The sequence below is a fragment of the Scyliorhinus canicula genome, chromosome 4, assembly GCF_902713615.1.
Source record: "Scyliorhinus canicula chromosome 4, sScyCan1.1, whole genome shotgun sequence".
NCBI lineage: Eukaryota > Metazoa > Chordata > Chondrichthyes > Carcharhiniformes > Scyliorhinidae > Scyliorhinus > Scyliorhinus canicula.
In genome coordinates, this window is record NC_052149.1 from 29,797,959 (window position 1) to 29,919,854 (window position 121,896).

At 46.8% G+C, this 121,896-nt stretch overlaps 1 protein-coding gene across 1 annotated transcript; it reads left to right on the forward strand.

Moving 5' to 3' along the window:
• The first annotated feature begins 7,301 nt into the window (after window positions 1–7,301).
• On the forward strand, window positions 7,302–119,253 carry tie1 (tyrosine kinase with immunoglobulin-like and EGF-like domains 1). Its single transcript, XM_038793959.1, has 24 exons — window positions 7,302–7,561; window positions 32,415–32,708; window positions 46,852–46,962; window positions 48,251–48,406; window positions 50,054–50,185; window positions 54,084–54,224; window positions 57,018–57,146; window positions 66,678–66,823; window positions 69,967–70,111; window positions 72,404–72,565; window positions 73,807–73,944; window positions 75,015–75,302; window positions 85,105–85,380; window positions 87,906–88,208; window positions 90,184–90,374; window positions 93,600–93,810; window positions 98,540–98,650; window positions 99,279–99,469; window positions 102,677–102,790; window positions 103,726–103,796; window positions 109,373–109,413; window positions 109,774–109,870; window positions 112,984–113,083; window positions 118,070–119,253. Exons 1-24 carry the CDS (start codon window positions 7,513–7,515, stop codon window positions 118,139–118,141), a joined length of 3,669 nt encoding a protein of 1,222 aa, XP_038649887.1. The 5' UTR covers window positions 7,302–7,512; the 3' UTR covers window positions 118,142–119,253.
• Window positions 119,254–121,896: the final 2,643 nt, after the last annotated feature.

The following is a 121,896-nucleotide window of genomic DNA, read 5'->3' on the forward strand; positions in this document are numbered from 1 at the left end:
GGACGAAGTATAAAAGTAGGGAATTCTTGCTACAGCTAAACAGGCCATTAGTGAGTCATGGAGTGCTGCATAGTTTTGGTTATCTTATTTAAAGATAGCATACTTGCATTGGAAACAGCTTGGGGATGGTTCACAAGATTGCCATATGAGGAAAGGTTGAGCAGGTTGACCCTAAACTCATTGGAGTTCAGAAGAATAAGTGGCCTGGAATTATCCGGCCATTGGGATTCTCTGTTTCTGCTGGCAGTGCACCTCCACCCGTGAAAGAGAAATCACATTAAATCAATTTATTGGAGTTGTTTGAAGAAGTAACATGCTGTGGATAAAGGGGGACCGGTGGATGTACTTTACTTAGATTTCCAGAGGCATTGATAAGGTGCCACACCAAAGGTCAATGTGACAAATAAAAGCAAATGGTGGAGGAGTAACGTACTGGCATAGACAGAAGATTGGCTAGCTAACAGGAAACAGAGGTAGGCATGTAAGGGTCTTTGTCAGGCTGGCACAATGTAACAAGTGGTGTACTACATGGATCAGTCTGGGGCCTCAAATTTTAACATTTTATACAAATGACTTGAATGAAGGAACTGAAGATATGGTTGCTAATTTTGTTGATGACACAAAGGTAGAGAGCAAAGTAAGTTGTGAAGAGGTCGCATAGGGCCATAGATAGGTTAGGTGAGTGAACAAAAATCTGGCAAATGGAGTATAAAGTGGGAAAATGTGAAATTGTCCATTTTGACAGGACAATTTCATATAAACAATAGTGAGAGAGTGCAGAGCTCTGGGATACAGAGGAATCTGGTGTCCTAGTTCATGAATTGCAAAGGGATTAGTATGTAGGTACAGCAAGTAATTAGGAAAGCGAATAGAATGTTGTCATTTATTGTGAGGGAAATTGAATACAAAAGTAGGGAGGTTATGGTTCAGTTACAGGGCATTGGTGTGACCACTTCTGGCATACTGTGTACGGCATTGGTCTCTTTATTTGAGGAAGGTTGTAAATGCATTGGGAGCAGTTCAGAGAAGGTTCACCAAATAAATACCTAGAATGAGCAGGTTGTCTTATGAGGAAAAGTTGGATGGGGGAGGTTTATAGCCACAGGAGTTTAGAAGAATAAGAGACAACTTGAATCATAAGGTCCTGAGGAGTCTTGACAGGATGAATGTAGAAAGGATATTCTGTTTTATGGGAAAACTTAGATATCGGGTCATTGTTTAAAGATAATCCCTTTTTCTCTCAATGAGTTGAAAGTCTTTGAAACTCTCTTCCTCAAAAGGCAGTGGAAACAGAGTCTTTGAATGTTTTTTAAGATGTGGACATGCCGGCGTTGGACTGGGGTGAGCACAGTAAGAAGTCTTGCAACACCAGATTAAAGTCCAACATGTTTGTTTCAAACACGAGCTTTCGGAGCACTGCTCCTTCCTCAGGTGAATTGCAAAGGAAGGAGCAGTTCTCCGAAAGCTAGTGCTTGAAACAAACATGTTGGACTTTCACCTGGTGTTGTAAGACTTCTTACAATGTTTTTTAAGGCAGAGGTGGATAGATTCTCGATAAACAAGGGGTGAAAGGCTATCGGGAGTCGGCAGGAATTGAGGTTATAATCAGGTCAGCCATGATTCAGAAGTCTGAGAACACGGACGAACAGACTCAAAAACAGCTTCTTCCCCACTGTCACCAGACTCCTAAATGACCCTTTTATGGACTGACCTCATTAACACTACACCCTGTATGCTTCATCCGATGCCAATGCTTATGTAGTTACATTGTATATCTTGTGTTGCCCTATTATGTATTCTCATGTATTTTCTTGAATTCTGTTCAATTCCCTTTTCTTCCCATGTACTGAATGATCTGTTGAGCTGTTTGCAGAAAAATACTTTTCACTGTACCTCGGTACACGTGACAATAAACAAATCCAATCCAATCCAATCTTACTGAATGACGGAACAGGCTCAAGGGGCCGAGTGGCCTACACTTGCTCCTAATATGTATGTAAGAACAGGAAAAGCTGGAATTGCCAAGCACAACAGTCAACAACTGGTAGCGACAGACGAGTTAATATTTCTGATAAAGAGTCCGACTCATCCTTCTCTTTTGGTTGTTAACTGAACTCTTAATGCATCCAACATTTGTTCTTAATTTCAGATTTACAGCATCATCTTTTCTTTCTCTGGATCAGTCTTTGTAAGAAATGAAAGAACAATAATTTCAGTGGTAATAATTTTAGCAGCAAAAAGCAACAAATCAAACATCGACAGATTGATTATGTTTCTGTTCACTCAGTAGCAGTACCATATTTCCTCTGTCCCAGACTCCGGTAGGGCTAACCCACCTAACCCAAAGACCCCTGTAGAGTTCAGACTTCCTTCCACAAGGCCAGCTCCAGTGCTGGTTAAAATTATTAGTCAGTGTGAGTTGTTTCTGTGACTATTTCCTCTGCACATCCCTTCCTGTGCACTGAGACGTTGTACTGATAAAATTAACCTTTTCCACAGTCAGCGCCAGTCATCACTGCTTTTCCACAATCTGGAAATTTATTAGCATCATACTCGCACCATAAAGGTTACGCTGCTACCCCTGGCCACCCCTTGGCCACCCCCAACCAGTCCCCCCCAGCCCTCATGGAGGTCCTCCCGGCCAGCAGAACAGCTCCAGCCGTCTGTGGCGGCGCTGGACCAGTTCATAGCTGCCACGTCGGGTTCCCGACCGCTGAGACCACACGTCCCCCGCGCAGTTGTGAACTTGGCCCATCAGGGGGGGAGCGTTGGGGAAGGGCCTTCAGATGACGCACCAACGCCATTCCAATGGCGTGCTGGGTGTGATGCGATGACGCCATTTCAGAGGGGGCGGAGGATAGAAAACCGGCGTCAAATTGGCACCGCCCCCGATTTGGGCGTCTGAAGGGATTCTCCACCCGATTGCTGATTCCAATATCGGCGTCGGGGAACGGTGAATCCCTCCCAACATTGTTGAGGGGGACTCAAAGGCATCCTTAGAGCTTTTAATCCGCCTCATCCCCATCCAGCCTTGGAAGCAACAGGCAGAGAATGCTATAAAAGATTAAGTTGTGTCGACGGCATGAAAAATTATTATGCCAATGTGCTTAATTGAACCTAGAGTGGTAAGAACATAAGAAATAGGAGCCGCAGAAGACCATACAGCCCATTGAACCTGCTCCATAATTCAATTTGATCATGGCTCATCTTGCATTTCAACTCCCCGTTCCAGTCTGCTCCCCCTATCTGATTCCCTAAGAGACCAAAAAATCTGTCTCTCTCCACCTTCAATACATTCAGTGTTGGAGCCACCCTCTGGGGTAAGGGATTTCAAAGATTCACCACCCAAAGAATGAACCTGGGAAGGATAGGGGAGGATCTGAGCATCTATGGAAAAGGAGGCACCACTTGGAATGGGGTGGGGGAGTGGGGACAGTATAGAGTGTTGGGACAGGGTGGCAGAGTTGCTGGTGGTCAGGCATCTTAGTTGGCCAGGTAGAGGTGATGATGTTGTCCCATGTGCAGCAGCCCTGAAGCACACGTTGGGTGGCCTGCTGTGCCAGCCCAGGCTCCATGCTCGATTCTTCCTGGCCATCCTCCTCATCCTTCTTGTCAGATGGGGGCCAGGCATTCGTCTTCCTCTTCCAACATGTCCGCCCTCAGCTGCGCGATGTTGTGCAGGATGCAGCAGGCCAGCACAACGACCCTCCTAGGGCTATATTGGTGAGCCCCACAAGAGCGGTCCAGGTATCATAAGAGCAACTTGGGGACACCAATGCACCGCTCAATGACACTCTTGGTTGCTGCATGAGTCACTATAGCAGATCCCCGCACTGGTCGAGGGCCTCTGGACAGGCGTCATTAGCCAAGACCTCAGCAGTAACCCTTGTCACCCAAGAACGAAACCCTCACCCGAGGGAGTGCCAGGAACTGACGAGCGCACCAGGATGTATGCGTTATGCATACATGTAGCTGCCGGCTACACATCAATTGCACATTTAGGGAGTGGAAGCTCTTCCGATTGATAGACATAGACATAGAATTTACAGTGCAGAAGGAGGCCATTCGGCCCATCGAGTCTGCACCGGCTCCTGGAAAGAGCACCCGACCCAAGGTTAACACCTCCACCCTATCCCCATAACCCAGTAACCCCACCCAACACTAAGGGCAATTTATCATGGCCAATCCACCTAACATGCACATCTTTGGACTGTGGGAGGAAACCGGAGCACCCGGAGGAAACCCACGCACACACGGGGAGGATGTGCAGACTCTGCACAGACAGTGACCCAAGCCGGAATCGAACCTGGGACCCTGGAGCTGTGAAGCGATTGTGCTATCCACAATGCTACCGTGATGAAGGACACAGCCGATGAGCCTGTGCTCGTAGAGGGACATGTGTTTCGTCGATCACCCCCTGGACCTGGGGCACCATTCACCGACCCCCCGCCGGGTCGGAGAATCGCCAGGGGGCGGCATGAATCCCGCCCCCGCCGAATTCTCCGGCGCCGGAGAATTGGCGGGGGTGGGAATCGCGCCGGTCAGTGGCCACACGCAGCGGCCCCTCCCCAGCGATTCCCCGGCACGCGATAGGCTGAAGGCCCGCTCGTAATATGTAGGTCCCGCCGGCATAAATTTGGACTAGGTCCCTTACCGGCGGGACCTGGCGGTGCGGGCAGGCTGGGGGCCTGGGAGGGCACGGGGGGATCTGGCCCCGGGGGGTGCCCCCACAGTGGCCTGGCCCGCAGTCGGGGCCCACTGATCCGCGGGCAGGCCTGTGCTGTGCGGGCACTCTTTTCCTACGTGCCGGCCGTGTCAGCCTCCGCGATGGCCGATGTGTAGGTGAACCCCCCCCCCCGCGCATGTGCGGAGATGACGTCAGCAGCTACTGATGCTCCCGCGCATGCGCGGACCTGTGCCGGCTGGTGGAGTCCCTTCGGCCCCAGCTGGCGCGGCGCCAAAGGCCTTCCATGCCGGCCGGCAGGGTGCAAACCACTCCGGCGCTGGCCTAGTCCCTGAAGGTGCGGAGGATTCCGACCCCGGAGTGGTTCACGCCAGTCCGTCCCGCCGGGACCCCCCGCCCCACCGGGTACGGGAGAATCCCGCACCTGGTGTATATATGTGCCCAAATCTCTGAAGGTGGTAGGGCAGGATGGAAAAGCGATTAATGATGTGTACTGGGTCCTGGGCTTTGTAGATAGGGGCATGGATTACAAAAGCAAGGAAATTATGATAAGCTTGTGTAAAACATTGGTTTGGCCTCAACTGGAGTATTGTGTCGCATTATTTACGAAGGATGTGAAGTCATTAGAAAGGCTAAAGTAAAGATTCAGGAGAATGTTTCCAGGGATGAGGAACTGCAGTTATGTAAATAGATTGGAGAAGTTGGGGGTGTTCACCTTGGAGCAGAGAAGGTTAAGTGGAGACTTGAAGGAGGTGTTCACCATTACGAGGGATCTGAATAAGTAAATAGGGAGAAACTGTTCCCATTGACAGAAGCATCAAGAGCCAGCGGACACCAAATTAAAGTGATTGGAAAAAGCAGCGATGATAATATGAGGAAAAACATTTTTTTTGTAGCACAGTGGGTTGTTAGGGTCTGGAATGCACTGCCTTCGAGTTTGGTGGAGGCAGACTCAAATTTGGCTTTCAAAAGAGAATTGGACAATTACTCGAAGAGAAAGGTTTGCAGGGCTATGGGAAAAAGGCCGGGGGTGTTGAGCTAGTGGAGATGGTCTTGCAGAGAGCTGACGCAGACACAGTGGGCCAAATGACCTCCTTCTGCGCCATAACCATTTTATGATTCGATTATTCAAGTTTATGCAGAGGTCTGGTCGAGATAATTAGGTTCTGCATTGCTTCCACTGGTCATCAAGATGGCAATGGTTGGCCGTAGAGTTAAAACGATCACAAAAAAAGGGAAAATTAGAAATAAAATCTTCACAGAGAGCAATGTGAGAATATTGTTGTTACGGTTATGGCAACGGGTGGTTGTCTGAACAGAATGGGAGCAAGTGGGAGACTGGTATTAAGACAGATGGTTTATGCAAAGAAAAACTCAACCACAGCCTCGATGGTCAGTTTCTGTACTCATTCTCCGTGCAATGGGTTGCAAGTGTATTAATTAATCCAAATATCCAATTAAGAATGGGAATGAAGTTCAAAAAGATAAATATAGATAGTGAGAAACAGATAAGTCCCTGAACGTTCTGGATCCTGGTGCTGTTTGAACCAAGGAAATATCCTGTAGTGAGCCGTATTCAACCACTAAACTGTGGAGGTGAGTGAATATTCTAAAGTTGACACCAGGGGCAGGAGCTTCTATAGATCTTTCCATGAGAAGACATTGAGAAGATAGATTGCACAATAAGCGCAGCAAGAGCGATTGAACAGGCACCAACAGCCCACAGCGAATCCCATGTATCTGTAGTGGGGTACTTATTACTTTCCAAATGGGTGTAAAATTTTAAATTGGGTAGTTTCTGTGGAACAGGCAGCGGGGTGAGCAAGGTTGTTTTACCTGTGTGCAAGACGTGGAAAATCTGTGCCAATGCAGTACAATTCTTGCTTGTCTTAAGTACCGCAATTTTGTTTTTTTTTAAAGATTCTCTGGGAATAAGAAAAAAAATACTGAGTGAATGAATAGCTTTCTCAATGCTGAGGTAAATGATATCCAGTACACAAGGGGAATGGGCTTCAACTAACTCCACATCCCTTTGACACAAATGAGGTGGGATGATGGCAATGATTTCAGAGAACTGTCTTATTTTAGTTGAAGAATGATGTCTTATTTTAGTTGAGCAATGACTCAGGAACAAAATTAGGATATTTTAGGGAGTGCAAGGGTCCTACAGCTGGCTGTTTTTACATAGAATTTACATTCGGCCCATCGAGTCTGCACCGACCCTTAGGAAGAACACCCTACTTCAGCCCAACATTTTTGGACACTCAGGGGCAATTTAGCATGGCAGATCCACCTAACCGGCACATCTTTGGACTGTGGGAGGAAACCGGAGCATCCGGAGGAAACCCACACAGACACGGGGAGAACGTGCAGACAGTGACCCAAGCCGGGACCGGTGAAGCAGCAGTGCTAACCACTGTGCTACCATGGAGTATTTGAGTAATGTTCCCGACCGGAATGATGTAGAGTGAGTGAGTAGCTCTGATTTCTGTTGTAATCTCTGTGCTCATGAATCACTCTGCTCCTCTCGGCACAAGTGACGCTTTTCCTCTCTCCACTTACCCATTCCAGAAACTCGGCGTGGAGTTGGGGGGAGGAAGGGAGGAAAGGGAAAGATTCCCAAATTTAAGAGAAGATGGGACAAGGTCCCAAAGAAATCTGTCCGAAAGGGACGACTTTTATTCGACTTCATTGAAGGGATTATTACCTCAGAGCGAGATATTGAAGACTGGATGAGAGTTCGCCGCAGAGTCTATTTGTGTGGGGGCTCCGGGATTTTATAAAACCAGCCGTTTCCAAACCTCTCCGCAATAGTTTGTAACGAAAGAATGATTTCGTTCCGGCTGTACTGGTTGCTGTTCCCTTTTCATATAACAGGTAAGAGACTTCCCAAATCTCTTAATGTGAAGAAAATCTCGTTTGTTTATTTTTCGTTTCAGGATAATATACTTTGATCCTTCCTTTCAGCCTTATTTTTAAATCAGGTTTTGCATTATTATTCCCCAAAAAAAATCGTTTCAAATGTTCTACATGCAGAGTTCCTCCCTCTAACCTTCCCTCCAAAAAAAAGGTGTCTGGGTGTTGTGGATAACACCCGTCCAGTTTGGAGATTAAACTATTCCAACAGGTTCTGCACTGAGCTCACACTCACCAAACGGCCGGAGTGGGTTAAGTCCTGGATCAGGAAGGCTGCAGCTACAGAAAGCTGAAGGAGTAAGGTCTCACATTAGTCTTATTCATAAGCGTTTCGACTGGGGCAAAATAAAATGCACAGACTGTGTCAGTCTCTCCCTCTCACCCCCTCCCCAACTCCACTTGCAAACATTAGTTTTGCAATGAAAATATTGTTTTTTTGAGTGCAATTTGTTTTACATTGAGTACTGACACCCACAGAGCAATGCTCCCCCTGTCGGAAAAACCCTCTCGCTACAGCCTCAATGGTACGTGTGCATTTGTTTCTCTGGCGTTACGGTCGAAAACGGTGCGCTTGCGTGTTGAACATTGTTTTTACCCCAAACTGAGCTTTTTTCCCCAATTCTTTCATGATCATGGAATGTGAGCATCGTTGGCAAGAAGCGTTGGACTGAGAAATTAAGAGTCAACCATATTCATACCCACGCGGTGGCACAATGGTTAGCATTGCTGCCTCACAGCTCCAGCGACCCGGGTTCAATTCCGGCCCGGGTGACTGTGTGGAGTTTGCACTTTCTCCCCATGTTTGGGTGTTTCCTCCAGGTGCTCCATTTTTCTCTCATGTATAGGTTAGGTGGATTGGCCATGCTAAATTGCCCCATACTGTCCGAAAGGTTACGTAGTGTTATGGGGATAGGGTGGGGGTGTGGGCTTAAGTAAGGTGCTCTTTCCAAGGGCTGGTGCAGACTCAATGGGCTGAATGGCCTCCTTCGCTGTAGGGATTCTATAATCTTTTTTAAAAATCAGTGTTAAGGTGGTATATAAATGAAAATTATTGTCCTACATTAAAAAGTAATAGAATAGGGCAGCACGGTGGCCTAGTGGTTAGCACAACCGCCTCACGGCGCTGAGGTCCCAGGTTCGATCCCGGCTCTGGGTCACTGTCCGTGTGGAGTTTGCACATTCTCCCCGTGTCTGCGTGGGTTTCGCCCCCACAACCCAAAAATGTGCAGAGTAGGTGGATTGGCCACGCTAAAGTGCCCCTTAATTAGAAAAAATAATTGGGTACTCTAAATTTAAAAAAAAAAAGTAATAGAATTTATGGAAAACTCAGTGTTTAAGTATTGCTACCATACAAAGGTGGTTGACTGAAAATCGGTGATGTGACAGTCATCAAATCATCATCGTGGCTTGTTAAAGCTTTAAGAACATTAAAAAGCTGCCAACTGATTGATCCACAATCAAACTGAAAAGTGAATATTTTACTCCAAGTGATGTGGGATTACTGAGTTGAATGATTGGAAATATATAAAGTAATATCACAAGCATCGTGTTATATTCTGGCTCCATTCTTAGCCAGAAATTAGCCCTGGCACATTCTCCGTGGGAAAAGGAGTAAACACGCCAGACAATAGATAATGCATGTTGTTGAAGCTACTTAGCAAACTCATTGTTGTTGTGTCATGTTTAAAAAGCAGTGTCAGATGTTGAGGTTTTTGAAAGTGACATGAATGCTGAAATGTACAAGATTTATTTGTTGGTGGATTTTCGGTTCATGGCCACCTTCCCCCAGAAAAGATTGTATTTGAATCACTTTTGCCAGCATTTATAAGCACCGAGACAAGTACATTATCTTACTGAGCGTTCTGAGCTATTGACTTTAAGACCCACAACCACCCCACTGAGCTTATCTGCACTGGCGCATGAACACAAAACTCCTGAAAATTTGTAAATTAAATGATGTTTCAAAAGCATTTCCTTCCAGCCTGGTATAGCTATGAAGAAAGGTTGAGTAGATTAGGATTGTTTTCATTGAAAAGACGGAGGTTGATGGGAGACCTGATTGAGGTCTACAAAATTATGAGAGGTATGGACAGGGTGGATAGCAACAAGCTTTTTCCAAGAGTGTCAATTACAAGGGGTCACGATTTCAAGGTGAGAGGGGAAAAGTTTTTTTTTTGGAAATGTTTTTTATTGAGTTTTCATATTTTATATCCAACAAATTACAAATTATTAGAAAAAAAAACATGCAAAAATTAACATGTATATTTACAGGTAAGCACCTTCATAATAACAACTGTGGCCACCCCCTTTAACCGGCATACATATTTTACATGAGAGGGGAAAAGTTTAAGGGAGATGTGCGTGGAAAGTTTTTTACGCAGAGGGTGGTGGGTGCCTGGAATGCTTTGCCAGCGGAGGTGGTCGAGGCGGGTACGATAGCATCATTTAAGATGCATCTGGACAGATATATGAACGGGTGGGGAACAGGGAGAAGTAGACCTTGGAAAATAGGCAACAGGTTTAGATAAAGGATCTGGATCGGCGCAGGCTGGGAGGGCCGAAGGGCCTGTTCCTGTGCTGTAATTTTCTTTGTTCGTTGTTCTTCTTCACAGTAAGCCACAATTATCCGGTGGTATCAACCTTTACGCTATTCTTTCCACTTCACTCACTCATCCTGGAGGCTGCATTTGCTTTGATGATAACAGGTTTCAAACTATAGTTTATGGTTTTAAATATCACCATCTAATAATCAAATGTCATTTATTATTAATCTTGAATCCAGGTCTATTTTAATTAAACCCCAAAATTGTCCTGATTTTATCTGCTAGGTGTATATTCATTAAAAAAACTGTTTGTACCAGTTGCTGATACAAATGTGCTTTTAAGTACTTCCCCATTAAAAAGTTTTTTAATAATAATCTATTATTATTGTCAAGCCAGGAATCAAACCTAGGACCCTGGCACTGTGAAACAACAGTGCTAACCCTTGTTTAGTTGCACCTTGAATCACCTTGAATCAAGCACATGTCTGTCATATTCCTAAGTATCAATTCAAAGTATAATATTTTGTTATTGGAGATGCAAAATGATCTTAATAAAGGAAAGAAAGCTTACCCATTTTATATTGGATTCTCCCTGACCTGAAACCACAAATTCAACACTGGACTCAGCAGTTAACAAGGAAATTTCTCTAATTCAACCATTTTCTCAAGGGGAATATTGGAATTGTTGGCCTTATAGATATAGGCCAGGTTGAACATAACTCCACCTCTACGGTTAATTACCACAACTGATGTTTCATTCACAGTGTTGACGTTTATATAGGTACCAACACCATCACATCAGGAATTCTCCTCTGCTAGACCACTGTGCTAATATCTGACTCGACAAAATTTATAGGTTAGTTCATAACAATACATTTAGTACCTGAAGCCTAATGTCACGACAGAAGGAGAGAGGGTATCCATGCCAAAGCAACAGGTGAGTACCCATAGTGGTGCCTGAATTCATCTGTCTGCACAAAATGAGGTGTTCTCCACTGACCTGGCTAAAACTGATGAGATTGTGGCTGGAGATCACCAGCCTGACATGCGCATTCCATGCAGTTACTACATCTCAACACACACACACGTATAACAATGGATATATTAGGAACCATAGGTGATATGAGGAAACAATTAAACACAGCAAGTTGCTGTGATCTGAACTATGCTACCTGAAAGGGTGGTGAAAGCAGATTTAATAGCAACCTTCATGAGGGAACTGGATAAGTAAGTAAGCAAGGGAAGTAAGTTTCGGGGCAATGGGGTAAAGGGAGGGGAGTAGGACAAATTGGATAGTTCTGCCAAAGAGCCAACATGGGCATGGTGGGCTGAATGGCCTCATTCTCAGCTGTATCATTCTATGATTCACTGACCATAGCAAAGTTTGATGCTCATGACTTTGCTTAGATCATGTTTTAAGAAGTAAATTCCACTGTATTTGGATCATTATTTTAACAAAATGTTAAAATATTCCAAAAGTTCAACCATTGTAATAGCTGCGTGATAAAGAATTGGCAAAGGCAGATGACGCAAGCCAAGTTTCACTCTAAAAGCAAAGTAAATGTTTCAATTTGTGTGCAATAAATACAAGAAAATGTGGCTCAGTGCAGAATGTCAATTATTCATGACAACTTCCATGAAGTGAAATCTAATTTTTCATATCTAATGCATTGAGTAGTTCATAATATTCCTTTTTAGAAATCTTCACAAAACCTGCATAGTAAATATATATTTTAATCAAAATCTTGCATTTGCACACATTCCTTGTCAGTGTAACATTTGCTTCCTGTAAGACATCTTCTATCTGACTTTTTGATACCGTCCTTTTGTTGTCACAATTGAATTTTCCTTTTGATTTCAGTGGAGTGCTGATTAGTCTCCCGTGCTGAACTTCCCGAACCCCACATTAGTGTCACGTTCAGCCCTTTCAACCCTGCAATCGAAAGGCTCAGTTCTTGTTGCCAACCCTCTAGGATTGACCTGGAGTCTCAGGAATTGAAGATCTATCTCCTGGCCGTAGCTGTGTGATCCCCCTGGAGAAAAACCATTGGGACGTTTCAAAAGAAGATTGCTTTAGTTTTATCATTATTTTCAAACATTTCTCTTTTCCAGATATAAAAATATATTGAAAGTGGGTTTTGAAAATGAGAGGCTGACAGGCAAACATCATCCAATTGGGTAAAGAACCTTTTTTGTTCTCCGATTGGCATAAGGAGGCAGTGCACCACAAGAATGGATGGGTTGGCCGACTAATGATTGGAGCATGGGGAAAATCATGTGATGAAAGCTCCATTTAATCACAGTCGCTAACCCTACCCTAACTGGAAACCAGCTTTTAGCATGCAGAGGCAGAACCCTAAATGGATTCTTAATGGCTTTGGGTAGTCCTTGGTATTTCAAGTGTTACCAGTTTAAGTGGCAAGACACTTCTCCAAATTTGAATGAAATCCACCTAGGTTAAAAGCTCATTAACGTTTGCAAGGTGCCCAGTGCCTGTTGAAGACATTTGCCTTTGCTGCCTGAAAATTAGCCACGGCCAATATAATGTTGGGCATCTTTTGACCACCCTTTGGTTGCAGGGTCTGGCTCTGTGAATTTGGTATTTTTTGTGCCTGTTTTCTGGTTGGGAAACATGCACCAAGAGGACCAATTTCAAATCTTACGTCTTTACATTCACCATGGAAAATATGATGGTACAGTACTGAGCACTACTGCCTCACACCGCCAGGGACCTGAGTTCAATTCCGGCCTTGGGTGACTGTCTGCGTGGAGTTTGCACATTCTCCCCTTGTCTGTATAGGTTTCCTCCAGGTGCTCCGGTTCCCTCCCACAGTCCAAAGATGCGCTGGTTAGGTGGATTGATCATGTTAAATTGCCCGTAGTGTCCAAAATTGCCCTTAGTGTTGGGTGGGATTACTGGGTTACGGAGATAGGGGGGGGGGGGGGGGGGGGGGGGGGGTGCTTGGGTAGGGTGCTCTTTCCAAGAGCCGGTGCACTCGATGGGCTGAATGGCCTCCTTCTGCACTGTAAATTCTATGATTCTCAAAGGGGAGAGCAGCCTATGGTCCTCAGGGATTACAAAGACTTTCATTTGTGTACGTATTTACTTATTACGCCTTTTATTTAGCCAACTGAGTCATTTGAGAACCAATTCTTATTTACAATAACGACCTGGCCAAGAGGGTAACGCCGCAATACACAACAATATAATTAATGTAAACATTTAAAACAATCAAATACAAACTGGCAGTGAAAGAAAATTGACAGTTTAACACGTACAAGTATCAGTCAACAGAGCCTTAACACTTAAAGTATTGGCGGAGTGAACAGACAAATTCCTATTTCAGGAGTGGGTCCATCTTCCAAACGGTCCACTCCTCTAACATACATTTTGTTGGTCCTGTTAGGTGAAATCTGAAGGAGGTTATCTCCTTTGAAGAGAAGCAGCCTGCGGCACATATTCTGTAGATGCTGCCTCATGCTGCCAGCTAATGGAGATGGGCACAGGTTAGAGTTTGGGACAACCAGTCCATTCATTCATTCACTGGCCACTGTCTAACTGTTCCAGGAATAATTAATAAACTCATCGCACAACACTGCATCTTTCAGGCAGTCAGATGTGTTAGGGTCTCGAAGGCAATGGAATGGTAATACAATAGGTGGTGACCATTGTCATTACTTGCCACATACATGGGGTGCAATTCAGTGACCGCGTTATGCCCGGCATGGATCGTGGTGCGCCAGATGCAGAATTGAGGTTTGCGCCGTGGGATAAACCAATTTTTAAAAAAAATTTAGAGTACCCAATTCATTTTTTCCAATTAAGAGGCAATTTAGCATGGCCAATCCACCTACGCTGCACATCTTTGGGTTGTGGGGGAGAATGTGCAAACTCCAGTGCAGTATGCAGTGACCCAGAGCCGGGATCGAACCTGGGGCCTCGGCGCCGTGAGGCCGCAGGGCTAACCCACTGTGCCACAGTGCTGCCCAAGTGCACAAACCAATTTGCGATTTACCTGGCCCGATCCCAACGGCAAGTTCCGGACCACGCACAAGAATGGTGAGCATATCATTAACCCTCATTTGCAACGGCCTCTAGGGAATTAACCAACTCCCCCTCAGGGGGTTTAAGCTTGGTCAGGGGCTAACGTGTTTGCAGGTCAGAGGTAGCCCCTGGTACCAGCAGGGTGAGGGGCTTTGTATCTGCGAGGCCTTCAAACCATCTTTAAATATTGTGGAGACCCATAACACAGGTAACCACAGCTGCAGCCTGTCTGTTCTACCAAACACTTTCAGGGCAGAACCCTGCTGTAGCTTCTCTCCTGAACATAAATTTCACTCCCTTTGACTGTGAGCAGCCTCTAGCTTCACAGCTGAAGACTCTCTCAAATGAGGAATTAGCCTTGTTAGCTGTGAGAGTACTTCACATTTTTCAACTCTCAAGTGCCACCTCGAGGGCACATGTGCCATGTCTCAGAGGATGATTAGTGTATTACATGTTCAGCAAACGATGCTTCACCAGTGTGCCTGAACTCTAGGAGCATCAACACCATAGAGGCAGCTGCCAAGGTTCAGATTCACTCCTCCTGGCTGGTCCGTAGTTCCCCGTCGGCAGCATCCACTGGCTGCTACGCAAGGGTCACTATGCTAAGTGGGTCAGCTCCGAGACCCCCACCTACATGGCCGCCATGCCAGAGTACCTGATAACCGCGATCCTTCAGCTTGCCAGCAATGCGACCCAGGACAACAAGAAGATCTACATCGTCCCCGCCACATGCAGTTCACCATCCTCAATAGAGGAGCTCAACAAGCTGCTGGGTGGCGTCACCATTGCCCAAGGCGATGTCCTGCCCAACATCCAGGCAGTGGTGCTGCCCAAGGAAAGCAGGCACCCCAACAAGGTTTATGCCTGAGCAGTAGAGTGGAATAAAAATCTAAATGGTAAGTCTGTGGATGAGCAGAGGGCAGCTGAACATGATCGCACCAATGTTCCTGGCAGAGGTCTGGGGTCTAGGGTCTTCCATTGTGGCTGGGGGTGAGTGTGCAAAGCAAAGTTTGCCAGCACAACTGGCTTGCTGGATGGCACTCTGAGAGAAGGCAGGTACGGGTGGGGGAGGCATGGGGGAGTTTAGGGTCCCAGGGTGGAAGTCCTAACTGTCTCTCTCCTTCTCCAATTCCTTCGAAATGAAACAATATTTGCTGGAGTTGAACCCATGGAGGCTGCCATTGAATTTCTTGTAGCAACCGAGGCGGACAGGCACTGGAGAAGGCAGCAGCAACGCCAACACAGGCTGGAGGCAGCACCACATGGGTAGGGGGCCACTGCACACGCTGATTACCCAGCCACCCATCAGGTTGAGAAAGGATCCAGAATGGGAGGCCACCGAAGGCCCAAGGTGTGCCGGCATTATTGGTATTTCGATGAGCTGACGGACAACATGTGCCGCAGAAGAGTGCATCTCAGCGAGTAGACAATGCGGCATCTGTGTCACATCCTCGCCGACATGGTACCTCGTGGAGGAGGAGGACACCCGCTCCCGGTGGCCGTGAAGATCCCAGCAGCCACCGGGTAATGCCAGGGCTCCAATTGGGACCCACCAAGATGCCCGGGCTGCAGGATTTGCTGCTATCACGCAATGCCCCAGGTCCTGGTGGCAATCAATGAGACACATGTCACCATGCGAGAACCGTGGCATCAGGGAGTGTCCTATATTAACAGGAAGGGGGTTCCACTCCCTGAATGTTCAGGTTGTGTGTGACCACCACCTCCGAATCATGCATGTGTGCAAATTACCCTGGGAGTGTGCATGACAGCTACATCCTGGGGCATCCTGAGATACCCGGGGTCCTTGAGGGCCGCCTCAGCATGGTGGGTTGACTTGTGGAGAACATGAGGTCATGGCTGACACGGTGCGGAGGTCTGAGACTGAGGTAGTGATCCAATACAATGAAGCCCACGTTGCCACGCATGCTGTCATTGAACGATGCATCAGGCTGCTCGATATGTGTCTGATAGTTTGACAGGTCTGCTGGTGCCTTGCAGTGCACCCCCAGAGGAGCTTCCGTTTTGTGGTGGTCTGCTGTGGCCTCTACAACCTGGCACAGCAGACCTCCCACCACACTGCCCCTCCTGGACCATCCTGTTCCCCTCTCCATGGGTCTGTGTAACATCACTCCAGGGTGATGGGCCTGTGTCGGTACTGTCAATGGGTTACCCTACAAGGCAGGAGAGTGATGATAACCTGTTGTGAGGAAAGCTGTGGTGCTCCTCAGTCTCTGCTGAAGTCTGACTCCTATCTTTCTGCTGACAGCGCGCTCACACCCATCCGCTGAAAGGGGTCTGCATCAGGGGCTTTTAATCTTGGACTACTGTGCTCAGGCGATGGGGAGGGCGGAGGGCAACAGGGTGCAGGGGTGCAGACAGGCCCGCTGTGAAGATTAACATGACAGAGGCTTCACATGTATGAGGTGCTGATGGGTACCAGGGGCTTCTGAGGAACATAGACGAAGATCAGATGTGGGGAGGGTGCGAGGTTCCAGCCAGTCGATTGGGGGGGAGGGGGGGAGGGGGGGGGGAAAGGAGTGGTCTTTGGGAATTTGAGGGGTGGCAGGCAGACTGATGCCAGAATAGAGATGGTAACTTACCCTTGCAGCTCAGTGGAAGTCCCTGGTCTTCTTCCAGCATTGGGCGGTGGTCCTCTCGGTCAAGCTTCCCACACTGACAGCTGCTGCCACAGCCTCCCAGGTGACATTTCTGACCCTGCTGCTGCCCCTCCGACCCCCATGGGGGCAAAGGGTGCCTCGTCTCTCATCCACAGCGTCGAGAAGCCTTATGAGGTCAGCATCCCTAAAGCAAGGTCCACATGCCGCCATACTTGTGTGTTGATTGGGAGTGAATGGTGAAGGAATGCTTAAAAATAGCTCCCCCTGATACCGATGAGCCGCTGAGGTGTAAGTCGGGCGAATCAGATAGCGAGGGAACCTGAACCAGTAATGTCGAAAATCTCATGGGGGCTCATTTTTGGCATTAATTGCCGTTGAATATGGGCCCTGATCTCGCCAATGCGGCTGTCGTGAAACTCCTCAAAAACCCACCCGAACCGGACTTTAAATTGAATCTCACCCACAACGTGGCAAGGATTAATGGTAAGAGGACTGGTAAAGGTTTTAAAACCAACAAAAGATGACCAAAAAAAATAAAGAGGGGGAAAATAAATTGAGGAGGGTAAACTAGCAAATAATATAAAATGGACAGTAAGAGATTCTTTAAATATACAAAAAAGAGAACGGCCAAAGTGAACATAGGCCCCTTAGAGAATGAGACTAGGGAAATAATAATAGGAAACCAGGAAATGGCAGAGGAGTTAAAGAAATATTTTGTCAGTCTTCATGGTAGACGACACTAACAACATTCCAAATATACTGAATAATCCAGGGCAAAAGGAAGGGAGGAAATAAATACAATAACTGCCACTAAAGAAAAGGTACTAAGAGAAACCAATAGGACTAATGGCCCATAAGTCGACTGGGCCTGAGAGATTGCATCCCAGGATATTAAAGGAAGTAGATACAGAGATAGTGGCTGCAATGGTAGCAATATTCCAAAATTTCTGGAAAAGTCCCAGAGGATTGGAAATCTGCCAATGAAACCCACATTCAAAAAGGGAGGGAGACAAAAAACAGTTTGCTTAACATCTGTCATTAGGAAAATTTTAGGGTCGATTATAAAGGATGTAATAGCAGAGTATTTAGAAATACATATTATAATCAACCTAAGTCAGCACGGCTTAATGAAGGGAAAATCATACCTGAGAAATTAATTAAAAGTCTTTGAGGCGGTAATAAACTTGGATTTCCAAAAAGCATTCGATATTGTACCACACAAAAAGATATTTGCTCAGATAAGAGGCCATGGAGTTGGGAGTAGTATGCTAGCTTGGATAGAGGATTGGCTATCTGATAGAACAGTAACAACTTCTTACTGTGCTCACCCCAGTCCAACGCCGGCATCTCCACATCATATCTGATAGAAGACAGCGTTGGAATAAGAGAACAATTTTCAGGCTGGCAACCTGCAGCTAACGAAGTGCCACAGGGATCAGCCTGGGGCCACAATTATCTACAATCTAATGACTTGGACGAGGGAAGCGAATGCACTATTGCCAAATTTGCAGACGAGACAAAAAATAGCTGGGAAGGCAAGTGGTGAGGATGACATGAAGGGGCCGATTTTGAGCATGCGTTAGCCGTCAGTGGGAATGCCGGCGCCGGCGCACAGTCCTGAATAATCAGAAAACACGTTTCTCTCCGGCAAGATCATGATTTAGATTTTCAACCCGCTCACTGGTGAAATAACGTGCCATGGGAGCTCGGGAAGCTCATTTTAATAGATTGGCATGTCATTAGCAAGCACTCACTGTGGGATCCCCCCTCCCCTCCTTGTCAGAGAAGTATGACTGTCAGGAGTTAGTGTTGGGCTGGATGGTTGACGGGAGGCTTGTCAACTCTGCAGTCCGGGGCGGCACGGTGGCACAGTGGTTAGCATTGCTGCCTACGGCGCTGAGGACCCGGGTTCGAATCCCGGCCCTGGGTCACTGTCTGTGAGGAGTTTGCACATTCTCCCCGTGTCTGCGTGGGTTTTACCCCCACAACCCAAAGATGTGCAGGTTAGGTGGATTGGCCATGTTAAATTGCCCCTTAATTGGAAAAAATGAATTGGATATTCTAAATTAAAAAAAAGAAAAAAAAAGAACTCTGCAGTCCGTGTGACCTGGGAGAATGAGGGTGCTCTCTCGGGGTGCGTTAATCATGCTAATTGCATGCTTCACTCCTATCAGCTGTGCCTCGTGTGCCATAACAGGCAAACATTTTCCTGATATACTACTGCTGATATATTACTTCACCCTTCCTTGACTAGTCAATTGTACCAATGGTATCTGCAGAGCTAAACATCAGTGCCACTGATTAGAGCCAGGTTCTTAACCCGAGGGTCCATGAGCTCATCCTGGTGGAGTTGAGAACTGTGGGGAAGTGGCTATAGTGTAAGAAGGGAGAGTGTGAGGTTTAATGGAGAGGCACTTACTAAGGGAGAAGAACATGGGTGAAATTCCCAGAGGCCTGGAAGGCTGAGGGTCAGGGCTCTAAGATTCTGACCTTGGATGATTGTCTGTGTGGAGTTTGCATGTTCTCCCCATGTCTGTGAGGGTTTCGTCCATTTGCTCCGGTTTCCTCTCACAGTCCAAAGATGTACAAGTTAGGTAGATTGGCCATGCTAAATTGCCCCTAAGTGTTCAAAGGTTATGTGGGGGGTTTTGTTTTGGGGGGGGGGGGGGGGGTTAGGGTGCACTTTCAGAGGGTCGGTGCAGACTCGATGGGCTGAATGGTCTCCTGAAGGGATTCGGTGATTTCTAGTAGTACACTGTGATTAACAGTTTTCACAAAACAGCAGCAGTCTTGATTCACACAGAGGGATTTGAGGGTCCTTGTGCATAAATCACAATAAGCTAGCATGCAAGTTCAGCAGGCCAATGGAATGATGACCTTTATTTCAATGGGAATAGAGTATAAAAATTGGGAAGCCTTGCTAGAACTATACAAGGCACTGGTTGGACCACAACTGGAATAGTATGAATAGTTTTGGCTCCCTTATCTAAGGAAAGATATACTGGCATTGGAGACAATCCAGAGAAGGTTCACTAGGTTGACCCCGTGTATAGAGGGATTTTCTTATGAGGAGAGGTTGAGTAGGTTGGGTCTGTACTCATTGCAGTTTAGAAGAATGAGAGATTATCTTATTGAGACATACACAATTCCCAGGGACTTGACGGTGTAGATACGGTGAGGTTGTTTCCCCTTGTGGGAAAATAAATCGAGGGCCTGAGGACATAATATCAGAATGAGGAGTTACCCATTTAAGGGGTGCAGTACGTTTCAGCGCCGCCGTTTCAGCGCCGCCGTTTCAGCGCCAGGACTTTTCAGCGCCAGAAAAAAAAAATTCTCCAATGTTGTCATATAATTATGACAGAATTTTTTTTGGCACGAAGCAATTTACAAATCTGTAAGTTCATAAAATGAAATAAAATTCAAGTGTTAACAAAATGTTTTTATTGTAAAAGATCCACTTATAAAGATCCAAAAACAGTACATTAAAACAATTTACAAATCTGTAAGTTCATAAAATCAATCATTAAAAAGAAAGTTCATTGGACATTCATTGGATATTCATTGGAAAAAACGCATTTAGTTTGTTAAATTGTGCCCTATTGAACGAAGGTAGTCAATTTCATTCCTGCTGCCATATTCGGAAACAATTTTCAATATCCTCTCATCAGCTTTTCTATATTTAAGTAATTTTAATTGAGGTTCATTGCCAGCTAAAAGTTTCTCGAAGTGCTCGTCTCTTCCCTTTTGAACATGCTTAAGGACATCAATGAACTTCCAGATAGTTGGGTGTGACATTAACAGTTCACTTTTCAATCTCCTGTTGGCCGCCTCAGCATAGTTATTTGTTCTGTCATCCCCATCTAATGTTCTTTGATACATATTCCACATCTCGGTAGGAAATAAAGGACTTTGTCTGCCTGCTCCTCGGCGATTAGGACGGCCGATATAATTGTCTTCGAAATAGTTTAAAACCGGAATTAACTCCTCCGGTAAATTACCTGCTAAAGAATCCACGTGACTGTCAAGGTCGTCAACTGGCACAAAACATAGGGCAGTTATCATTTTCGAATGTAATGCAAAATCGGGATTGCTCTTATATAAACGCATGAGACCAAAACCACTTATCTGCCTAAGTATATTTTGAGACAGATGAAAAAGGCAGCCTCTTACTTCTATATTGGGGAAGGAGTCTTTCATGGCGGTAAAAGCAGCGCGTTCAAAATCACAATTGATAATGGCAGGTCCTGCGTTTGTAATCATCTCTTTTACCGTCGCAAACAACATCATATAGGTCGCATACTGTTTGTTTTGTAAAAGCGCGTACAATACAGGGTGAACTCCGTTATTTTTCCTAACCATGATGATATAAACTTGATAAAATAGGTGTGGTGCTACCGCAAATGTTCCGTCAGCATACCAAGTCGTGGAAGTTGCCATGTGTTCTAACCAACTCTCTCTCCCAAATACAATAATCCGTTCGTTGTTCGTACTACTATCCTTTAAACAGAAATTTTCCTCGGTTTCTGGGGTGGGTTTATACATCATGTATTCATGAGGTAACTGAAGCTCTTGAATCGATCTTGGATTATCGGGGACCTGATTAACTTCGTCTCGTTTTCTACGAATAATTTTTCGCATTGCCTGCCTGTTTGGTAACTGTGCCATACCTGCCACGGACATTTTTTCAATGCACTTGTTGATAATCGTACTTGGAGGCTCACAAGTCTTTTCAGCCCGGTCTCTCGCATCAGTTATGACCTTTTCCACTTCGATAGCAACGGCAGATGGGGGATGAGTATGTTCGTTGATCTTTTCGATCACCTCTCTTTCTAACGTGTGAATGCGGGCCTTGCACCTACCATCCTCATGGCATCGCCAAAACTTAACTTGCTTTTGTTTCTTGCTTTCTTTGTCGAAACGATATAAAACCTTCATGACAGAACTTCTCTCTGCCTGGCTTGCTTTTCACTGATTCAGCCATGGGTTTAAAGATATGGAACTTACCAAATTTACCAAAAGAAATTTACCAAATAACTAAGTAAGTATAAAAACTTGTTAACAAAACTCTAACATTATCTAAACAGTAATCATAATAAAACTCCAACAAAATCTAAAGACAGTTAGAACGATGAAACGACCAAATAACTAAGTGTAAAAGCTGGTATACCTGTGTCATACCTGTGACCATACTCAAGAATGATTTCTGAATGAATGAGCGCTGAAACGTCCTGGCACTGAAATATTTGGCGCTGAAATATTTGGCGCTGAAACGTCCTGGCGCTGAAACGGCGGCGCTGAAACGTTGGCGCTGAAACGTCGGCGCTGAACTGTCCCATTCCCCCATTTAAGACAGAGATGTGGTGGAATTTCTTCTCTCAGACAATAGTGAATCTGCAATTTTTTCCCGAAAGGGCTGTGGAGGTTGGGTCATTAAGTGTGTTCAAGGCTGAGATAGACAGATTTTTAATCAGTCAGGGAATCAAGGGGAATGGGATAATGGGGATAAGGTGGGAAAGTGGATTTGAGGGTTACCATATCAGATCAGTCATGATCTCATTGAATGGCGGCGCAGACTCAATGTGTTGAATGGCCTACATTTGTTCCTACGTCTTGTGATCTTAGGTTTTCTAAAGACCCACTCACCTTTCCACTCCTTACCCCACCCATTGAGATGATTCTTGACACTTCAGTTTGCGATCTGGCAACTCACCCATCCCTCTCCTCGGTTATCTCACTTCCCAACCCCATCATCAAACTCGCCTCCCCCAACTCCTTTCTTCCTTTTCTTCTCCACACCCTCCTTCTTGTTCCTTGCCTTTCCCGTTCCTCATTATCCATCTTGCGTTCATTATCTCCTCATTTTCTAACCATGCTTGATCTAAATACAGCCCTTGATCCTGACTTCCCACGTGTGAATGGCAGAACAGACCAGATGGCCTGAATGGCCATCTTAATCTGGTCTTGTGGTATGACACTACAAGAGTTTGAATATCAAGCTGTAGCACTCTCCACAAAAGTGGGAATGTTAACATTGTGTCGACAACAACCTCGTCATAATAATTAGTGTCTTATAACGATATCATAATTGTAGCTGATTCCTACTGCAGAATACATATAAACAGAATCTGTTTGCTTAATTCGATTTGAAACATAATTGTTTCAGTTACCAATGAATTTATCATCAGTAAAATAGAATATTTGAAAACAACGTGTGATTTGTCTACCTACCAATTCAAATCGGCAGCACGGTAGCATGGTGGTTAGCATAAATGCTTCACAGCTCCAGGGTCCCAGGTTCGATTCCCGGCTGGGTCACTGTCTGTGCGGAGTCTGCACGTCCTCCCCGTGTATGCGTGGGTTTCCTCCGGGTGCTCCGGTTTCCTCCCACAGTCCAAAGATGTGCGGGTTAGGTGGATTGGCCATGATAAATTGCCCGTAGTGTCCTAAAAAGTAAGGTTAGGGGGGGGGGGGGTTGTTGGGTTACGGGTATAGGGTGGATACGTGGGTTTGAGTAGGGTGATCATGGCTTGGCACAACATCGAGGGCCGAAGGGCCTGTTCTGTGCTGTACTGTTCTATGTCACTTCTATGTCACTTCTATGTCTATGGCAGTGGTTAGCACAGTTGCTTCACAGCTCCAAGGTCCCAGGTTCGATTCCGGGCTTGGGTCACTGTCTGTGTGTGGGTTTCCTCCGGGTCCTCCGGTTTACTCCCACAGTCCAAAGATGTGCAGGTTAGGTGGATTGGCCATGATAAATTGGCCTTTGTGGCCAAAAAAAGGTGAGGTGAGGTGGGGTTACTGGGTTACAATGATAGGGTGTAGGTGTGACCTTAAGTAGGGTGCTCTTTCCAAGAGCCGGTGCAGACTTGATGGGCTGAATGGCCTCCTTCTGCACTGTAAATTCTATGATTCTATGAAATCCTGATTTCACGGGCGGGGTTCTCTCAGCCCAGGGCCGGGCCGTAGAATCCCCGTCACCGGCGCCACGCTGTCCCGCCGCCGGCATGCGATTCCGCCATTGGCGCTGGCGTGGTTGGCGTGCCAATTCCTGGGCCAGGATGGACCGAACGGCTGTCATGGAAACGTCGAGTCCCGCCGGCGCCGTCTGCACCTTCCCCGCAGCCGCCGGGAACTCAGGGTCGGGTGGCGGCCTGTGTGGGAGAGGGGGGGTCCCACGCCGGTGGGGGGGGGGGGGGGGCCTCCGATGTGGCCTGGCCCGCGATCGGGACCCACCGATCGGCGGGCCAGCCTCTCTGTCTCCCGGCCTCCTTACTTCCACGTCAGCACTTGTCCTCCTGCGTCATGTTGGGTCGGGGCCGGCGCAGACAAGGGAGACACCGCGCATGCACGGAAATCAGGCCAGTGGGACTGCGCATGCGCGGTTTCGCGCCGGACCCACTGTGCATGCGCGCATCCCCCGGCGCCCATTCCACGGCCGGATCAGCAGCTGGAGTGGCGTGAACCACTGCAGGGCTGTGCCGAACCTCTGTAGGGGCCAGAATTGCTGATCCTGGGGGCATGTTGGCGCCGTCGTGAAACACAACGGCGTTTCCGCCAGCGTCAGCACTTAGCCTCAGGATCAGAGAATCCCGCCCCACATATTCCATTTAACAGAAGGGGATTGAATTGCTGACCATAAGATTTTTTTTTGTCCTGAGCAACAGATTGCCATTGAGCTGGCACAAAATAAACCCCCGTATTTGTGCCGCATAGACCATTAAATGGTTATTCCAAGTGAAAATTGATAAGCGCCTTGAATTATGGGACCTGCCTCAGCTGAGTGTTACAGTTCATGTACGTTCTTGCTGAATGTGTCCCCAACCCAGAGGTGAGCAAAAGATGTATCATACAGCTCTGTCTCGCACACATAAATATTCTCATTAGGTGTTATTTTTAACCAAGCACATTGAGGAAATGAGCTAGACATTGTTCCAGAGTTGTGGTGGAGGAAATGAGAACACAGTTGCACCTCGCCTGTGAAATGTGTCAGTTTCCTTGTTCTGAAACATTTTATCCCATCTTCTAAAAGCCCAGCTAGAAGATATTCACAAAAAAGCCAAGCCCTCTGGATATGCAACAGGCTGGTGCTCTTGCTGCCAATGGTCATGCTGCTTATGGGAAGACCCTGCAGTTGTGAGAGGGTAGAGATGATTGGATGTAATAATGCAGGCAAGAGATATGAGCCACTTAGCAAATGGGAGCCTGTTATGGGCCAAGATTTAGAAAACTCTGAAGTATATCATGGAGTTCACCTGACCTACAACTGTTTATAGATTTTGGTTAGGATGAGCACAAGAGCCTGTCTTTCAGGTGTTATTCAACAGTGGCGTGAAGCACTTTTAATCAAAAACAAGCTTTATTCTACGAATTCAGTTAACATTTTTACAAACACACACAGTAAACATTTTTATCAAACGTAAATACCCCACACAGCTACAGTAATCTATGTACCACCCTGAATAAATTTCCCCTTTAGCTGTTCCAATTTAATAACAAGATCCCCTAAACCAGTACCCCCTTTTCAAAGGGGTGGCCCAGCACACAGCACTCAAGACCTTGTATAGATGCACTTGTTTTGTTTCCAAAACAGCAGGTGTGAATTCCTTCCAGAAAATAGTTATCACGTTTCAGTTATCAAATAATCTGGAGACAGCTTTTAAAATAAGGATAGAGAGACAGGACAAGACTTCTCTGTCTGAATCCAGCAGCCAAATGTGTACAAAGAACAAAGAAAAGTACAGCACAGGAACAGGCCCTTCAGCCCTCCAAGCCTGTGCCAACCATGCTGCCCGTCTAAACTAAAATCTTCCACACTTCCTGGGTCCATATCCCTCTATTCTCATCCTATTCATGTATTTATCAAGATGCCCCTTAAATGTCACTATCGTCCCTGCTTCCACCACCTCCTCCGGCAGTGAGTTCCAGGCACCCACTACCCTCTGTGTAAAAAAACGTGCCTCGTACATCTCCTCTAAACCTTGCCCCTGGCACCTAAAACCTATGCCCCCTAGTAATTGACCCCTCTACTCTGGTAAAAAGTCTCTGACTATCCACTCTGTCTATGCCCCTCATAATTTTGTAGACCTCTATCAGGTCATCCCTCAACCTCTGTCATTCCAGTGAGAACAAACCGAGTTTATTCAACCGCTCCTCATAGCTAATGCCCTCCATACCAGGCAACATCCTGGTAAACCTCTTCTGCATCTGTAAATGAAAGCAAAATCTCAGAGCCACAAAACAAGCCCAAACTAAAATGAAAGTAAAACACAGCCCAGTTCCACCCACACAATGACATCACTGAAGCCATGATAAGCCAAAACATTTCTTAAAGGGACACTCCCATGACAGAGCCACTCCATCCACCCATCCTCACCCCCAACCCCAAGATGGACGGCACGGTGGCACAGTGGTTACCGCTGCTGCCTCACAGTCCTAGTGACCCTGGTTTGATTACCACCTTGGGTCACTGGGTGGGCGGCACGGTGTCACAGTGGTTAGCACTGTTGCTTCACAGCTCCAGGGTCCCAGGTTCGATTCCTGGCTTGGGTGACTGTGCGGAGTCTGCACGTTCTCCCTGTGTCTGCGTGGGTTTCGTCCAGGTGCTCGGTTTCCTCCCACAAGTCCTGAAAGACGTGCTTGTTAGATGAATTGGACATTCTGAATTCTCCCTCAGTATACCCGAGCAGGCGCCGGAGTGTGGCGACTAGGAGATTTTCATTACTATGTTAATGTAAGCCTACTTGTTACACTAATAAAACTTTTTATCATTATTAGACCATTCACTGAGATGGGTGGAAGGATGGCAAAGCAGAGGGGACAGGTTACGAAAAATTGGGAGTCATTTCCATGTTAGGACCTAAGGGCATTGAGCTGTGATATTCCTTCTGGGCTAAATACTGTCAGTGCTGGGGGTCTGAAATTAAAACAAAAGGTTTTGGAAAAGCCGCTTCTTTGGAGAGAGAAACAGGATTAACATATCAAGCAGCATGGTAGCATAGTGGTTAGCACAGTTGCTTCACAGCTCCAGTGTCCCAAGTTCGATTACCGACTGGGTCACTGTCTGTGCGGAATCTGCACGTTCTCCCCGTGTCTGCGTGGGTTTCCTCCGGGTGCTCCGGTTTTCTCCCTGTGGTAGTCGGTATTAGAGGTATTACGGGACGTAGACTGATGCTGTAAGATCATTGGTGTGGGAGGTACCTGAGATAGTAAGATCATTGGTGAAGCCTGCCTGCTGGTTCGGCCTAGGAAGGCGGAGTATAAGAGTCTGTGTCTCCCTAGCTGCTGCATTCTGTACCTGCGCTGCTGGGGGAAACATCTAGTCCAATAAAGCATTCAATTGTCATCCAATCTCGCTTCTGGAGTCATTGAGCATCAAGCCGGAGTGTCTGCAACTGAGCCCCCATGCGGCAAACTCAGCGGCAACCTTCAAACAATGGCCGGTGTTCTTCAACGGGTACCTCATGACGGCCATGACTACACCCATGGAGGACCAGAAACTGCAAGTTCTCCACTCAAGGGTGAGCCCAGAGATCTACACGCTCATCGAGGATGCGGATGATTTCGAGGCCGCGATGGCCCTGTTGAAAGGAGACTATATTCGCGCAGTACATCAGGTTTACGCCCAACATCTGCTAGCGACTAGGCGACAAATCCCAGGGGGAATCGCTAGACGAATTCTACCGCGCACCTCTGGTACTAGGTAGGAACTGTGACTGTCCGCAAGTTTCAGCCAGCGACCACACAGAACTTTTAATCCGGTACGCACTTGTTGCTGCAGGTATGCTATCCTCCCAAATCCATCAGCGGCTGCTGGAGAAAGATCACTAGGCCTCAAGGAGGCACGGGCCCTTGCTAGCTCCCTAGATGTGGCCTCCCCCAACACCCGCGCGTACGTCCCCGACCGTGCGGCAGCCCCATGAGCAGCGTGGCACCCACCCGCGGCCGACCCCGATGCATCCCCCATCCCCCCACAAGCTTGTGCCGCGCGGCTGCCAGGCAACCCCGGGGGGCCCCGCTGCTATTTTTGCGGGCAAGCCAAGCACCCCCGGCAACGCTGCCTGGCCCGCTCCTGCATTTCCAAAGGCTGTGGCAAAAGGGGGCTTTTCGTGGCGGTATGCCAGGCCCGGGCGGTTGCCGCTGTCTCCGGGGGGTGAACCGGGGCCGCTGCCACAACTCTCTCCGCAGGCCACGTGCGGCCTGTGGGCGCCGCCATCTTCAATTTCCCGAGCCACATGCGGGCCCCGGGCGCCGCCATCTTGTTCCCAGGGACCACTTGCGATGCGTGGGCGCCACCATCTTGCCCACCCCCAGCCATGTGCGACCCGTGGGCGCCGTCACCTTGGCTGGAGTCTCAGGACCCCGATTCGGATGACCACACACCACCCGAGGAAAATCTTTAGCTTCTACCACAACTCGCCTCGGTGATCCTGGACCAGTCTCGACCCCGAACGCTCTCGACCGCGACGACGACCGTGCTCATCAACGGACACAAAACATCCTGCCTGATCGTCTCCGGGAGCACAGAGAGCTTCATACACCCCAACACGGTAAGGCGCTGTTCTCTTCCCATACACCCAGTTAACCAAAGAAGCTCCCTATCCTCCAGGTTTCTCTCTGTAGAGATCAAGGGGTTCTGTGTAGCTAACCTCACGGACCAGGGAAGAGTATTTAAGAATTTCCGATTCTACGTCCTCCCTCACCTCTACGCTGCAACGCTCCTGGGATTGGACTTTCAATGCAACCTCCAGAGCGTAACCTTTAAATTCGGCGGCCCTATACCCCCCTCACTGTCTGCAGCCTCGCGACCCTCAAGGTCGACCCGCCTTCCCTTTTTGCAAACCTCACTCCGGATTGCAAACCCGTCGCGACCAGGAGCAGATGGTACAGTGCCCGGGACCGGACCTTCATTAGGTCGGAAGTCCAGCGGTTACTGAAAGAAGGTATTATCGAGGCTACCAACAGCCCCTGCAGAGCTCAAGTAGTGGTTGTAAAGACCGGGGAGAAGCACAGGATGGTCATCGATTATAGTCAGACCATCAACAGGTATACGCAGCTCGACGCGTACCCTCTCCCCCACATATCTGATTTGGTCAATCAGATTGCACAATACAAGGTCTTTTCCACGGTGGATCTCAAATCCGCCTATCACCAGCTCCCCATTCACCCGGACGACCGCAAGTACACTGCATTCGAAGCAGATGGGCGGCTCTACCACTTCCTGAGGGTTCCCTTCGGTGTCACAAATGGAGTCTCGGTCTTCCAACGGGAGATAGACCGAATGGTTGACCGGTACAGTTTGCGGGCCACGTTTCCGTACTCGATAACGTCACCATCTGCGGCCATGACCAGCAGGACCACGATACAAACCTCCGAAAATTCCTCCATTCCGCAAAAATCCTTAACTTGACCTACAACAAAGACAAATGCGTGTTCAGCACCGACCGTCTAGCCATCCTTGGCTACGTAGTGCATGAAGCCCCGAACCCCGACCCCAAACGCATGCGCCCCCTCATGGGGTTTCCCCTCCCCCACTGCTCCAAGGCCCTGAAACGCTGCCTGGGATTTTTTTCATATTACGCCCAGTGGGTCCCCAATTATGGGGACAAGGCCCGCCCACTAATCCAATCCACGGTTTTCCCCCTGTCGGCAGAGGCCCGTCAGGCCTTCAGCTGCATAAAGGCGGACATCGCAAAGGCCACGATGCACGCAATCGATGAATCCCTTCCCTTCCAAGTCGAGAGCGACGCGTCCGACGTAGCTCTGGCGGCCACCCTCAACCAAGCGGGCAGGCCCGTGGCCTTCTTCTCACGCACCCTCCATGCTTCAGAAATCCGTCATTCCTCCATTGAAAGGGAGGCCCAGGCCATAGTAGAGGCTGTGCGGCACTGGAGGCATTACCTGGCCGGCAGGAGATTCACGCTCCTCACTGACCAACAGTCGGTAGCTTTCATGTTCGATAATGCACAGCAGGGCAAGATAAACAAAGATACGATCTTACGGTGGATGATCGAGCTCTCCACCTACAACTACGAGATCTTGTATCGTCCCGGGAAGCAAAACGAGCCTCTTGATGCCCTATCCCGCGGCACATGTGCCAACGCACAAGTGGACCGACTCCGGGCCCTCCATGAGGACCTCTGCCACCCGGGGGTCACTCGATTCTTCCATTTTATCAAGACCCGCAACCTGCCCCACTCCATCGAGGAGGTCAGGACCGCCACCAGGAACTGCCAAATCTACACGGAGTATAAGCCGCACTTCTACAGGCCAGAGAAAGCACACCTGATAAAGGCTTCCCGTCCCTTTGAACGCCACAGTATGGACTTCAAAGGGCCCCTGCCGTCCACCGACCGCAACACGTACTTCCTGATCATGATTGACGAGTACTCCCGGTTTCCATTCACCATCCCCTGCCCCGACATGACCACGACCACCGTCATAAAAGCCCTCCACATTATCTTTACCCTGTTCAGTTTTCCCCGCCTATATACACAGCGATAGGGGGAACTCCTTCATGAGCGACGAACTGCGTCAATTCCTGCTCAGCAAGGGCATTGCCTAGAGCAGGACGACCAGTTATAACCCCCGGGGAAACGGACAGGTAGAGAGGGAGAACGGAACGGTCTGGAAGACCGTCCTACTGTCCCTACCGTCCAGGAATCTCCCAATCTCCCACTGGCAGGAGATCCTTCCTGGTGTTCTCCACTCCATCTGATCACTGCTGTGTACCACGACCAACGAATCACCTCATGAACGTCTCCTTGTCTTCCCTAGGAAAACCTCTTCCGGGACTTCACTCCCAACCTGGCTGGCAGCTCCTGGACCCATTCTGCTCCGCAAACAAATGCGGGTGCACAAGTCGGACTCATTGGTCAAGAGGGTCCACCTCCTTCACGCTAACCCTCAGTACGCCTATGTGGCATACCCCGATGGCTGGCAGGATACGGTCTCCCTACAGAACCTGGCGCCAGCTGGATCCCCACCCACACCCCGCCCCCAACCCCACCCTCCCTCCCACCGGCACACCCCATGGCTGCCCCCTTCCCAGGTGGATCGGTTCTTCCACTGGTCCCACCCAGGGGTGATGAAGCTACCAAAGAAGCCAAAATCACGCTCCCGGAGTCACGAATGCCTGAGCCGGCACCTGCATCACCAACTGCGACGATCACAGAGGACGACCAGGGCCCCTGATCGACTAATTGCTTCATTTTGATATGTGCATGTAAATGAATACTGTAAGTAGTTGTGACATGTAATAAGGCAAAACACTGTACCACCAACGGGTACCACCATAAGCTCTACCACTGTATAACGCAAAACCACCACCCCCGCCGGACTCTTTTTTTAACAGGGGGTGAATGTGGTAGTCGGTATTAGAGGTATTACGATACCTAGGTTGGTGCTGTAAGATCATTGGTGTGGGAGATACCTGAGACAGTAAGATCATTGGTGAAGCCTGCCTGCTGGTTCCGCCCAGTAAGGTGGGGTATAAGATTCTGTGTCTCCCTAGCTGCTGCATTCTGTACCTGCGTTGCTGGGGGAAACATCTAGTCCAATACAGCCTTCAATTGTCATCCAATCTCATTTCTGGAGTCATTGATCGAGCATAACTCCCACAGTCCAAAGATGTGCGGGTTGGGTGGATTGGCCATGCTAAATTTCCCTCAGTGTCCAAAAAATGTTAAGTGTGGGTTACTGGGTTACGGGGATAGGGTAGATATGTGGGCTTTGTTAGGGTGCTCTTTGTAAGGGCCAGTGCAGACTCGATGGGCCGAATGGCCTCCTTCTGCACTGTAAATTCTATTCTATTCTATTCCAATATAACTTTTGCTTAGAACTGAAGGGAGACCTACCTCTCTCACTCCTTCTCTAGGTCTTGAAGAAAAATAGAGTTGAGCCTGAAACCTGTGAAATAAATTTAAACACCATTGTCGGTTATTGGAAAAAAACCCATCTGGTTCACTGATATCCTTCCGGGGGGGGGGGGGGGGGGGGGGGGAACTCTGTCATCCTTACCTGGCGTGGCCTATATGTGACTCCAGATCCACTGCAATGTGTTTGACTCTTAAACTGTCCTTGGGGAATGTGCAGCCCGGTTGCGCAGTGGTTAGCACTGATGCCTCATGGAGGCGAGATCCCAGGTTCGATCCCGGCTCTGGGTCACTGTCCGTGGAGACTTTGCACATTCTCCCCCTTTTTGCGTGGGTTTCGCCCCCACAACCCAAAGATGTGTAGTTTAGGTGAATTGGTCGCGCTAAATTGCCCCTTAATTGAAAGAAATGAATTGTGAGCTCTAAATTTATTTTTTTTAAATGTCCTTGGGGATAAAACCAATTCCTACAATTTCAGTATCTTGGAGGAGTTAAAAGGATTGTAGCATTCAAGGAATGTGTCAGTCCTGAATACCCTCCAACATCATGTTAGTAAGAATAGCTGAAAATGACACATAGTGCACCTGATGTTCTGATAGGTGCTTCCAGCAGAGAAAGTCCCTTATAATATCCAGAATTAACCATGTAGTTTCAAAGCGTGCTTTGTGAGGGGGCATCTGACTTCATAGTTTAATTTTCAGATCCTGAAACTTTGTTCTCTGTGCTTTCTTTACCCAGGAGCAATTATTGACCTCTACCTGATTACTGACCTCAAGCCTTCGAACAAGTTTCCCCTCTCCTGTGTGTCTGGTGAGCGCCTCTTCAATGGTCCGGAGCTTAAAATGGAAAAGGACAGTTCAATATTTCAAGTGAAAAGACATAATTTCAATTATGTAAGAGACCCAAGTAGGAGCAATGGCATCCAGGCAACAGGTTCCAGTAAGGACTGGGAGCAGGTGGGGATCTACTACTGTGAAGGAAGACGACAAACAGAGAAAACGCACATTGTGACGATCATTAACAGCAATTCAGGTAAAGTTTGGAAAAGCAGAAGCGACAGAAACAAAGCAATTTGTCCAAGTTTTATTTGTTATTGAGCCTTCAGTTCTGTTCGGGTACACAAGGAGTTTTAAAACAGTTTAAATTAGGCGAATCGCGCCCAATCAGCCAAGGCAGTTTTTAAAATATATTTTATTCAGGCATTTGAAAAACAAACAACAAACAGAACAAATTAAAGCAGAAGTGAAATTGTACAACATAATGAATAACCAACAGCCATTCCCCTCCCCCTTTACCCCACCCTCCCGTCCTGCCTTCCCCCTTTTTAATCCCCGTAACTTCCCCCCCCCCCTCTTCTGGCACCTCAATCCTACTTAAAGATGTCAATAAACAGCTTCCACCTCCAGGCGAACCCATCAACCAACCCCCTCAAAACAAACTTGATCCTCCCCAACCTCAGGAATTCTGCCAGGTAAATCACCCACACCCCTGTTTTTGGCGGCTCCGAGTCCCTCCACCCAAGCGAAATCCATCTCCAGGCTATCAGGGAGGCAAAGGCCAAGACATCAGCATCTCTGGCCCCCTGGGACCCGGGTCTTCCGACACCCGAATATTGCTACCTCTGGACTCAGGGCCACCTTCACCCCAAATATCTCGGATATTATGTCCACAAACCCCTGCCAGAACCCCTTCAGTTTCGGACATACCCAAAACATGTGGATATGATTTGCAGGCCCCCTCGCACACTGGCCTCTATTCCCTCAAAGAACCAACTCATCCTCGCCACCGTCATATGCGCCCTGTGGTCTACTTTAAACTGAATAAGACTGAGCCTTGCACACCACGAGGATGCACTCACCCTCCACCTCAATCCCCCCCCTCTCGCCCTCTCAGAGCTCCTCCTCTTACTTCTGTTTAATGGGCTCCCTCCCAATCCATCAGCTCCTTGTAGACCTTGGACACCTTTCTAGCGTTCATTAGCAGAGGGATTGAATTTAAGAGCCGTGAGGTGATGATGCAGCTGTACAAAACCTTGGTCAGGCCACATTTGGAATACTGTGTGCAGTTCTGGTCGCCTCATTTTAGGAAGGATGTGGAAGCTTTAGAAAAGTTGCAAAGGAGATTTACCAGGATGTTGCCTGGAATGGAGAGTAGGTCATACGAGGAAAGGTTGAGGGTGCTAGGCCTTTTCTCATTAGAACGGAGAAGGATGAGGGGTGACTTGATAGAGGTTTATAAGATGATTAGGGGAATAGATGGAGTAGACAGTCAGAGACTTTTTCCCTGGGTGGAACACACCATTACAAGGGGACATAAATTTAAGATAAATGGTGGAAGATATAGAGGGGATGTCAGAGGTAGGTTCTTTACCCAGAGAGTAGTGGGGGCATGGAATGCACTGCCTGTGGAAGTAGTTGAGTCGGAAACGTTAGGGACCTTCAAGCGGCTATTGGATAGGTACATGGATTAGGGTAGAATAATGGAGTGTAGGTTAACTTCTTAAGAGCAGCACGGTAGCATTGTGGATAGCACAATTGCTTCACAGCTCCAGGGTCCCAAGTTCGATTTCGACTTGGGTCACTGTCTGTGTGGAGTCTGCACATCCTCCCCATGACTGCGTGGGTTTCCTCCAGGTACTCCAGTTTCCTCCCACAGTCCAAAGATGTGCAGGTTGGGTGGATTGGCCATGAAAAATTGTCCAAAATTCTATGATTAACCTAGGACAAAAGTTTGGCGCAACATCGTGGGCCGAAGGGCCTGTTCTGTGCTGTATTTCTCTATCTCTATCTACCCCTCTCTCAACAACACCTAATCCTGCAGCCCCAAGGGTGGCAACCCGAGAAAGGAAGGCAACTCCCTCCTCACGAAATCCTGGACCTGCAAGGACCTGAACCCATTCCCTATAGGCAGCTCGGACTCTTCCTCCAGGTCCTTTAATATCGTAAAGCTGCCCCCTACGAACAGGTCCTTGGATAGCTCAATGCCTGCAAGCCACCGCCCCCAAAACCTCGCATCCAGCTCCCCATGTGCAAACCTATGATGATCACAGATCGGTTCCCACACCGAGGCACCCTCCAGTCTCAAACGCTGCCTCCACTGCCCCCATACCCTCAAGGCCAACACCACCACTGAGCTCACAAAGTACCTGGTCGGTGAGAACGGTAGAGGCGCTGTTAACAATGCCCTCAAGCTCGTTCACCTGCAAGAAGCCGCCTCCATCCATCCCATACCGACTCCTCCACCACTACCCATTTCCTGTCAATAGCAATGTTAGCCAATATTAGCCACCCAGTAGTAATTCATTATATTCGGCAGCGTCAACACCACTCCCACCCCCCACCCCACCTTGCCCCCACTCCAAAAAACGCTCTTGACTCACGGTGTCTTCGCTGCCCACACAAACCCCCAAATCAGAGTATTAAACTTCTTACAGAATGACTTCGGTACATAGATCGGAATGTTCTGAAATATAAACAGAAACCTTGGCAGCACCGTCATCTTCACTGTCTGCCCCCATCCCGCCAACGACAGTGACAGCACATCCCACCTCTGAAAATCTCCCTTCATCTGTTCCACCAGCCAAGTCAAATTTAACTTTTGTAACTGCGCCCAACCCCGCGTCAACTGGATGCCCAAATATCTGAAACTCTTCCCCCACCACCTTAAACAGAAGCTCCCCCAATCTCCTCTCCTGGCCTCTGGTCTCAATCGTGAACACCTCGCTCTTTCCCATGTTGATCTTGTACCCGGAGAACTGCCTTAAGTCGGATGCCTGCGTTGAGGAAGGGGGGAGATCCCCCCTCTCCCCAGACTCATCACCAGCAATGGCCCTGATGCACAATCAATGGACACGAAACGTAGGTGAAGTCCAAAACGAAAGGCTTTAATCAGCAAGAAGTGAGCCCGGCAGCAGACGTACAGAAATGGCCTGGCTGCTGGGGAACACGGGTTCTTATACCCCACCTCGTAGGCGGAGCTACCTTCCTCTTGGCCAATAAGACTACAGAGAACACAATACTTGGGCCAATGAGCAGCGAGACCTCTGCACCAATGGCAGCTCATACTCCCAGGTACCGTAATACCCCTAGTCATACTACCACAGGCCCCAGGTCCTCCCAAATGTTTTATAAAATTCCACTGGGATCCCATCCGGGCCCGGGGCCTTCCCTGCCTGCATCACCCCGAAACTCTCCATCGCCTCCCTCAATCCCACAGGGGCCACAAACCTTGCACCAACTCCTCGTCCACCCTGAGAAACTCCAGCCCATCCAGGAACCGCCGCATTCCCTTACCCTCCGTCCCGGGTCTCCGATTCATACAATCTCCTGTAAAATTCCTCAAACAATCCATTCACCCCCACCGGGTCCACCACTGTCCTTTCCATCCCGTCTTTCACTCGAACAATTTCCCTCGCCGCCTCCTGTTTTCTCAAGCTGGTGGGCCAACATCCTACTCGCCTTCTCCCCATGCTCGTATATTGCCCCTCTGACCCTCTGCAACTGCCCCACCGCCTTCCAACCCAAACTCCATCTGGAGCCTCTGCTTTCCCTTCAATTTGCCTGCCTCTGGGGTCCCCGAGTACCTCCTGTCCACCCTCAAAATCTCTTTCACCAGCCTTGCCATCTCTCTCCATTCTGCCTTCTCCTTATGTACACAATTGAAATAAGCTCCCTCCGAACCACCGCCTTGAGTGCGTCCCACAGCGTCGCGGCCATGACCTCCCCCATGTCGTTCAGCTCCACATACCCCCAAATGGCGGTCTCCACCCGCTCTCATACCTCCACATCCGCCAACAGCTCCACATCCAGCCTCCACTGTGGGCACCGGGCCCCATACCCAAAACCCTTCCCCTCCCCCGGTTCACTCGCAAACCCACCCAGTGTGGTGCATGGTCTGAGACCACAATCGGCGAATACTCCGAATCGATCACCCCCACCAACAACACCTTGTCACCACAAAAACATCAATTTGGGAGTACAGCCGTGGCACATGGAAAAAATACAAATATTCCTTTCACCCTTGGCCTCCCAAACCTCCACAGGTCCAGCCCCTCCACACGCCCCATGAACACCTTCAGCTCCTTCGCCACCGCCGACACCGTCGCCAACCTCGGGCTCAACCAATCCAAACGTGGCTCAATGACCGTGTTAATCCACCCCAACCCTCATGATCAACCGATCAGAGTCCAGGTCAGGAATCTTAGCAAGCACCCACCTCATAAACGCCACATCATCCCAATTAGCAGCATAAACTTTTACAAGGACCACCGGAATCCCCGCCAGCTTGCCACTAACCATCACAAACCTCCTCCCCTCAAATCTGCCGCAATATTCCCCGCGTCGAACGCCAGCCGCTTATTTACCAGCACCGCCAGCCCCCTCATCTTCATGTCCAGATCAGAATGGATCATTTGCCCTCCCCATCCTTTTCTCAGAATTGCCTGATCTCCATCTTTAAATAAGTCCATCTTCAGACTCCTTGGGTGCGCGAACACGGGTGACTGCTGACCGGCCCATTCGGCCCCTTCACGTTCCACATAATCAACGTGGTCGGGCGGCTCCCCGCTCCTTCCCCTGCCAATCAACCATACCCCTTTTTGGGCCAGCCCCCGGCCCATGTCAGGCGACCGTCTAGGCCCACCCTTGGATGTCCACTGTCATCACTCTCTTTCCTGCTGCGCCACTGTAACCACACCCTTGTCAGTACCCCCCGCCCCCAAACAAAACAACAGCCACATCCATCCCCTGTATCAACCACCTGACCACCCGTCACTGTGCTCCCATTAACTAGCCCACCCAGCTAGCAGGGCAGCTCCCCGCCCAAGGCCTCCAAACCTCCTATCCACCCTCATTCCCCTTCCCGCTGCTGCCCCCCGTCCACCTTACCTCAAAAACAAAGAAACAAAAAAAGGTGCACTCGCCCTTGATGCTCCCAAAGCACCCTGTCACCAAAGCCAACAAAACACTTCAAAGGAGGAAAAGCTCTCCGAAAACAACCAAAAGAAAACACCTTCTCACACCTCCTCAAAAATTCAGTGTCCTTCTTCTCCTACTCAAAAACTCCATCGCCTCCTCTGGCATACCAAAATAGTATTCTCAATTCTGCAAAGTCACCCAGAGACGGGCCGGGTACAGCGCTCCTCACATCACTCCCTTTTTGAAGAGGGCAGCCTTGACCCGATTAAACTCGGCTCTCCTCCTCGCCAGTTTTGCGCCCAAGTCTTGTTCCCCTCCCAGGTGCATTTCCTTGTTTGCCTCGCCCACCGAAGAATCTTCTCTTTGTCCAAGAAGCGGTGCAACCGCACCACCATCGCCCTCGGCATCTCGCCCACCTGCGGCCTTTTCATCAGTGCTCGGTCGACCTCCACAGGCCGGTCAAAGCCCCCTCCGCCACCAGCTTTTCCAGAATTTTGGCCACATACGTGCCGGCCTCCGCTCCTTCAATGCCTTCGGGCATCCCCAAAGTTCGCCTTCTGGAGCGATTCTCCAGATCCTCCACCTTCTCCTTTAGCCTCTTTTGGGTCTCCCGTATCACCCCCACCTCAGCCACCAACAAGCCAAGCTGCTGCTTGTGCTCTCCCTCACTGCCTCCTCCACTATCCGGATCGCCTGGACCTGTGACACCAGCCTGTGCTCCACCCGGTCAATCCCTGCTTTGAGCGGCGTTACCAGCTTTACCAGGTCCTCCAGGGCTTCCCTTTTCTGCTGGCTGAACGTTTCATTTAAAATGTGCACCAGCTGCTCCCTTGACCACTGGGCAGGCAGGACAGGCCCTTTACCCTCCGCCATCTTAACCTGTGGAGCACAAAGACTCTCCTGCTCCACCAGTCGTCTTCTTCTCGACCCAATGCTAGTTTGTGGATGCATCTACCAGCCACACCAAGGGAGTTACACCTTCTCTTGGCACTCCTACACCTCTTTCCATCCAAGATTCCACCCCTCAGATGGGGAAAGGACTGAAAAATTCTACCTTGAGCGGGAGCTACCAAATGTGTGACCGCTCACTCCATGGCGACCACTGGAAGTCCAGCCAAAGCTCAGTTGACAGCACTCTTACCTCTGATTCCCAAGCTTCTGGCATCAAGTGCCAGTCCAAGGCATGAGTACAAAAAATGTTACTGAGGGGATCAAGCACTGCTGGAGATGCCACCTTCTAAATGAGACATTAAACAAGAGTCCCATCTGCCTGCTCAGGTGTAAGTCAAATATCCCATGGTACTATTTTGAGGAAGATCCAGGGGAATTATCCTGAGTGTCCCAATCAATATTTATCCCTCGAGCAACATCCCCATAAATCACAAAAATCAAGGGGTTAGGAGAGGTTATTGGGTTACAGGGATAGGGTGGAAGTGAGGGCTTAAGTGGGTCGGTATAGACCCGATGGGCCGAATGGCTTCCTTCTGCACTATGTTCTATGTTCAACTGGGCACTCTCACATTGCTGCTATGGGATCTCAATGGATGAAAATTGGCTTCTGCATTTCCGATATTACAATTACAGCTACTCTTAAAAAGTAGTTCATTGGCTGTAAAACACGTTAAGGTTGTGAAAATGCTGTATAAAAACATGTCTTTCTTTTCTTGCTGAAAAAAGAGACATGCTATCATAGCTTTTCATCTTGCACGCAGCAGGATAGCACACAAGAAATTACCAGCAGTAATGGGGTAACAACGGTTAATGCTGCATTCTCTTCCCATGCAGTATAAATAGTTGTTCCCCCTTTACAGTTAGTGATTTCTTACGAGCTATCCTGATGCGTGAAAGATGAAAAACGTTGCTATCATGTCTCTTTTTTAAGCAGCAGTCAAATTTTGTACTACTAATTTACAATGTTGTTTTGTAGGTGGGTAGAGATTTGTGGTGGATGACATTGCACTGGCTTCCTGTTATACACAAGCTGCCTGATATTCAGTCCCATTGTTGGAACTTGAATCCAATCGGGCAAGGCAAATAACAAATGGCCCATCTCATGCCCATTCATAAATAGGGACAGTCCAATTAATTTGTTGAAATCTCTGATTGACATTGCCTTTGGATTGTAAAAAGACACCAATGGATCTGTAGCTTCTTTAGGGATATCTATGGGTCTGGATTTCTCAACTCAATTCAGTTCATTTGGAGTCTTTGCCTATTTGAAAGTTGGAAAGAGTATTAGTTAAGATAGAAATCAAATGACATGGAGAAAGAGTTGCTGGTTAAGAAAAGTGAGTTGGGCATAGCTTATCAGAGAGTTGTTAAGTATTGTTTTCTATTAAATGAGACAGGAAAGTTTAACAGCTCAAAGACACATTAAGTTTTTGCTACTTATCCTCTTCATCTATTGTTCAATAGATTTTCTTGGTATTTAAAGTCCAAAGGAAGGTCCAGTTTAATATCCCGCTGTCACTTGTGTAGCATCTGGCGGAGTCACAGGATGGAACCAATAGCAAATGGAAGTCGAGTTTTCTATTTATTATCCTTTGCCCACTACTTGACCTGCCCAGATATTAGGACAAAAGGTAGATACCCTCGAGCATGTAGGGCATGAGGCCTACCCTGCTAGAGCATTCAGAAATTGGGAGGCAAGTGCTAGAGAGAGTACAAAAGGTAATAAAGGTTTGTGACTGCCCAACTAGCGCATCTAAATAAATGGATTTGTATGACTGTGATTGGTGATCCTTTACTGATCTCTAAATTGGCCCATGATCAGCAATGCACTTAGGAAAACAAGAAATAGGAGTTGAATTGGGCCATTCAATCAGTCGAGCCTGCTCCACCGTTCTATTTCATTCATGGAATCTGGTGTGGTTGGCAAAGCCATTGATTGCCCATCCCTAATTGCCATGGACATGTGGTAGTGAGCCAGCTTCTTGAACTTCAGCAAACGTAACAGCTTGGGCAGAGTCATAGAGTTTTACAGAACAGAAAAAGGCCCTTTGGTCCACCGTGTCTGTACCAGACATTAAGCACCTATCTATTCTAATCCCATTTTCCAGCACTTGGTCCATAACCTCCTATGCTACGGCGTTCCAAGTGCTCATCTACATGCTTCATAAATGTTGTGAGAGTTCCCTGCCTCAACCACCCTTTCAGTCAGTCAGTTCCAGATTCCTACCATCCTCCGGGTGAAAAAGCTTTTCCTCAAATCCCCTCTAAATCTCCTGCCCCTCACCTTAAATCTATGCCCTCCTGGTATTGAGCCCTCAACTAAGGGGAAAGGTTTCTTCCTATCTACCCGATCTATGTCCTTCAGAATTTTGTACACCTCAATCAGGTCCCTCCTCAGCCTTGTCTGCAACAAGGAAAACAACCCCAGCCTAACCAGCCTCTCTTCACAGCTGGAATGCTCCAGCCCAAGTAGCACCTGGTGAACCTCCTCTGCACCCTTCTGAGTGCAATCACATCCTTCCAATAGTGTGGCGACTAGAACTGTACACAGTACTCTATAGCCTAACATGTGTTTTATACAGCTCCATCATAACCTTACATTCTATGCCTCGGTTAGTAAAGGAAAGCATCCCATATGCCTTCTTAACCATCTTTATCTACCTGTCTTACTGCCTAGAGGGAACTATGGACATGCACCCCAAGATCTCTCTGGAACTCTGTATTTCCCAGCATCCTACTGTTCATTGTGTATTCCCTTGCCTTGTTAGTCCTCTCAAAATGCATCACCTCACACTTTTCAAGGTTAAATTCCATTTGCCACTGTTCTGCCCATCTGACCAGCCTATCTATATTACCCTGTAATCTGAGGTTTTCCTCCTCACTATTTATAACACTATCAATTTTTGTTTCATCTTCAAACTTACTGAGCATACCACCCACATTCCCATCTAGATCATTAATGTACATTACAGAAAACAAGGGACTCAACAGCGATCCCTGCAGTACACCACTGGATACAGGGGGGCAATTCTCCAATATGGAGCCCTAGTATTCATGCCATCGTGAATGCCGTCGCATTTCACAACGGCGCGAACGGGGCCCGAATACGACCGATTCTGGCCCCCATAGGGGGCCAGCACGGCGCCTGAGCGGTTCATGCCGCTCCAGCCTCCTTTCGCAGCGCCAAATGGGCACCTCAACAACCCGTGCATGCGTAGTTGGGCCGCGCCAACGACTTCTTTAGTGCGCCAGCCCCGACCAACGTGGCGTCAGTGTTCAGGGGCCGGCCGCGCCATTAAGTAGGCCTGGGGGGGGTGGGAGGGCCAGACCCCATCGGAGGCCCCCCCCCTCAGTGAAGGAGCCCACCCCCCCCCCCCCCCCCCCCCCACACAGGCCAACCCCACCGACCGTTCGCGCAGAGTTCCCACCGGCAGCGACCAGGGATGCACAGCGCCGGCGGGACTCTGTCGTATCGGCGCGGCCGCTCGGCCCATCCGGGCCAGAGAATCGGCAGCCTCGCCGATACCAGCGGCCGGCGCCGCGCCAAACGCGCTGCCGCAAATGGCGCTGATTCTCCGCACCTCGGAGAATCACGCGCCGGCGTCGGGGCGCCATGGCGCGGTTGCAGCGATTCTCCGGCCCGGCGCAGGGCTCGGAGAATCGCCACCAGGCTACCAGTCACAAAAACAACCTTCAACCAACAGTCCCTGCCTCATCCCATGAAGCCAATATTGGATCCAATTTTCCAAATTGCCCTGGATCCCATGTGCTCTTACCTTCTTGATCAGTTTCCCATGTGGACTCGTAAAATATCTTAATGAAACCAATGCAGACTACATCCATAGTACTGCCCTCATCTACACACCGAATCACCTCCTCAAAAAGTTCACTCAAATTTATGAGACATGATCCCCACTTAAGAAACCCACGCTGACTATCCTTGAATAATGCTTGCCTCTCCAAGTGGAGATTAGTTCTGTCCCTCAGAATTATTTCCAATAAGTTTCCTACCACTGTTGTTAGACTTACTGGCCTGTAACTACTGGTTCTTCCCTACTTCCCTTCTTGAATAATGACACCACATTAGATGTACTCCAGTCATCTGGCACCTCTACTGTTGCCAGAGAAGATTTGAAAATTAACGTCAGAGCCTCAACAATCTCCTCTCTTCCCTCAGGCTTCAGCCTAGAATACATCTCATCTGGGCCTGGGGATTTATCCAATTTAACCCTGCTAAAACTGCTAACACCTCCTCATCTCAATGCTAATTGGTTCAATTATATCACTGCTTTCTATACCCACATGGACCTTCTCCATAGTGAACACCGATGTAAAATATTCATTTAATACCTCACCTACATCTTTAAGCTCCACACACAGGTTGCCACGTTGATCCCGAATAGACCCTACTCTTGCCTTGGTTACCCCCTTGCTGTTAATATACTTATAAAGCACTTTGGAATTCTCCTTTATTTTCCGCACCAGTGTTTTTTCATGCCCCCTATTCCCTCTTTTGATTTATATTTTAAGTACCCACCCTGCATTTTCTATGCTGCTCTAAGGCATGCACTGTTTTCAGCCTTCTGTCATAAGCCTCCCTTTTTTCCTAGTCCATCCCTTGACATCCAGGGTTCTCTAGACTTTTTGTCCCACCTTTTACCTTTACAGGAACGTGATGGCCCTGTACGCTCTCCATTTCCTGCTCTGACATGGATTTTTCGACAAGTAGCCAGTGCCAATGGCGCCGATTTTCCGGTCAATGGAGAATCGGCGGACCGGCGTTGGGGCAGCGACGTGTGAATCGCGCCCGGCCCTGAAATTCTCCAACCCGGCCCGATCATCCCGCCTCCTCTGTTTTTGGCCTCTCACACGATTAGCGGCCATTACGGGATTGGCACCCAAGGCTAGCGGGGCTGCCAAATCGTGGCTAATTTTGGCTACTTTTTAAATTTTCCCATTCCACCTGCGACAATGTCCACCACTGGTGGGACAAAAAAAGATTACTAGTCCCGTAACCACTATGTGACCATGCCTTCAATTCAGTGAGGCCATGGCTAAACGTCAACATCAATTCCACCTTCCTTCCCTATCCCAGTACCCGCTGATTTCCTGAGTGCCCAGAAATCTATTGCTGTCAGCCTAGATATATTCAGCAACTGAACATCCAAACACCCAATTATTACAGCTTTAAATTCAGTTCGAATGCAATCACATCTCTCAAAATGTCCCAAAATACTTCAAATCCGAAGAATCTATTGTAAGATACTAAAATGCAACAATCGTATTGTACAGGCATTCCAGAAAATAGCTACTGGACGATGTTTGGTTTTCTTTGGGGCTGTTTGTCGAGGGAGGACTTTTCTCTTTGCTCACTACGTTAAACATCTTCAAGTTTCATCATTGTTCAGTGCCATTAAAATGTTGTAACTCTATAAGATGCACCCTTGGACATCATGTTTTCAGCATTGTGTCTCACAATGTTGCTAAAATAATCCCTTGGAATATTTTATCAAAGGTGTAAGCAGCAAAAGATTATGAAGGTTCCTATGAAATTCCTTGGCCGGGATTCTCCAACCCCCCGTCGGGTCGGCGGCGCGAATCCCGTCCCTCCGCCGGCTGCCCTATTGTCGGGCGCCGTTTTTTGGGCGGCGCCGGGGTTCCCGCCACGCCAATTGGGGGCCGTTGGCAGCGCCCCCCCCCCCCCCCCCCCCCCCAGCAATTCTCCGGGCCCCCATGGGCCGAGCGGTCGTCCATTTTTGGCCACACCCGCCGGCATGAATCACTCAACTTACAAACCGATGGGACCTGGCGGGTAAATCGGTGGGCGTGGTGCTCGGGGGCGCGGGGATATTCGACCCGTGGGGGGCCCCCATGGTGGCCTGGCCCGCGATCGGGGCCCGATCTGCGGGCGGGCCTGTTCCGTGGGGCACATTTTCCTTCCGCGCTGGGCCACTGTAGGGCTCCGCCATGGCCGGCGCGGAGAAGAGAAACCCCATGCTCATGCGCCAAAATACACCGGCCGTTCTGTGCATGCACGGAACCATGCTGGCAGTTCCGCGTGTGCGCAAGATCATGCCGGCCCTTCACCGCATTCGCAAACTTGCGCAGTCCCTTCAGTGCCGGCTGGAGCGGCGCCAACCCCTCGTCGTCCACCTATCCCCCAAAAGTGCGGAGAATTCCAGACTTTCGGGGGCTGCTGAAGCCGGAGTGGTTGGCGCCGGTTCTCCCGCCGGCGTGGGGTCTTAGTCTCCCAGGAGGGAGAATCCCACTGCATTTGTTTCTGCTTCCAGAGGTGGCTTTGTCCATTCACCATTATCTTCCATAATTTATTGATAAATGGATTTTCAGCTCAGGTAACTAATTTATAATTCATTTTGTGAGAGATCACTTTATAAGTCTCACAACCAGTGTTAAATAATACCTATTGTTATGAACTATATTAACTACATTAGCTATTTTTAAATTCATGATGCATTATCTTATGGCATCTGAGATGATCAGATAGCATTTAATGACATCCCAAAGATGATCACTGAAAACTTTCCCAATGCGTGTGTTTTACAGATGGTTCTTACCATTCTGATGAATCAGTGACTCCTTCTCTATGAAGCAGGGTGCTCTAGTCTCCTCCAGTGTTATGTTGCAACTGCTACAGTTATGTAGCTCCAAAGATGTGCAGGTTAGGTGGATTGGCCATGATCAATGTCCAATATGGGGATAGGGCAGCAGAGCTGGCCTTGGTCGGTGCAGACTCGATGTGCTGAATGGCCCCCTTCTGCACTGTAAGGATTCTATGGATTCTATACATTCAGGGTTGGTGCAAGAGTATTAGATACCCTTCAACCCCGCACTCCCTCCCCCCAAAATTACATTTCAAAAATTAATATTGCGCATTAATATGAATAAAAAATCTACATTTTCATAATTACATTTGTTTCATATGAAAACAGAGAATATGATGATAACTGATTCCTTCAGCCATATCACAGGATAAGCACTAGAAGAAATGCACATCTGATGTTTAATATGGCTTAATACTGTTTTCCTGCAACAGTTATGAGACAACTTTATGCACAATTTACACAATCAATAATCACTACTTCAGAGTGGGCTAAACTAGACTACGTCCTTTGATATTATTTACCAGTTCACAGTTTTGGAATACTCATGTAGATGTACAAATTTGCAAAACTGTTGCATAAACAGAAAGAAGAAGAAAATATATGAAAACGTGGGAAAGACTGCAGTGTAAATGCACGGAAAGCGGTTATGCATTCTGTGTTTGGTCTCCGTAATGTAGACTACTTAACTTCAGAACTGGTTATACCCACCATGCCCAGAGCAATCAAGGCAACTTAGAAGATCAACTAAATTTAACCCCATAAGATAATAATAATAATAATCTTTATTATTGTCACAAGTAGGCTAACATTAACACTGCAATTAAGTTACTGTGAAAATCCCCTAGTCACCACATTCCGGCATCTGTTCGGGTACACAGAGGGAGAATTCAGTATGTTCAATTCACCTCACAGCACGTCTTTTGGGAATTGTGGGAGGAAACTGGATCACCTGGAGGAAACCCACGCAGACATGGGGAGAATGTGCAGACTCCACACAGGCAGTGACCCAAGCCGAGAATCGAACCTGGGACCCTGGAGCTGTGAAGCAACAGTGCCAGCCACTATGCTACCGTGCCGTCCAATATCCTCGTACATGTGCCCACCTCTGTTTAATCATTCATTAGGAATGTCTGTTTGTTAACTCACAAACTTACATCACAAACCATTTTTGTATCCAGTAACTCTTCATCTTCCATGACCATTGTATCAGTATTTGGCAACTGTTCCCCCATCATGTGTTTGGTGAGCCTGCTGTGCCCTGGATGGTAATTTAGTATATCCTTCTCTGCTATTACTGTCAGTGTCTGTGGCATTGTTGTGAAACTTGGGTGGCATTGTGGGTGGTATGGTAGCAAAGTGGTTAGCACTGTTGCTTCACAGCTCCAGGGTCCCAGGTTCAATTTCCGGCTTGGGCCGCTGTCTGTGTGGAGTCTGCACATTCTCCCCATGGCTGCCTGGGTTTCCTCTGGGTGCTCCGGTTTCCTCCCACAAGTCCTGAAAGACGTGCTGTCAGGTAATTTGGACATTCTTAATCCTCCCTCCGTGTACCCGAACAGGCGCCGGAATATGGCAACTAGGGGCTTTTCACAGTAACTTCACTGCAGTGTTAATGTAAGCCTACTTGTGACAATAAAGATTATTTAAAAAAAAGAAAAACTTAAAACTGACTTTATTTTCAATTTCCAGCTGAATTCTACCCCAACAAGCTCACAACTACGGTGAACAAGGGTGAAACAGCTCTGCTTGTAGTCCAGAGACTGAGTGCCGTGAATGAAGATGTCATGTGGAAGTGTAACGGTGAGTCAAACAATCCTGCTCTTGACCTCTCTGTTGAGCAGTGTGTCAGCTTCTCCTGCAGGAAGAGTGGAACTGGATAGTCGAATCGCATAATGTAGCTGAGGAGGAAATAGGACAGTAGCAGGTAGGCAGTACGTAGGTGCAAATTAACACATGATGGGCAGAAATTAATGGAGCTTGTCGGAGTGGGAATGATAATGGGAGGTCCCAGAGAATTGGGCAGGAGTGCCCGCGTCTGATGCCTGGCATTAGAAAAATTGTTCCGAATTTATTGAGGTTTGGGCAAGAAGGGCATAACATGGGAATTCCACTGACTGTAATGTCAATTAGGCTCACCAATAAGCCACTTAAAGTCAATTATCCTTGAGTCCACAGGGATTTAATTGTGGCTCAGGCATTTAACAGGGGTATAACGACCCCCTTAGGGGTCAAATCCTATATTGTATATGGTTCCCCTCCTACAATTTGGAGTACGTACTCCCCAGGCACCCCCCTAAGTGGGAGGAACCTCACAGGATATAAATCTCGACCTGGGAGCAAATCAGGGAGGGTGACCCTGTTGGTTGAGATGTAATGTAATTGTAGCATTGTGAGTAAAGTAATTAAACCTCGTTGTTGCCTGCCTACCTGGTGTCATATGAAGTCTTTACCTTCGCTAATCGCAAGGACTCATATGGGTTTCCTGCTCCTAATGAAAAGGGTCGTAACACCCCTGTTAAAAGTTGGAGGAGTGGTCCCCTTTGAGGAGAGGCACAGTGCCTGATTGAGGGACCTAACACCAGGCAAGAAGGACGCTACAGAAATCCACTGCCCTGCCAGTGGCCCCTCTCCCCACAACCCCCATTCTGCCCCACACTTACCTCCAATGATCCAACGATGATCCTTTGTGAAGGTCTCAGTTCATACGGGGGGGGGCTATGACAGTAATTCTATCTGACATGTGATAAGTAAAGCATGCTGGGTGGGGGAGAAAGGTGACCTCAGGCATGCAATTCTCAACTCTCTGCTCTACTGGATGGAGCGACTTTTCTTGCATCTTGCCGAGTCTGTTGCAGACAAATCGCTTGTTGTTAGTCAGCAACTTAATTATCACTGCAGTACTATGTACCTGAATGGTGGTGGACAACCTAAGGAACCTTGGTCATTTCTTCAAGTTATTCCAATGTTCCAAATGTTGCTGAAAATGTGTTCCTTTCCTTCTCTTCCAATCTATCTCATCCCCTTCAGCTGTCTTACTGAATTCTTGACAAGCCTTTCAGATGTATAAAGGGCTGTGTTTTTATCTTAGGTACCTACTACAGTACAATCCACGTGAACGAAATAGAGAATGGGACTGTTTCCTTGAAGATTGAAAATGCGACTCCTTCCCACACTTGTGTTTATAGCACAACAACGCTCAGCGGGTTTTTTCTGAAAGGAGCTTACTTCAGACTTATTGTCCGGGGTAAGTCCTTGTCTAAATTTAGCAGAAAAATGGGGTAGTTTCACACAGACAGATACAAGCCACAGTATTAGGCTAATAGATGTAAATGGTAGTTCACTTGGCCACAAATATCCATCCCTACAACTGTTCTGTCAGTACAAGGAAAACACGAAGACTATAATATATTTTAAAAATTAAATGAAAGGGTTGTTACTAAAGTGGGGTTTTTCAAAAGCTGAAATGTGCAACAATTTATGCATTGCACACTAACAATGGCATGGGATCACATTCCTTCCAAGACTCCGTTCTAAAACTTAAAATACCACAAGGTTTTAAAAAAACCATAATATTATCAGATCACCAAAAAATCACGAGTGCCATTTTTCAGCGTGGCGCAGCCTCGCTGGCAGCGGAATTCTCCGTTCACGCGGTCAGCCAATGGGGTTCCCCATTGTGGCCACCTCCACGCCGTCGGGAATCCTGCAGCATATTGTCGAGAAAGCATTAAAGCAACAACTGAGCCTGGCTTCTTCACAACTCAGCAATGGATGCGAAGGTCTGCCGTAGCATAGAACCATAGAATTCCTACCGCGCAGATGGAGGCCTTTCGGCCCATCGAGTCCATCGATATTAACTCCCTAATCTGCCAACAACTACCCTAGCATTTTCTGATTACTTTGCTGCACTGAATCATTTTCCTTAATTCCAATACCGATAAATGCCCGTGCATAGTAATCCTCTCTCATCTGAGCAAAGATGTCGAACCTGGAGACTCATTATGGGCAAACGATTCCTAGAGTGGAACTTAAGGGCCCCAATGCAGCTGCAAAATAGAGTCATAGAGTTTTACAGCACGGAAACAGGCCCTTTGGCCCATCCCAGTAAGCACGTATCCTTTCCAATCCCATTTTCCAGCACTTGGCCCTTGCCTTGTATGCAATGGCATTTCAAGTGCTCATCTTAATACTTCAGAAATGCTGTGAGCGTTCCTGCCTCTACCACCCTTTCAGGCAATGAGTTCCAGATTCCAATCACCCTCTGTGTGAAAAGGTTTTCATTACATCTCCTCTAAACCTGCCCATTACCGTAAATCTATGCCCCCTGGTTATCCCCCCCTCCACTAAGGGGAAAATGCGACAAGTCGTTTAAAAGCCCATTGACTTTGGCGGGTTGGGTAAATCCCGCCGCCGGAAGTGGGCCGTAAAATTCTGCCCTGAGAGTAATAATGTTGGCCTTGAATGAATTGTAAAACATGTGGGGAAAATTTCTGATCTGACTATTAATACTTCTCTTCAATTTTAAAATTTCCATGTGTGTGAGTTTGTGGGGTAGGTCTCAGTGTTAAAGGCATTTACCTCATCTGTTTTGAAGGCTGGGTGGTAAGTACACATCTCGTACATAAGGTAAAAATGACAGGAATTCACTGCATGTAAAGTTACTTTGTTTTGTACTCTCCAGCGTGTAGGTGAAATAGCAAGCAGATGGAAGGAAGCATATCGCACCCACACTTCAAAAATTAAAGATGAATCGTGCTTTTTGCATAAAACGGAATTCTGAAATGTCACCAGGATGCGTGCCCAGAAAGTGTTGCGCGAGCTTTAGCTGCATTTGATTCGATAGTTACAGAATAGTAATTTTATATTCTACTTGCATTATGTTTTGTTTCAGCTTGTCCTGATAGGAAATGGGGTACCGCGTGTGATAAGGACTGCCCTGATTGTTTGAATGGAGGAATCTGTCATGAAGGCACAGGGGAGTGTATCTGTGGACCAGGTTTTACTGGAGAAAACTGTGAGATTGGTGAGGAAACAAAATTAGCACCATTGCAGAATGAGATTTTGTAAACCAGTCATCCGTGTGGAACTTGTCTCAGTGTTGATATTGAATGCGTATACCATTCATCATATTACTTTTTGTATAAGCTAAACAACTGACCTGTAGATTTTAATGTTTAGTACTGAGCTCAACTACTGACCGACAGAGCTACAAGCCATCTACCATCGTAGAACTAAAACTGTGTCCAGTAGAAATCACTGGCGCGATTACAGCAACAAAGCTTTGATTTTAGTGATAAATAGCTTTCACACAAAATGGGTAATACTTCACAGATGTATATTTACAACAAACACTTACCAGCATTCAGTGCAAACATACGAATATATGAACATCCGAATAGGAGCAGGAATAGGCCATTCAGCCCCTCAAGCCTGTTGCGCTGTTCAATAACATCGGGACTGATTTGTTTGTGTTTGTTATCCTACATTCCCATCTACCCCAGATAATCTTTTATTCCGTTGCCTAACAAGAATCTATATACCTCCGCCTTAAAAATATTCAGTCACTCCACCTCCATCGCCTTCTGAGGCAGACAGTTCCAAAGTCGGTCAACCCTCGGAGAGAAAAATATTTCCCTCATCTCTGTCCTAAAAGGGTGACCCCTGATTTCAAAACTGTGCCCCCTGGTTCTGGACTTGCCCACAAGAGGAAATATCTTTACCACATCCACCTCGTCAAGGCCATTCCAAATATTATATACTTCAATCGAGTGACTCCTCTTGCACCATGTGTGGCTGATACCTAACATTGCGGACAGTGTTGAGCTAACATACAAGAACTGCAGTGCCATAACTAATATACTGTACAAAGAACAAAGAAAAATACAGCACAGGAACAGGAGGCCCTCCAAGCCTCCACCGATCACGTGTCCTATCTACACCAACCTCTTGTATCCTTCTATACCCCGTCTGCTCATGTCCTATCCAGATAAGTCTTAAAAGTCGCTAAAGTATCTGCTTCAACCACCTCACATGGCAGTGCATTCCAGGCCACCACCACCCTCTGTGTAAAAAACTTCTCCCGCACATCTCCACTGAATCTTTCCGCTCTCACCTTGAACTTGTGCCCCCTTGTAATCGTCATTTCCGCCCTGGGAAAAAGCCTCCAACTGTTCACCCTATCTATAACACTAGTAATTTTATAAACTTCTATCAGGCCACCCCTCAGCCTCTGTCTCTCCAGGGAGAACAATCCTAGTTTATTCAATTTCTCCTCATAACTAACACCCTCCATACCAGGCAACATCCTGGTAAACCTTTTCTGTACTCTCTCCAAAGCCTCCACATCTTTCTGGTAGTGCGGTGACCAGAATTGGACGCAGAATTCCAAATGTGGCCTAACCAACGTTCTATGTAATTGTAACATAATTTTCGAGCTTTTATACTCGATACCCAAGTACATTACTACTTTGTACCAACCTACTTCACACTACAGCCTGACAACCCAACCTATTGTGCAGTGCAGTGGTACAATCCAGGCCATTGTACACTAAAGACCAACACCACCCAACACAGCAGCTTATCTAGTGCCATTAATGTGGAAAAAACATCTAGGGTGTTTCATAGAGCTGTAAGAAAAAAATGCTAAGCTAATGAACGAGTTATGACAATAAATGAGAAAATGCTTGGTAAACGTAGTGGGTTTTAAGGAAGGCCAGGCAGCCAGAAGGATTTGTGGAGGAATTGCCGGAGTGTTGATCCTGGATGGGTAAAGAAAGGAGGACAATGTCAAGAGAGTGGGGTGTCTTGTGGGATCGGGAAAAATTTGTAGGGTTGGAAGAGGTAAGAGTGGGAGGGGCAAGGCCATGAAAAAACATAAATATGGCGATGAGAATTTTAATTCTGAGGTGTTGGGGAACAGGGAGCCAGTGTACATCAGCATGAACTGAGGGGATGAGTAAGTTTTACAAACTAGGACAGGACATTGGCAGCAGAGTTTTGGCCACAAATAATAATAATAATAATAATCACTTATTGTCACAAGTATGAAGTTACTGTGAAAAGCCCATAGTCGCCACATTCCCGCGCCTGCTCGGGGAGGCTGGTACGGGAATTGAACCCGTGCTGCTGACATTGTTCTGCATTGAAATCCAGCTATTTAGCCCACTGTGCTAAACCAGCCCCGTAAGCACTGAAAGAGTCAAGGTTGGAGATGACTAAGGCATGACTGAAGGTTTCCAGCAGCAAACGGACCGGGCAAGTGGGTGATATTATGGGCATTGTGTGTAGTTTAAATCAGCAACAGACATTGGCCAGGGAAAGGAAGGGAATGGGCGGCGAACTAGCGGGTTTGTGGTAGGGGCTGAAAATGATGTTTTACGCACATTTAGCTGAAGGGAATATCCGATGCTGGCTGTCGGACAAACAGTCTGGCAACGTAAGACTGCCACGGAAGGCACATTACTACTTTGTACCAACATACTTCACACTTCGACCCAACAACCCAACCTATTGTGCAGTGCAGTGGTACAATCCAAGCCATTGTACACTAAAGACCAACACCACCCACCACAACAACTTACCTAGTGCCATTAATGTGGAAAAAGCATCTAGGGTGTTTCATAGAGCTGTAAGGAAAAAAATGCAAAGCTAATGAACGAGTTATGAAAATAAATGAGAAAATGCTCAGTAAAAGTGATGGGTTTTACGCAGCACGTAAGGTGCAGAATTGCTGCGGAGATGTTCGATCTAGATGTTGCCGACATAAAGTGTCATCAAGGTGCAGCATGCAGATGAAAAATGGGAGTGGACAAAAGCTAGATCCTTGAAGGTTTCCGGATATAATTACGGGTGGATGAGAAATTAAGTAATCGCTGAATATACTGTAAGTAGGAGTGGAACCAAGTGAGGATAGTCCCACTGAGCTGGACTGCAGAGGAGAGGATTCAAGTTCGATTGTGTGCTTGGCTGCAGAGGGATCAAGAGGGCTGAGGAGGATACAGGCATAGTCATAGTGGATATCTTCCATGATTAGTGCCACTCTGGTGTTGTGGTAGGCCTAACATCCCACTGGGAAATGCTCAAACATAGAGTTGCAAGATAGAGGGGCCTGGACACATTCATGAACTTTGAAGGAGTAAATGAGGTTGGAAATGTGTTGATGGTTTGCACCAGAAGGTTAGAGGATATTTCTATTGAAGGAGGAGATAATGTCTGCTTGTGGGGAGGTGGCAGGGCAATACCCAACACTAGGAAATAATTTGTCAGCTCACATGATGGGCAGCTAATGGCAATGAGTTCAAGGGAATAAGGGGCAAGTCTCAAGAGCAAGGGGAGATAGGTACTTAGATCCTGGGGTTCAGGATCAGCGGAGGAAAAGGGTGGAGGGACTTTTGCCTTAGTGGGAAAGGTAAATTGAGGAAAGTCACAGAGGCAGCTGAACAGTGGTTCTCTGTTTTGGTGGCAAACAAACTCTGGGCATGTTGCATTTGTTGTTGAAGGTCAGGGTGGATATACAGGGGAGAGGAGTGCAAAGACATTACATTTAGTGGAGGAAATAAGTTTAATGGAGAGAAGAAGTTGAGTTATTTTTGATCCTGGATTAGTTTTGGCAGAGGAAAGTGAAGCATATTTGTACTTGATGTGGTCCAGTCGGATCTGGTGATGATTAAATCAGTACGAGATATCGTCAAGCCTGTACCGTCAGAGCTTGAGGGGACTAATATGCGGGTCATCATTAGAGGATTGAGCAGCCTGGAGACTATTGGGTTTCGCTGGGGCTATTGGCATCCAAGATGGTGAGGGAGTGTTTGAACAAATTAACATCTGTGGCCAAAGCTTTAAAAATACTCAGCTCTCATGTATCTGATGAGCAATGGCTGTGCAAGCTTCAAAATATTAACAGATCATTATCTGGTTTTCAGTCTGCGAAAGAGGAAAATTTGGCCGGAATTGCCAGGAGGACTGTAAACGTCAGAAGAGCTGCAGTGGATATAGATTTTGTCTGCCTGATCCCTACGGGTGCTCATGTGCAACAGGCTGGCGTGGGAGGAAATGCAGTGAAGGTTTGTATATAAGACAACATCCACTTTCTAGAGCTGCCTTGAAACCTTATTGTTTGGAGGACAATACTAAAATTTGTAATTGAAGGTTATGCCCGAGAACAAGAAATGCATCATGATGAAGTGCTGGAAATTGTTAATTACATTGTAAAAGCAAGAACAGCCAACAGATTCTGAGTTCAAGCATAGCTACGGCACTTGCTTCATCCCTAGCACATCAAAGGGCAGATTATTCCTTTTTCACACTTTCACACCAGAGGAACTGAAGGTTCTCCCGGGCTGAGATTGGGAAAACTTGCCCTCAAAACTCATTTCACCGTTTTTCTATTTGCTCACTGAGTGAGCATTTATTGCCCATCACTAATTTCCGATTGCGAAGGCAGTGGTGAGCTGCATTCTTGAACCACCGTAGTCCCCATGGTGTAGGTACTCTCACAGTGCTGTTAGGAAGGGAGTTCCAGGATTTTCACCCAGTGACAGTGAAGGAACGGTGATTTATTTTTAAGTCAGGATGGTGAGAGATTTGGGGCTGCATTCTTCGCTCCCCAACGCCGAAATCGTGTTTGGCGACGAGGTGGACAATCCGATTTGACGGCGAAATCAGGGGCGGCGCTAGTTTTTAAATTCTACGCCCCCTGAAAATCCTTGAGTACAACACCTCAGGCTATTGGCTGAGGCCTACCCCGCCCCGTGATGCTCTGTTTCCGACTGGCTGAATTCCCGATGGCGTGGTTTACATGTGCTCACACCATCCGGGATCGTCGCTTGTCGGCTGTCGACTCAGTCCGGGGCCACCACAGTCGTGGGAGGGCCGATCGGCGGGCAGAGGGGGCTTCATTCAGGGCCAGGGGCAATGTGGGTGGGCGGTCTGGGGCGCGCGAGCGACCGATGCGGGGCAGAACTTTGGCGGTGCAGGTCCAGGGGCTGAGTCCACCATGGAGCACGGCACAGCAGTCCGCCGCCGTGCGCATGGGCTTCTGAACTGGAAGTGCTGGCAGCCGTATCGGCAGCTAGAGCTGCGAGCTCTATGATGGCTCCCTGTTAGCCCCCAGCAAAACAAGGAATCGGTGGCCTTTTGACGCCAGTATTCCAAGACCATGGCCGGGATTCTCCGAAAATGGGGCTATGTCCCCACGTCTGCCGGATAACGGGCACGAATTTTCAAAATGTCCGGAGTGATTCTCCGGTTTTAAGAGGGATATCGGGGGCCCAGCGTGCTCCACGCAGCTCCTGCTGCCAATACAGGGCCCTGCACTTCCGGCCGCTGGTTCACGCATGCGCACAGCGGCCGGCCGTGGGTCCGCGCATGCGCGCGATGGCCGTTTTTGCACCGGCCCCCATACAACATGGCAGAGCCACACAGTGGGCCAGCGCAGAAGAAGAAAGGCCCCCCCCGATCGCGCTCGCCCGCCGATTGGGAGCCCCCGATCGCGAGCCTGTCCGTCGTGGAGGCCCGCCCCAGAGTCTGATCCCTCCGCCCCCCCACCCCCCACCAGGACGGCCAGCGCAGCCGCGCGTCCGAGCTCCGCCAGGTGGAACCAGGTTGGAACCACGCCAGCGGACATCGGCGGGAACTTGGCCGGTAGATCACGGAGAATCGCTGCTGGGGCCTCTTTTAACGGCCCCCGACTGGGGCCGCGTTGACCATGCGCGTGTGACTGGCGGTGATTCTCCGCGGAATCGCGTCCCAGCACCGCGGGTCGGAGACCCCATTCTCCGCCCCTGTGCCGAGCACGATTTTGGCGCGGAGGCTGGGAGAATCCCGTCCCACAGCTTCACAATGGCATCAGCACTTAGTCTCAAAATCAGAGAATCCAGCTCTCGAAGTCTCCCAAAAGAAGAAGCCACTTGATTGTACTGTATGTACTTGTTTCAGTAAGGATTAAAAGCCTGGGTTAGTATGTGACTGCTGCAGTCACGTTTTTTAAATAAATCCTACTTTGAAAGACGACCAAGTTTGGAGCCAGAGGTGCAATTGAAGCATCCAAAAATGCTTACGCTTATGGAATGTTGTTTGGCTTAAAGGGATTCCCTGTGGATATAATCGGATTTCAGGTTGGCAAGATTATGTAATTTCTGGGAGAAGCCAAAGTATCAGACATTTTCCAGAGAAGCAGTGTTGGTTGAGTTCTAGATTAAGCTGTGAGCAGAAGTCAGGCATGTTGCCCTCACTGCAGTTCAGTTAACAATATCTCTGTGGACCGATTAACAGTACTTCCAAGCAGTTCAGAATAGTCTGAGTAGAAAATGAGCTGAAACAGACTGAAGCAGCTTCTGAAGAAATACAGCAAGAGTTTCATCAGGGTTCTGACAGGGTTCAGACCTTTTCATTAAAACAGTCTCTGAGGTCATCTCTGTACAGCAGGTATTCCTGGGAGCTAACTGTATTTTAACAGTGGCTTGAAAGCTGAGATGGTTGTTTTGTTGTTGTTTGACTGGGAATAAAGATAGCAGTTAAGGGTTAATGTATTGACAGTATTGATTAGTATTGTTTAAGGGGTAGTTGCCAGCTAATTACTGGTGTGATGTTAAAGCTGTTTCAATAATGTGTTAATAATAAAGTGTATATTAATGCATCATATCCCTTTTTTTTGTGAAATCACTCCTGGAGTGAGGCATCCTTTCCTCAAAGTCATACAAAATAAAAATAAAATATTGGGCTTTCTGTCCAGTATCCTAGCGACTGTTGGGATCTGGTCCGGGATGGTAATAATAGTGACCAGCAAATTATCAATTAAGTCACTCCTTATTTATTGCTTGATTTTGATAGTTACCTGATTAAAATTATGTTTACAGAGTGTAACCCAAATACATATGGACCAGAATGTAGGCTGAAGTGTCAGTGCCAAAATGGAGGAACATGCAATCGATTCCACGGTTGCAAATGCCCAGTTGGATGGCATGGCCAGTACTGTGAGAAATCAGGTACCAGACCGTGTGATTTTGCATGTGAATGTGTAGTGTTTTGTTGGCATAAGTGCATGTGTTTATTTTGCTGGGATGAATGGTTGTTTGCTCCAAAAGAAATAGCAATGTTTTTTACAGAATGGGGTTTCTAACACTATAGGGTTAATGTTATGCAACATTTAAATCATTGTGTTTCAGCTGCCAGTGCTTGCCATGCTGTCATTTACTCCACATTTCTTGTGAAGAATGAACTTTGAATAATCTGGCGTCGATCCGTTTCCGATGGTCCCCCCCCCCCCCCCCCCGCGCTGCCGTTGGGATAGGGCTTCCCGCCCCGCGCTGGTGGGATGATACAAAGAGGCCCACTTAGCGGGCCAAGCACCATGGGCGCAATTCTCCGGACTTACGAAAAATCGGAGAATAGCGGGCGGCGTAAATTTTTACGGACACGCTGGTCCGACGCCCTCCCGCTATTCTCCCCCCCCCCGCCCCCACGGCCGCCCCCCGACACGAATCGCTGCTCGCCGTTTTTTTACGGCGAGCAGCAATTCTCCCCTGGCCGATGGGCCGATTTCCAAGGCCTTTACGGCCGTTTTTATGAACGTAAAACACACCTGGTCTGACCGTTCGTAAAAACGGCCGTAAAGTCCCGATCTGGGGAACCATGGCACCGATACGGGCGTGCCAAGGGCGCCATGGGCCCGCGATCGGTGGGCACCGATCGCAGGCAGCGGGTACTTACCCCGTGCACTCTTTCTCCCTCCGCCGCCCCGCTGGATCCATTCGCGGGGCGGCTGAGGGGCATACCGGCCCACGCATGCGCGGGTTTCACGCATATGCGTGATGACGTCATCTGCGCATACGCGGGTTGGAGTCGTCCAATCCGCGCATGCGCGGCTGACGTCATCTGACGTCGCTAACTTTGGCTAGCAGGCTTAACGAAATTCGTTAAGCCCGCGATGCCAGAGTTCACGGCCGCGCGATGCTAGCCCCGACCGGGGAGCAGAATCGGTTCCCGGTCGGGGGGGCAGAGGCTGGCGTCAAACGCGCCCATTTTGGGATCTCTTTTCTGGGATGCCATCCTGGCAGGGGTCTCTTTTCTGGGTGGATTCTTGACAGGGGTCTCTTTTCTGGTGGAGTCTCTGGGGGCGTCCCTTTATTTAGGGGTCTCTGGGGAGGTCCATTTATTTAAGGGTCTCTGGAGGGTCCCTTTAGTTCGGGGATCTCTGTGGGGGTCCCTTTATTAAGGGGTTTCGGGAGTGTCAGGCCGTGTCACCCCCATACTGGAGGGGGGGGGGGGGATTCAAAAATCTGAGTGTGGGGGGGGGCTGAATTGCACAGTGGGTGGGGGAGGGGGAGGTTGAATTGTCATGCAGGTGGAGGAGAGTGGGACTGAATTGCAGTGCGGGGTAGGTGGTGTGGTGTTGCTAGTCCCTTAGGGAAACCCACCCAATTGCAATTGAGCTCCTTTGGGAGAGCATGGTCTCCCAAACGGAGAATTTTGTCCGGAATTTCACCCTGCATCTGACTATCTCATACCTGACCTGAGTTTCTCGAGGTAGGTTCAAAGGCGGAGCTGTTACCTCTTACCTTCATGAACAAAATTTCACCAAGAGTAAAGATCTTACAAGCTATCAAACTAGTGATGGTGGTAGTGTGTAGTTACTGGCCATGTTGACTTGCCATATTGCTTATGTTGTTGGTCACTGACACTGGGAATTATGCTGGTGTAAATAATCAAAGTGACGATGGGTGAAGTGTTTTCACTATTGCACTTCCTACCCTGTCTCCCTACTCCATGTCTTCTGTAGGCCTCTCACTCTGCTGTGTTGTACCATTTATCCTCAGGTGTCCATTTTTCATCAGTAGGCCTTGACACAAGAGTGACGGTGGGCCATGAAAGAAATCACAACCAAACCCAATTCGTTCCTCATGCTTGTATTTCCAGCCAGGGAGTTATCGGGAAAGGAGGGGTGTTTGTTGCTTTCCCTGCTCTTTCGACCAGATTCGCTGAGCCAGGTTTGCTGCTCGCACTGTCACCTGGGTGAGATCAGAATAGGCCAAAGATAAAGATTGGGACCTTTCTGAAGGTACAGCCCAGCCATTCCTTAGATACATCCACTGAGGGAAGCTGGATGGTCGGGTGTTGATTGTTGATGACTTTCGAGGGAGAAATAGTGTGAATATCTTAAATATTTTATTAAGTTACTAATTAAGGCAGCCTTGGCACCCCTTCTCCTGGTGTTAGGTAAGATAATTACAGGGTGGAAAAGACCATTTCATAGATTCTTTTTGGTCAATCGGGTGTTTTTTTCCAAAATTCTTTGATGTTGTCAAGGGACCACTGTCCTTTAGGGGTGTCATATTTTAATTCAATTTTTGTGGATACTTTAGACAGTCCAAAAGATCTATAAATCAAAGATTTAATATCTCCCAATATATCGTCACAGAGACATCTGGTACAGCGCGACCTCCCCTTGAAGTTGTGGGAAGTTGTTCTCTACATTTTGAAGGCTCTGAATCTATTTTAGGATTCATGTCCGCCATAAACTCAGCCTTCTACCTAATTTTGTGGTCGTCAGCTACGTTATGTGTAATCCTTGGTACACTACCGTGACTATTTACCTTTCAGCCATGTGTTATTTTTAGATTAAAGGACCGGCACCTGATTGAATAACACCTTCTGAAAAAGGTCCTTTCTAAGGGGTCGAAGCACTATTTGATGCGGCTTTAAGACTTTTAATGGGTGAAAAAGATATTTTCTTACCCCAGTCTTAGCCGGAGATCTACCATGCGGATCTAGTGAAGTCTTGCAACACTAAAACTCAGTAGAAATTTGAGTCAAACGTCACGGATGCAAATAAGAATCTTTTATTGCCTTTACATGATTACAATTGAGAGAAACTTGAATCTATTCTCAATATAGTCCGGCTAGCAAAGGACTTAAAGAGAAGTAACTTATAAACAATTTAACTTTCAACATAATACAGAAATTATTTCTTGCTTACGGCAAAACAGCTTGCATTTACTTCAAGAGTTAGAGTAGAAAATTGAAAATATGCAAATAGAGATAGTGAATAGTTAGATCAAAGTATAGAATGATCCCGGAATAAAGATGGCCATGCGGACCATCATGTTTAAGGAGACTTTTATCAGTCTGAAGCCATCTGTCTACACCTCTATGTCGTCCTAATTGGTTTGGGTGAGAATCAAATACATTTGATTCGATGGTTAACTGTCAATCCTTAATGTGCAACATAAGTTCTGAATGTTTCATGATGCCTTCAGACTGATAAAATTCTCCTTAAACATGATGGTCCGCACGGTCATCTTTATTCCGGGATCATTCTATACTTTGATCTAACTATTCACTATCTCTATTTTCATATTTTCACTTTCCACTCTAACTCTTGAAGTAAATGCAAGCTGTTTTGCCCTAAGGAAGAAACCGTTTCTGTATTATTTTGAAAGTTGAATTGTTTATAAGTTACTTCGCTTTAAGTCCTTTGCTAGCCAGACTATATTGAGAATAGATTTAAGTTTCTCTCAATTGAGGGCAGCATGGTGGCGCAGTGGGTTAGCCCTGCTGCCTCACGGCGCCGAGGTCCCAGGTTCGATCCCAGCTCTGGGTCACTGTCCGTGTGGAGGTTGCACATTCTCCCCGTGTTTGCATGGGTTTCACCCCACAACCCAAAGATGTGCAGAGTAGGTGGATTGGCCATCCTAAATTTCCCCTTAATTGGAAAAAATGAATTGGGTATTCTAAATTTATATTTAAAAAAAGTTTCTCTCAATTATAATCAAGTAGAGGTAATAAAAGTTCTTATTTGCATCCGAGACGTTTGACTCAAATTTCTACTGAGTTTTAGTGTTGCAAGACTTCACTAGATCCGCATAGTAGATCTCTTCACAGGGGTAAAAGTTGATCAACATTTTCTCCTGATTAGGTGATTTAATGCAGGACATAAATGCTTTGTGGTGGTTGTGATTACTGCAGATCAGTTGATGAAAGTAGCTAGAGTAATATAGTGCTTATGTTATTCGAATAGTAACCCAGAGGCATCAACAAATAATTCGGGAGAATGTTAGCTTAAATCTCAAAACTGGACATAAAAATCCGGCATTAGTAAAAGTGGTCTTGAAGCTGTTGAATTAGCCATAAATATCCATGAAGTTTTTTGGGTAGGAAACCTGCTGTCCTTACACAGTATGACCTAGATGGAACTTCATTCCCAAATAATCATGCTTGACTCGAAACTACCTTGATTTGTGATATTAAGCCATTCAGTTGTATCAAACTGCTCAGTGGTTCACGACCAAATCAGCGAGCGTTGTACAATCATATCCCAAGGATAAGATTATTATGATAATGCTAGAGACAGCATCCAAACAAATATAATCTAATAGAATCCCTACAGTGCAGAAGGAGGCCATGGATAGAGGATTGGTTAATTAATAGAAAGCAAAGAGTGGGGATTAATGGGTGTTTCTCTGGTTGGCAATCAGTAGCTACTGGTGTCCCTCAGGGATCCGTGTTTGGCCCACAATTTTTCACAATTTACATAGATGATTTGGAGTTGGGGACCAAGGGCAATGTGTCCAAGTTTACAGATGACACTAAGATGAGTGGTAAAGCGAAAAGTGCAGAGGATACCGGAAGTCTGTAGAGGGATTTGGATAGGTTAAGTGAATGGGCTAGGGTCTGGCAGATGGAATACAATGTTTTTTTTTTTATAAATGTTTTTTTATTGAGTTTTCATATTTTATATATGACAAATTACAAGTTATTAGAGAGAAAAAAAAAAGGAAAACACAAAAATTTTTTACATGAATATTTACAGGTAAGCATCTTCATAACAATAATTGTGGCCGCCCCCTTTAGCCAGCATACATATTTTACATTCCCCAATATGGCCGAGGCACATGTTTATAGGCATTTATTTATAGTTTGGTTTTGGGCCTTGGCTTGCCATCAAACCCCCATACCGAGCCCGTAGCCCCCCCCCCCCCCCCCCCCTCCCCCCGGCTACCTTCCCCCGATTCCCGCCCATTTTCCCCTGGTTCTTGGCCACCCGACTATTCTTCCTCATGTACGTTGGCCACAAACAGGTCCCGGAACAGTTGCATGAATGGCTCCCACGTTCTGTGGAAGCCGTCGTCCGACCCTCGGATGGCGAATTTGATTTTCTCCATTTGGAGAGATTCCGAGAGGTCGGACAGCCAGTCTGCAGCTCTGGGTGGTGCTGCTGACCGCCAGCCAAACAGGATTCTACGGCGGGCAATCAGGGAGGCAAAGGCAAGGGCGTCCGCCCTCCTCCCCAGGAATAGATCTGGCTGGTCTGAAACCCCGAAGACCGCCACTATCGGGCATGGCTCCACCCTCACCCCCACCACTTTGGACATAGCCTCGAAGAAGGCTGTCCAGTACTCCACAAGTCTGGGGCAAGACCAGAACATGTGGGCGTGGTTGGCCGGGCCTCTCTGGCACCGCTCACATTTGTCCTCCACCTCCGGGAAGAACCTACTCATACGGTTTCTCGTTAAGTGGGCTCTATGTACCACTTTTAGTTGCGTCAGGCTGAGCCTTGCGTACGTGGAGGTGGAGTTGACCCTATGCAGTGCTTCGCTCCAGAGTCCCCACCCTATCTCCATCCCCAGGTCGTCCTCCCATTTCCTTCTTGTTGCGTCCAGTACGGTGTCGTCCCTATCTACCAGTCGGTCATACATGTCACTACAGTTCCCTTTCTCTAGGATACTTGCGTCCAGTAGGTCTTCCAATAGTGTCTGTCGTGGCGGTTGTGGGTACGTCCTTGTCTCCTTTCGTAGGAAGTTTTTGAGCTGCAGGTACCGTAGCTCGTTCCCCCCAGCTAGCTGAAATTTCTCTGTCAGTTCGTCCAGTGTTGCGATCCTGTCGTCCGTGTATAGGTCCCTGACTGTCAGTGTCCCCCCGTCCTGCCTCCACCTTTTGAAGGTGGCGTCGGTCAGTGCTGGTTTGAACCTATGGTTGTTGCAGATGGGAGCCTTGTCCGACATTTTGTACAGGCCAAATTGCTGCCGCAGTTGGTTCCAGGATTGGAGGGTGGCTGTCACCACTGGGCTGGTGGAGTGTTTTTTGGGTGGGGATGGGAGTGCTGCCGTGGCGAGGGCCCGGAGGGAGGTTCCCATGCAGGAGGCCTCCTCCGCACGCACCCACTCGGCTTCTGGCTCCTGGATCCATCCCCTTACTCGCTCGGCTGTTGCCGCCCAGTGGTAGAATTGTAGATTCGGGAGGGCTAGCCCCCCCCTGGATTTTGTTTTTTGTATGACCTTCTTTGGGATCCTAGCATTTTTACCCCCCCATACGAACGCCATGATATGTTTGTCCAGCGCTTTGAAAAAGGCCTTGGGGATGTAGATCGGAATGGATCTAAACAGGAAAAGGAACCTGGGCAGTACGTTCATTTTGATCGTCTGGACTCTCCCCGCGAGGGAGAGCGGGAGTGTGCTCCATCTTTGCAGGTCCTTTTTAACTTCCTCCGTCAGGCTGGTGAGGTTCCATTTGTGGACCCCTTTCCAGTCATGGGCTATTTGGATCCCCAGGTAGCGGAATTTATTTTGGGCTTGTTTGAACGGCAGGCCCTTTAGCGCTGCCCCCCCCCCCCCCCCCCCCCCCCCCCCCCCCCGCTTGCGGGTGTACTGGAAAGATCTCACTTTTGCTCATGTTGAGTTTGTAGCCCGAGAAGGCTCCAAACTCTTTCAGGAGCGCTATGATTCCGTCCATGATGCTTTGTGGGTCCGAGATATAGAGGAGCAGATCATCCGCATAGAGTGAGACTCTGTGCTCTCTACCTCCCCTTCGGATCCCCCTCCAATTTTTTGCTGCCCTGAGCGCGATTGCTAGCGGTTCGATTGCTAGTGCGAACAGCAGCGGGGACAGTGGGCATCCTTGTCTGGTGCCCCTGTGCAGCTGGAAGTATTGGGAGTTGGTATTGTTGGTCCGTACACTCGCCATGGGAGCGTTGTATAGGAGCTTTACCCAAGCGGTGAACCCTGTTCCAAGCCCGAACCGCTCCAGTACCTCTATGAGGTATTTCCATTCGACTCTGTCGAAGGCCTTTTCTGCGTCCAGGGAGACGATCACCTCTTGTGTTCTCTCCCCGGAGGGGGTCATTATCACGTTCAGCAGGCGCCTGATGTTCGCGGTAAGCTGTCTACCTTTGACGAAGCCCGTCTGGTCCTCTGTGACCACCTCAGGTACACAGTCTTCTAGCCTTTTGGCTAGGATTTTGGCCAGTATTTTGGTGTCTGCGTTCAGCAGGGATATGGGTCTGTATGACCCACATTCCGTTGGGTCTTTGTCTTTCTTAGGTATCAGCGAGATTGAGGCCTGTGCTAACGTGGGTGGCAGTGTGCCCCTAGCTAGCGAGTCTGTGAACATCTCCCGCAGGTGCGGGGCCAGCGCTGTCGCGAATTTTTTGTAGAAGTCCGCCGGGAATCCGTCCGGTCCCGGCGCCTTCCCCGTCTGCATGGAGCTAATGCTCTCCATGATCTCTCCCAGTGCTAGTGGTGCTTCCAGATCCCGTTTTCTGCCCTCTCCCACGACTGGTATGTCCAGTCCATCAAGAAACCGGTTCATCCCAGCCTTCCCCGTTGGGGGCTCCGAGGTGTATAGCTCTTGGTAGAAGGCCTTGAAGGTTTCGTTAATCCTCTCTGGTTCTGTTTCCCACGTGCCTCTGGCACCTCTGATTTGCGCAATTTCCCTGCTGGCTGCCTGCTTTCTCAGCTGGTGTGCCAACAGGCGGCTGGCTTTGTCTCCGTGTTCGTACAGGGCACCGCGTGCCTGGCGGAGTTGGTGTACTGCTTTCCTGGTGGAGAGCAGGTCAAAGTTCCTTTGTAATTCTTTTCTCTCCGTCAGGAGCTCTACGGTCGGGGCCTCGGAGTATTTACGGTCTACCTCCAGTATGGAGTCGACCAGCTTCTGCCTAGCCACCCTTTCCTCCCTATCTCTTTGCGCTTTGTAGGCAATGATTTCCCCTCTTAGTACGGCCTTAAGCGCTTCCCAGAACGTCGAGGATGAGACCTCCCCGTTTTGGTTGTTCTCCGTGTAATGGAATACAATGTTAACAAATGTGAGGTTATGAATTTTGGTAGGAATAACAGCAAACGGGATTATTATTTAAATGATAAAATATTAAAGCATGCTGCTGTGCAGAGAGACCTGGGTGTGCTAGTGCATGAGTCACAGAAAGTTGGTTTACAGGTGCAACAGGTGATTAAGAAGGCAAATGGATTTTTGTCCTTCATTGCTAGAGGGATGGAGTTTAAGACTAGGGAGGTAATGGTGCAATTGTATAGTTGTTAGTGAAGCCACACCTGGAGTATTGTGTTCAGTTTTGGTCTCCTTACTTGAGAAAGGACGTACTGGCACTGGAGGGTGTGCAGAGGAGATTCACTAGGTTAATCCCAGATCTGAAGGGGTTGGATTACGAGGAGAGTTTGAGTAGTCTGGGACTGTACTCGTTGGAATTTAGAAGGATGAGGGGGGATCATATAGAAACATATAAAATTATGAAGGGAATAGATAGGATAGATGCGGGCAGGTTGTTTCCACTGGCAGGTGAAAGCAGAACTAGGGGGCATAGCCTCAAAATAAGGGGAAGTAGATTTAGGACTGAGTTTAGGAGGAACTTCTTCACCCAAAGGGTTGTGAATTTATGGAATTCCTTGCCCAGTGAAGCAATTGAGGCTCCTTCATTAAATGTTTTTAAGATAAGGATAGATAGCTTTTCGAAGAATAAAGGGATTAAGGGTAATGGTGTTCGTGCCGGAAAGTGGAGCTGAGTCCACAAAAGATCAGCCATGATCTCATTGAATGGCGGAGCAGACTTGAGGGGCCAGATGGCCTACTCCTGCTCCTAGTTCTTATGTTCTTATATTTAGCTCATTGAATCTGCACCGACACTCCGAAAGAGCACTCTACCTAGTCCCACTCCTCCACCCTACCGAGGCCCACTTCCACACCCTATATCCGGAACCCCAATTAACCTGCACATCTTTGGAGTGTGGGAGGAAACTGGAGCACCCGAAGGAAACCCACGCAGGCGCAGGGAGAGCATGCAAACTCCACAGTCACCCAAGGCCGGAATCGAACCCGGGTCCCTGGTGCTGTGAGGTAGCAGTGTTTTTTTAAATATATATATATTTAGAGTACCCAATTCATTTTTTCTAACTAAGGGGCAATTTAGTGTGGCCAATCCACCTACCCTGCACATCTTTGGGCTGTGGGGGCGAAACCCACACAAACACGGGGAGAATGTGTAAACTCCACACGGACAGTGACCCAGCGCCGGGATTGAACCTGGGACCTCGGCGCCGTGAGGCAGCAATGCTAACCACTGTGCCACCGATAGTGGTTGCAGCAGTATAGGAATTTTGAAGGTGCTGGTAACATTGGCGATGAGGGTCTTCACAATGTTATATTGTATACTTGTAGACTATTCAGTACTTCATAAGCTATATAGTAATATTTTAATAACATTTAGTAATATATATTGATATGTTTCCCTTCAGATCACATCCCAAAGATAGTGGACACATTTACAGAAGTTGAACTAAACCTGAACTCGAGTCCATTGATGAAATGCTCTGCCTCAGCAAAACCACTGCCCGTCGACAGGGAGATTCAGATCCGCAAAGCTAGGGGAGAAATTGTGATGGTGAGTCTCCGAAGGGGTATTTCCAGCTGAATTAGGCTTCAGAAGTCACACTGCAGTCCAAGAGATTGTTATCGTCAACGGTTTGTATTTATAGGATCAATGCTGAAGGACATTATTCCACACCGTAGCTATTAACAAGAATTCCTGCATCCATTGTGTTACGTGGAATTATATGCAATTGTACAGCACAGAAACTGACCATTCAGCCCAACAGGTCAATGTTGTGTTTATGCTCCTCTCCCCTGACATCATCTCACTCCAACCACATATTTATGACGTTGTAGGGTTTCTGTAGTATGCACAAGGTAGCATAATCAAAAGAGGGAAAACAAGGGCTGCACCCACAGAGCCATGACCACAGCGGAGAGACCTGTAGAACTGTACAAACAGCAACTTGAGTGTGATACGGGCTGGAGGCCTGTAATCTCTGAATGCAGAAAGGCGATCGGAAGAGAATGTGGGTTGTACACAGCAATGTGATCATCAGGGAGAGGCCTGTGATCCACATAAGCAGCGACCTGATTGTGGGAGAATGGTCTGCAAACTCTGAACACAACATTATGATCGGTGGGTGCGACACACAATAACTGTAAACACAGCTGACTGATCATAGAGTGAAACATGAGAGATGTACACAATTAGGACACAGACAGCAGACTTTTGGATGATCTCCAGTTGAGGGTAGAATATGGGAAGCATGTGCATTGGAATAGTCAAGCTTAGAAATAGCAAAGGAATGGATGGAAACTGTTCAATCCACCGTGCTTGATCTGGAGTGGAGCCCTACGATTTTTCCCACTCACCCACTCTTTCCCCCAAATAAACACTTAGTGACACATTTTTAAATTCATTTTTACAGGATGTAGATGTCGTTGGCTAGTCCAGCATTTATTGTCCACCCCTAGTTGGCCTTCAGAAGGTAATGGTGAGCTGCCTTCTTGAACCAATCCAGTTGCTGAGGTGTAAGTACACCCACAGTGCTGTTAGGGAGGGAGTTCCAGGATTTTGACCCAGCGACAGTGAAGGAACAGGGATATATTTCCAAATCAGGGTGGTGAGTGACTTGGAAGGGAACCTCCAGGGGGTGGGTTTGCCAGGTATCTGCTGCTCCTGCCCTTCTAGATGGTAATGGTTGTGGGTTTGGAAGGTGCTGTTTAAGGAACCTTGGTGAGTTCCTGCAGTGCATCTTGTAGATGGTACACACAGCTGCAACTGTGCGTCGATGGTGGAGGGAGTGAATGTTTATGGAACGGGGAGCTATCAGGCGGGTCGCTTTGTCTTGGATGGTGTAGAGCTTCTTGAGTGATTTGGAGCTGCACTCATCCAGGTAAGTGGAGAGTATTCCATTACACTCCTGACTTGAGCCTTGCAGATTGCGGACTGGCTTTGAGGAGACAGGAGCTGAGATACTCGCCATAGGACTCCTAGCTTTTGATGTGTTCTGGTAGCCACGGTATTTATATGGCTATTCCAGTTCAGTTTCTGATCAATGGTAACCTCCAGGGTGTTGATTTTGGGGGATTCAGTGATAGTAGAACCACTGAATGTAAAGGGGCGATGGTTCGATCCTCTCTTGTAGGAGATGATTATTGCCCGGCACTTGTGTGACCCGAATGTGACTTGCCACTTGTCAGTCAAAGTCTGGACATTGTCCAGGTCTTGCTGCATTTGGACATGGACTGCTTCAGTATCTGAGGAGTTGTGAATGGTGCTGAACATTATGATGGAGGGAACGTCACTGATGAAGGAGCTGAAGATGGTTGGGCCGAGGACACTACCCTGAGGAATTCCTGCAGTGATGTCCTGGAGCCGACATTGACCTCCAACCAATACAATTATCTTCCTTTGTGCCAGGTATGACACCAACCAGTGGAGACTTTTCCCACTGATTCCCATTGATTCTAGATTTGATAGGGCTCCTTGGTGCCACACTTGGTCAAATACTGCCTTAATATCAAGTCCAGTCACTCTGACCTCACCTCTGGAGTTCACCTCTATTGTCCATGTTTGAACCAAGGTTGTCGTGAGATCAGGAGCTGGGAAACCCTGGTAGAACCCAAACTCAGCATCCGTGAGCAGGTTATTGCTGAGTAAGTGCCGCTTGATAGCAATGTTGATGACTACCTCCATCACTTCACTGATGATCGAGGTAGATTGATGGGGTGGTAATTGGCTGTGTTGGATTTGTCCTGTTTCTTGTGTACAGGAGCCACCTGGGTAATTTTCCCCATCACAGGGTAAATGTTAGCAATTTTCCACATTGCCAGTATTGTAGCTGTACTGAAACAGCTTGGCTAGGAGCATGGCAAGTTCTGGTGCACAGGTCTTCAGGTCTATTGCCGGGATATTACCAGGGCCCATAGCCTTTACAGCATACAGTGCCATCAGCCATTTCTTGATATCACGTGGAGTGAATTGAACTGGCTGAAGACATGCACCTGTGATTCTGGGGACCTCCGGAGGAGACCAAGATGGATCATCCACTCGGCACTTCTGGCTGAAGATTATTGCGAATTCTTCAACCTTGTCTTTTCCACTGATGTGCTGGGCTCCTCTATCATTGAGGATGGGGATATTTGTGGAGTCTCCTCCTCAAGTGAGTTGTTTAATTGTCCACCACCATTCATGACTGGACTTGGCAGGACTGCAGAGTTTAGATCTGTTCTTTTCTTTAATGATTTTGTACCTTCAAGTCCCGAGTGATTCCTGACCTTTCCGAGCTTGCACCCAATAGTGTATATCCTAATGTGCTTTCAGAAGTACGTCTGGATGATCGACAACTTACTTCCTCCTAGGACGCCACCATGGCAGTTCCCAGCTTTCCACAAGGATTCACATTACTGTAGTCCAGGGACAAATTTCTCATATTTTTCTCTATTTACCTAAGGAAGATAGCAAGAGTTCACAGCAGCATAGATTGATCCAGGTCTATGGAGTGCCATGTGTTTGAGGCTTTATTCTCATGTAAGCGGTATGCACTATGTAACTCTGAGGCATTCCTTACCATTTTGTAGAATATAGATGGCTTCTAATGTTATTATGTGCAAGTCTATTTTCTACCACAGATAAAAGTCAGGAAGAGTTATCATATTGTCAGAAATGATCTGAAATGAATTGCATTGTACCTTGTATTTTCATCTCAGGCAACAAAATCCATCATGCAAGGAAATATAACCACATCAGAATTCAAATTACCACAGATCAGTTTACAGGATGAAGGTGTGTGGGAATGCAGAGTCAGCACATCCAGTGGCACTGATTCAAGACGATTCAAAGTCATTGTGAAAGGTAGGAGACTACAAAAACGTCAACCTTTGGGCCTACATTTGATTTGACACAGGAGTCATTTAAAATAGGATAATATATCGCAGGCCTATTTGTGGCTATAGATCACACCCCACCATCCAACTAAGGAGGTCCTCCAGTATTGAGAGCACAGGAGCCTCACCATCAGAGGTGGGTGCTGTCGCTGTAGGTAAGAGATCGAGATTGGAACATAGGAACAGGAGTGGGCTGTTCAGTCTCTCAAACCTGCTCTGCCATTCATTCAATGAGATCACGGTGTATCTGTGGCCTAGCTCCGTAGACCTGCCTTTGGCCCATATCCCTTAATACCTGTGCTTAACAAAACTTTTATCTATCTCAGATTTAAAACGAACAACTGATCTAGCAACAATTGCCGTTTGTTTGAGAGAGTTCCAAACCCCTACCATCCTTTGTGGGTAGAAGTGCTTCCTAACATCTCTCCTGAATGGTCTGGCCCCAATTTTTAAACTTTGCCACAATAGAGAAGGAGAGAAAGAGAGAGAGGGTACTGTTTTATATTCATGTTTGTTCCGAGTTGGAACAAGGTCATTTTAAGAGTCAAATGCTGATAATGTCATTGGCCGTTTGCATAGGCAAATGGGCAGTCTAACTCTACAGCTGGTTGAGTAAAATCCTTTCCAATAAAGCTCTTGTCTGTACCTTCGTGGTCTGCAAGAATATTTTTTCGGGCAGCATGGTAGCACAAGTGGATAGCACTGTGGCTTCACAGCTCCAGGGTCCCAGGTTCGATTCCCCACTGGGTCACTGTTTGTGTGGAGTTTGCACGTTCTCCCCGTGTCTGCGTGGGTTTCCTCCGGATGCTCCGGTTTCCTCCCACAGACCAATGACATGCAGGTTAGGTGGATTGGCCATGCTAAATTGCCCTTAGTGTCCAAAAAGGTTAGGAGGCGTTATTAGGTTACGGGGATAAGGTGGAAGTGAGGGCTTAAGTGGGTCGGTGCAGACTCGATGGGCCGAATCACCTCCTTCTACACTGTATGTTCTATGTACTACAGGTGCATCAAGACAGACAGAGGTATCCTCTGAACACCTTTCAAAATGTTCCAAATTAAAGCTGACCACAGTTGCCAGAGTGTAAGGCAGCCAGTGGCTGCAGCTGTACCCACTTATTAATTGTGACAGTGAGGTTGGGTTTAACGAGCCATATGGACGCTGGCCGGCTGCTCCATCTGACCACCAGTCCGCCATTGGTGATCTGCCTCCTTTCACTGTCCATGTACCAGTCACCATGGGGCGGACCCATCTGCTGATTGGAAAATTCCAGTCAGTGGCAGCAGAGGGACCTGAAGAGTTCCTTTATCATATCTAATGGTTATCTGTCAATCGCGGGTGGGTGGCTGTCTCACCCACCGACCAGCATGTTCCAAAATAGCCTGAGGGTGGGAACCTGCCAGTAAACCGGTGTGCCAGCCGGTGTCAGAAAATTGCTGGCACACCCATGTCCCATGTTAAGCTTTGGCAATACAACCCCAGTGCTTCCAACTCTGAAAGATCCCACATCTGTAACCTACTGTTTGTGGTTCATTGCTGGGTACATCTGAACGGAGGAAGAGCCCAGCTTATATCTTCATGCACAATAACGCTGAATTTGTGAGCTTTTTTTTAGGGGGAATGGGGGCCTTACTCTTTTTAATGTCTTGTGATTTTACTCTCTAGTGATTTTCTAGTTGAAGCAATTGAGTTGAGTTGAAGGGAAAGCGAACAATATGTAACATCCTTGTAACATCAAAGTTGACGCACAAACTTTTGAATGGCGGGGACGAATGGAGGGAAAAAGTATTGGTTGGAAACTTTGTCCCTTAACTCCAGATCCAAGCAAACTGAGATGGCGAAAGAAAAACAGAAAATGCTCGATAAACTCAACAGGTCTGGCAGCATCTCTGAAGAGAGAGAAAGACAGTTGACATTTGGAGTCCATATGGCCCCTGCTGTCGAACTCTAGATGGGTTGTATGGAATAGAGATGTTGACTGAATTGCTCTCTCCAGAGATGCTGCCAGGCCTGCTGAGTTGACCCAGCACTTTCTGTTTTTCTCTCAGATTTCCAGCAGCTGCAGTATTTTGCGTTTGTGGGGATGCAGAAAGTCTCTTTACCCAGAGAGTCTGAATTGGAGTGAGTTTAACCAAACCTTAATCTAAATGCAATTGCTTTTGTACCACTAAATGGAGTTACATTTTGACACATTGTTTTTGGCTGCACTAATGGATCATCTCCAAGTACTTTTTCCCCCATTAATCCCGATTGTTATTCCAGCGCCTCCAAGCCCAATAAGCATACCAAGAGTCCTGGAAAAGAAAAGCAAGCAACTAAAAGTCGATCCAAACAGTGTGAACTTTACTGGAGACGGCCCAGTGAAATCAGTTAAACTCCTCTACAAGCCAAATGACAGTGGAGCACAATGGTCTTCAATAGTAGGTAAAGTCACGCCAAAGAAATGTATGATGTCGGAGCAGTCAGGGATAGAAGCTTGTATAAATCAGTGAGAAGTTGCCAATAATTTAAGAGTGTCTTTTCCATGAGACTAGTTTCACTCGACCGTTAGACCAATTGACAGTGTAGTAGCAGAGAAAACACTTGGTACAGAGTGCCCCCCAGTGGGCTGCTACAGCTTTGCAGATAACACTTCCTGTAAAATGTGCTGCAACCAAATATTCCCTTTCGAGTGCTGGCTGTGGGCTAAGTGGTGAAAATTCTACCCGAGCAGTTATGTGATGAGATCACTTTAAGTTCTGGGGTCATTTCATTCATATATTTATTCACAGACCCAAATATAGGTGTAATGGGCAAATAAGCAATGCATGAAAGCGTTTGTGCGTAAGTAAAGGTTAAAGGGCTGGGGGAGACAATTGGCGTCTCCGCATGCGCTAAAAGCATTGGCTCTATGGCGCAATGGATAGCACATTGGACTTCTAGTTAATTATACGAGGCATTCAAAGGCTCCGGGTTTGAGTCCTGGCGGAGTTGTTACTTTGTGGGCGGCACGGAACACAGTGCTTAGCACTGTTGCTTCACAGTTCCAGGGTCCCAGGTTTGATTCCCGGCTTGGGTCACCGTCTGTGCGGAGTCTGCATGTTCTCCCCGTGTCTGTATGGGTTTCCTCCAGGTGCTCCGCTTTCCTCCCACAGTCCAAAGATGTACAGGTTAGGTAGATTGGCCATGCTAAATTGCCCTTAGTGTCCAAAAATGTTAGGTGGGGTTACTGCGTTACAGCGATAGGGTGACGGTAGGGGCTTAAGTAGGGTGCTCTTTCCAAGGGCCGGTACAGATGGATGGGTTGAATGGCCTCCTTCTGCACTGTAAATTCTATGATAAAACGTGGCTAAAGTCTGGTCACTTCTGCCAGCAGATGTCAGTTTGCAGATTTCGGCAGGGGCAATGTTGCTCACTCTCCCACATTCCTTCACCTCTTCCAAGTTTAGGAGTTTGCTAGTCTCCTTGAGGAACCTCAGTGATGTCAGTAGTAGTGCTGTGGGCATTGTTCAGCATGGAAGCTCACACAGAGGTTGTCTGCTGATGGAGTGGAATCCTTCATACTCCTATTTGTTGAAAAAGGCAGAAGTGCCCCAGAGTGCTCACAAAAAAAAACACTGCCACATTCTTGGAATGTGATAACATCTCGGCTGAAATTAAGAAATGTTTTGTCTGCATTATTCCAGTTGATAATAACGAGCCGATCACACTGATGAATTTGAAACCTTCGACAAGTTATCTGGTTCGAGTCCAGCTCACTCGTCCCGGAGAGGGAGGAGAGGGCCCTGCGGGTCCTGATGCTATCTTGGAAACTGATTGCCCAGGTAAGCTTTTCGATCTGTTCACGCCCTGATTAAGGGCGTCTGTTACTAACCTGCCTCGCAAAATAAAATCTCCAAATGCAAGTTCTTATATATATAGGGTACACAGTAGGTAAAGTGGACAGTTCACTCCTGCAGAATACTGTGAGAGTGCATAATGCCTAGAACTAACCCTTATGAAGTACGACCCAATATTCTAACTCCATGTTCCCGACACACAGCTTTCCCTGCAAGAAAGTCATTTTGGACATCCCAGATGTGTTGCTGGCTAGCAGCTGAATGTTTATCTTTGATGTGAGTGAGAATGTAAGTCGCAGACATATTGTACACAGAATATTGCTTCAGGACACCATACTGTCCATATCTCAGTATCATTCGTACATATGCTTTCTATCCTTACATTAGAAATTATTAAGGAATTTACAGGTCTCCATGTCAACTCCTATTCCTACGCAGCAAGAATAAAGATGATTGTTCACCTCAGCAAAGGTGATAATCTTAGATTAAGTAAATGATAAAGAAGCTCATATTGTTTAATTTATAATCACTAATGGGCACCGCAGTTGTTTAATTAGAATATTTCCTGTAAAGATAATCACACATTTCCGCAAGATTTGAATATTAGTTTAGGTTACTGCATAGTTTGTACGGTACGTCCCACACGAATGTTCTTGCAATCCTTGTATCGGCACTTTGGTCATCGTTATATCTCAATGCGGGTGGCACAGTGGTTAGTACTGCTGCCTCACAGGGCCAGGGACCCGGGTTTGACTCCAACCTTGGAAGACTGTCTGTGTGGAGTTTGCACTTTCGCCATGTCTGCATGGTTTATCTCATGGTACTCCGGTTTCCTCCTACAGTCCAAAGACATGCAGGTGGATTGGCCATGCTAAATTGCCCCTTAGTGTTCAAGGTTAGGCAGGGTTACGGGGATAGGGCAGGAAAGTGGGCCTGGGTAGGCTGTCCTTTCAGAGGGTCGGTGCAGACTCGATGGGGCGAATGTAAGGATTCTATGATCTCGCCCTTCCATTCACAAAATGCATTAGTATTTTGTTGCTCTCCTTTTTTTTCAGAGCCCACCATGGTGGCGAAGATTGATCGGGCCATGGCCGAGGGCAGAGACACCATCTCCGTCAGCTGGAACATCTCCAAAGATCACGAGACTGGAAGTGGGTTTGTTGTCCGAGTCACTGGCTCTGGGAATTCTATTAAGAGAGAGGTTCGAGTGCAGCCCCTCTCAGTGCGATCCACACAGATAACCAATCTACAACCTGGAAACGCATACAAGGTGGATGTCATGGTGTACCATTGTGGCAGCCTTGGGCCACCATCAGAGTCAGTCATGGTGGAAGTGGATGGAGGTAATCTGGAACACTGGACAGCTTTTTAATTTTTTCATACAATCAAACCTGGAAAATGAGGTGGGGATTTTCCAGCTACATTTAACCAATTGAGACCTGTAAAGGTTTCAAAAAGGATAGCATGACGATATAATGGCACAGAATAAAAGCCTAGTTTATCTCCTTACCGTATGAAAGTGAGGAATCAGGTGATTGGTCATTAAAGGATTCTTCTCGCTTACTTCATAGCTTTATCTTTGTTGCTGTGCTCATCAAGGTGGTGATTGTTAGCACAAGGGAAATGCAACTCTTGCCTGATGTCAGCATTAAACTCTCACAGGTCAGATAGAGCACAGCCAAATGCAGAGTAAAGCTCTCTCTACTCACCCCCAGAAACATGCCTTAACCCCCAGCCCGTGAAGCAGAGCCTCCGCCTGCACCATTTGATGGTCCCTTTGAGATAGCTATGAATTGATGAATAGAGTATGCTTTATATTGTGGGTCCATATCCACAAGGAGCTGTATTGGGACTGCTCAGACTTACCTCACAAGTAGACAATTCTTTCGCCTCATTGGCAAGAGCAAATTTGAACCTAATGTTTTAACCCTCTACATCATGCATTTCCTTCATTTTGTACGTAAGAACAACAGAAGCATGAGCAGGAGTAGACCATTCAGCCCCTCAAGCCTGATCTGTCCTTCAATATGATCATTGCAGATCACATTTCAACTCCATTTTCCAGCCTGCTCCCCAAATCTCTTGAATCCCCGAGAGATCACAGATCCATTAGTCTCAATATACTCAAACATGAAGCATCTACAACTCACTGGGGTAAATAACGCCGAAGATTCATGGCTGGCTAAATGAAGCCCTGAGACTGTATCCATGCTACTCCCCTGTGTTTTAGACTCCCCAGCCTTATCTACTCTGTCAAGCGCCTTCAAAATCTTGCGTGTTTCAATGAGATCACCTCTTATTCTTCTAAACTCCAGTGAGTATAGGCCCAATTTTCTCAGACTCACAGCATTGGACAACTCTCTCACTCCAGGAACTCTTTTAGTGAACCTTCGCTGCATTGCCTCCAAGGCAAGTCAATCCGTCCTTCGAAGGTAGATTCTTACCCAATCTATCTAGAAAGACCGCCTCTACCATTGCATCAGTTGCCAATTCCCAGTGTGGCAGATAAATTAGCCAAGTGCTCGCTCGGCAACCCTGACTCCAACAATGCAGTTGAGAGATATATTCAGCAATCAGGTTGGGTAGCTAATCTTGGAAAGCTTGTATGACATAAAGACAACAACCTGAGAATACCTACGTACACACACACCTGGGAAGAGCAGAATGCGGGCTGAATTTTTTGAAAATTAAACAAAAAGAATTATTGCTTTTATGGAATTTGTGCATTTAACATGTTAAGCATTTTGAAGAAATAATACAGTTTGTTCTTGCACATCAACATTGAACAATCACAATTTCTAAGCTATTATTCTATTCATATGTGATATGTAATATGTACTGTCAAGGTACCAGTGGCAAAACGGGGCAGCACGGTAGCATTGTGGATAGCACAATCGCTTCACAGCTCCAGGGTCCCAGGTTCGATTCCGGCTTGGGTCACTGTCTGTGCGGAGCCTGCACATCCTCCCCGTGTGTGCGTGGGTTTCCTCCGGGTGCTCCGGTTTCCTCCTACAGTCCAGAGATGTGCAGGTTAGGTGGATTGGCCATGATAAATTGCCCTTAGTGTCCAAAATTGCCCTTAGTGTTGGGTGGGGTTACTGGGTTATGGGGATAGGGTGGAGATGTTGACCTTGGGTAGGATGCTCTTTCCAAGAGCTGGTGCAGACTCGATGGGCCGAATGGCTTCCTTCTGCACTGTAAATTCTAGGTAAAAAACAGCTATAATTTTCTTATTTTCCTGCTTGAAAGCCATGGGCGTGATTTATTGGACTTGAGTTAAAATCCGCTGCATGTCGCGTTTAACGGGGTGTTTCTTGGCACCTGCAGCGGTGGAAACACCCTGCTATTCAATGATGACTTACTTTTTTGGGGGCCTCGGGGAGATTCTATCTACTGAGGACGCACTTACAGTGATTTCCTGCTGGAGGGCTGAAACTTGCCAGCAGGAATGCTCCTCGCAGATCGGGGTGCCATGTTGGATGGCTGCTCTAATCTCTCCCACAAAACCCCCCTCTTTAAGGTGCCCAGTGATGTGTTATCTGAGTTGGTCTAACATCGACTGCAACTGGATGCAGTGAGACTCGAATCAGGCTTCCGACACAGGAGATGGTCCAACACTGCTTTATTGAACTTGCTTGTTGCTGTACATAATCTGCTGTGGGGTGACACTCTATTAATCTAAACTGATAACCTCAGACTGGCTTGACCAGACTAGCTCTCTATCACATGGAGACGGTGCTCATGGCCTTGTGCACTCTAACTATCTCTGTAGCTGTATCCAGTGAGAAGAGGCAGAGTCTTAATGCCTCATGTGTTTTTCTCGTGGTAGTGTCCTGTCTGGTGATTGGTTGTTCTGTGTCGTGTGTGTTCATTGGTTATCCTGTGTGTCAATCACTGCTTGTCTGCATCTCATTATATCCATGAGTGGATATTATGACACCCAGGTGTGAGAGAAAGAGCCAGGATACCACCCTCCCCTGTCGCTGACTACCCCGGGGTCCCTAATGGCCTGGGCGAAGTCTCCCAGGTGCAGCCATTGAGCCCTGGATGGCGAGTCAATCCGGTGAACGTATATTACTAGTCCAGTGACAATGCCACTATGCCGCTGGTCCCCGACTACTGCAGGATGCTGCCTCCAAACATCTGTATGTCCCTTGCTACCTTAGGGAACTCAAAGGTCAACTGGAAAATCCCAATTGGCTTCTGACAATTGGTCTTAAATGACCATTAACGTGGTCAATTGGCTACCCACTGCTGTGGGTGAATAGCCCTACCAATGGTATTTTGCTATTTTGATTCAGAATGTTGTACGGGCAGCATGGTGGCACAGTGGTTAGCATTGCTGCCTCACGGCACCGAGGTCCCAGGTTCGATCCTGGCTCTAAGTTACTGTCCGTGTGGAGTTTGCACATTCTCCGCGTGTTTGCGTGGGTTTTGCCCCCATAACCTAAAAGATGTGCAGGGTAGGTGGATTGGCCACGCTAAATTGCCCCTTAATTGGAAAAAATGAATTGAGTACTCTAAATTTATATTTTTTTTAAAACAGAATGGTGTAATTTTAAATGAATTTTCCAAACCAATGTGATTTTCAATTTGTAGATCTCCTTGCACACTCACTCACAACATCTGCAAACCTTCAAACGATCGCTTTTGAAGGGATAACATAACCTTTGTGCATTCCGTACTTACTTTTAATCATTCATGAAATTTGGGCATCTCTGGCAGAGCGAGCGTTTATCATCCATCTTAATTTCCTTTGAGAAGGTAGTGATCAGTAATCTTCTTGAACCGCTGAAGTTCAAGTGGTGAAGGCATTCGCACAGTGCTGCTGTCACTGGGTCAAGGACTTTGACTTAACACCAATGAAAGAACTGCGATAGATATTCAAGTCAGGATGGTGTGTGAATTGGAGGAGAACTTTGGTACAGCCATATTCTTTTGTGTGTATGCTGCCCTTGTCCCCCTATACAGTGGAGGAAGTGGGTTTGGAAAGTGCTCTGAAAGAGGAGTTGGTGAATTGCATCATTGCATCTTGTGGATGGTACACATTGCAGTCACTGTGTGCCAATGGTGAAGGGCATGAATGCTTGATGTTGTGGATAGAGTGCCAATAAGCAGCTTATTTTTCCTGGTTGATGTCAAGCTTCTCGAGTGTTGTCGGAGCTGCACGTATCCAAGCAAGTGGAGAATATCCCACCACACCCCTGACTTGTGACTTGCAGATGTACACAAGCTTTGGGGAATCAGGAGGTGGGTCACTTGCTGCAGAATTCACAGCCTCTGATCTTCTATTATAGCCACCACCTTAAGTGTCTGGTCCAGTTAGGTTTCTGGTCAAAGCTGAGCCACAGGATATTGATGGTAGGAGATTTGGTGATGGTATTGGCATTGAATGGGATATGGTTACATTTTCTTTTGCTGGAGATGATCATTGCCTGACACTAATGCGGTTTGAAATGTACTTGTCACTTAACAGTCCAAGGCAGAATGTTGCTCATGTCTTACTATATGTGCCATGATGTGGAGATGCCGGCGTTGGACTGGGGTGAGCACAGTAAGAAGTCTTACAACACCAGGTTAAAGTCCAACAGGTTTGTTTCAAACACGAGCTTTCGGAGCACGGCTCCTTCTTCAGGTGAAGAAGGAGCCGTGCTCCGAAAGCTCGTGTTTGAAACAAACCTGTTGGACTTTAACCTGGTGTTGTAAGACTTCTTACTATATGTGAGCATGGATTGCTTCAATATCTGAGGAGTTGTGATTGGTATTGAACACAATACTATCGTCAGTGAACCTCTCCACTTCTGGCCTTATGAGTGAGCCTTATGAGTGAGAGAAGGTCTGAAACTGCTGTAGATGGTTGAGCGTAGGATATTACTCTGAGGAACTCCTGCAATGATGTCCTGACGCTGAGATGATTGATCTCCAACAACCACAACCATCTTCCGTGCTACGTGTAACATCTACCAGTGGAGACAACCCCCCCCCCCCCCCCCCCCCCCCCCCCCCCCCCCCCCCGTTCTCGTTTACTTCAATTGTCCTTGATACTACACTCGGTGCTGCCTTGATGTCAAGGGTAGTGACTTTGACCTTGCATGTTTCAGTTGACCATGAGAAGACAGTGTTCCTTGGCACCATTTGCAATCAGAAGACTTGGTAAATGCTTTTCCCAGTCTTCCAGCACACCCAGGACAGGTGTGTTGATTCAATAACTAGAACATAGAAAAGTAGAACACCCAAACAAAGAATGTCAGACACAAACTCAGCTGTGATTTTCATGTAGCACTTCATTACACAGCATGGAATAAATTAAGATAAAAATAAATCTTTTTCTTCAAAATTCTTCTGCTTATTGACATGAGAGATGGTAGCACCTAGTATCAGTTTTAAAAAAATAAATTTAGAGTATCCAATTCTTTTTTTCCAATTAAGGGGCAATTTAGCGTGGCCAATCCACCTACCCTGCAGCACTTCTTTTTTGGGTTGTGGGGGTGAGACCCACGCAGACACGGGGAGAATGTGCAAACTCCACACAGTCACCCAAGGCCAGAATCAAACCCGGGTCCTCAGCGCCGCGAGGCAACAGTCTAGCCAGCGCCACCGTGCCGTCCAGGATCTAGTATCACTAAAGTACTGTAGAAAGTCTGTTTTATACAGAGTAGGGATCCTTTCCGTCTCTGTGTTACACAGCCATGACATCCTATGGTAATCTATGTTGCACAGTTCTATAATATTCTTTGTTCCAATCCCACGGTAGATTCATGTTACATAGTGTAACATCCCACAGAATCTGTATTAAACAGGGTACAAGCCCATTCTAGCTCTATGTTACATAGCCTATGATCCCATAGGATCTCCGTGTTATACAGGTTATTGTTCTGTGGTACTTCCATGTTACACAAGGGTATCTATTCTCCCAGCAAGGACTCTACTGGGAGTGGGTTACTGCCTTAAGCAGAATATTGTATATAGTTCTCTTCCCGCTGGCTTCCTCAAGCTACTAAACTGGCGATGAGGGAAAAAGAAAACTCTGGACTCGCTCGTGGAGCCGCCTAGCCACCTGGTAATTTGCTATCCTGGGACATAGGGTCATAAGAGTTCAAAATGCCGCTATTCGGAAAGTTGGAAGCCTTTGATGCAGGCCTCGAAGACTGGAACCAGTATGCGGAGTGCATGAGCGATTTTTTTCCAGGCGAACGGGATTTTAGGGAAAGACCATCAAAAAGCCCTCCTCTTGACCGCCCACGGGGCCCAGACTTTTGGGATCATAAAGAGTTTGACTTGCCCGGCTGCACCGGACTCCAAATCCTTTGATGAGCTGGTCGGTTTTGCTTCTGAACACTATGGCCCCAAACATTCCGTGATTATGCAGTGGTATTGTTTTAATACAGAGTGCGGTCTCCCAGTGAGTCGGTCACTGACCTCTTGACCCGCCAAAGACATCTAGCTGAGCATAGTGAGTTCAGATTGTCACTCTCCAAAATGTTGAGGGACAGACTAATGTGTGGCATAAACAACACTGCCACTCAGAGGAAGCTGTTGACAGAGATCACCTTAAATTTGAAACAGGCCATCGAACGTTTGCTGTCCCGAAAGCACGTGGGGAAAGGAGCTGTAGGGGTCCATGGACAATGGTGTCTATAGTTTGGCCCATTCTTCATTTCAAACTCCCTCTGCATCATGGGACAGTGAGGGTCTGCCCTGACCTCTTCCAAAAGGCACAATTCTGCAGCTGGGTCAGGATCTCGGGAGCTACCACTGATTGGTGGAATACCTCCCCTGAGGATGAAGGGGAAAGCCGGCCAGATTGCCAAATGTGTGGTCGAAGAATGCTTGATGGTCAGAGCTGCCAATTGTGGCACAGAGAGCGCCATCCATGACAGCTGTCGAGATCACTGCGAATTATAATAATAATCTTTATTGCCACAAGTAGGCTTACATTAATACTGCAATGAAGTTACTGTGAAAAGCCGTAGACCATAACACCATAAGACATAGGAGCAGAATTAGGCTACTCGGCCCATCGAGTCTGCTCTGCCATTCAATCATGGCTGATATTTTCTCATCCCATTCTCCTGCCTTCTCCCCGTAACCCCTGATCCCCTTATTAATCAAGAACCTATCTATCCATGTCTTAAAGACATTCAGTGATTTGGCCTCCACAGCCTTCTGAGGTATAGAATTCCACAGATTCACCACCCTCTGGCTGAAGAGATTTCTCCTCATCTCAGTTTTAAAGGATCGTCCCTTTAGTCTGAGATTGTATCCTCTGGTTCTAGGTCTTCCCACAAGTGGAAACATCCTCTCCATGTCCACTCTATCCAGGCCTCGCAGTATCCTGTAAGTTTCAATAAGATCCCCCCTCATCCTTCTAAACTCCAACAAGTACAGACCCACAGTCCTCAACCGTTCCTCATATGACAAGTTCTTCATTCCAGGGATCATTTTGTGAACCTCCTCTGGACCCTTTCCAAGGCCAGCACACCCCTCCTTAGATACAAGGCCCAAAACTGCTCACAATACTCCAAATGGGGTCTGACCAGAGCCTTATACAGCCTGCACATTGACCTTAAGAGAATCATGAACAAGGATTCCCAAGTCCCTTTGTGCTTCTGTTTACCTAAGCATTTCCCCATTTAGAAAATAGTATATGCCTGAATTCCTCCTTCCAAAGTACATAACCTCATACTTTTCCATATTGTATTTCATTTGCCACTTCATTGTCCAGTCTTCTCGCTTGTTCAAATCTTTCTGCAGCCCCCTTGTTTTCTCAATACCACCCGACCCTCTAGAGACCTTTGTATCTTCTGCAAACTTAGCAACAGTGCCTTCAGTTCCTTCTTCCAGATCATTTATGTATATTTTGAAAAGTTGTAGTCCCAGCACAGACCCCTGAGGTACACCACTAGTCACCGGCCGCCATCCTGAAAAAGACCCCTTTATTCCCACTCTCTGCCTTCTGCCAATCAGCCAATCCTCTATCCATGCCAGGATCTTACCCTTAACACCATGGGCTCTTAACTTATTGAACAGTCTCCTATGCGGCACCTTGTCAAAGCCCCTAGTTGCCACATGCTGGCGGCTGTTCAAGTACAGAGGGAGAATTCAGAATGTCCAATTCACCTAACAGCACATCTTTTGGGACCGAAGCACCCGGGGGAAATCCACGCAGATACGGGGAGAACGTGCAGACTCCGCACAGTGCCCAACCTGGGAATTGAACCTGCGACCTTGAAGCTGTGAAGAAACAGTGCTACCCACTGTGCTACCGTGCTACTCTAACTAGAGCCTTGCACGTGGGCCCGCTGATGAGGACAGTCTAATGTAGCTGAACTGCTTCATCACCCCGAGGGTAGCGCCAATCTGGGTCACGTTACAGGTCAATGATCACCCCGTGATGATGAAAATGGACATTCGAGCTGCCGTCTATATCGTGGACCATTGAACCTTTCGACAACGCCTCGCAGGGATCAATTCACTGACATTGTGTGATACAAAAGCAAGATCAGATCAGTCTTTGAATATTGTGGGGGTCACCGTGACTTCGGTAACATACGGGCAGCAGTCGGTCCATCTTCCCTTGGTTGTGGTGCAGAGATCACAACCCAATTTGGTGGGATGGTACTGGTTGCGATTCCTTCGTTTCAACTGGCAACAGGTTTCTCAGATGGGCATCGGGAATCTGTACGATGTGCTGGACAAATGCTCCGAAGTGTTCCAGGAGGGTCTGGGCAGGGTAAAGGGGGTCAAGACCCATATCTACATGGATCCCGATGCTCGGCCCCGGTATTTTAGGGCAAGTCCTGTCCCTTGCGTATAGCTTGCTAAGGGCAACATGGAGCTTCAGCTTCTGCAAGATCTGGTGGCCCATTCTGCAAACTGCACAGGGCATGTGACCCCCCCAGATCCTGCACTTTGTGGAACAGGCCATACCATGGTGCCGGTAATGAAGCCTGCTAAATCCTTCCCACTCTGGGGAGATTTCAAGTTCGCTTACCGTGAACAGAGCTTCATGCCTGGACTTGTATCTGATGTCTAAAGTGGAGAATTTGTACGCAAGACTGGCTGGAGGATGCTTCTTCATGAAACTTGACATTAGCCAGTGAATTAACAGGTGCAGCTAGACCTGGAGTCCAGGAAATTTGAAACCATAAACACTCACTGGGGATTGTTTGAATACACCTACCTCCCATTTGGGGTTTTGTCAGGCATGGCAATTTTCCAGCGGGTAATAGAGAATATTTTTGTAGGGCCTGCCGAAGGTGGCTATCTATTCAGACGATGTACACATCACGGACATCACAGAAAAGGAGTAAATGGACAACCTGCAGGAAGTGCTCCGGCGGTTTTCCAAAGTAGGCGCCTGGCTAAAGAAGAACAAGTGTATGCTCCGTGCTACAGCGGTGACCTATTTAGGTTACAGAGTGGATAGGGATGGTCTACATCTGGAGGGAATGGCCAGAATTCCCGTATGTGCATCCAGATGCGGATTTCGCAGGACCTTAATGGGTCCATGTTGCTCGTTATCGCGGATGCCCATTTGAAGAGGTGAGAGGTGTATAAGATGACCTCTACAACATCCAGAGCCACAATAGTAACGCTCCGGTGCTCGTTTAGCACCCATTGGATACTTGAGGTCCTGGTAATAGATAATGGGACAGTCATTACAAATGAACATAAAAGTCGGCCCAAAGCAGGGCCTGGTGTGGTTAGTTCTCCCAGAAAGAACAGGACCAGGAGCAAGTTGCTGCCTTGGGCAGAATATTGTATATAGTTAAATAAACCCCTTTTCTCTTAGTGCTGACTTCCTCAAGTTACCAAAGTATCGTATGAATTTATCACACTGATTATCATTAAACAACATATATGTTATTGGGCTACATCAGGTGTAATGCTGTGAATGATAACGCTCTGTTGCACAGAGACAGTGCAGTGCTGTCAGTATGAGATACTGTGCTTACTTTCATTTCACCCAAGAGACAGTGGTGGAAAATTCCCCTTCATACTGGTGTAGAAGCCAAGGTTTCAGTATTGAGACAGCAGCATAGCTTACCCCTGATTCAGTATCATGAGGTCTCCTTGTTCAATTCTGACTATGCTTGGAGCATCAGTGCAATTTAAATAAAGACGTTGGTTCTGTCTGTGCAGGCCCTCCATCTCCCAGGAACCTACAAGCCATCCCCTTGTCTTTGACGGGCATACAACTGAAATGGCTGCCGCCTTTCAGCACAAAGGAGATAAACAAATATACCATCGAGTACCAGCAGATGGAGCCACTCAGCAAGCCCACGTGGATAGATACCACCGGAAATGAAACTCTCAAAGATCTAAGTCCCAGCACACGGTATCGCTTTCGTGTTCGTGCTCAGTCTAATGTTGCAGGTGAATGGAGCACTCCTGTGACCTCATGGACCTTCAGTGACTGTAAGTGAGATTTATTTTCCCCGTTTTGGGGTTGTCCTCTCGAGTATTTTCTCTTTGTTTGGCCCCTTTCTCTCTTCCTCTTTTCCGGCATCCAAATTTCCGCATTCTCTGATGAGAAGCTCTACCATCCTCTAAATTGTAGCAGTAGTCATGGGCTGCTCTGAAAATCTGCAGTTGTTTCAGGAAATACCCGGCATGTGTCGAAATCGAGATTTGAACCATTGGTTGAGATTTAACCTGCCCTTTGGCAATGGACTGGGAGGCGGGAAGGCTGACAAGATGGCAGAGGAAGGTGTCGGGTGGCGTGCCTGATGTCTTTCCGCCGACGTGTCATTTTGCCAGCAGAGGGAAAGGTGGCAGACCAGCTGCCCTCGAAGAGCCCAATTTAGCCAGTTACGCAGCGAATTATGGGCCACATCCTGCCTCCCTGGGCATTAATCTACATCAGGGAGGCTGGCTGTCGTGTGGGAGAACATCCAATGAAACCCGAAAGCCTCCCAATGGATTCCGGGGAGTGGTGGCCCTCCTTTTTGGACACTCCATGGCCTACGGAGGGGCCACCTGCGGCAACGTTACCAGCATAAAACATCTCCTCTCCGCCTCCCTCGTGCGCATCCCGCCACCCCCCTGCTCAGTATCTTTCTGCAGGACATTCCGACCTCCAGTGAGAGCTGGCTATCCCCTATGTGTTTTTTTATGATATGAATTTACAGCCCTTCATGTGACCTTTCAGATGTTGGTGGGTTTGACAGCAGAGGTGGGGGGGGATGGGTGGGCAGCTGCAGCTCAGCACGTAAACCGCGGTACATTTCTATGTGATTTCCATGGCCAGTACCTTTTTAAAATGGGTAACCAAAGTGGAGTTTGTATCAATTTGATCGAGGGCAGGACAGTGTTCCTTGAACCAAACCTATTCCACTTTCCCTGTTGCCTTCAAACTCACTCACTCCTGAGTGAAGCCAAACCATCTTCAGTGACCTTGAATCAGTCACCTGATCTGCTCCAAGTCAGTATTTCTTTTCGCCGACATTTTCTTTTAAACAAATTCCTGTGTAGTTGCTCTGCATGGATCCAGAGAGTCAGTACGGTGCAAAAGGAAATCATTCAACCCATCAAGTCCAATCCCGCCCTCAGTGGAGAAATCCAGTCAATTTCATTCCCTCACTCTATTTCCCTCGAGTGCCTATCCAATTTATTTTTGAAAGCATCCATGTCTCCCATCATTCTCAGAGGCGATAAATTCCAGATCATCACCATTATCTGCTTTAAAATAGATCTTCCTCACACCCAGCCTCCCCCCCCCCCCCCGCCCCGCCTTTGCATGTCTTGCCCCAAACCTTAATTTGTGCCCCCTAATGGGAGCCACTTTTCTTTGTCCACCTTATTTAATTCTGTCGTAATTTTCTCTTCTATAGCTCTATCAAATCTCCCCTAAATCGCCTTTTCTCCAAGGAGAACAACCCCAGCATCTCCAACCTGACATTGTAACTAATGTCCCTCATCCCTGGAATCATTCTGGTAAAGTCAGAAGCTAGAGGCAAGTTGCAACTCCAACATGTAAACAATAGAATTGTGCAATAAAAACAGAAGATGCTGGAAATACTCAGCAGGTCTGCCAGCACCCGAGATGAATTAAATAAATCTGAGGACTGCAAATAATTTCCAACATCTTCTGTTTTCCTTTCAGATTTCCAAAATCCACTGTATTTTGTTTTTGGACAGTTGTGCGACCATTTTAAAGACTGCTCACGTTTGCCAATTATTATTCCCCGTTATCTCATACAGCCAGTGGCTGACAGGGCCGGTTCTGTCGGGGCATGTCAAAGCATCACTAACAATGTGAGAGTAAGAAAAATACCGTGGATGCTGGAATCTGAAACAAAACAGAGGATGCTGGGAAAATCCAGCAGATCTGGCAGCATCTCGAGGGGGCGACAAACAGTCAACGTTTCAAGTGCGTTTGGCTATTCATCAGAACTGGCAATGTGAAGATTGTTTCTACGCAGAGCCAATTTAAAATTTACGCCAAACTCAATTTGCTTGTATAACAGACGTGTCTTTAACAGATAACCTGAATGCAAGTGCAAAAAGTGCGCAGTGCCTTCATAAAATATCAAAGAGATTAAGGTAAATCCTTCAAAATTCAATTTAAATTTAAAAACACCAAGACTGCTTGTGCTCAGAGGAGTCTTGTTCTGAAGAAAAACAGACTTGTACTTGTATAATGTTTTGCACAGCTTCAGGGTGTCGAAAAGCACTTTAGAGTCACAGGCCAGAATTGTCCAACCAACAATGCTGCAGCTGACACCTGGAGTTGAGTTCTTACCAGTAAACTGAAGTAAAATGATCTAGAATGGGTGAGAACATGGGAATCAAAATGTACATGCGTCATTGGTATCACATTTTGTTCTCTTAGAGCTTCACCGAGATATGTATTCCGCTGTCCAGTGGACACTGGAGAAGTCTGCAGGTGCCTTTTCAAGAACAAATTGTCTGAATATTCTCTTCTTTGTTCTTAACTCCAGCTGTTCCTCCTGCACCTTATGATGTTAAGATATCAAACATTACTGACACATCTGCGGTGATTTCTTGGGTTCTACCAAAAAAGCATGCCATCTCCTCTGTGGTTATAAAGTGTAAAGTCTATGGGGCTGCCACATACACTGAAATCACACCAATCAATTTGGCAGACATGCCAATTTCAGAGTATGTCCTGCATGGATTGCAGGCTGAGACCCCCTACCTAGTGGAGGTTTTAGCCAAGAACAATAAGGGAGAGAGCAAGCCAAACCCAATGAAAGAACTCCGAACAGGAGCAATGTCACCAGGTAAGAAATGTAAGAACTCAGCTAACTGCAGTGCACATCTGGATCTGTGTATATACGTATGTATATACGTTTATATGTCTGTGCGTGTGGCTAGGTATTACTATTATTCAGTCTGTTTATGTGTTAAGGGGCAAAAAGTCAGTCCTTACCCTTATTTCTAATATGACAATTTAAACTTCAAATCAGACTTTAATGTTGTAAAATGCCCGAATTTACTGAACAATTGTGTTATCTGACAAAAATGTCATTGAGCTGCAAAGAAAAAGAGATTTAAGGAGTATATTAAGAGGAGGCAGAGAGGTTTAGAGAGGTTTAGGATGGGGATTGTAGAGTTTAGGGCTCAGACAGTTGAAGGCTCGGCCACCAATGGTGGGACAAAGGAGATTAAGATTGGAGAAACGCTGAGGTTTCAGAGTATTTTAGGGCCGGCTGAGGTTACAGAGATAGGGAAGGGTCTGAGGGAATTTTAACTCCAGGATGAGAATTTCAAATATGAGACACTATTGAACTGCAAGCCTATGGTGGTCAATGAGCCCAGGGGTGATGGGTGGACACAACTTGATTTGAGTCGGGATATGGGTTGGAGAGTATGAGCTATAGGAAATAATGGGAGAGTGACTAAAAGATTGTTCGAGGAAATGTAAGATCGTAAAGGTTAAGGGAGGCAGAGAGATAGGAGGATAACAATGGAAAACGTTGGAAATCTCAGAAGATCTGGCAACATTTGTGGACAGAGAACGAGAGTTAACATTCGGGGCCCGTAGGACTCTCCTTCAGAGGGATGGAGGGATTTTAAAAAGTAATTCCAGAACTAAGGCCTAACTTCTAGGCATATCTGTCAGTGGTCAGACAAAGGGAATGAGAGTTGGGGGGAGCACGGGGGAATATGCAAAAAGCCCAGACGTATTGATCTGAAATTAATACTACACATGTTAGAGTCAGCTTACTTGACAATAGGTGCAATTTGCACTCCAGCCTACTTTCTAGATCTCACCTGAGTGAAAAATATGAGTTGAGATGGGTTGTATTCAAGGAAGTACAGAATGCCAAGGCCCAGAATTACAGGCCTCCTCCTGAAACAGTCTCTTGCAGCTTCAAAGCTGATGGTTATTGAATGAGCTTCGTTCTACAATGGTGTTTTACAGAAGGTGCATGTGCACAATCAATAACGCCAGGCCAGAATTTTATGTTGCTCAGAGGGGCACACGTGAACCCATGTGAGAGGTCTTCAGGCATGCATCCCAATATCATCACGTAGTCATGCAATATTTTGGTTGGCAAGCACGTGCAGGATTCGGAAGCGTGCCCGTGGGCTTTCAAGCAGGCAATTCTGCCCATTAATGGACCAATTCTACTTAGCCCATCTGCTTTTACAGTTGGCGGGGGGGGTACTAATTGGCCAGATGGCCTTTACGTTTTAGCTGCAACCTCAATCTCGAGTGGGATGAAATGTCAGGGCTGAAATAAAATTTGATAAGATGTCCAGGGACTGAGGTATGTGTTTAAATGTGCTGCCTGAACACGCCTTGCAGGGTTTTTCCTACAGGTCTGCAGACCCCCGAGACAGTGACGCAGCAGCTGTCCCCATGCCGGAGTACATTAGAAGCACCGACCCGCACTGTCCCTTTTCTCAGCGCTGGCGCACTTTTTCCCCTTCCCAGCAGCACTGAACATTTTGCAATGGCGTTTCATCATAGCTGCCTGTTAATTAGCCAGCCAGTCTGAAATCAAGTTCCGGGGACAGTCAAGGGCATAAGAGTGTTTTGCGCCCACTTCCAAGCCTGCCACATGTGCGTGCCCGACAGGCGGAAAATCAAGGCCCCAGTCCAATTGCTCTACTCTTTTTCTTTGACCTGGAGGATTCTTTGTCAATTGATTGGAGAAATCTGATGACATATGAGGAATAAAAGATATAGAGATAAGTTAAGAAAAAATACTTTTGTTTCCTCACATTGGTTTTGTTCCTTTTCCTCAGCTACTTCAATTGTGGCTCAGGTCTCAAGGAATTTGGAACAGCCATCTGGTGGTGACCAGCAACTCTTGATGGCCATTGTGGGCTCCGTGTCTGTGACCTGTCTAACCATTCTCCTTGCGCTTTTGGGCCTCTTCTGTGTCCGTAAAACCCTCTTCCAGCGACGTCGAACCTTCACTTACCAATCAGGATCTGTAAGTACCACTCAGGATAAGCAAAATACACAGTATACTTTATTGATGTAAGGATGGATGTTATTTTTAATATTTGGGGGGAATATTGTGTTATTCTGCAAAGAAGGCTGTATGTGTACTGAACATGTGTGCCTGTGTACATGTGTGTGCGTGTTTGTGTAAATTATTTAGTTAAGCTGGGGAAAGGCTAATGGAGTCAGTTTGTCTGGAAGGGTTGAAGGATGAAAGCAGTGAAGGTGTAAATGTATGCATTTGTAATGAAGCCATGGTCAAGTCAGAAGTAGAATTTTAGAAGTTTGCATTAGGAGATAGATGGGTACTTGTTTTTTCAGCTGCTAAGTTTAAAGGGGGAGAAATAAACGTTTTTAACTTGCAATACCTTAATCAGCAAACAAAAGGAGGTTATTACATTTTATTTGACCCAAAAAGGGGTGCTGTATGGAAACTTGAAAGATTTTTGCAATTGTGGAAAAGCTGAGTTCAAAGAGATGCTGAGGACTATAATAATAATAACCTTTTATTGTCACGACTATGGAATCAAAGATGAAGGGGGAAAGGGTATTTAAGGAGAGATGGTGACTTGAATTCTGTCGGCTGTATGGGAATGACCTCCTGAGAACAGCTCTGTGCTGGGAAAAGGTGTAAAGTTTGAATTTGCCATCCAGTCAAGCCAGAATAATCTTTACAGCACAAAGCAGTCTTGTTTATGAGTATTGTTGGATTTCCACATCAGAATGGAAGTGAGTGAGAAGTTGTGTGGCATACCTTTACTAAAGTGATAGCAATTTTGCCCTGTATAATATTACTGGATTTTTATAGTTACACTTTTTTAAGGGTGTTGCCAAGAAAGTGTTTCCTTGTGTATTCTGCCCAAGTGGTATTTTTTTGCAGGATTCTTTGTAAGACTCTTTTAACTGTACAAAATTGTGTCCTGAAGTCTTATTTTCCTCCTGTTAATAAATCTTTTCATTTTTAAAATCCCCAAAACAATCTTGTAATTCTATGCAACTGAGATCAGTAGGTTTCTTCTCATTTTCAGAATTAAGAAAAAGAGTTATGGCCCGCCAGTCAAGTTTCCCTCTGTGATTTGACTTGCTCAGCAGTTAACATCTGCTGTCAGATGGTTTTATTCAAATTGACGCTTCAGATTCAATATTCCATGTAAATCTCCCAATGCTGTTGTTTATAATCTCTCTAAATTTGAAAATGCACATTTGCTACAAATCCAGGATTTCTATTCAATATGAATTTTATCACGAGAAACCTAGCTTTGGCCATATTTAATTGGTCATTCCTGATAACAGTTCAAAAACCCCATTCCATTTCTCTTTCTCTCACTTCCTTGTTTTTCTTCCTGTTCTTTTTCACTCTTTCTTGCTTTTCCTGTTTGCTTTATACATTTTTCACTGGCAAGCAAAGGAGGAAAAACAAAAGCAGAACATTCAAAGTGAGACTGAATGTAATTTAAACAAAAGAATGAGATTCCATGGCGCAGATTATCTTTTCTTTTCACTCTTGACATTTTATACTTTTTCCCCTTTCTGTCCCTCAAGTCTGTCTTTTCTTCCTCTTTTCTCTTTTTTCTCTTCCTTTTGTTTTTCTACATCTAAGTTGATCATCAGCCTTCCCAAAATAAGCAACATTGAGGAAAGGGGTACAAACCGAATAGGCTGTGAAAAGAATTTCTGACTGTTTTAATCCACAAACCTTTGGGGTTTTTTTTCAATGAATGGCATGACTTTTGCATTCTGGAAGTGGGCATTAAGAATGTGTGCAGACCTGTTATTGCCTCACAAAGGTAAGGAATATACAGTGGATGGTAGAACCCTCACGAGTATTGACAGTCAGAGAGATCTTGGTGTACAGGTCCACAGGTCACTGAAAGGGCAACACAGGTGGAGAAGGTAGTCAAGAAGGCATACGGCATGCTTGCCTTCATTGGCCGGGGCATTGGGTATAAACATTGACAAGACATGTTGCAGCTGTATAGAACCTTATTTAGGCCATACTTGGAGTATAGCGTTCAATTCTGGTCACTACACTACCAGAAGGATGTGGAGGCTTTTGAGAAGGTGCAGAAGGGATTTACCAGGATGTTGCCTGGTATGGAGGGCATTAGCTATGAGGGGAGGTTGAATAAACTTGGTTTGTTCTCACTGGAACGAAGGAGGTTGAGGGGAGACCTGATAGAGGTCTACAAAATTATGAGGGGCATAGACAGAGTGGATAGTCAGAGACTTTTTCCCAGGGTCGAGGGGTCAATTACTAGGGGCCATAGGTTTAAGGGGCGAGGGGCAAGGTTTAGAGGAGATGTACGAGGCAAGTTTTTTACACAAAGGGTAGTGGGTGCCTGGAACTCGCTGCCGGAGGAGGTGGTGGAAGCAGGGACGATAGTGACGTTTAAGGGGCATCTTGACAAATACATGAATAGGATGAGAATAGAGAGATATGGACCCTGGAAGTGTAGAAGATTTTAGTTTAGATGGGAAGCATGGTCGAAGGGCCTGTTCCTGTGCTATACTTTTCTTAGTTCTTTGTCGCTGGATCACACTAAGACTAATCCATAAAGTCAGTCATGTTGTCATTTGCTACATGGCCTGTAATTGTTTAAACTATATCATAGAACCCATACAGTGCAGAAGGAGGCCAGTCGACGCATCGGGTCTGCACTGACCTTCTGAAAAAGCACCCCACATTGGCCCACTCCCCCGCCCTAGCCCTGTAACCCCAAAACCCCACCTAATCCTTTGGACATGAAGGGACGATTTAGAATGGCCAATCCATTTGACCTGCACATCTTTGGACTGTGGGAGGAAAGCGGAGCACCTGGAGGAAACCCAGGTAGACACAGAAGGAACGTGCAAATTCCATACAGACTTGACGTCGGAATCGAACCCGGGTCCCTGGCTCTGCGATGCAGCAGTGCTAACCACTGTGCCACCGTGCCGCCATCTGCATGTCCATCAGCTAGCAATTCTAAGTTAACCTCAAAGCAGTGACTCCATTTCCATCAAGGGAACATCAGTGCTGATCTGGATTGTTTAAGGACTGTTTTCTTGTTGAAACCCTTTCATACATGTACTGTCATATTAATTGTTATAACTCATCATCCTGGACTTAAAAAGACCTGCATGAATCATTGAAATCTCTGCTGTTGTATGCTATACAATTCCGTCTAACCAAAGGACATCAAGTAAGGTAACCTTTTGTTTAATTTGTCCTGAGGGTGAAGAGACGGTCCTTCAGTTTAACTCTGGAACTCTGACGCTCACACGCAGGCCAAAGCCACAGTCCGAGCCACTCACCTACCCCATTCTAGAATGGGATGACATCAAATTCGAGGACGTCATTGGAGAAGGAAATTTCGGGCAGGTCATCAAAGCCTTGATTAAAAAGGATGGATTAAAGATGAATGCTGCAGTTAAAATGCTAAAAGGTACCTCTTCATTTAGAACCTAAAAAATGGGGGGGGGGGGGGGGGGCATGACAGCTAAGGTTCATGCATGATTGCATTGCTTCATTGAACGTAATTGGAGCTAAAGATCTCCGTTATTTGAAGCACAAATTGCATTCAGTGCAATTGGAGTTTCTGCAATTCTTTCCATCTTTAAAGATGGAATTCAGCCCTGCCCAAAAAACTGGTCACACTGTCAGGGTGAATTAATCAACACTGGGAGTTTCTGTTCATTGTCCTTGTTTCCAATCCCTCAAGAAGGATCTAAGAATGAAGCTGGAATGTTTGGGAGCAAGATTACTAATAGATGCATTTTGAACGATTTGTATAAACGTTCTTTCAAGGATTACCAAGGAACGGGAATACTGCGCCCCAACCTAACTAGAAAATAGCTTTCCACATTGTTCAGTACTGTAGTAATCTTCAGTTATTTAAAATTGTGTTACTCGCTGGTGGTGGGTTGTTGCTGTGATTCAAAATCTTTACCCTTTGCGACGAATGCATTTTTCAAGCTGTATTAATCGAACTTTACAAAGTTACACCACTCTTAAACACATCACAGAATATTTTTAAAGCAAGATTTTTAGGGGGGAAATTATTACTTTTTAAAGGCTCTGTCCAGTTACGCTGATCCATGCCAGATTTTGTGTTTGGCTCTGTGCAATTGAGCCTGAGCAGAAAAACAGAAGAAAATAATCACTTCTCAAAACCAGTGCAATTTGGAGCATTTGTGCTCGATAGCACGCCTCGCAGCAGCTCTGTCCATACAACTGTAATGTTCATTCATGTAGACTTTCTGACAGGGTTTTAGTCTTCATAATCTTCTTTTGCATTATTTTGGTGAGTATCCCGTTTATATTAGGCCTTACATTGAAACCTGCTGGAGTGAGGCTGATGTGGGTGCTGGGTACTCTTAAAGGGCAGCGGCCATCTATGTGTAAGGGACAAAATGAGGCAAAGATATAATGGCGGCTCGATTAAAACTTCTAAGACTTTGCAAAGACTTTGTGAGTAATAGAAGTGGCAAAAAACAAATTAATGACTCCCACAGTGTATCACATGGACTGACTGGTTCAAAAAGGCAGCTCACCAGGACCTTAGAGTTGGGTAATAAATGCTGCCGTTGCCACTGATGCCCACATCCCATGAGCAATTAAACAAATAGTATACAAGCAATGAAAATTAATCTTTGGCAAAGGAATTGAGTGGCGCAACAATCAAACCCTGCTGTTCAATACGTGGTGAAGTGAAAGTGGTGTTGTAGTTTTAAATATAAATATTAAAAATTATTAAAACAAAGAGCAGCATTCCAGCCCTCACTCACTCAATCCCAACATCCCCCCATGCTACGGCATTGCGACCCTATATCACCTCATGCTTCCCACTCGGCTCCCCCTCCCCCCCACTCCCCATGACCCCTCATATCCCTTCTGCCAACCCATGCCCCTTTACTAAATCCCATGGCCTTCATACCCCCATGGCCTTTATAACCCCTTTGCCAACTTCATGCCAACTTATGTTAACCCATGCCCCCACTCACAACCGATCCCTGACGCACACCACTAGGCACCGGCTGCCATTCTGAAAAAGACACATTTATCCCCACTCTCTGCCTTCTGCCAGTCAGCCAATCCTCTATCCATGCTAGGGTCTTACCCTTAACACCATGGACTCTTAACTTATTTAACAGTCTCCTATGCGGCACCTTCTCAAAGGCCTTCTGGAAACCTAAATAAATCGCGTCCACTGGTTTTTCTTTGTCTAACTTCCTTGTTATTTCCTCAAAGTACTCTAACAGATTTGTCAGACATGACCTCCCCTTGGCGAAGCTGTGCTGGCTCATTCCTATTTGATTATGTACTTCCAAGTACTCCACGATTTCATTTTTAATAGTGGACTCTAAAATGTTATCAATGACTGAAGTCAGGCTAACCGGCCTATATTGTCCCGCCTTCTGCCTCCCTCCCTTCTTAAACAGCAGTGTTGCATTAGCCACTTTTCAGTGCTCTGGGACCCTTCCCGTCTCCAGTGATTCCTGAAAGATCACCACCAATGCCTCCACAATCTCCTCAGCTATCTCTTTTAGAACCCTGGGGTGTAGTCCATCCAGTCCAAGTGATTTATCCACCTTCAGACCTTTCAGTTTCCTCAGAACCTTCTCCTTAGTGATCGTCACTGCACTCACCTCTGCCCCCTGATTCTCCTGGAGCTCTGGCATCCCATTGGTGTCTTCCACCGTGAAGACTGATGCAAAGTAACTATTTAGTTCCTCTGCCATTTCGTTGTTTCCTATTACTACTTCTTTAGCCACATTTTCCAGTGGTCCAATGTCCATTTTAGCCTCTCTCTTAACGTTTATATATTGAAAAAAAACTCTTCCCATCTTCCTTTATATTGCTAGCACTTATATTTCATCTTCTCCCCGCTTATTGCTTTTTTTGTTGGCCTCTGCTCGCTTTTAAAGATTATTCAATCCTCTGGCTTCCCACTAATCCTCACCACATTGTATGCTTTTTCTTTTGCTTTTATGCTGTCCTTGACTTCCCTCGTCAGCCATTGATGCCTTGTCCTCCCCGTGGCATATTTCATCCTCTTTCGGATGAATTTCGGTTGTGCCTCCCAAATAATCGCCAAAAACCCCTGCCATTGCTATTCCACTGTCTTCCGTGTGAGGCTCCATTTCCAATCAACTCTGGCCAGCTCCTCCCTCATGTATTTGTTGTTACCTTATTTAATTGTAATACTGTTACATCTGATTGCACCTTCTTCCTCTCAAACTGCAGGGTAAATTCTATCATACTTCTGTTCCATAACCACTTGGAGCTGTCAATCAAACTGTTCACTTGACAGGCACCTCGTGTGGTAATGTTAATTTGTAATATATGACATTCCCGCATTAATCCTATAATTATTACACTCAGGCTTATGTAAACTGACAGAATGAAATATCAAGCACTTTTTGAAAAATGCCAAGCCTTTATTTAAAACTTTAGTTAAATCCATTGACAGCTTTGACAGTTCCAATGATGTTGAAACGTATCTTGACTGTTTCTTGATAGTTCTTTCCCAGTTTTGAAAGTTCTTCGATACCTTGATAGTTTTTTGACAGCATTGACAATTCAATGAGTTCATGCAAATTTTACATGCAATCATGTTTAGCTTTAACTATCACAAAATGTGCCATACCTCTCCCAAAGGTGTCCCAGGACAACATTCAATGGGGTACCTCATCTATCCAGTTGGGTATTCTAGCTATCTAAATGAATCACCTTCTCTTACCAGGCTGAATCTGCACACATCGTGTTTCCCACTTTTGTTTACTCATTAGCATCTAGGCCAGCATTTACTACCCATCCTTAATTTCACTTGAGAAGGTGGTGGTGAGCTGCCTTCTGGAACATCTGCTGTCCCTGGAGGCAGCTGGTGATTAAAATGGCCAACTGCCTTCATAAAATGGTAGGTGTGAACCCCAGGCTCGTCTCCAGTTCTGTCCCTGCTGTGAAAATAGGAAATTCTGTGTTCGGGGGCGTGACTTAGGATTTCCGGCCAATTCTGGTATTTTCGCCACGACAGAGAACCTCTCCATCATGGCAATAATCTGGGCCTGTCTTTTATTCCTTTATTTACTGAGGGTTGGTGGATGTTTAAGTACTTACACATTTCATCTATACTGAGTAAGTGGACACATTGGGCGGGATTCTCCAGTTCTGAGACTAAGTGCTGACATAAACGGAGAATCTGTGGACTTTCACGACAGACAAATCGGCGCCGCACCTGCACCAATTTGACGACTATTAAGGGGCTAGCACCGGAGCCGTGTGGAACACAATCTATTCTAATGAAAAACGGTCCGGGATTCACTGGGTCTATGATTGACACTTCGGAGGCTGACAAGCTGCTGCTGCACAAACACACTACATACCCCACACACACTTATCCCAGCCAAAAAGATGGCACTGGTTGTGATGGAGTGCACCCATGCAGCGGTTGGAGCGTCTGGAGCTAGAGGGCACACACAAAAGTGCTCTGGGGGGACACCTATATGACCCGTAGCACCAGGTTCAAAGTGGGCTGTTAGCGGTGTGCGCAGTTGCATGGTTGCCTTACCAGCTGCAGCAATCGTGCTCCGTGCCCATCCACCCCGACTCTACAGCCGACCTCCTGGCCACCCCCCCCCCCCCCCCCCACTACTCCCCCCGCCAGGGCAGAAGCCCCCCCTCGGCCAGCGGCACAACTGTCAACAAACTATGGCGATGTTGGACACCTTCCGTACCCCCTCTCTCCCTCAGCAGCCGCCACACCGGTTTCACGATTTTTAAAAGCACAAGTGAACCACGCTGTTAGGAATTCGGCCCATCGGAGGCAGAGAATCGTAGAGGCCGCGCCGAATAATGGGTCGGGCCCGCTAATGATATGCAAATGGTGTCCACTGTGCGTGAGGAGTGAAAAGCATTGACACTGTTTTCGAAGTGACGGGGAATTGCGATTTGGCATCAAATCGGCGCCTGCTGCAATTCTGGCGTAGGAAGCGATTCTCCGCCCAATCGCATTTCCCGATTTTGGTGTCGCCTAATGGAGAATCCCGCCCAAAGATTTTTTTTTACTAAAATTAGTGCATATCGATAAATGAGTGTGACTGTAGCATAATGCCATGTAATTTCTATTGGATAGTGCTATGGCAGAAGAATGTAACAACTTTTACTTCCCACAGAATTTGCCTCTGAGAATGATCATAGAGACTTTGCAGGAGAGCTGGAAGTTTTGTGCAAACTGGGGCAACATCCCAACATTATCAATCTGCTGGGAGCCTGTGAGAACAGAGGTAAGAATTGAAACCCTCCAACTTCTACACAGAGGCCAAAACAAAATCAAACACAGAACTCAGCAATAGGAAGAAGTATATCAAACCCGATGTAATTTCAGAAATGGTCAAATGGGGCTCAGTGCACAGATCTGCACACAAATAGCCCTTCACAATCACTGTTAACCACACAGCATTAAACACTACATCATGAAAGCCCCACATAGACAACGTACAACAATATATTTATTTGGAGACTATATCAGGAAGTGTGTGGAAGACGGGTGGGGGTTGTAGCTCAGATGGTGTGCCACAGTCAAGGGTTAGGCCAGCTAGCATACTGTAGTCAATGATAGGTCAGATAGTATGAAGGCATTAGGAGCTAGATTAGAGAGTGTACATGGATTAATGATCAGGTTAGACAGAGTACAGAAAATAAGGGTTAAGTGAGTTAGTATAGAAGAATTAAGGGTTAACTGAGTTAGTGTGCCAGAGTCAAAAGTAGATCAAGAAGTGGTCTAGGGATAAGGGATAGGTCAGAATGTATGCAAGAGTCGAGGGTTAGATCAAGAAGTGCGTAGGCATCTGTCACAATAATTTTGTGGAGTTGATGTGATGGCTTAGTTGTGATTCTTGTACGACTGACCAGGTTACCTGTACATCGCTATTGAATATGCCCCATTTGGAAACCTTTTGGATTTTCTAAGGAAGAGCAGAGTTCTGGAAACTGATCCGGCATTTGCAAAGGAGCACGGTACTGCGTCGACGCTGACCTCTCAACAGCTGCTACAGTTTGCATCTGACGTGACTAAGGGAATGCAGTACCTGAGCGAGAAACAGGTGACCAATAATATTGAAGGTCTTGCATTTTTTATTTATTTACATGGCATGATTATGGTGGCAGCTGATGCTGCTAACTGCAGTCTTGCAATTTAATGGTGTGTGTATGTTCCGTGTATTTTCACACATCAGCATCATCAATATACATTTGCTGTGGACTGGATGTGTACGACATGCCAGTATGAATCGCCAGTGTACGAGTGCACAAGGTTGCACTGTGTTGTGGGTTGGTTGTGCCAGTACCTGCTTATAACCAGTCATATTTACATTATTCAAATTGATGAAAAAGATAGTTTATTAGCTAAAACATTAACTGTTTCTCTCTCTCTCTGGACGCTGCCCAGCCTGCCGAATATTTCCAGTATTACCTCTTACATTTTAGATTTCCAGCACCTGCAATACTTTACCTTTGTATTAAGAGGTATACTGGCTTTTGTCGTGTTAAGTACACTGGTATAACACTGGCTGCAACTGGATGCAGCTTAGATCAGAAAGATACTCCAGACCTTGAAGTTATTTCAATCAGGTTTATTGAACTAACAGCACAGTTAGCACAGTTCTCTGTGAGTTCGACTCTCTGCTAACTTAAGTGTGGTTACTCTGTCTGACTGAACCAGACTAGCTCTTAGCCACGTGGTGGAGGTGTGAGATTGTAACAACACCCTTGACTGACTCTCTAGATGTTCATCAGTGGAAAGAGGCAGAGTGTGAGTGCCTCGTGTCTTTTATAGTCAGATCCCACCCCTGAGTGTCCTGCCTGCTTATTGGTCGTGTCCTGTTCTCTGTGTCCATTAGCTGCTTGTCTATGTCTGCCTGTATATCATTATGTGTGTGCCTGCATATCATGACATCTCCCCTTTTCTTAAAATTTTGGATGACATATGTGAACGTATTTACAAGAATAGGCCAATATTAACATATATATATGCAGTGGATGTGAACATATGTACATGTGAAAACAGCTGTCTAATGCGAGAACACAGAACATAGCAAACAGAACAAATGTTCAGAAGCCCAGTCTCTGTGGCTTGCGTCTGATCCTTGTCGACCGCCGGAGAGGTTGGTGGTGGGGATGACAGCGCCTTGATGGGCTGGATTGAAGCCTGACTGGTGGCCTCGTGAGTCGAGGTATCAGGAGGTGGCAAAACAAAATAAGGAAACGGAGGAGAATGTGGTTGCGGGAATGCAATTGTGCGCAGTGCCTGCGTCTGTTTCGTCGCACAACAGAAGCATCAGCCAGACGCACAACATACGAGCGGGGGGCAGCCTGGCGAACAACGACAGCTGGTGCTGAACAACCTCCATCAGGGATCTTGACCCAAACAGTGTCTGACGGGGATAACACGGGCAAATCGGTGGCATGAGCATCATAGCCCTGTTTTTGCCGGTCTTGGAGTTGCTGCACCTTCTGCAGCACCGGGAGGTGATCCAGGTTGGGCAAGTGTATTGCTGGAAGTGTCATTCGCAGGTCCCTGTTCATCAGGAGTTGAGCCGGCGACATGCCAGTCGACAGTGGGGTCTCCCTGTACGCAAGCAGCGCAAAGTGAATGTCAGGCGCAGAATCCGCAGCCTTGCAGATGAGCTGCTTTACTGTGTGCACCCCTTTCTCAACTTTTCCGTTTGACTGCGAATAGTGTGGGCTTGAAATGACGTGTTTGAACTGATACGACTGAGCAAACAGACCATTCATGGCTGCTGAAGCACAGGCCATTGTCATTCATGACATTGAGTGGGATACCATGCCATGGAGAACGTCTCCTTACAGGCATTGATGACGGTCCGAGATGTGAGGTCTGAGAGCTTCACGACTTCAGGGTAATTGGAAAAATAATCCATGATTAACACGTAATCATGACCATTTGCATGAAAGAGGTCAATGCCAACTTTGGACCACGGAGAGGTTTCGATTTCATGCTGCTGAAGTGTCTCCTTACTCTGCACTGGCTGGAAGCGTTGACAGGTCGCACAGTTAAAGAACATGTTTGCGATGTCCGAAGCAGAATTAATTTGACATTCCCACTGTTTGGAGCTGGCGATACCTGCACAGAGAGCCCTGCGCACAGGCTTCCCCACAAATAGGAACAATTAATTCACACAGATTACCATTTTCAAACCTGTTTTTGCCACGTTGGATGATTATCCGACTATCACTGAGGCTGAGTCATAAATTCAGAAGTTCAGAAGATATAGGAGCAGAATTAGGCCATTCGGCCCATCAAGTCTGCTCCGCCATTCTATCATGGCTGATATGTTCCTCATCTGCTACCTCCAATGTTACAGGCCAAGAGCTGGATTGCAAAATCAACCGGAGCAGCTCCTCCCTAGAACACATGACCTAGGAGTGGGAGTAAGCAATATAGCCTCCCAAGCCTAACACCCTCAATGTGATCGTGGCTGATCCCATCGTGGCCTCAACTCCGCCGTCCTTCCCATTCTCCATAACCCTTCAACCCATTACCAATTAAAAATCTGTCAACTCCTCCTTAAATTTACTCACTGACCCAACATCCACCACACTCTGGGATAGCAATTTCCAGATTCACAACCTTTTGGGAAAAGTAGTTTCTCCTCAATATCGGTTTAAAATTTGCTACCTCTTATCCTAAGACTATGATCTCTCGGTCTAGAATTCCCCACAAGAGGAAGCATCAGCTCCACGTCTACTTTATCCATGCCTTTCAGCATCTTGTATACCTCAATTAGATCTCCCCTCATTCTTCTAAACTCTCGAGAGTATAGGCCTAAATTGTTCAATCTCTCCTCACACGACAAACCCCTCATCTCTGGAATCTATCTAGTGAACCTCCTGCCTACAATGCTGCTTCTTTCCTCAAATTAGAGGACCAAAACTGTGCACAATACAACAGGGGTGGTCTTACTAATGCCTTGTATTGTTGCAACAACACTTCCTTTCCTTTATACTCCATTCCTTTTGTTACAAATGCCAACATTCCATTTGCTTTCCATATTATCTGCTGCACCTGCATGCTCGTTTTCTGTGACTCATGCACCAGGACACCCAGATCCCTCTGTATCGGAGCGCCCGCAGTCTCTCACCATTTAGATAATGAGTTGCTTTCACATTTTTTCGACCAAAATGCATTTCACACGGGGAGTGATCAGAGTCGCACACTGATTTGACCTTAGATCCTCGCTTATTGTTGAAATTCACTCCTTTTTCCAAATCTGATGCAAGATTTTTCTCAGTTCATCCACAGGGATCTCGCAGCCAGGAATGTACTAGTGGGAGACAATCTTGTGGCTAAAATTGCAGACTTTGGGCTGTCCCGTGGGGAAGAGGTGTATGTAAAAAAGACCATGGTAAGATTGAATACAACAGTATTTTATCCAGAAGTTTGTTATTGCATTTCACCCTCATTAAAGCCTGCTGTGAATGATGTGACCATATTGTTCTGTACTGATGATGGTTCCAGCATATTATCTGTGTGAACATATCATTGCTCTCTTGAAGAGTGTTGCACTGTTCTGAGCGCCATCCCTCAGATTAGATATTTGCCGGAATTCTCCAAAGGTTAGGAATCTCATTTCCTGCTGGCAACGCACCCGTATGCGTGTTTCCTGACAGCGTGGAGTGGATTCAATGGGAAATCCCATTGACAAGTGGAGGGAAGAGAGAATCCCGCCGCCAGTGAACGGCGTGCCGCCGAGAACCGCTGGGGAACCGGAGAATCCCGCCTATCAACATTCACACAGAGAATGATTACGTTCTGAAATGTGCTGCCCATGAACATGGTAGAGGCGGCTTCACTCAGAGTATTCAAAGGGAACTTGGTTATTATCTGAGAAGGAAGAATGTGCACGGTTACAGGGTGAAGTGGCGGGAAATGAGATGAGGCAAGTTGCTCATATGGATTCAGTGCTGACACGATGGGCCACATGGCTTCCTTCTCTGCTGTAACGATTCTGTGTTTAAGGCCACATCTACTTGTTGCCGTGGTTCATGCGAATGTTAATGTTTTTATGGTTTTGTTCACAGCAGAGAAGGAAATGCTCTTGCTCTTCTGGTCAACATGTTTTCTTCAACAAACACAAGTAGATTAACTGTTAATATATGTTTTGTGCGGTGTTGCTGTGAGCAAATTGGCTACATAACACCAATTCCTCAATTTCATATAAATGTTTGATTTTTCTCTTTATCAAAAGAATGCATCATATTTTTGTACTTTGACTTGAAATGATTCTTCTGTAATGGGCCTTACTCAGGATAGTATTTTATTCTCCTTTGAATTGTTTAGGGGCGTCTCCCAGTACGATGGATGGCAATTGAGTCCTTGAATTACAGCGTCTATACAACAAAAAGTGATGTGTGAGTAACCAGTAATTAGAAAGGGTATTTTGGAGTAATTCTGTTCATGCCAATTTGAAACATTACTCTCTAATGGGCTACTGGAGCCAAAGATCTAGATTTGAAGCCTTCTAAGGCAAAACATGAACAAACAATCTTCTATTGGAGCTGGCTAGGGCTCAATTGGCTCAGTTGACTATAGTGTGATGCAGAACAGTGCATCATAGGTCCAATCTCTGCAGAGGCTGAGGTAGTTCTTAGGGTGTTCTGCCTTGCCCTGCCTTGCATCCCATTGTGATGTTGCGGCATGAGCCATGATTAGCAACCCTGGGGCAATGAAGAGGGAGAATAGAACCATGGAAATGTGTTAGACATTCAACTTTGTGTGTGTAGAGGGAGACAATAGCAGGTATCCATGTAACCCCTGTCCAATCTTCGTTTCCACTGAGCTAAGAAGAAAGTAACATCATGGGGAGTGTATAACAGGCTGATGAGATAGTGTTGGTTTTACTATGAAATTGAAAGCTGCACCCATGATTTCTAAGAATAAACTTTTGTTCATGAATCGCCAGTTAGTAAGAAAAAATGTTTCCCAATTATTACCAAAGGAAGAATTCACCTTCTGCTTTTACTTATATCAAACTAACTGAAATAAACCATGATGTGGAGATGCCGGCGTTGGACTGGAGTGAGCACAGTAAGAAGTCTTACAACACCAGGTTAAAGTCCAACAGGTTTGTTTCAAACACTACCTTCCTTCACCTGAGGAAGGAGCAGTGCTCCGAAAGCTAGTGATTGAAACAAACCTGTTGGACTTTAACCTGGTGTTGTAAGACTTCTTACTGTGAAATAAACCATGATTTGTAACATTGTACTAACATTTTGCTTATTGCTTTTGTGCATTAATACATATTCAAATATACAGATTATTCTGTGTTTATACCAAAAGTAATTTCACTTTGAAATTTCACAGAAATGTTAATTGAAACCAGTCCCCTGTCACTACATACAGATGTTTATGCAGTGGTCACTGACTCGAGGCTCTTCTTCAGAGTGTATCCTGGCTCCACTTGCAGCCAGTGAGTTAGGGGCTGGGTAGGACTTAAGACAAGACTCACAACAGGCAGCCTATTTTACAGCAAACAACATCTATTTCCTCAGCGATTTAAACAATACACAGCAGCAAACAGTTGTTATGTTCCACATGGGGACCGGTAGCATTTTGTTTAACGTGGAAAATTTTAGAAACCCCAGGTGCTCACTTTGAGAATAAAAGCACAATATTTCACAGTATTTAAACAAAAAAATTACCTTCATTACGCAAAGTCAGAAAATATTTATCTTATATTTTAACAATCAGCATAAACATATGAACTAACAGGCAAACTGTGGTCAAATACACCACACTGCACAATAAATGGCAAATGCAACCAAGACAGATCCCATGGATTTCTTAGCAACCCACCCAGATGCCAGTGTGCACTGCGAGTTACACAAACTTTCTAAAACCCTCTGTCTCCCTCCCGAGGGATTTTAAGTCCTTATTTTATAGATCTAGCTTCTGAACTCTCGCACCGGTCGCTTTGACTCAGATAACCTCACAGACTGTTCACCTCCTGATGGTCTAATCTCTTTTCCTGAGACTCGGTTCCACTGATATTCCAAGGCTGCACTCCAGCACTGATTCATGGGCACCACACCAGCTCTTCAGCCACATCAAGCAGAATGCCACTGCTATAAAGGATTATCTTTGATTCGCAGCATGGAGTTACTGCCTTAACATTCCCTCCATCCCCCTACAATGACCCACTGGACCTCCCCTTCACCCTAGCTACCTATATCTTGACAACAGGAGCAGTTTTGCTCCCCGACGCTTCTTCAGCCTGCCCTCCCCAGTGGTATTTTCTCCCTCCCTGGTGATTCTGACTTGTGATCTCCTCCTGGTGGCTCATTCCCCGGTGACCGCTCTCATCTGGGTCCTACCTCTCCAGAACCTTGCCTAGATTTTGCCTGGGTTTTCTTCTCTGCCCTAGGACTCTCCATGTTATGGCTCCGAAAACGGAGTTACTAAATTGGAGATTGGGTACAAAACTCTGGTGCGACCGCATTTGGAGTATTGCATGCAGTTCTGGTCGCCACATTATAGGAAGGATGTGGAAGCATTGGAAAGAGTGGAGAGGAGATTTACCAGGATGTTGCCTGGTATAGACGGAAGATCTTATGAGGAAAGGCTGAGGGACTTCAGACTGTTTTCGTTAGAGAGAAGAAGGTTAAGAGGTGACTTAATTGAGGCATACAAGATGATCAGAGGATTAGATAGGGCGGACAGTGAGAGCCTTTTTCCTCGGATGGCGATGTCTAGCAGGAGGGGACATAGCTTTAAATTAAGGCGAGATAGATATAGGACAGATGTCACAGGTAGGTTCTTTAATCAGAGAGTAATAAGGGCATGGAATGCCCTGCCTGCAACAGTAATGGCTCACCAACACTAAACGCATTCAAATGGTCATTGGATAGACATATGGACGATAAGGGAATAGTGTAGATGGGCTTTAGAGGGGTTTCACACATCGGCGCAACATCGAGGGCCGAAGGGCCTGTACTGCGCTGTAATGTTCTATGTTCTAGATTATGGGCAATAAGGTGGGGGGGGGGGGGGGGGGGGGGGAGGGGGGGGGGGGAACTACGGCTTCCCATAAACCCCAACCAAATGATATACTTTAAAAAGGGAGAATGGAACAGAATTATAGCAGGCGGATTTCTCTCGCCTTTGTCACTGATGGGAAGTCGCTGTTGCGGGTTCCTTGACTGAGAAATGTAAATTATCACCGGGACCAGAATATATCATCTGCGGACGATGGAGAGCCCCCCCCCCCCCCACCCCCCCCCCCCACCCCCACCCCCCACCCCCCGCCCCCCACGGGCGTGGGGAGAGGCGGCTGGAGAATTCCACCCATCACTTTTGAAAAGGTGCAGGGAGACGGATTCTGGCCATCCCTGCTGTTAGGCTGTAGCTGGCTTTGGTCACCATCACTGGGCCATCGTGCAGCTTCCTTTGCTCCAGTAAATCTGTTCCAAAGCACTGGGATCCATGGCAGGAAGTTGCTGCTTGACAAGTTCATCTGGGTACATTGAGAAACACCCAGCTTCTGTAATTCCAGCGCCTGATTGTTACTTAAAGTATCCTGGGATTTTTACTTTGTATACCTGGGAGTTCATTCCATGTGCTGATCATTCTTTGTGGAAAGAAATCTCTGATACTCATTTTACATTTTAATAATCCCACCCCAGTGGCGGCCTGCTTTCCATTCTGACTGCATTCTTGTAGGTCAAAATCTTGGAATTTTCCACCTTCAGGAAATTGTAGGCATACCTGCACCAGATGGACTACAGAGGTTATAGAAGGCAGCCCACCGCCAACCTCTCAAGGACAATTTGGGCGACAAATGTGGCCTTGCTGTTGACACCCACATCCCATGAAAGAATAAAAAGTGCCCCAAATGTGTAATGTAACATCCAGCAGCTGGCCTTCCTGCCTTTCCCCAATTAATGGTCACTTAAGGGTCTCATCCATTTGCCACCATGAATATTTTACTCAGAGCAGGGGTAGGCCTACACTAGACGGGAACCTTGGTTCTCAATATATTCAGCATTACCTCTCTAATTTCATTTTGTATTCCTCTAGAAATGAATCCGAATGCTTTGCTTTCAGGTCTTACATCTTCCTTTCCTAAACACCGGGTGTACACCACAGAATATTATTTTGCATTCCCTATCATTGAGCGCTGAGGTAATCCTTGCCTCTGTTATTTCTCCCTCCCACTATGCACCTGACCCTTTAGTTATCCGTTATTTAGGTAAAATCCCCTCCTGCCTCTTTCAGTTAACCTCAAACCAATCCACAATGTCCTGCTCCTAATATCCGACAGATTTAATCTTCACAGCATAACTGGCTATGTATTTTCCTAACAAAGAAAATGCCCAGAAACCCAAGCTGTCACCTTGCCTTTTCTTCCAACACCTGTCTCCTTAATGTTCAGCACCTTATTCAATTGAATGATCAAATCTCCTTACCCAGGGGCATATTTATATTTCAGTATGTACATCTAAGATAGGGCTGACATACTGCAATGATTAAATGCTGATACTGCAGAGTAGGCCTGAACTCCTGGGTAGCATTTTCTATATTTTGTTATCACTGATTCTACAGGAAATATGACTCTGTTCACTGAGACTCTCAGTCGGAACCATGCAAGTAAAGATAACTTTTCTCAGGAAGCAGCTGGTGTCCATTCAACCGCGGTTTGCATTCAATGGTGAGCAGCACAAGATACTCAAAATAGGACAAAGTGTTCCCCGGATTTAGAACATGGAACATGCAGTGCAGAAGGAGGACATTCGGCCCATCGAGTCTGCACCAACCCACTTAAGTTCTCACTTCCCACCCTATTTCTGTTGCTTCAGTTTGTTTCAGTGTAGGGAACCATGGGAGGAAAATTTGCGCCCCAGGTAAAATTAAGGTGACAAAAGTTCTGGAAGCCTCCACTAGCATCTCAGTCTATTCGCAGCCCGTGCCAAGGCTGGAGCGCAGGGGCGAGCAAGTGGCAAGCATAGAATGTAGGGAAAATGCCACCATGAGTCTTCAGGCAAGTAACAGAGCCTGTAATTCAATGTGTGATTGCTGCTGGAGTGGAGGTTATAGTATCAGGGTCTGGCACATATAGGGTTAATGTGGGACTGAGTACAGTAGTGCCCATAGTGACGTAAAAGAACACATGATCAGGAATCCAGAAATCAGTTGGATAGAGCTGTGTGTACAAGCAAGCATGGAGACACCTCCTCACTTGAACACTGTATATATGTACATAGTTCTTGTAGTAAATACATACCGTTAACCTACTTAAGATTACAAAGACTTCATTAAGGCCTACTGAACGGTATGCAATGCCTCACAACAAAGGTACTGCTGCATGATACAATTCCTTTATGTACATAGTTCTTGTAGTAAATACATACCGTTAACCTACTTAAGATTACAAAGACTTCATTAAGGCCTACTGAATGGTATGCAATGCCTCACAACAAAGTTACTGCTGCATGATACAATCCCCGTGTCTGAGTAGGTTTCCTCCGACTGCTCCGGTTTCCATGCTAAATTGCCCCTGGGTGTTCAAAGATGTGCAGGTTGGGTGGGGTTACAGGGTTAGGGCAGGGGAGTGGGCCCAGGTAGGGTGCTCTTTCAGGAATTGTATCATCTACATGGTGCCATCTTCATAGGTCAGCACATACAGTGATTCAAACCATTCTAAGGCTTATAAAAGGACCTATTATTTAAACTGCAAAGCACATTACATAGTCGGCAACTATAAACTATAAGGACAAAATACTCAATTTTTGACCCATAATGAGATTCAGTTATAGCTCAGAAACATTGCATTTCATTTAGGACATCCCACCAGGGGTGTCCACTAACTGCTTGGAGCTGTCAGCATGGTCCTCCCCACTGTCAGCACCCAATTTCTGAATACGTTGTTCAAATTATGTTGTCTGTCAGTTGGTTTGTAAACAATTCACACATGAATTTGATCTTTCTTCAGCTGGTCGTTTGGAGTGTTGTTATGGGAGATTGTCAGCCTTGGTAAGTGAGATCCGCCCTCCATTTCTCTAGTATGTTGGAGAATTAGTTTCTTGTGTGTGTGTGGTGTATGTGGTGTGTGTGTGTGTGTGTGTGTGTGTGTGTGGTGTGTGTGTCCCTGTGCCTCCTCTCCCTCCGTCCAACTTCTCTGTCTCTCGCCACATCACAGATTTGAACTCACGTTCTCTCTATTACTAGTCCAGAAACATCATAAGTACACAACTGTCTCCCCTCTTACTCTTTTCAAACTTGCTGGTTACCTGTATTATAGATCTTGCTCTTTTATGTAAGTTTCTTCATTTTTTAAAAATCTGACCAGTTTCTGTATTTATTTTGCACTAATTGATGTCTGGTCAATTGTAGGTGGAACACCGTATTGTGGAATGACATGTGCAGAACTCTATGAAAAATTACCTCAAGGCTTCCGAATGGAGAAACCCCTGAACTGTGATGATGAAGTGTGAGTAACCACAGGCTAATCCTCTCATATTTACAGTTGTCACACTCACTCTGTAATCCCAATCTGTTGAGTTGAATTCAAACAACTTTTTAACCTCCTTCTTTTTGTTTTACATTGGTGAAGATTCCTTTCAAATGTCTGCTTCCTCCATTCTTTCAATACTTTTTAAAATATTAAAGGTGTTATTTGGGGTGGCATGGTGACAAAGTGTTTAGCACTGCTGCCTCACTGCATCAGGGACCCAGGTTCAATTCCGGCCTTAGGTAACTGTCTGTGTGGAGTTTGCACGTTCTCCCCGTGTCTGAGTAGGTTTCCTCCGACTGCTCCGGTTTCCATGCTAAATTGCCCCTGGGTGTTTAAAGATGTGCAGGTTGGGTGGGGTTACAGGGTTAGGGCAGGGGAGTGGGCCCAGGTAGGGTGCTCTTTCAGAGGGTCGGTGCAGATTCAATGGGCCAAATGACCTCCTTCTGCACTGTAGGGATTCTACGGTTCTATAGTTCTACAGTTAAAGGTCATTCTTAAATCTTACAATGATTTGTGAGAATTTTCAGTGTCCTCTTTTAGATTGTTTTTGCTGCAAGGTGTGTATTTATAGGCACAAAAGGCTGCATGCAAAGAATTGAAGGGATAACTAAATTCCCATACGTGGGGCGGGATTCTCTCATCCCGCGGCAGAGTTTCCACGCCACTGTAAACGCCATTGCGTTTTACAACGGCGTGAATGGGCCGCTCCCATGACTAATTCTGGCCCCTACAGTGGACTAGCATGGCTCTGGTGCGGTTCATGCCGCTACAGCTGCCGATCCCTGCGCAAACTGGGCGCCGCGGGATCCACGCATGCGCAGTGGCTCCGGCACCAATGCGCGCATGTGCATTGGCTTCCTTCAACGTGTCGGTTTCGATGCAACATGGCACAGGACTACAGGGGCCGGCACATCGGAAATGAGTCCCCCAGCTAGAGAGGCCGTCCCGCCGATTGGTGGGCCCCAACCGTGGGCCAGGCCGCATCGGAGCCCCCCTGCCCCCCCCCAAGGGTCAGAGCCCCCCTCCCCCCCCCCAGTACAGGCCGCCACCCAACCCTTCCACGCTGAGTTCCCATCGGCTGACAGCAGGTGTGGACGGCGCCGGCAGGACCCAGCGTTTCCACGACAGCCGCCCGGCCCGAGAATCGGCGGGCCGGCAGCGTAGAGCGGCCCACGACTGGCGCCGCGCCAACCATGCTGGCTCTGCGAAGAATCGCGTGCTGGCGTCGGGGTGGTGTGGCCCGGTCGCGGGGATTCTCCGGCCCGGCCAAGGACTGGGAGAATCCCGCCCACTATTTCATCCTAATTTATCTGGAATTCATATCTATCATCTATTATAGGGTATGTGCCCTCCAATGAGATATACTCTCTCCTTGTCTTTAAATCCACTCATCAATGGGGAATTCTCGTAGTTTTTATAAATACTTTGCGAAGAAAAAACCCTCTCCTCCAAAACCAACCATTGCCCCCATCATCCTTGCAAAAGACCATCCCATTTCCAAACTCCCTTTCCTCTCCAAAGTCCTTGAATGTGTTGTCACCTCCCAAATCCATTCTCATCTTTCCTGGAACTCCATGCTTGAATCCCTCCAATCAGGTTTCCGCTCCTGCCACAGGAAAGAAGGTGGCTCTTATCAAAGTCACAAGTGGCATCCTGTGTGGTTGTAGCAAAGGTGACAACCATCCACCTCATCCTTTGCAACTTGTCTACAACCATTGACATGGTCGTCCACCCCATCCTCTTCCAACACCGCTGCAGTATCATCGAGCTACTCTCAGAGTTTTATTCTTATCTATATAAACATAGGCAGAGAATCAGGTACAATAGCTTCTCTTCCTGCTCCCACGCTGTTACCTCCAGTGTCCAAAGAATCTATCCTTTGCCCTTTTTCTCATCTATCTACTATCCTTCAGTGATCATGCAAAGGCATGGTGTTACTTTTCTCATGTACACTGATGATACACAGCTTTAACTCACAATCGCCTCTCACAACTCCTCCATTATTGCTAAGTTATCAGGTTTCTTATCTGACGTCCTGTACTGGACGAGCAGGAATTTCCTCCGGTTAAATAGCGGGATGATTTAAACCATTGTTTTTAGTCCCTGCTCCAAATGCCGCTCCTTAGCTACCAGCTCCATCCCTCTCCTCAACGACAGTCTGAAATTAAGCCAAACTGTTTGCAACTTTGTCACATTTGATCTCCTGTCCTCATGTCCATGCCACCGCTAAGACCGCCAATTTCCACCTCTCAACACTGCCCAACTCCACCCTGTCCCAGCCCATCAGGGGCTGAAACACTCATTCATGCCTTCATTGCGTCTAGACTTGATTATACCAATGCATTTCTTGCTGATTGCTGATATTCTACCTCTGTAAACTTGAAGTCATCCAAAACTCTGCTGTTGCCCGGGTTGTATCTCACAGCAGGTTCCATTCCCTTAGCACCCCTGTGCTCGCTGACCTGCATTGGCTGCCGGTCTCCTTCAGCATTATAATGCTCCAAGATATTTCCATTCCTTTAATTCTAGCCTCTGGCGCATGCCCCAACTTTAACTGTTCCAACACTGGCACTCGGACCTTCTGTTATCTTGGACCCCAGCTCTGGAATACCCTCCTTACACCTCTAAACCTCCCCACCACACTTTTTACCTTTAACACACTCCTCAAGAGTTATCTTTTTGACCAAACAGTTGGTGGTTCGACGTAATAGCTCCTTGTGTAACTCAGTGGCATCATTTATTTTATAATGCTCATGTGAAGTGCCTTGGTACGTTTCATTACATAGAAGGTGCTATATAAATGTAAGTTGTTGTTGTTTACTTTTGATGCAATACTCTGTTTAAAACCTCATTTCCTACTTTTCTCACCTCCCTTTAACAGTGATTCTTTCTCAAATCATCTATCTGAGTTCATGCATTTCACAAGCAGGTGAAGGTTCACAATTAACGAAACGAGAAACTCTCAAGCCGACCTTCTGGGCTGTGTTGTATTTCTTGCTGCGTCACTTTAAAATTCGATGGGAAGGTCGGATGCAGTTTTATGTACATCAGTGTAAATGTGCATCTTTGTTTGTTTGAATCTTCCTTAGCTATGAGTTCATGAGGCAATGCTGGAGGGACCGGCCCTATGAGCGACCGACCTTTGCACAGATTTCAGTGCAACTGAACCGAATGCTTGAAGCAAGAAAGGTAACGCATCTTGATGTGAAAGCTGATGGAAAGTAGTTGGGATTATTAACGGACCATCAGTCATGCAGCTGGTATTGATATAACAGTGTTTATTGTAAGCCCAAAGGGCACCTCTTCTGGGTTACACAGCAGCTGTTGTGCTTGATGTGTGCAGGCATATAAAGGAGTGATGTGTGAAAATCTCAATTTAGGAACCATTTAGATTTTGCCCAGGCTTAAGTCAAGGTTTTTCCTTTGAATAGTTGTATTTCCCTCTTGTCTTTTTGTCAGCTCCCTGAGTACGGGGTTCTCAGTCATGGCAGCCCAGCTATCTACCCGAGGAGGCCAAAGGCACTGTATTCCCTTTGTGACAGCAGATTGAGTGGCCCTGAAATTCCCTGGGCGGTGGCGCCGTCATGTACTCTGAGAAAATGTTGTAACGTCAAACCTTGCTGGAGTTCGTGGGGTCAGTGACACGATCTTCCCCGCGTCCCCGTCCCCCCCCCCCCCCGCCAGTGATGTGATCAGGTGCCGCCTAGGAAGGGTGTGAACCTGATTTGCATGATTTTAAATCTGATTTTAAATAGATTTTAGTATAATTAAATGGCTTTAAGCTGTAGCGCCCAGCCTCGTAGAATCTTGCCCCCCCCCCACCCCCCCTGATGGCGTGACATCACGTCGCCACAGGTTTGCAAAAATGAAAACCAGTTGCGATGACCGCGATAGGGATGCAGAGGTTAGGGGCTGGTTTAGCACAGTGGGCTAAATAGCTGACTTGTAATGTAGAACAAGGCCAGCAGCGCGTGTTCAATTCCCGTACCGGCCTCCCCGAACGTGGTGAGAAAGTTTCATATAAATGCGCCGAATTAATCTTGAGCAAAAACGAAAATGTTAAGTATTTTGAATGCGGTGACTAGGGGCTTTTCACAGTAACTTCATTGAAGCCTACTTGTGACAATAAGCGATTATTATTAGTAGGTGCCTGGAACCGCTAGGGATGAGAGTGGAGACTGGGCACCCTGGCAGTGCTCCCTGGCACTGGGGGCACTGCCAGGGGATAACCCTCCTCCATGGGGGATTTACCCTTCTCTGTTTGGGATGGAAGGGGTGCGTGCCAACGACATTGAGATGGGGGAGGAGATGGGGGAAGAATGCTCCCCAATAATTTTGTGGTGGAGGGAAAGTTTGTTTGGGAAGGGGATGTTCTTTTTAACAGATTGGGGCACTCTTTAAAGATGGCGCTGTGGTGTCAGCCTTCCTGGCTCTATCGGGCACCACCCTGCCAGAGTGACAGCGCAAACCACGCTCCCCGGTTTTATTTTTGCCAGAACGTCAGAAGATCTGGTCAGAAAACCTGGCTGTGAACAGCATCAGCTCGAGATACATTTCTCTCCACCGTGGGACTAGGCAGGGATATCCTATGTTCCCCCCCTGCTGATTGCTGTTTGCACTCGCGTTGAGCCGTTGGCTATCGCATTAAGAAATTCGGGGGTATGGAAAGGAATAGTGCGGGGTGGGTGGGGGGGGGTGAATAGAGCATAGGGTGTCCTTATATGCTGACGACTTACTGTTATACTTGTCGGAAGCGAGTGTGTCAATAGGGGGAATATTGGAGCTGCTTCGAGTGTTTGGGTCTTTCTCGGGATACAAACTAAATAATATCGACAAGAGTATTTTGTGGTGTCTCGGTCAGGGGTGGAGGCAGGGCTGTGGGGACTGCCATTCCGAAGTGACTTACTTTAGGTGCCTGGGAGGGCAGGTTGCCCGGGAGTGGGGGGGGGGGGGGGGGGGGGGGGGAGGGGGAGGGGTGCTCCGCAGGTACAACATCTCTAGTTTGGTGGGGAGAGTGAAAGTTGATCTGGCAAGGTGGGACAGTCTCCCTTGGTCACTGGCAGGTCGGGTACAGGGGATTAAAATTCCTGCCAAAGGCTTTTATCAGAGAGATTGAGGGAAGGATCACGTTGTTCATATGGGGAGGGAAGGTGGCCAGAGTTAGCAAAGTGCAACTACAGAGGGGAAGGCAGGCAGGGGGTTTGGGTCTTCTGAACCTGATGTACTACTACTGGGCGGTGAATGTAAGACCATAAGACCATAAGACATAGGAGTGGAAGTAAGGCCATTCGGCCCATCGAGTCCACTCCGCCATTCAATCATGGCTGATGGGCATTTCAACTCCACCTACCAGTATTCTCCCCGTAGCCCTTAATTCCTCGCGACATCAAGAATTTATCTATCTCTGCCTTGAAGCCATTTAGCGTCCCGGCCTCCACTGCACTCCGCGGCAATGAATTCCACAGGCCCACCACTCTCTGGCTGAAGAAATGTCTCCGCATTTCTGTTCTGAATTTACCCCCTCTAATTCTAAGGCTGTGCCCACGGGTCCTCGTCTCCTCGCCTAACGGAAACAGTTTCTTTGCATCCACCCTTTCTAAGCCATGTATTATCTTGTAAGTTTCTATTAGATCTCCCCTTAACCTTCTAAACTCCAATGAATACAATCCCAGGATCCTCAGCCGTTCCTCATATGTTAGACCCACCATTCCAGGGATCATCCGTGTGAATCTCCGCTGGACACGCTCCAGTGCCAGTATGTCCTTCCTGAGATGTGGGGCCCAAAACTGGACACAGTACTCCAAATGGGGCCTAACCAGAGCCTTATAAAGGCTCAGTAGCACATCGCTGCTTTTATATTCCAACCCTCTTGAGATAAATGACAACATTGCATTCGCTTTCTTAATCACAGATTCAACCTGCATGTTTACCTTTAGGGAATGTGGAGAAGGTGCGGAGCTGGGTCAGAGAGGTTGACTCCCAGTGGGTCAGAATGGTTGAGAGTTTGTGCAGGGAGTCAGGATTGAAAACACTAGCAACAGCACCGGTCCCGATATCCCCGGGGAAGTACTCAGGGAGTCCGGTAATAATAGTTTCATTGAAAAGTTGGAGGCAGTTTCGCCAACACATCGGGTTGGGGGCAGGGTCAAGGGAAATGCCAATTCAGGGGAACCACAGATTTGAGCCAGGGAGATGGGATGGAAATTTTTGGAAATGGGAAGAGAAGGGGATTAAGACGCTGAAAGATTTGTTTCTTAGGGGTCGGTTTGCAATATTGAAGGAGCTGGAAGTGAAGTATGGGCTGGAGCAGGGAGAAATGTTTAGATACATGCAGGTTCGAGACTTTGCCAGAAAGGAGATACAGAACATCCCAGAGGAGCCGGCCTCCACATTGCTGGAGGAGGTGCGGATGACAGGGGGAACTGGAGAAGGGGGTAGTGGCAGCAGTTTGCGGAGCTATTTTGGAAGAGAAGAAGGCACCATTGGAAGGAATCCAAGCAAAGTGGGAGGAAGAGTTAGGAGAGGATATGGAGGAGGGATTCTGGTGTGAGGTGCTCCGGAGAGTAAATGCCTCCACCTCGTACACGAGGCTGGGGCTGATACAGCTGAAGGTGGTATACAGAGCACACCTCACAAGGGCGAGGATGAGCCGATTCTTTGAAGGAGTAGAAAATGTGTGTGAACATTGCGGAGGGAGCCCCGCTAATCACGTTCATTTGTTTTGGTCCTGTCCAAAGCTAAAGGATTACTGGAAGGAGGTATGTCGTGTAATTTCTAAAGTGGTGCACGTGAAACTGGACCCGGGCCCCCGGGTGGCCATATTCGGGGTGTCGGACCAGGCAGGGTTGGAAACGGGTGCAGAGGCAGATATCATAGCCTTAGCCTCGTTGACCGCCCGAAGGCGGATCCTGATAGGATGGAGGGCAGCCTCTCCACTGCTGTGGCGGGAGGGACTAGTTGGAAATCTTGACTCTTGAGAAGGTTAAGTTTGAACTGAGGGGAAGGATGGAGGGGATCTACAATTCATGGGCATTATTCATCATGAACTTTCAAGAACTGGATAACATCGAAAAATAGTTGGGGGAGGGGTGTTGGGAGGGTTGGGGGGAGGGGGCCAGTGTGTGTTAATGGTGACTGTGGGTGATTCCTGAATATTTTTTGTCATTTGTTTATGTGAACATGCGGGCTAATGTTTGGGGTTTGGTGGGAGGATGCGTTGTTATTGATATGGGGATTGACATATTTGTTACTGATTATTGTTGGTGGGTGTAAATTTGGGAGAAAATGTGAAAAAGGAGGAGAATAAAGAAATATTTTTTTACAAGAAGAAAACCTGTCTGTTTCTGGAGAGAAACGCACCGGTTTTCAGTCAAGCTGACACTAGAAATTTCTTTGGAAAATTCCTCCCTGTGAGGAAAGCGGGTGGAATAGAACAGTCAGATCTGGAATCACGGTCTGAATTTCACCCAAACTGGTGATGTCGTTGGTGTAGCAATGGTCTTGTGTTAAACAAAATTGGCAACTCGGACCCTATCCCCCAAGTGGTTGTGAAACGCAACACAAATGACTCTTGCTTTGACCGCATTTATCTCTGAATCAACAATCGTACTCAAAAAGGCAATTGTGTGTGGGGATTAGACATGTTGCAATCGTGTGGTCCTACTAGTTTTCTGGTTGATGCACAGTGGATGAAGATTTACTCTCTGGCTCACGCACTGGCTACATCAAACGAGAAAGTCTATCTCATACGGCAAGCTTCCCACAGCAAAAAATATAGAATAAAAAGCTTCCCTATTGAGGCTGTGAGTTAACCCTGTGAGGAGCTGAGTGGCAGGCTGGCTGTGGTAGACATACCAGGAAATCCCGAGGTTCAAACCCTGATACAGGCTGACCAAGCTCATTTTAACATACTCGTCTCAGTGGTTTTCAGGTAGCCTGGGGAACAGTGAAGCTAACTAGAGGGTGAATCTGTGAATGTCAGCTGCTAAGCAGATTGGCCCTGGCTGTAATGCCTTCTACGTCCATATAATCCACCTTTATCCACTGCCACTTGGTACAAGAAAGTGACCATTGCTTACAGCATCATACCCAGCGAGATGTCAGTGCTTTGAGGAGGCAGTGGAAGATAATTATACATTTAGTTTATCGTTTAAACATGCTAATTTTTTCCCACAGGCTTACGTGAACACAGCTTTGTTTGAAAACTTCACTTACGCTGGAATAGATGCCACAGCAGAAAAAGTGTGAAGTACAGAGGCTACCCCTGGACTCATGCAAATAGTAGCACTATCCGAGGTCATATAGTTCCTGCTAATGATGCTCACAGACTGTCACACAGTCTACAGTCCCTGTTCAAAGAGACAGCAAAAGAAGCTTGAACTTGACTGCACGCGGCATGAGCCAACAACCTAGAGTAACGTATGAAAAGACTTCTGCAGCATTATAAAGATCGTCGTGAGTTTAGGACTTGTCCCTTAACCCCATAACAGAGAAGATAACCGTGTCGAATCCGAGTGATGGAATGGGGATCTTTGCAAGAACTCCCAAGTTTTGGGTCAAAGCTGCCTGTCTAACATCACCTGGTAATCAGCTGTGGAAATGGCGTATTTACATCCCATGAACATCGCAACATTTCTCAAGTCAAATGTAAAAGCTGGACTGCCATGTTACAGTAAGAACATGAGGACTGAGTGGAATACAACAGTAGCAATGGTGTCGGTCAGTTGGATGTGTGCAGTTTGAACATTGCTTTCAATATAATTGGTCTTTTGCAGTACACTTAAAACATACACAATATATTTCTTACTGTAAGTGCAGCTCCTGGTGAAGGAGCTGCGCTCCAAAAGCTAGTGATTCCAAACAACCTGGTGTTGTAAGACTTCTTACTGTGCCCACCCCAGTCTAACACTGGCATCTCCACATTATAAATACTACATAAGCACAAATGTGAAGGATATTGTGTCCATGTGTATATAATGTGCAGCTGGAGCAATTAACTATTCTGGATCAGAACATTGACTTCTGGGGCCTGCCGTTGGCTTGGAAAGCAGGTGACTGGCTGAGAACACCTGAAGCCTGTAACACCAGGCCTATGACTTCATGTCCAGCAGATTCTGTTTGCCACAGAATGCCCCAGGGATTCTGGGAAGAATTCTTTTTTTTAATTCTTTTATGGGATTTGGGCACCGCTGGCAAGGCCAGCATTGGTTGCCCATCTCTAACTGCCCTTGAACTGATTTGGCTCACCGGGCTATTTTGGAGGGCAGTTACGAGTCAACCACAATGCTGTGAATCTGGAGACACAGGGTGGCACAGTGGTGAGCACTGCTGCCTCACAGCGCCAGGGACCCAGGTTTGATTCCAGCCTCGGGTGACTGCCTATGCGGTGTCTGCACGTTCTCCCCGTGTCTGCGTGGGTTTCCCCGAGTGCTCCAGTTTCCCCTCATAGTCCAAAGATGAGCGGGGTAGGTGGATTGGCCATGCTAAATTGCTCTTTAATGTCCAAAGAAGTGCAGGTTAGGTAGGTTTACGGGATTGGGCAGAGGAATGGAACGAGGTAGTGTGCTCAGACTCAATGGACTGAATGGCCTCCTTCTGCACTTCAGGGATTCTACGATTCTGTGGTAGGCCAAACCAGGTAAGGGTGGGAGATTCCCCCCCCCCCCCCCCCCACCACCCACCACCCACTCCCCACTCCCCAAAAGGGGATCAGTGAAACAGATTGTTTTTATTATGAAAATCAACAATAATGTCATGCACCATCACTAGCTTTATATTCCAGATTTATCAATTGAATTTAAATTCCACGAGTTGCTGCGTTGGGATTTGAACCCATGTCCCCAGGGCATTATCCTGGGCATTTGGACTATTAGCTCAGTGACATTAGCACCACACCACTATCTCCCCTGTGATTTGCTGAATCCCAAATAGTGAAGTTTTAATGTGTTCTGGTCTGTCCTTATGATGCTGGTTTTTTGAGCTTGTGTGAATATTCCTTTTCAGTGACATAAGGCTTCTCAAAGTTAGGGCTACAATTCAACCACGTGCACCTCAGTTTTACTTGTAAACAAAATTAATTTCCCTGATGTTCAATAAATGCATCTATGTGATCATCTGAATTTCTATGTGTGGAGATCCTGAAATAAATAGTTTCAAGCTGATAAGATGCAGTACAAAAGTGCTAGCATATGTTAGTATAAAGCAGAATAATATCAATTTAACTTGTGTCAGGTGCATCTTTTGAATTTTTTTTAACACAGCTAGTTATTTAACAAATGGTTTCCAGGTTTTTCCCATCTAATTAACATCAGCAGATGACAACTCACACATTACAATCTGAATCCCAAAACTCAAACTTAAGCAGCTGAAGGCGAGGAGGGGTGAGAAAACGGTGTTGCCATGAAAGATCAGAAGTCAAAAGGTTGTGTCTGCTTTCAGCGACACCTGCATGGGTGTACTGCTGGGAGGACCCAGAAAGAGATACTGTTCCCTAGCAACAGGAGGGAAATGCAAACTGGGGACAACAAGATGGTGGAGATGGTGACAAGAGGTCACCATTATAAAAGCTCACTCAGGAGGCCCGAGAAGGTAAGTTCCAGGTTTATCAATTGAATTTAAATTTAAAATCATTTTAATTTAACAACGAAAGCAAAGGCCACGACTTGGCTTACAGTCCAAAGGCCCCAACCGGGACTTCTGATGAAGCTGGTCACAACCCGGGCTGGCTTTAATAAGGAGGTTTTACGATCCCCAGCTGGTGGGACTCCGCCCACTATGGGAGGTGCTCGTATTCCATAAGCCCACGAGGAGATCAATTGGGATCTCGTGAGGGTTAGTACAACTAGCAGGTGTGCCGCCCTCCTGAATCTAACACAGGAAGTGGTTCAGTGACCTAATCAGGGCAGGAAAGGTACAGGAAATGGCACGTTCATTGACATCCTGATTTGCATATCACCCAGCCCCTTCAGCACATCAGTTCTGGCATCAACACACCTTGAAGTGCACCCATCCCTCTCTATGAACATCCACACATCCCTACATATTTGGCCAACGCTGACACTCATTCCCTTTGTTTTACAATGTCAAGCCTTTATGCGAGAGTCACACTTCTCAGCAAATGTTCTCCATCTATCTGTTCAACATATATCAATACTCTCACTCATAGATTTCCTATTACCCTTCTTGCAGGAGAACAGAGCTCAGAATCTGAGGGAGAAACAGGGTACTGGAGATGGTCCTAAAGCCAACTTGATCTTGACAGCTCGTGAAGAGAAAGTGTTGGAGATCAGTGGGTTGGAGATCTGTGGTCCCTCAGCATGCCTGGCTGTTGGAGGTGGTCAGATCAGGGTCTTCCTGATATTTAACGAGCGAATTAAGTATCAGACAGGCTAACATAGCAGGGCATACTCAATCATGTTGACTTGATGTCAACAGCCAGTGAAATATGATCATGTGGATAATGAGAACATTCTTATTTTGACAGTAGTTATTCAGGTCTTTTATCCATCAATGGGCCTTCATGCTTTTCCATTGAATGTAGTTGAGGTCAGCATGCAATGGTGGGGGTGGTGTGGGGAGGGCGTGAAAGGGATGATTACTTATTTGCAGGACTGGTTTCTGCTGGTGGCAATGTTGGGTTTGGGGTGGAGGATTAGGATAAAAAGTGACTTTTACAACTGGTTGACAGATTGTGTGCCTTGGTGGAATCTCAGTGGACATCACAATGGTGAGGTCATCCCAGACACTGGCGCCACTGGTGGTGCAGTTCATGGATCATCTTCTGCCTCCTTCTCATTGAATTGTTTGAAGATGCTCTGTACTCTGTGCCTTGTTCCTCCTCTGGGTCCAAACATTACTGCTGCACAGTATCATGCAGAGTGTAAAGCACCACAACTATTCTGGAGATCCTGTGCGAGTCAGTAGATAAGGGTGACTCCAGATTTATTCGGGCAGCAGAAACATAACTTCAACATGTCAATGGCTTGTTTGATGAAAAACCTGGC

Excerpts from the sequence above, each read along its gene's own strand:
- tie1 (XM_038793959.1), top strand. The coding sequence starts at position 7,513 with ATGATTTCGTTCCGGCTGTACTGGTTGCTGTTCCCTTTTCATATAACA. Across the intron at positions 75,303-85,104 it reads CATGGTGGAAGTGGATGGAG|GCCCTCCATCTCCCAGGAAC; the intron begins GTAATCTGGAAC and ends CTGTCTGTGCAG. Across the intron at positions 98,651-99,278 it reads GGGAGCCTGTGAGAACAGAG|GTTACCTGTACATCGCTATT; the intron begins GTAAGAATTGAA and ends ACGACTGACCAG.